The sequence below is a fragment of the Thamnophis sirtalis genome, unplaced genomic scaffold, assembly GCF_051295495.1.
Source record: "Thamnophis sirtalis isolate CommonGarterSnake01/CBP01778 unplaced genomic scaffold, rThaSir2_p1.2 scaffold_9, whole genome shotgun sequence".
In the NCBI taxonomy this organism is placed as follows: domain Eukaryota; kingdom Metazoa; phylum Chordata; class Lepidosauria; order Squamata; family Natricidae; genus Thamnophis; species Thamnophis sirtalis.
This window is the reverse complement of record NW_028261389.1, coordinates 37,369,505-37,513,683: the sequence shown is the minus strand read 5'-3', so window position 1 is coordinate 37,513,683 and position 144,179 is coordinate 37,369,505. Positions and strand designations below refer to the sequence as shown.

Below are 144,179 nucleotides of genomic sequence, written 5' to 3'. Positions count from 1 at the left end.
TTCTCCAAAGCACCTGAGGCTAGAACAAGAAGCAATGGATGAAAACTAATCAAGGAGGGAGGCAACTTAGAACTGAGGAGAAATTTCCTAACAGTTAGAACAATTAATCAGTGGAACAAATTGCCTCCAGAAGTTGTGAATGCTCCAACACTAGAAGTTTTTAAGATGTTGGATAACCATTTGTCTGAAGTGGTGTAGGGTTTCCTGCCTAAGCAAAGGATTGGACTAGAAGACCTCCAAGGTCCCTTCCAACTCTGTTATTCTATTCTATTTTAATTATGAAATAACAACAGTACAAAGGGCACTGCCATGCATCATTTCTGTATCATCTAGTTGGCCCTTTAAAGTTATCATATAAAAATCATAATTTAATTAATCATCAGAGATTTTTCTGTATGGGCTTCTTAAATGAAGCAAATGAATGATACCTCATAAGCTGAAATATGAAACAGGACACAGTATCATTATGCAATACACTGGAGAAACAATATAGTGGCTAACAGTCAGTAGTTCCACAAGGGGAATGATAGTGGCAGCAGCACAAATGAAATATCATCCTTCACCTTTTTTTACTTCTTCTTTAGACTCCACTGCTAAGAGCTGCTAACAGCCTGAAGGAACTCTTGTCAGATTGACTCTCCCCTCTCAGAAACTAGACTTCCCCCATTTTACAACTCACAGCTTGGAGCTGAGATATTGTGGGCATTCTTTAAATAAATATATCAAATATATTCTCTATCTATCTATCTATCTATCTATCTATCTATCTATCTATCTATCTATCTATTATCTAGCTAGCTATCTTGCTATCATCTTTCTTTTTTCAAGAAATACCAGATAGAGATTTAAAATATGAATATGAAACTATAAAGAATCAACCTATACCTTGGAAGGAAAGCAATTGATTACTTACTAGGAAGAGAAAAATGTTTTGCCCCAGGTTCTTCAATAGCATTTTCTAGCCTGAAACCTTTTCATTGTGCTAGAAACTTCTATTCTATCCTGGGAAATATGGAAGTTGTACTGCAACTAGCTGGAGGGCACTAGGCTGGATGAAGCTTCTTCTGAAGCAAGTAGGAGAAAAAAACTTTAATACATCCTAAGTCTTCTGAAGAATAAACAGATGTAATTAAATTACATTTCAAAATGAATGATTGCAACTGTATTATTTGGACAAAACCACTTACAAGTCTGAACATCTGCGGCAATTTTTCATCTTGAACCAATCATCAGGCAAAATCCTCTATCTGACAGAGGACTAATCAAATTCAGTTATCTCAGCTAGCATAATTAAAGCTCAGTTTAAATCTTAGCTACCATATGCCATTAAAATGATATTATTTTGGTGTAACAGTAGATTAGTCACAAAGCTTGAAATCTTCAGGTTTCCTCCCAATCGTGATATATACGTACCGCCCAAATTTACATTGCTGGCTTTAAGACTTTATATGAATAAAGGGTCATCCCAAAGTAAGAACTTTTAAAATGTTACAGCCAAATATGACAACCTCTGTGTCAGGCTTGCAACCAGTTTAATTTTGGGTGTCATTTGGAACCCTGTCACTCTGTACACACCAATATTTGAGAAGCTTCAGTAGGATGTATAAATTGCATTATATATTGTGACCTTCTAACTAGATTGGCTGAACAAGGGCCATAATCAGGCATTGGAAGCACAGGGCCATAATCAGGCATTGGCATGCGGAGCATAAAGCTGGAAGAGGGTGATGCCATACACAAAGCGTGATCCCAATCATTCTCCATCCTTCATATATTCAGGGGAGGAGAGACATGTTCTTGTTTTTGCTTATCCCAGCTCTCCATATGATGCAAAAAAAGTAGCTTCCCAGATAGCACAGATAGCTATACTTGTGGTAATGTAAGTGCAATCAGTTCTTTCAGGAACTTTTGTTACACTGATTCCATTCCATTCCATAACACAACTGATTTCAATAGTGGATTGAGAGACAACAGCTGAACTCCTTGGTGTTCATGTTTTGCAAACAGGCCTGTAGAATCTGTTTGACTCAATTTGCTATTTAATATCTATATGTATGTAACCTATTATATGTGCATATTAATCAACTACTAGGAACTCTTGGAGTTAATCCACCTCCCCAAAATGCTCTTTGTAGCAAACAAACAGGTACATTTGTAACAACTGGGTCACCACAATCACGTTGACACAGATACCAAGGCTAGTAAGATAACCTGTCAGCTTCAACAGATGGGCAACACAAATACTTCATTTTAAATATTATAAATTGTTGTTACAATATTTTTATGATGTGTGAGTAATTTACGGTTATTCATAGTCTAAGATTACTAAAAACTTAATAATTTAAATCCTAACCAAGGAACTAGGAATTGTTAAGATATGCTTAAGAATTATTATTATTTCGCACGTACATCAAGCCTTTATATAACATTTTTGTTATTCCTAAATACAAGAATGCTTTACCTACATCACAGACTTCTGGTCCTTGAAGTTCTGGAGAACAGATGGGATGTGAACAAAGAACAAATAATTGACTGAATTTCGACCCCACTGGAACATACTAATTTTGATCTTTAAAACATTTTATGACAGAACCAGGATACTCAAAAAAGCATATGAACCCATTCATACTTTCTCATCATCAGTGAATGAAATTCTTTACTCACAGGAAAACGCATTTTTCCATCAAATAGTGGGGAGCTGGCCAGTGTTGTAGAGCTCTCCATTAGTAACAGGTGAAATACACCGAATAATTTTCACTACAGCACTAAGACATCCTAAAGACTGGCTTAGGGTTGTAACCCCATTTTCTTTTTAGCAGGTTGGGGCAGTGAGAGAACTGCCTTTAAAGAAGGTCACTTGAATGAATCGGTAAAATTAATATTTTCCCCACCCCCACCACCATCTTCATGACTTGTGCAGGTTAAGCATCTGGAGTGATATGGAAACAGATGCAACAGGTACATGCATAGAAATGACTGTGGCATTTTTCACAGACATGTGTAACCCTGCCCAGGAAATGCTACTGAAAATGTCTGGGGTAATAAATAACAGATAAAAACCTTCAAGCAGTAATAAAGAGAATGGAAGCCCAGGCTGTGATGCCTGGCAGGAGAGAAGAGTTTTTAATAAGTGCTCCTAGTTTTGCCTGCAAAACATCAGAAGGTATGAGACAACTGTTATTTGTCTCAGCCCATCCCTTCCCTATTTGGTAAACCAAAGCCATTCTTTTTAGTGCCAGAATGAGCATATATACATGAAGGTTAGTAAAAATGAAAATAATGAAGATGTTTTAAAGAACTGGCATCTGCTCATAGAGATTCTGCAAAGCCAATGAAATGGTAAATGCAATTGATGAATTATTCATTGTGAATTACTCATTTCTCATGCCAACCTACTTTGATCTAACTAGCATTTTCATTGGATAGCCTTTATAAGCTTTATCCCTAGTTGCTTCTATTCCTTCCAAAGTCCATAAAATAGCATTCGGGCAGTTTTTTGGCATGAATATTCACAATGTATTAATATTAGTTATTGATTCATAATGTAGTATATAATGGATTTTTAAGACATAATGACAAGGTATATACTCTACTATTTTAAGCAGGAGATGTTTTTCCTATCTTGAAGCCCCTTGAAGAGGTTCAGCATGTTTGCTCCAAAGTAAATCGTACTCTCTATAATTAGCTTATTCTCAGATAAGTATGTTTGCAGTCTTAATTGTTCAAAGGCATTTTTGCATGCTGGTGATATTTCTTGAGGCAAAGGGATAAGCGTTGATGTACCCCTGCTGAACTCTGAAAACAAATACAATGAACTACATTGTTTGGACTCTACAAAATTGACCAATTAAACTTGTGTAGCTAGATTTTCCTGCTAGGGCTGAATCTCAACCTGGAGGACCTGGTTTCAGATGTAAATATTTGTAAAGGGATTCGCTTTAAAATAAGAGACATACTAAGTATTATTCTTATAATGTAAAAGGCCAAAGCAGTTTACTTCTTGATGACAGTGGCTCTTGAGCCACAAAATACTAATAATCTGCTCCCCATCATTCTTAAACACACGTATATATTGTGCATAATTTCTGCTTACTTGGAAGAGCGTAAATTTTAAACAGCCACGTGAGAGATTTCCTGAAATCAATTTCTAACATAGTTTCTGTCAAATCAACTAGTCTGTGATTTTAATCAACAATTTGCCATGTAAAGAAGGGTCCACAATCAGCCTTCAAATCACTGTTCTCTGATGTGACTTTTCAGTTGTTAAATTGTTAACAGCAAAAGGAACAGTGTTTTGAGATACTTCAAAGACTAACGCATTAAAAAGAAGATAAGTTGAAAAAATGTTTGTAAAAGTTGTGTTCTTTTTTTTTTTTTTTTTTTTTACAAATCAGAGGTATTACAGTAAAAAAAGATTATAGCAATGTTTTCTTACAGGCTGTGCCCCAATCAGAGTTGGTCACCATGTGCTTATTTTAAAGCAAACAGGATATGTGGCAACATAATGTATCTTTTTCCTTTTATTTGGTTTAGTTCATGAAGAGCCCAGGTGGCACAGTGATTAGAGTACAGTACTGCAGGCTACTTCAACTGACTGCTAGCTGCAGTTCAGCAGTTCAACAGTTCAAATCCCACCTGCTCAAGGTTGACTCAGCCTTCCGTCTTTCCAAGGTGGGTAAAATGAGGAGCCAGATTGTTGGAGGCAATATGCTGACTCTGTAAACCACTTAGAGAGGGCTGTAAAAGCACTATGAACCGATATATAAGTCTAAATGCTATTGCTATTGCTATCCAAGTACATTGCACTGGTTATGATATGAGGTTGAGGGGCCATAACCTGTTTCAGCATTTTCTCTAATTGAGATAAATCTTAACGGCTAATAGCAACTGTGAGTAGATCTAAAATAGCTGGAGCCAAACAAATAACATTCCAACTTAGCTTATGGAGGAGATTAATATTTGTCTTTACACAAGTAAGTCATCAGATAGACCAATACATTCTATTCCTTGCAGTTCCCCACCTGAATTCCCCAATAGGTTGGGACTAAAGTCCCAGAATTCTCAGCTGGCATGGATATTTGCTATTCTGGCTTAGAACTGGGGAAATTGCAAGCTCAGTCCAACTGCAAGATGAAGTAAGTTGTTTTAGACAACTCAAAGATTTTGTCCACACATTCCAATTTTTCATCAAAGCTTTATGAATTGTGTTCGTATCTTGAACTCTAAATCCGAAATAACCAAAAGATGCTCCATCTTTCCTAACTTGATCCTTCCACAAAAGGGTATAATCTTTGAAAAAGTTAATTTCTTATGAAATAGTTAAGGAAATTATGGGAAAAAATAGATACTTAATTCTACACATAATTACGGCAGCAAGAATTACATTCGCTCAAAACTGGAAAAATAATTATACACCAGCAGATGAAAATGTAATAAAAAATATATTAGAATGTGCAGAGATGGATAGGCTCACGAAAGAACTAAAAGAGAAAGGAGAATCTGAATACTACTCCGTATGGGATTTATTGTACAATTGGCTAGAGGAAAGGGAGGGGAAGCAGGAAAGCAAAAAAAAAAAAAAGAAGAAGAAGAAGAAGAAGAAAGATTAACAAGTCAATAGACAACTACAAAAACAGAAAATGATTAAAAGATAGAAATATGAGATAGACTATACCAAATAAATATTATACAAAATGACTTCAATGTAGTAAAAACTGCTATATATAGAATATATAGAATATTATATATAGAATGAAAAAAATGTATTAAATAATGTAAATGCACAAATATATAAAGTTATAGTTATAAAAGATTTATTTGTATAGATAAAAGAATCACAACAGATATGTTTGTTTGTTTGTTTTTTGTTTTGCTTTAATTTGTATGCCACCCTTCTCCAGGAGGGACTCAGGGCGGCGAACAACTCAAAGGGGAAAGGGAACATAAACAACAGTACACATAATTAAAATACACGAAAATCACACAGCCATACCAGTCGAGAGGGGAGGGGAACTCATCAACCCCAGGCCTGCCGGCACAGCCAGGTTTTGACAGCTTTCCGGAAGGCCTGGAGAGAGGTGAGGGTCCGGATCTCCGCGGGGAGTTCATTCCAAAGGTAATGTGTTGCAAGGATGCGAAGTTTGTACAAATAAAATAAAATATTTTTTACAAAGAATTAGTGATGAATTTTTCTTCAATTTCATTGCTTTTTTGTTGTCAAATGTTAAATGTCATTTAATATTCTTATTAAACTTTGAAGCATTTCTACAAATAGTCAGACATCTGGCATTGACTGTGTTAAGAGCCCTTGATATCTTGTCTGAATTTCTATAAGGAAAATAGTAATCTTAGAATTCAGGATGGCATGTTAAAAGCTTAAAAACATTTCCTGTAAATGGTTCCACGGAAATTCATCCTACTGCAGCATTCATGTATAATTTTGCATGCACACTCAAACCCAAGTCTATTTTGATTTCAAGCATAAATTTGCAAGTTAATTTATCAGCTCTTTGGATGCTTTGGCTGCATCCAAAACAACCATTTTTCCAAATAATTTTAAATTATCCTTATGGCGTAAATGTGATTTTTTTTACTCGTTTTTGAACCAATTCATATCCAAGTTTGTCTTGTTCAAAACTCTTGTCAATGGAATCAGTGATTATACAAAAAATAAAGGTGATAATGAGTCATCTTTAAAAATTCCACATTTAATGTCAGCTCCTCCTAACTCTTCCCTATTAGCCATCACCTTTTTTGCCAAAATTTCATTGAAGTATTCATAAATTACAGAATACAGAATAATGTAAGGGACCTTGGAGGTCTTCTAGTCCAACCTCCTGCTCAGGCAGGAAACCTTATACCATTTCAGACAAATGGTTGTCCAGTCTCTTCTTAAAAACTTAAAAAACAGTGTTGGAGCAATCAGTGTTCTGATTGCAAAATGTTTCTGCAGATTCAAAAACTTTCAAGAGATTTCTCTATCTTTATTCGGCAGCTGCATGACCTCTGGGCATGAATTATTCAATTATAAAGTGGTTCAATTGGTGTCCTTGTTTCAGCAAATGTATTCAGAAGTTTTAAATCATTTGAGCCAGTACATCTGAACCTAAAATAGTTCATATTAATACACCGAAGAGCAAACATTGTGGAATTTATTGATCATGATATCCAACAATTTTAAATTATTTAAAATGAATCTAAGGCTACAAAATTCATGATTCTAGGAAACAATTCCAAGGCCTATTCACTGACAAATCAATATGAATACCTCACTTTTTAATACATACCTACAAATGATGAAAAATACATTAAAAATCATTGAATGGATGAACATAAACTGCTAGTTCAAGAGTAGAAAAGGGTTGATGTCAAACAGACAGCCTTTGACACTTAACCCCTTTCATTTGTGCTCCTGAAGACACTGTTACCTTTCTGCTATTGTATCACTTCTAAAGCTTAAGAATGAAAAGATCTTCCAGAAATCTTTGGCAAATAGGCTAAAGAATTTCCAGGACCCCCAAGAATTTCCAGGACTCCAGTTTCAGATGCACCAGAACCAGGTCTACACTAAGTGCCATTAATTTTCTTGTACTAAAATGAAAAGAGATGGGGATGGAGATGGGGATGGGGATGGGGATGGAGATGATGATGATGATGATCATGATGGTGGTGGTGGTGGAAGAGGAGATGATGATGATGATGATGATGATGGTGATGATGATGATGATGATGATGAAAGATTTTTAAAAACTACAAGTCTTCCCTTCCATTCAGTTTGCTGGCACAGTTGTAATGTTACCTTGTAAATATGAAAGGGCAGGGTTTGCATTATGATACCACAATGCACATTTTGTTATTCTGGCATATTGTAACTACTTGTAGATCCTTTGCCCTCTTGAAGGTTTGCTCTGTAGACATTTGAGTTTAGACATAAGCTGAGAATTTGGCTCAATGCTGTGTGCTTCCTCCCTGGCTAATTCGCTGCTCTTTAGTTTAATCTGTGTAGATCCAATAAACAGAGCAGACATAAATATATTCCCTCCCTTTAGATAATGAAAGAAAACCAAGTTTTGAGGGGGGGAGAGCAAGCCAATCCTGTCTAAAACCACTTGTTCCATCCACAGCAAAAATAATTTCCTGTATTTTTCAGTACATTAAAGTATGAGCCCAATGGAAATATTTTCATTGCCTGTTAATTAATGCCCCTAAAGTAATAGCACATAGAGAATGTCTAAAATAATAATAATGAAAACTGATAGATCAAAACAAGCTGAAAGATCATCTATTGGATGAACAAAGAAGGAAAGGGAGGAAGCCCTATTCTCTTCTGTTTTCAGTAATGTTTTTATAGCTTTTCCTAGTCCAGAACTCTCCAGATATGCTGTCATCCACTCCAGGTAGCTTAGAGCTGTGCTGCCTGAATAAGATAGGAGTTAAAGTCCATCTGGGGATCCAAATATCAGAACAAACTTAGCAAGAAGGCAGCACTTGAAAAAAAAAATCTAAGCTATTAAAAGGAGCTGTCTTACAGTCTGTCTTACATAAGGATTCTGAAGCTAAATTCATTATATTTCTTGTGCCCTCTGCTGACCAAATACTGCAATAGCATTTAGAGTATGCTCTCTCCAGTGGTCTCCAACCTTGGCAACTTTAAAACTTGTGGACTTCAACTCCCAGAGTTCAGCTAGTTTGCTAGCTGAGGAACTCTGGGAGTTGAAGTCCACAGGTCTTAAAGTTGCCAAGGTTGGAGACCACTGCTCTATACTATAGAGTCTATAGCATCGTTTTGAGGGTAGGAGTTGAAACAATTTATGTCCAGGATGCGAAGGGTCTGTACATTTTTTCATGGCCCTCTTTTTTACTTGTGCAGTATACAGTTCCTCAATGGAAAGCAGGTTGGCAATAATTGTTTTTTTCTGCAGTTTTGATTATCCTCTGAAGTCTGTGTCTATCTTGTTGGGTTGCAGAACCAAACCAGACAGTTATAAAGGTGCAGATGACGGACTCATTGATTCCTCAGTAGAACTGTATCAGCAACTCCTTGGGTAGTTTGAGCTTTATGTGTTGGCGCAGAAAGGACACTCTTTGTTGTGCTTTTTTGATGATATTTTTGATGTTAGGTGTCCATTTTAGGTCTTGAGATATGATAGAACCTAGAAATTTGAAGGTCTCTACTGTTCATACTGTGTTGTCTAGTATTGTAAGAGGTGGTAGTATGGTAGGGTTTCTCCTAAAGTCTACCACCATTCCTACCGTTTTGAGTGTGTTCAGTTCCAGATTGTTCCGGTCGTACCACGAGGCTAGTTGTTCAACCTCCCATCTGTATGCGGTTTCACTGTTGTCTCGAATGAGACCAATCACTGTTGTATCATCTACAAACTTCAGATTTTAGTTTAACAGATGAATCATTTGAGATGCAGCCATTGCAGAGGTGGGTTCCTACCAGTTCGCACCTATTCGGTAGAACCGGTTCATCAAATATACCGAACCGGTTAGAAGAGGTTCCACCAGTGGACCCGGAAAGCAGGCCACACCTACAGAAGAGGTTCCAAAAAATTTTGAAACCCACCACTGGTGCTTGGATATGATTATTCTACACTATCATGCTCATATTTATAAAACTCAGTGCCTCTGCGTTTGTGGTACACTACTGCGTTTGTGGTGCAATCAGAACATTGCGTGTGTTGAAGTTGTTTTAACTCAAACCAAAGATGCCTTTTAAAAAACAAGTTTACATCATATTCTTATGCATACCAGTGCTGTATGTGAGATAATTTAAGGTGGTTCTGACAAGTGTCGTCGGCATCTTCATATCCGGTCACATGGGTGGCAAGCCACTCCCACAAAGGAGGCCACACCCACAGAGTAGGTTCGAACAATTTTTGAAACGCACCACTGAACCATTGGTACATAGAAAGGAGAAGTGGAGAGAGCACAAAGCCCTGGGGGGCCTCCTGTGCTAATTGTACAGGTATCTGATATAATTTGCCTAGCTTTACCTGCTGCTTCCTGTCTGTTAGAACCCTTGCGTAGGTCTTCAGAGATTCAAGTTGTTGTAGGATGTAGTGCAGAGCCATATTAACAGCATCATCTATTTGCTTGGTATGGAAATTGCAAGGGGGTCTAACAGCGGATCCGTGGTGGTTTTCAAGTGGGACATTAGCCTTTCAAAGGTTTTCATAACTACAGATGTTAGAGCAACTGGTCTGTAGTCATTCAGTTCCTTGATGGAGGGTTTCTTCGGCACTGGAATGATAGTGGAGCGTTTGTAGCAAGAAGGAACATGACACATCTCTAGTGATTTGTTGAAGATTTGGGTGAAGATGGGGGCCAATTGGTCAGCAAAGACTTTTAAGCAAGAAGGAGATATCTTGTGTGGGCCTGGTGCTTTTCCTGGCTTCTGTCTGTGAAATAGATATTGCACTTCCTTTTCTGTGATCACCAGGGGTTGAAACCATTAGAGAGCATTTCACCAAGGCAGCCATCGTCGATGCCATCTTGGAAAATTATTTAGCAAATTATTTAGCAAAATAATAATAAAATAATAACAATAACAACCCCCAGTAGTGATTCCACTGATTATTGGCACACTGGGTGCCATACCAACGATCCTTGGACAGCACTTAGAAAATCTAAACATTGATAAAATTTCCATCTGTCAATTACAAAAGGCCACACTGCTTGGATCCACACATACAATATACTACACTGATACATTACAACATTCTAGATTCTTGGAAAGAACTCAATGTGAATGAAGGCCAACACCAGCTAAAAAACTGGGGGCTGTGATTTCACAATATTTTGTATAATAATAGATAATAATAATCCAAGAAACAGTTCTATCTGATCAAATAAATTCAACTGTCAATACAAGCATTTGTCAGATCAAGTGAGGGAGAAAGTAATTTGTTAAATTATTTCACTGCCAATTTGAATTAAATATTCAGAAAATACCATAGTTTTCGGAGTATAAGATGCACCTTAGGTTTTGGGGAGGAAAATAAGAACAAAAAATTCTGCCTCTGCCCACCAGCATCCATTGGTATTCATCTGGCTAGAGTCCTTAGCAAACAGCCTGGTCAGCTTCAGCACATTAGCCTGATTCAGCATGAGTAGTTGATTGACCGATGGATCGGCTTCCCAGAATACCCCCAATCAGCTGTTCCCAGAGGTGAACTTTAGCAACAGGTTTGCTGGTTGTGATTGCCACCGATCACCGGCCAAAAACGCAATGTGCAGAGGTCAAAAACGGGGTGTGCAGAGGCCTAAAATGCAATGCCCAAGGCTGTACAGGAAATTTTAAATGTGTTATATTTTTCTGAGCTTTTTATTTATTAATAGGAATCTATTGTTTTCATTTTTATCTATTTTTTTCCAGGGAATTCTAGAAAATATTTTATTTAAATAAGATTCTAGTTGAGAACTTTGGTCATGGAACATATTAGAGCCAAGGTGGCGCAGTGGTTAAATGCAGCACTGCAGGCTACTGCTAGATCAGCAGTTCAGCGGTTCAAATCTCACCGGCTCAGGGTTGACTCAGCCTTCCATCCTTCCGAGGTGGGTAAAATGAGGACCCAGATTGTTGGGGGCAATATGCTGACTCTCTGTAAACCGCTTAGAGAGGGCTGAAAGCCCTATGAAGCGGTATATAAGTCTACTGCTATTGCTATTGCTATTAGAAAAATAAAAAATGAATGACCTTCAGAATATCTTTCCTTGAAGGTTTTAAAGCAAAGGATGAAAACTATTGTTTTGGAAGATTTTTGCCTTAGCTCTTATTCTATAGAAATAGGTGACAATCTGTTTGAAATATAGCATGTTTGGCCTGCAGTAGTATATCCTGAAAGGAATGAAATCTGGCAAAATGGCATGTTTTATAAGACCTACATGTTTAATAGTGGAGATATCATGTTAATTGCACAGTACAGTACTTATACTCTTATCTGTGAACTGAGAAGCCAGACATTCTTCGAAGGTGTTGATAGAGACAGAGTTGAAACTTCTTTATAATGCCTTGGTAAGGCCAGACTTGGAATACTGCATTCAGTTTTGGTCGCCATGATGTAAAAAAGATGTGGAGACTCTAGAAAGAGTGCAGAGAAGAGCAACAAAGATGATAAGGGGACTGGATACTAAAACATATGAAGAATGGTTGCAGGAACTGGGTATGTCCAGTTTAATAGAAAGAAGGACTAGGGGAGACATGATAGCAGCAATATCTCAGGGGTTGCCACAAAGAAGAGGGAGTCAAACTATTATCCAAGGCACCTGAGGGTAGAACAAGAAGCAATGGGTGAAAACTAATCAAGGAGAGAAGCAACTTAGAACTGAGGAGAAATTTCCTAACAGTTAGAACAATTAATAAGTGGAACAACTTGCCTCCAGAAGTTGTGAATGCCCCAACACTGGAAGTCTTTAAGAAGATGTTGGATAGCCATTTGTCTGAAATGGTATAGGGTTTCCTGCCTAGGCAGGGGGTTGGACTAGAAGACCTCCAAGGTCCCTTCCAACTCTGCTATTGTATTGTATTCTAGGAAGCATGTACTATATAGTTCAGGCAAGTCTTTAAAACAAAAGAAGCCATATCTCAGAACAATATTTCTCTGTGTATTTAAATTAGGAAAGATGATAATTTTAAAAACAATTATAACCTGACCATGCTGGGAATTAGCTACAACAATCTCCATAAGTTCCTCTTTTTCTATTATCTTTTACATACACCACCTTATGTTTCATTAATGTTTAGTGGTTTAATAACTTATATCTATTAAAATATATAAACCACTGTTAGTGGCTTAATGTGACATGTGAAGGTGAATAATTATGACTTATTCAATAAGCCATAGTTAAGCAAACTATAGCATGGTTTAATGTGTAAATTCTAGATTGTTTAACTTAATTTTTCCGGTTTCTACCGTGCTGTTGATTCACATTCAGTTCTTAAGCAACTCTTATTCCAACTTTTTTCACAACTATTGTTCTTTTTCATGAAGCTATCATTCCCCTCCAAGGGCATCTGAATTTTGTTTTCTATATGAAGAACATTCTAAATCAATGTTTCCCAACCTCAGCAACTTAAAATGTGTGAACTTCAACTCCCAGAATTCCCCAGCCAGCATGAGTTGAAATTCACACATCTTAAAGTTGCTGAGTTTGAGAAACACTGTTCTAAATGAATGCAATCCATGGGGGAAAATATTCTGCAGGTATTATTTTTCAAACTGTGGGTCAGGACCTCAGATTGTATTCGTGAGCTATTTAGAGAGAGTGGTCATAATTCTTTTAAAACCTGAATGATATAATGGTATAAACCAGATTTAGTTACACAATATATCCTTTTCCTTACTTCAGGGTTTTTATTTTATTTCTTTTCTTTTTAATTTATTTATTGGCTTACTATTTCTTACATTTTTTTCTTACACAAAAACAGGATAGTGGAATGAGTACATAGATGTAAATGAAAAATGTGTATTGTGGACCCCATCAGTTAAAGAATTCTGACTGGCAGGGTCCAAGAAGAGAGCCTTCTGTGCCATTGCCCCCACTCTCTGGAACATTCTTACCGCCAGAGACGAGGGGGGGGGCATTCTTTCCCAGCCTTTCAGAAAGATGTAAAAACAGGATTATGCTGCCTTGCTTTGGCTTACAAAGAAACATGCACCTGTGGGACTGGTTAGTGCACTGGAAGCCCTTCTCCCCACCGTTTAATTAACTATTAACATTGAATCTTAATTATCCTTGCCTCTTTTTAAAATTTTATGTGCTCTTTTATGCTTTAATATTTTATTTGTACACCACTCAGAGTTCCTCTATGAGGGAGATGGGCAGTTCAAAATTAGAGATAGATGATAGATAGATAGATAGATAGATAGATAGATAGATAGATAGATAGATAGATAGATAGATAGATAGATAGATAGATAGATAGATAGATAGATAGTCAGTCTAATCATTTTAAGTTTTGCAGTTTCAGCCCATTTCTTTAATCTAGCCCATTTCTTTAATCTAGCCCATTTTGAATTTTATTTCTGCTACCATGTATTCAGCCCACTTCTGTGACATCTCAGATTTAACAACCATTCCCTCTTATTCACCAAAATAAATAATAAAAATATTGAGGAATAGAGGAATAATTAATGAAAATAGTTTATAGCCACCTTTTATCCCATTAGTTGCCACACCACCCAATGCAAAGCTGGTTCACTGACAAAAGGGCGAACGACAAAACCGCTCCGAACTAACCCGCGTCGCTGACATAATCAACAGGGCGACAACAGCGCGGAGACAGAAGCGCCCTGTAAAAGTAACCCTAAACCTAAACTTAACGCCTAACCCTAAACCTAACCCTTAACATAACCCTAAACCTAACCCTAAACCTAACCCTAAACCTAACCCTTAACCTAATCCTAAACCTAACCCTTAACCTAACTCTAAACCTAACCCTAAACCTAACCCTAACCCTAAACCTAACCCTTAACCTAACCCTAACCCTAACCCTTAACCTAACCCTAACCCTAAACCTAAACCTAACCCTAAACCTAACCCTAACCCTAAACCTAACCCTTAACCTAACCCTTAACCTAACCCTAAACCTAACCCTTACCTTAAGTTAAATCGGCTTTCTTTCGACGCGCTATTGTAAAGCGCCCTTCTTTCTCCGCGCTGGCTGTTGTCACCGCGTTGATGATGTCAGCTACGCAGTTTAGTCGGGTGCGGTTTTGACGTTTGCCCTTTTGTCGGGTCACGTGCAAAGCTAACTATCTAACTAGTCAGAATGCCAAGGGGTATATTATCAAATGCTCTGCTGAAATCAAAATATATAATATCAATAGCTTTATTGCAATCTATTAAAGAAGCTACTGTTGGAAAAAATATCCATCTAGTTCAGTTCCAAGATGGGAGAAAGACACTGAAAACATGGAAGCAGATTGGAACGATGGTTTAATGATGAAGCAGAACCACCAAGCACATGGGTTTCTGGTGCAGCTGACCACATGGAGTTGAGAGTGAGAGATTTTTATACCTTCTCTTGGGCTTTGCAATTGAGTTTCCTGTTCCTGTGCAAGAACATGTATTCTATTAGCTGTTGTTAGGGCTCTCATGGAGCCATGTGGGGTCATGTTTGTCTGAAACAACTTTGGTTGAAGTTTGCTAGGTGATGCAATCTCCTTAGGAGATTGTGCAATGCAGTGAGCTCTGCTGCTAGATAATCCTATTATGTCCTGGAGGGTCATGTCTTAATCCCATCACCCTGGAGCTGAAGGTCTTTTGTCTTGTAGATAGGCTGGCCCAGTCCTGCTGGGCCTATTAAGAAATACGTAGGGGCTACTTTCTGTCTTTAAAAACATGTTTCTCCTTTAGGGAAATATAATATTCTGGCTTTTTTAATATTTCTCAAAATATTTCATTTTTCTAGGAGGGGTGCAGCTTCCCACTACACTACCAATCAAAAACCTGGTATAAAGTTAGTTGATCAAAACCTATTGAAAAATCCATCCTGGTTTTTTTGCAAATTACTGTACTGTTTTCACAAACTGATCTTTTTGTGATTAGAGCTAACATTTTGCATGGTATCATTGTCAACCTAACTCATCTATATATAATTCTCTGAATCCTATTTATTCTCATTTTGAAAATTACAGATAAATATTTGCTTTCCTCTAATCATGAGACATTTCACTTATTCTCCTGTGTGGGTTTTTTTTTCAAAGAATATACATACATTTTAGCCCAGGTATTAGCCAGTTCCTTCATTGTTGTGCCAATAAATTTTGTCGGGAAGATTGAAATCATTCAGATTAAATCCATGTAGCATTAGTGAAACACAGCTGCTTAGAGGGGGTGTGGGTACTCTTGCCGCACCTGTTGAAGATAAAGAAACTATGCCTTCACTGTGCTTGCATGGAAGCTGCTATCAGCCCTAGAAAGGATCTGTTTGACCTAAGGAGGTACTAACAGGCTGTAACACAGTTGCTACGCCCTGTAAACATTACTTTTACATTTGTTTAGCTCAAATGCATACTTGGCTCTACTTTTAAGGAATGCCAGCAAGTGCAGCTAGCATGCCCATATTCCTTCCAAAATGCCTTTTATAGTACTTCCTATAAATATAGGAATTCTATCATGAGACAAGATAATGTAAAGGTAAACATGTGCTAGTTGTTCCTGACTCAAGGAGGCGATGCTCATCTCCGTTTCAAAGCCGAAGAGCCAGTGCTGTCCAAAGACATCTCCATGGTCATGTGGCTGGCATGACTAAATGCCAAAGGTGCACAGAACACTGTTACCTTCCCACCAAAGTGGTCCCTATTTTTCTACTTGCCTTTTTAATGTGCTTTTAAACTGGTAAGTTAGCAGAAGCTGGAACAAGTAACAGCTTACTGTATATACTCGAGTATAAGCCTAGTTTTTCAGCCCACTTTTTGGGCTGAAAAAAGCCGCCTCGGCTTATACTCGAGTCAGTGAAAAATTTGCCCGAAATGGAGGAGAAAAAGGGGCGGGGCCATGCCGCTGGGTGACACTCGTGAATGGCCCAGTGCCCCTGTGAGTTTCCCCTCCCTCTGTGTCAGTTTGCCACGCAGCGCGCACCGCACCATCCCCCCTCCTCACGTTCTAATGTAAAGCAGGGCTGTCTTACGATTCCCCTTCCTCCCCCTCCTGCCGCTCTGCAACGATGTCCCACCTCCTCCTTGTTATGGCAAGCAGCCACATAGCGATGTCCCACCTCCTCTGGTACAGTGATCCAATGATAGGAATCACTGTGCCGTGTGTCATAGGAGGCGGGACATCGCTCCCGCGGCTGCACGGGACATCATCATCACAGCGGGACATCAGCATCATGAGGTGAGTGAAGTATTTCATTGAATACACCGCTAGTTTACTGTTTTTCTTTGAAATAAATATTCAAAAACATTATTGGTATCTATTTTTATTTTTGAAATTTACCGGTAGCTGCTGAATTTCCCACCCTAGGCTTATACTCGAGTCAATAACTTTTCCAGTTTTTTGTGGTAAAATTAGGTGCCTCAGCTTATATTCGGGTCGGCCTATACTCGAGTATATACGGTACTTCATTATGCTAGGGATTCGAACCGTCAAACTGCTGACCTCTCTGATCGACAAGTTCAGCATCTTAGCCACTGAGCTACCGCCTCTCTCAAGACAGGATAGAACCTTGCAAAATATTGCTTCATAATTCTTAGGGTGCTAGGCAGAAATCTTCCAATATGACTTTCTGATTGTGCTGAAAGACGTTATACAAAATCTATTTCAAAGCAGCAGCAGCTCCCATCTCTCTCAAGCAGTCCAAAATCTGCTGGGGTCCATTGTGTCATCAGCAATGGAGGGATCCAGCGTTGCACCCCAACATCTGTCTCCTGCAGAGATTAGCTACCAGAGCAAAGCCATCTTCATGCCAAGCTAGGCCTGAAATCAGACAGGAAGGAATCTAAATAACCCAGTTCACTAAGAGCTTTTGCCATGTGAATCCAGTGCATCTGGAAAGCATTAGGCTGGAGAAAGCTGCTTCACCACATGTATGACATGGTTTTTAGGAGTTGTATTACAGAGCTGGAAGAAAGGTCGCCCATCCATTCCGAAGGTATGGATGTGTTGAAGTAAACTGGGGAAGGAAGTATTATGGAAATGACAGGGCAGAGGATTTTCAGGCAGAGGGTGAAGCTTTTATTTTCAGCTTTCAATGTCTTTAAATCTTAAAAGTGTTAAAAATTACATAACCACAACTCGGAACTCCCAGGATGAAGCAAGGAACACAAAAGGACACTAGGATTTGAATGGAATTTGTAGGGCAGAGGTTTGTAGGACAGATTACTCTGTACCTCCCTGAAAATGGTAGGTCTCAAAGGCACATGAAAAGAAAATAAACAGAGTATATGTGATAAGTGGTGTCTAGGTAGACAAAAACAGGCATGATGGCAATCATGGCAATGCAATTAAGGTCCTGCCCCTTTGCACATGCCTGCTGTTCCAGGTTAAAATGAATTTAAAGATTTAAAGGACTTCTCTTCTAAATAGGTCACAGCAAGAAGTAATTAATCTCACTAATAGCCTTTGGTTATTAATTTAGACAGGACAAAAAATATCTTGCTTCATAGGAATATTTCAGAACTCAGCACTAGATCATATATCAAATGCAGTTTCACAGTAATAGGTTAATAGTTAATAAGAACCTCAAAGCCAGAGTATTTTGATATAAGAAAACAGATTTAAATAATGGTTTAATGGTAGTACTTAACTGGGAACCTTTTGGAGCTGCTTCCCAAAGTCCCTCACTTGGTGCCAATATTGATCTCAAACAGGGTCCCATAGCACCAGCAACAAGCTACCTACAATGTTATGTTGTATGGAGAACCATTCTTTGTTGCAAAAAAAAAAAAACCAAGGATAAAAGATTAAAAGGGGGGGTTAAAGAACACGAGGCAGATCCAGAAGAAGATGGAGAGGCAACATCAAAGATACAATACAACAATATCAGTTAACAATGTTGAGGCCACGAGAAGAGCAAGGATCACAACTTCGTATCTCCCTTAATACTTGAAGCAATTGAATGAGAATGAGAAGGGAAAGGGAAAGGGAAAGGAAAAGATGATTCTTTGTTGCAGATTAATGCATTCTCAGAAACTACAACTTGAAGCAAAGACTGGTTCAAAAAAAAATATAGGGAAATCTCTGGGTATGGATATGTCAGGTATTAAAGGAGAAGATAAATGCTAGGAGAAAATGCATACGCATTAATTTTACAGATGCATATATACAAGACCCGCCCTTTACAAACTGCTCCAGAAAGATGCCATGATAGGTGATACTGAAGATTGTGAGAGTTCTAGTAGGACCAGAAGGCCTGCATTGCCCTCCCTCCTATAGAACCTGACTAGCTCATTCACCAACATGAACAGCACTGTCTCCATCCTGTTTTTTAGGTCTGAATTCTGACTGAAAGAGGTCCAAATAATCCATTTCCTGTATATTCTGTTGCTGGATTCCTGCCAATTCTTATTAATCTTTCAATAACATTCCTTAGAACAGAACAGTTGGAGACTGAGATATGTTTCTCAAATATGATTGCGTGCAGAAAGGCCATGTTTATTATGTATTTGCTATTTGTTTTTTGCTTGTTTCATTTGTGTAGCTGCCCCTCTCACATAAGTGACCTTGGGTGGTTTACAATAAAATACATAATATGATTTGGAAAACAATAGCAGTTGAGCTTCATATACAACCATCAATAAAGCTAAGACACTCCTCAGGCTGGGGCCTGAGCACAAAACCAAGTGTATAGGACCTTGCGAAAGAGTTGGGGCTAATCTAATCTCAAATGGAATTATGTTACACAGGGCAGGATATACCACAACTTCTCTCAAGACAACCAGCAATGATCAAATGCAGAGATAGGAGCACAGCATCATTTCCTCACAGGCCAACAGGAATCCCAGGAAATATGGCAAGTTACTGCCCAGACATTCCATCCGAACATATACCCAGGAGAAATCAAGGATCTGGTGAATCTGAATGAGTTTGTCAACAAAACGATGTGCAAAATGGACGCAGTATGGCCAAGCAGGACATCTACTTTGTCTCTTCCTAACAAAAACTCAGCAACCCTGACCAATGTCATTGTAATGGGAGAAGATGTCAAAATACTCCTTTTCTCTTTCTGCCATTGTATATACCAAATCTTCTCCACTAACACTTCAGCCTTTCAGACATCGCTTCTGCCACTTCGTCTTCCAAAGTTTCTCAGTAAACCAAGATTAACAGAGAGAAGCCCCTGGGGAGCAATAAGATCAAGAGTCCAGGTGGCCCCTTGTTCCTGGTGGCTAACCAGACAATCAATGAAACTGCTTATCAAATTGCTGTGAAAATCCCCAAGTACCTGCTAAAATCCATCCAGATGACAGATCATCCAAGTCCCTACAGAAGTCCCAAGAAGCAGCCAGGAGCAGGATACGAGTTGGCCATGGCTAGACATTATTAATATTGGCATATTCTATCTCAACTGGAAAAAAAGAGTTGACATCAATATTAACCTGCTTTCCTAAAACCAGAAAAAAATGCCAATAATAAATGTTAAACAGGAAGAGCTAATTAGAGTAATTAATATAAGGGACTGCAAAGCTTGAAAACTCAAAACCAATGAACCTTTGAATTGTAATGTAATACACCACCTTAGGGTGCAGCTTGAATCAAGATGTTTTTCTGTATTGCAAGTGTGCTATAACATTAATATCTTTGTTTTCAAAACAGTAACATTCAGGAAATTATGGTTGATTATCCATATGGACTAATGCTGGAATCCATCTGGTAGCTCTTCTGGGAAATCTTCAGTAGTATCTTTACCATCACTTTGTATTTTACTTTAAATTATTATTTTTTAAATCCACCAGAGGTTAATTCTTTTTGGCAACTGTTACATTACTTGGAGGTATTTCTCAGCAGTTGATGTAGCAGCTGAGAAGTATTTCAAGGAAAATTTTTGATCTAGTACCTTTCTTTTAAGAGTCATGTTGGTATATGTTCCAAGCAGCTTGACTAAGAAGAAATTGGCAGACTTTCAAGCCAGTCATCTTAGGAGCTGTGATGTTAGACTTGTAAAGAGCTTCAGTTATATAAAATTGCCCTTTGGTGTAAGTTTCCTGTGCTGTTTTTACAAAGGTGAGAGTTCATCAGTTTAATGTATTTGTCAATGTATCTATCTTTGCAAAGTTATTGCAGCAGCACTAATTGGTGGTTTGTTGTTGTTGTTGTTGTTGTTGTTGTTGTTGTTGTTGTTGTTTGGGTACTATGGCTTCCTGAGACAAAACACAGCCTCTTCATACAGTAACCCTACATATTAAATGCAGTCAAAATTAGATTAAGTAACAATAAAAGATTCTAATGAATCCTAGGTTATTTTTCTCCAAGGTCAGATAGTCCTTTCTTGCTGACTGCCTTGTTTAATGACCAAAGTTACAAAAGAGTAAAAAACAGTTTTTTGACCAATCCTTTTATTTATGATTGACAGCATCCTGCTGTGGTCTGATGACCATTTGTTACTTCACAACAAGCTTTTGACAAGCTGTGTTAATGGAAAATGTGGAAATAAAATAATAAGATGTGGTCACATGATGTCTCACTTAATGACCAAATGGGAAGTAACACTGTAAACCAGTGGTGAGATTCAAAAATGTTTACTTCCGGTTCTGTGGGTGTGGCTTGGTGGGCGTGGCATAGCTTGGTGGGGTGGCTTGGTGGGCATGGCAGGGGAAGGATACTGTAAAATCTCCCTTCCCACCCCACTCCAGGGGAAGATTACTGCAAAATTCCCATTCCCTCCTGATTAGCTGGGACTCGGGAGGGAGAGAATAGATGGGGGCAGGGCCAGTCACAGGTGGTATTTACCAGTTCTCTAACCTACTCAAAATTTCCGCTACCGGTTCTCCAGAACTGGTCAGAACCTACTGAATACCACCTCTGCTGTAAACCCATCATGGTCGTTGGATTTTCTGCTTAGCGACTATGACACTTTGCATTAGAATTGCCAGTCCCAACTGTAGTTAAGTGATAGAATAATCACTGTATTATGATTCTTAGAGCAACCTCGTATTGTTCCTTAACAGGAACATAGCCTTTGCCTACGTGAACTCCAAGAAACAGGATGAATTCAAATTGGATGTACATTAAATAAAATATATTTAGATTATAATCATCAATATCTAAAACTGTATAATCAAGCATATAAGTGGGTTGTTACAAACAAACTTGTAATGTAGATTAATAATCCAATTCAGAAATAGGAAAGTATTGTTTGAAACTCCACAGTCAGCCAGAAATGGTTGACCAAAGTATTAGGCACTTTGCTTACCCTTTGAAGGCAATTGTAGCTCCAAAAGATAGACTACCAGTAGCAATTGTAATTTGTAAACCCTACCCTGAAGGATATAGTCCTACAGTGACAATGCAACTAAATATATAGATGTGTTTTGTAAGATTATATAATCATATTTGCAGAATTTTTACTTTTTTCTTCAGTTGAAAAGAATAATACTTATAGTAGTAGTCATTTTATAAATAAAATAAAGAACCTAGTGTTTTGCAGCTAATGGTATTCATTGTAGCCCATTTTGGAAGAAATATCCATCTGGTTCAATTCCAAACTGGGAGAAAGACACTGGAAACATAGATGCTGATGGGAAAGATGGATTAATGTTGAAGCAGAATTACCAAGCACTTGGTTCTCTGGCACAGCTGACCACATGGAGTTGAGGGAGGGGAGGTTATAACTTCTCTTGGGCTTTGAATCTCCTGTTCCTGTGCAAGAACATGTATTCTATTGGCTGTTGTCAGATTCCCATGGGGTCATGTTTGTCTGAACTCCCAAGCTTGTTGAAGTTTTCTGGGTGATGCAATGTCCTTAGGAGATTGTGCATGTGGTACGCTCTGCTGGTAGATGAGTTAATCCTATTTTGTTCTGGAGGATCATGTCTTAATCCCATCACCCCAGAGCTGGAGGTCTTCTATCTTGTAGATAGGCTGGCCCAGTCTTTCTTAATGGGCACCAAATATCTACTGGGGGCAGGGAGCTGCTTTCTGTCTTTAAAACATGTTTCTTATTTTATCATCCAGGGAAATATAATATTGTGGCTTTTTAAATATTTCTCAAAATATTTCATTCTTCTGAGTGAGGGGTGGGTACTAACTTTGTAAACTATGCTCCTGAGTCACTAGCACAATTTCTTTAATTTTTGTAGGGTTTCTGTGGTGCTCCTCCATGGGCTATGGTATTGTCCAAATGTCTTCTCTGATGATGACAGAAAAAAGCTTCAGCCAAAACTGGATTCTTTCCTCTATCTTCTGCTGGCCTCTACAACTGGTTATTTCCAACCTAGCACAGGGATACACAATTAAATTTCAAGGGGGGGAAATAAAAATAAAGAGATGGAGAGATTCAAATCTGCCTTTGCCATCATTTCTGCCCTACCAGCCTGCAGCTGTTTGGCTTTGAATTCCAACTCTGAAGCATTCTGGCAGAACATGAGAATTGTTCTGCGCAGAAGATTTTTACTTAATTGACAGATTTGGGTGGAGGAGAGTTTCTGTGTGTCTGCAATTTTGAACATTTTGCTTGCTTAGGCTATCGCAGATGTCAGAAAGAGGTTCAGATCCAAGGATCACCTCTATCTGTTTATTCTCGTAATCCAAGTTCATGTGAATTATTCATATTCATGTTCAGGGGATCAAGAAACTAATTATAGTTTTACAATAGTAATATCCCTGAATTTAGATTGAGAAACTACCCTGCAAGCCTCAAGTGCCATTAAGGTTGTCAACCCACCAAGTACTATAACGTGAGCTACCTCCTCTTCGTCTTCCTTCTTCTTCATCTGTAGGAAAGGGGGTTGTCCTAGGAAGCACTTTCTCTCCCCTTCCACTCCCCTCCCCACTGGTTGGTAAGTGGATTGCCTTTCTGCTTCAGGCAGCATTACATCCACTTGTCAAACAGAGGAATCGTTTGATGCTCAAAACTGTCCAGGCCTCCACTGGTCCTGGAGTTCATAATCTGTCCCTGGAATGGAGCTGCTCAGTAAAATATGTTGGCAAAGATTTTTTTCTCTCTCTCTATTCCACACCTTGGAATCAAAATGTCATACACTAACAAAACATTTGCAAGTGCATTCAACTAACACAGATTTTATTTTTCTGTGTGCAACCAGGCTTTGAACTGGAAGTGCATCCACTGAAAATCAGGTTCCATTTTCTTCAGAGTTGCATCTAATTGTGCAAATAACCAAAAGCAGGTCAGGGAGAGCGCTAGTTATCTGCAGATTTATTTAAAAGTAAAAAGTGCTTTCTAATATTTAACATCTGTTTCAGCTGTATTATCAATAACTTGAAGTCCTAGTGGACAACCATTTAAATATGAGCCAGCAGTGTGCAGCAACTGCCAAAAAAGCCAACACAGTTCTAGGCTGCATAAATAGAGGGATAGAATCAAGATCATGTGAAGTGTTAATACCACTTCATAATGCCTTGGTAAGGCCACATTTGGAATACTGCATTCAGTTCTGGTCGCCACAATGTAGAAAAGATGGGAAGACTCTAGAAAGAGTGCAGAGAAGAGCAACAAAAATGATTAGGGGACTGGATACTAAAACATATGAAGAACGGTTGCAGGAACTGGGTATGTCTAGTTTAAGAGAAAGAAGGACTAGGGGAGACATGATAGCAGTGTTCCAATATCTCAGGGGTGCCACAAAGAGGAGGGAGTCAAACTGTTCTCCAAGGCACCTAAGGGTAGAACAAGAAGCAATGGGTGGAAACTAATCAAGGAGAGAATCAATTTAGAACTGAGGAGAAATTTCCTGACAGTTAGAACAATTAATCAGTGGAACAGCTTGCCTTCAGAAGTTGTGAATGCCCCAACACTGGAAGTCTTTAAGAAGATGTTGGATAACCATTTGTCTGAAACGGTATAGGGTTTCCTGCCTAGGTAGGGGTTTGGACTAGAAGACCTCCAAGATCCCTTCCAACTCTACTATTGTATTGTATTATTGTATTGAAGGATGAGGTTTGGTATATAATGATGAAAATCACTGAAACAATTGTTGTTTCCACACTATTTGGGCATTGCAATACTAAAAAAAAGTACAAGCAAAATGCTCAGATTTATAGACTGAAAAGTGTTTTTCATAATGTCTGAATAGCAGACCACAAACTGGCTTGCTGAAGAGGTTTCCTAACATTGTAAACAATTTTACCAAGGAATGAATGTTTACTTCTAAAAGAAGATAGGCTAAATGGATGTGTGGTGGTAGTGCCTGAGGAATGGGGTGGCTGAGACAGAAACCTAGCAAAAACAATAAGAGGGTGGGAAACATTCTCTGGGTTTCTCAAGAGGAAGTAGGATACAATTCTAGATGTGTTTCCTAGGGAGCAAGCCCTGCAAAAATTCACTTTTTGAATAGGATTGTGTTTCATGTGCACTATGAAGTACTCAAGTTTTATTCTTATTACAGTTCAGAGTCTTGGAAGTGGAGTAATTAGTTATTATATTCTTTTACTTTCTCCTAGTGCCAGGATTCATTGAAATCATTCAAATGTACAATAGGGATCTGGATGCATATCAGAATCAGAGTAGAGCTGGAGGGGACCTTTGAGGTCTTCTATTCAGCCCCCTGCTCAAGCAGATCCTATACCATTTCAGACAAGTGACTGTCCAGACTTCTCTTTAAAACCTCCAGTAATGAAGCACCCACAACTTCTGAAGGCAAGATGTTCCACTGGTTAATTGTCCTCACTGTTAGGAAGTTTCTCCTTAATTCCAAGTTGCTTCTCTCCTTGAGTAATTTCCATCCATTGTTTCTTGTCCTCTCCTCTGGTGCTTTGGAAAACAAATTTATTCCTCTCTGTAGCAGCCTCTCAAATACTGAAATACTGCTGTGCTGTCACCCCTAGTCCTTCTTTTCTCTAGACCAGTCAAATCCTGCAACCGTTCTTCATATATTTTAATATATCTGAGATATATCACATATATATCTGAGATCACAGAGCCGCAACGTGCCCCTGGAAGTTGCCACTAAATGAAACATGTTATTGTGATAGGGAACTGGAAACTACATAGTCTTGTCTTACTTAAGAAAAACAAATAAAAATGAGGTAACCTTTATATCTACATCTTATGCATTGGAAGGATGATCTGGAAATAAATGACCTATATGTTGTGGTTTGGTGAATATAAGCACATTTCTATCCATTTAAGGAAGCTAAGCAAAAGTCTGCTTTGTATTTCAACCTTCTTACTGGGATACAACAAATTATCCATTAGTCAGCAAGTTATCACTTGCAACACAGCTGTTTAAAGGCCATAAAATACTTTAGGCTATAAGTTATTTCAACAAGATACCAAAATCCCTGTTTGGTTTGTGCATATGCAGGCATGCATATACATGCACACAACACCCTTACTACCCCCCTCTGATACACAAAAATGTACACAAAAACTCATTTAACTCTTGCTTTCTTTTTCTTCAAAGGTTTGACAAAACCTTTTATTTCTGAAGATTATGTTTGCTGAAAATGGTAAAGCAAATGACACTGTTTATACTATCCAAAAGAGGCTCTGAGTATTTTCACTGAACTGCATTTATGTCATCTAACTCTCTTGTTAGTCCACCAAAAGGAACATGAGGTTGCAAAAGTAAACAGGGCTTTGCAAGTTTCTTTGAAGATTTGTAATCAGGATTCTTGGATTCTTGCTAATTACCAGATAATGTGCAGTTAAGTGTTTGTAACTACCTTATTTCTTTTACAACCCTTTAGTAATTGTGTGTTTATTGTGAAGGAAATAGGATAGGATATGCATCCATTTTATGTACCTATAATCACCAAGGCCTCCCACAGGGGACTAATGTGAACAAAAAAAAAAGAAATTGTTTAAATTGTGGGAGACCACCTAAGGGCATAACTATGGGAGGGGCATTTTGGCGCATCAAGAACTGTCTTCTAGAATCCAATCAAGGACTTGGCAACCAGCATTGTATCCAGGAGGAAAAATGGCATCACATATAGCTGTATAATCTGGGTGGGCCCATTCACATTGCCCTTATTTCATTTAGACTTCAAAATAGTATAATACGTACACAGTAAATGAGTATTATGCACAATGTGTTTTTGGTCATATGACAAGTGCAAGTCCCAGTTCAATTATGAATTCTCTAGATGAGAATTCAAAAGTTGTTCCAGGTTTGGAAAAATGATAGAAATACATAACAGTTAAATAATGCGAAGGGACTGCATTGCAATATGTTTTTTGGACAATTAGTGCTTTTTTGAAAATCCATATATCGTGAATCTTTTAAGAAATTCTGACTACCATTTTTTAACAAATGAATATAGAAAAGAGAAGTACAGAACTTAATACCATAGTTGTTTAATTCCTTTATATACATTTGGACAAATAGTACAAGTTACCAAAAGTAGGATTTCGGAGATAATACTGTACTGTATGATCTATAGAGCCAGTCATTGTCCTCTATGAGGCTTTACCAGAGTATTTTCCTGCTGGTGATCCAACTCCTTTTTATTCATTTCTTTATTTGTTTAAAGCATTTATATAGCTCTCTATCTTGAACCAACCTCTGAGGGCTCACTACCTCAAAATAAAAAGATATATATCAACAATGCATAAAATAAAAATGATATATACCAATAATGAACATTAAAAAAAAACATAAAAAAGATCTGTCAGTACAACTAAACTTTTCCATGCAGCCCCCAAATTCACCCCATGCCAATCTGTCCCTATCCGAGTGATCAGGGAGAAACAAAGTCTTAAGTGCTGTCTGGAAACACATAAAGGAGTGGGGGACAGCCATATCTTAAGAGAAAACATGCTCAAATTGGGCAGAGGCTACCATGGAAAAGGGCATTCTTCCTAGGTCCTATAAGATGGCATCATTTAAATGAAGGGACCAGGAGGGTGCCTATCCTACCAAATCTGGTGAGATGAGCAGATGTCCCGTTAAAGGCAGTCCTGCAAATAATGTTTCAGTTGACCACAAATCTCAGTTAAAGAATTGGCATGTTATGAGGTAATATGTATTTGCCTATTAACTGAGGTTTACCAGCTTGGTATGCCCCGTGAAGGTTTTTTTTTCTAGTTAACTAAAAAAGAAAGTATCACTACATAAAGATATTTATGATGCTATCTGTAATGAGCATTGATCCTTTTTTGGTTACTTGTTTTTTTAAAAAGGCACATTAGAAAAGGTGATTGTGAAGGGGCCAGGACATGCTTTCCAAGATGTTGTGTTGCCATCTAGGGGCCATTATACCATGCTGTATGCCTTTCCAACAGGAAAAGAGCAATCACAACAGATTTTAAAATACACATTTCTATTCCCTTCTTTGCTCTAGTTCTTATTTACTGGTAATCAGGAAATATGAAAGGAATTGTTAAAAGTTCAACAATCCAGTTACATTGGCCTCTATCTGTTTGTTTTCCCACACAACACTCAGGTACACGTGAAAGTTTGAAAGAAAGATAATTTTCTTTCTTTAGCTCTCCCACTATTTATAGAACCTCTTTTCTGGCCATTGCTACCATAGCATTCCATCTTCTCTCTCTGCTGGGCTTATGGAAGTTTGGAAAGAAAGCATTAAAACAAATATAGTCCTTAGCACATACCCAGTGGATTTTGTATATCAGTAACAGAAGCAACCTTAGAAAAATGGAAGGTGCAATAGATGAACTCCTTTGAATATTACTTCAAGTCTGGGAAAAGAATCAGAGATTCATTTCCTAGATGCAAAGAGGCCAGCCCGTGCTGTAGCATAAGGCTGCTTTCAATCATCTCCCCCTATTTACAACAGCACCAAAGCCACACATCTGTAAAGAGATGTAATGCTTAAGAGGAAGTTCTAAGTTCTTTGGCTTCCATGTGCAGCAACAATGGGAGATCCCATAACAATGCCAAACTTGGATTATATATGGAGAACTGCTCACTAACTCCCTGTGGTATTATCTGGCCACAAATCCTGGCCAACGTGGACTGGAAAAGACTACCGGTAGCACTACTCCATCCATTATCACACATTTCTTCTAGTACCTACCAACAGCCTCCAGCACCTACTGGCCAAAGCTCTGGAAATGTGAGTTGTTCCAATGGGTGATCTCTGAGCCACACTGGAATTCTGAATGCGCAGAAGCGTTTTCTTTAGTACTGTGCATGTGCCCATTGCGGGCATCAAGTGCATGTGCGCGCACTGAGCGAACCGGCAGTAGCAGCAGCCGGAACCCACCCCTGGAAGCATAGCAGGAAAAGGATTTGGGGAGAAAGGTTTGCAGGATCTCTTAGCTCCACGTTAGATGAAGAATGGTAAGACCATATTTGTTAAGGGAGGGTGGTACTAAAAAGATAAATTAGTCTCTAGCCATTCCCCAGATCTTAAATATTGTCTGAATATTTATCAGTGGTGAGAAACTTACAGCAGGCTCACTATATATAGCTGAAATGCATTTTTTTTTACTGGCCATGGCTGACTTAGGTTTCAGAGAACTAATGTTTGAGAATTGCTGAAGACCCTCATGTTTCCTACTATAGTATGTTGTAGGTCTTACTCACCAGGTTTTATCCAGCCTGGATTTTTGTTGTTCTTCTCTTGGGCTTGAATAAACATTTTGGAAGTTCACATCTGGAGACAAGACTGGTACATTTTCAAATAACTTTAGAAAATTAAATAGCATATCTAATGAAATCTATATATTTGAATACTATGTGTAAGGTAGGCAAATTAAATCATTATCTGAGCTGCTACGTCAGGGTCAAATCAATGTAAAATCAATGCCTGAGCCAGTTTGGTGTAGGGGTTAAGGCATCAAAAACTGGAAAACTGTGAGGTCTAGTCCTACTTTAGGCATGAAGCCAGCTAGGTGACCTTGGGTCTCTCATAGGCCTGGTACATAGGCAATGACAAACCCCAGTGGTTGAATCCTACCGGTTCGGACTGGTAGTGGTTTGGCGGGCTGGGTCGCTGGAACTGGCAGCGACCCAGGCCTGCCACACTCCCAAAACACCAACTTGTTTTTTGCTTCTACGCATGCACAGAGCAATTTTTATTGCACTGTGCATGTTTGTAAAGCATGCATCAAGTGCACACGGTTCAGCCACAGGCTAACCGGCAGTAGTGACTGCCGGAACTCACCCCTGACAAACCTCTTCTGAAAATCTTGCCAAGAAACGGTCGAACATGTTGGGGCAGTTGCTGGAAGTCAACACTGACTCAAAGGTGAGGGAGGAGTCACACATACATACATACACATATACATACTGAGCTGAGAAATACATTTTCTGCTTAGTACTTCAGTTGAAACAGAGCAAGAGCATTGAAGTCTAATCTCACAGGACTAAAGCAATTTTTGTATTGGTTAACTATTATATTAATCATCAATTTCTGTGTGAATAACCTGTGTTTTTAACAACTGAACAGACCCAAAAACATGACACACAATTAAAACCATTCATGTCTTCAAACATGAGAAATGATCAATTCAATATCTGGCTGTACAGTGCAAGTAGACTTGTAATAGCACTTTGTTTCAACAAAACATATGCTTGTCACCTTTAAGCATCAGCTCCCAGAGAAGAGCATTTACACTCCAAAATAATCAGACAATGCCATCTGCTGTTTTGGAAAGAATAAAATAATTGTCACCATTATGTAAATGCAACATATTATACATTGCATATGTGGGGATGAAAGACAGATAGAATAACAGAGTTGGAAGGGACCTTGTAGTCATCCAGTCCAGGGGTTGCCAACATTTCAGACCTCAGGGACCACTAAATTCATAATTCAAAATCCCGCAGACCACTAATATGATTTTTAAAAGATAAATAGTATTTAGCGCAATATAAATAATGGAAATAATTTTTCTTTGGACCACCAAAATTTCATCGTGAACCACCAGCGGTCTGCAGAACACCGGTTGGTTACTGCTGGCCTAGTCCAACCCTCTTCTCAAGCAGGAGACGCTATACCAATGATGGAGAATCTATGGCACACATGCTAAAGGGGGCACTCAGAGCCCTCTCTGTGGGCACGTTAGCCGCTAGACCAGTGGTTCCCAAACGTTTTCAGTCCACTGCCCCCTTGGTACTACAAACTGATCCTCAGTGCCCCCCACCCAGTGGTGGAATTCAATTTTTCACTACTGATTCTCTGGACGTGGCTTAGTGGGCATGGCTGGGGGGGGGGAATCATGTGACTGGGTGATTTGCATGACAGAAGGAAGATAGTTACAGTAAAATTCAAAACTGTAACAATTAATTGCACATTTATTCAAAATCCAATTTAAAAACCTTTTTAGTTAATTCAACAAAATTGTTGAACATGATCCAGTGATACCAGGTTTTCAAAGTCTGATAGTTATTTATCAAGAACCTTGGTAACTAGTAACTTAGTAAATGCAGTAAAATTTAGTAATTTACTGTTCAGTAAATTCTTAATGTGATGGATGGGCTTGATGAAGTGATACCAGTTTCCCAATGTCTGTTTTTAAGTCACTTAGCAGGAGTCTTAAATCACCACATTCAGTAATCTGGAGTCGATTTCTTTGCTTAGAGAGAAGTTGGATGACCACACTGAAGCCACGTTACACCAAATATGATGTTGTAAATGCAGCAAGGAGCTTCTTAACCACTGTCCATAGTGCAGGATAGCAATCAGAAATTTCTTTCTGTAACCAAAACTCTTGGTACGATTTCTTAAACTTTGGCTTCAGCTCTATGTCATTTTACAGCTCTATGAGTTGTTCCTCCACTACCCCATCTTCCTTAGTATCTGAAAATGGATTTATTACCCAATCTGGAATTTCCATCAAAAAAAGATCCTGATATCACTCAGACATCTAAGTCTTAGAATGTCAGAGAAACAACTTTAGCTGGATAGTCACATCCCTGCAATAACATCATTATAATTTTCAGTTTCATTAATTTCCACAATATCAACACTAGCTTTGCTACTAACCCCTTCCAAACCATCTGCATAGTCTTTAAGATTTGGTGGTGTAAATATCAAAAAGAGTTGACTCACATCACACATCTAAGCAAAACTGAAGTACAATCTATTTTTCCTTTTTTTAAAAAAAATATCTCAATTTTAATATTTGTATTACTGTTTTCATCCAGTTCCTATCCAAAAATGGCAAGAAACTCTGGTGTCATTTTTTTAAGCAACCATGGACAGATAATTGCTCATAATTGCCTTAATATTATTGGCCAAGTTTCTTATTGGCTATGCTAACCAAAAGGTGCTCTGATCATTGTTAACCCTGCTGCAAAATTTATGTGTGCACATATCCACACATACAAAGGCATACAATATAATCTTATCTCCTTCAGATTGACAATTATTTTGCCTGACACAGACATTCTGCCTTTAAATGCTTACATGATTTCAATGGCTAAACTTCTGCTCGCCAAACCAACTATTCAAAACCAGTAATTCCGCAAGGAGAGAGGATGGGAATGGGGATATTTCAAAAACTAAACACATATCCTAAAAGAAAATCCACTCGTGACCAGCATTGAGTGGAGCTTTTATAAGCTTTAGAATAAATGAGTTGGAAGGGACCTTGGGGTCTTCTGGTCCAGCCCCTGCTCAAGCAGGAGAACCTGTACCAGAGGTCTTCAAACTTGACAACTTTAAGACTTGTGGACTTCAATTCCCAGAATTTTCCAGACAGCTATGGACTTCAACTCCCAACTATGCTGGCTGAAGAATTGTGGGAGTTGAAGTCCACAAGTTTTAAAGTTGCCAAGTTTTTGGATTCCTGACCTATACTATAGTAGTATGTACATATAGTATACTATACCTAGATCAAAGAAAGCTCCTGTGAGTTTAACAACATCCATATTTTCAAGGCTAGAAACGGAAGATTGCAATGCAAGCTCCCTCTTGCTGGTAATCCAAACCTCCCTAACCAAAATCCAAACCACCAAAAGGGAGCGACCGCACTTCCGCTCATCACACCCTCCCCCCAGTTACTTTTACCCAGCAGTGTCTCCATGCAAAGGAAAAAGATGGCACAAAATATGTGATCATTTTTTAAACCAGTGGCAAAGAGCTCTCTCGCAAGCTCAACTAGAATTCGATTGGTGGGGTTTTTTTCCCCCCCAACAACACCGTGCACGATCTCCCCGCCCACTGACCATTTTAAAAAAAATCTTTTCACAAGCCAAGCTGGTCGGTTAAGACACCGGAGGTGTTGGGGGATGGGCGATTGAAGTGGCACACACCCCTCTTCTGGGAGGAAGGCGGTGATTGGAGGGGAGGGTGGTGATGTTGCTTAAAGGGAAACCTGTAGCTATTTCCAGGTTTGTTTGGGTAATTTCGTCCTTCTGCCTGCGCCAATGGGCTTTAAACAGTCCATCTTTTGCTTGGCAAGTTTCTCCTTTCCATCTGAGAATTAGCTAAGGGGAAGCTACCAACCCAGAGGCGACGCCCTCTGCAGCAACAGAATTCCTACATTATATTTTTTATAATGCCATTACAAAAAAAACCTGTTACCACCTTCTTTGATAGACTGCAATCTGTTCAGCCAGCAGTATTTGGATTCAAGACAATGGGGCTATACTCTTACAGTTCTCTGTCTTGTGTTGTCTTATGCTAAATATTGGACATTGCACATGGTGTTAAATAATACACATGTCCAAATCTATTCAAAAGCATCAATTAGGGGAGACAGTTAAATATTTTCCTGATTATTCACATGGTACATAAGAAATAGCAAAACCTTTTCCTCTATGAGTCAGGACCTGTGAAAAATTGCTTCCAAATTTAAGGAGTATATCACCCAAATAAGGGTGGAGAGAATCCAAAATCAAATGCAATCTTTTTCTTCCAGGTACACCTAGAAATTAAGTGTATTATCTGTGCAGAACAGAAGTGCTTGTTATACCATAAGCAGGATCAACAGACTAAAACAAATATAAATGTGAAATGATTTTTATTTCTGATTGAGATAACACAACTTCCCCCTAGGTATTGACCTAGTTTCCCTGCCCTTCTGTTTTTTTCATAATAATCTCAAACCTGACTTCTAGTAACTTCTTCCAAGTTTTCTTCTCATGTGATATATAATCTAATCTCCCAGACTTCCTTATGACACTTCCTAGTATTATTCTAGTTTCCCTATCCCTCAGTTCATGCTCCTCTAGTATCCTCATTTTTCTAGCTACGATATTGTCATCACAATAGGCTCTGGGCCTAACAGGAGTTTTTATTGCTACAAGACTGGGCTATGCACAATCACATTAATGAATTAATTCTTGCAGTAGAATCAGATATAGCCCCCCAACCCAATTTTTCTAGTCCCCCATACTTCTAAAGTTCATGTTGCCAAAATTTGGTGATAAATCGTTTATTTTAATGGTGTGATTTAGTTTAAATTGACAGATAAATCGACAGGAAGGCCATCACTGCATAGGGCAAAGCCATCACCAGAGGGGCTCCCACAATTAATTCAGTTGTCTTATCCACAGTAAAGTGGTTGTTAGAATGACACCTAAGCAGAGAATAAGGAAAATGACCTTGATGAAGATATGCAGGTTCTGATGTCTAGGCAGCAGGTGATAAAGCATTTTTAGAGTCCATACTTTCCAGGTAATATTCAAAAGTTACTTAGATAGACAAACACCTTTCTATTTGCTGAACCAAATGAAGGAGTAGGTGATACAACACAATCAGACTTGCGCTATTTTGTTATTCTCACCAATTGTAATGAAAATAGTTGTAGACATCCTGTGTAATTGATTCATGGTCCTTTCTAACTCTGGTCCGACAGTAGGCAGCAGCTGCAGTAGCCAGCTTGAAAGAGCAAAACCCAAAAGTCTCCTGGTTAACCCTTCCTTTGGGGTAAATACTTCCTTTGCTACCTTTCCTTATTCCTGGAAGGATAAGCCAATACTAAAGCTGAAACTGACTGTAGACAGGACAATGATCCTCTGGCATCTACCAAATTTGTTCTTGATGTAATCATCTTGAGCTTTGAGGAGCAGAGATGTAATATGTGTAAGGTGACCAGACATAACGCTTTTGGCGGGACACCCCCGCTTTTTGATGCATTTTCCCGCGTCCCGCCCGCTTTTTTAAAAGGCACGCTTTTTTTGGCGCTGGCAGCTCCCGCCCATCAGCTGCTGGGCTGGCTCATCGTTCTGTTCTATGCTACCTACAAATTTAAGCCAGCCCAGCCTGCCGCTCACTGATTTGATTGGCTGGACTCCAGCCAATCAGTGAGCTGGCCAACCAGCTCACTGATTGGCTGGACTCCTTAGCTGAGGACGCAGAGGAGTCTCCATTTTATTTTGTCTTTCTTGTTGGGGTTGCAGCTGCGCTTACTGGTGGTGAGTAAAATTAATCATGTTTTGTAAAAAATTTTACTCGGGAGTAAATTTTACTTACTCCCGAGTAAAAATTTTACTCGGGAGTAAAATTTACTCCCGAGTAAAAATTTTACTCGGGAGTAAAAAGCGGCTGCCGGTCGCGCAGAGAACTTCCACGTGGTTCCATCCAGACTTGCCACCCGTGCTGGCTGGGAACTCCGCAAAGCCAAAGGGGGAGAAGGCAGGGGGCTGTCTCCTCCTCCCAGCCCAGCAAACAGTCCTTTTTTCAGCTGTGCAGACAACTTCCACGTGGCTCTCGCAGCCCGGCAGAAGCATTTTTTCGGGGGAGGGCTCTGCCTTAAGCAAGAATTGCATTAAAGACCAGAGCAACAGGTATTTCCTTATTTGCCTGGAGAGACAAATAATTCCTAGGGATACTTGCCATGTTCTTTCATCACCATGACGATCTTATTTTTTTGAGCTAAATGTATTTTTCCAGTTTGAATTGGGCATAATCTTTTTTTATTGATCCACTGTCAGGAAGAGGGATTATAATTTAAAACAGATGATTTCAGTGGCATCTTTTTTATTAATTTAAATTTCTTTCCGTTCTCCATACCCATATACACTTAATACCAATGAATCCACAGCTATCAAATAATAGCTGTGGATTCATTGGTATTAAGTGTATATGTTTGAAGCAGTGCAGGAAATCTTGAAAACTTATGAATTTCTCTCCCCTCTGTGGCATTAGGCCTTAGTATCTGATTTGCTATATAACTTAGCAGTAGTTATTAGCACTCTTGGTGAATGATTCCCTTTTCTCAAATTATCTTGAACAATAGTTTGCAGTGTTTTCATATCTTGCACCCAGCTTTTTAAATTTATTATTAAATAATTTGTATTCTATCAGGGGCTTTCAGCAGTTTACAGCAACAAAAATGCCAAATAAAATTATATTATTATAAAATCATTGTAACAATTCCACAAAAACAATAAAAAGAAAATCCAGTGATAAAACCATATTAAATCCCAGTGGCTCTAGAAGACAGAATAATTTGTACAGCCTTCCTGAATGGACAGCAGGTTAGGGCTCCCTGCTCTTGGGGGAGGTTTCCAAAGGATGGGCACCAGCTGAAACCTTCCTCCTGAGAAAGCCCTACCTTTGTCATGAATGGGATTACAGGGCCTCCCCAGAAGATATTTAAAGCTCTGGTAAGATAGCTTTGAGGGGGGTGGTCTTTAAATATTTGGACTTTAAGCTGATTTTGGAACATCTGTAAATTTGAAAGCACAAAAAATGCTATTGGCTTGTTTCCAGATGAGTCATTTACTGTAAGGAGTATAGGCTCAATGTATTTTAAAATAATATTTTATTTATTGTGCATATGATTTTTTAAAATAGTGGTATTCTGTGTTGATTCTTTTTTTAAATTGTCTTAGACTATTTAAAAAAAGATTCTATCCAAAATAAATTGAAACAAGCCATTTTTAAAATTTCTATGCACAATACTTTGAAATGGACTCAGGAGTCATGATTGACACTGAGTGAATTTGCACTTTTAATAATCAGGAAGATACAATGGCATTGAAAAAAGTGACTGATGACCATTTTTCACACTTAGCGACCATTTTCACACTTAGCGACCGTTGTGGCATCCTCATGGTTACGCGATCAAAATGTTGATGTTTGGCAACAGATTCGTATTTCTGATGATAGTTTGAAATGGTGACAGTATAAATTATTGCTGGTGTAATACTTAACAATGGTTTTTAAGGATTTCTTTTATTTATAGAATACCTTTTTTATTATTTTGGGGGGATTTTTACTTTTAAATTGTTTATAAAATGTATTTACTACAAGAAATGTTCCTTTTTGCAAATGTGATCTTTGCAAATCTTTGTGATGCAATATGTTCAGACCAGGTTTATGTGTCTCAAAGTGGCTGCTATTCTATGGGCAGGCCAGGTTGGTGCAAGGCAGCTTTGTCAGATTTGGTGTGTTTCACCCTCATTGAATTTTATATCGTATAAAGAATGGAAGGAGGAAGGAAGAGAAAAAAGGAGGAAGGGAGTGAGTGAGGAAAGGATGGAAGGAGGGAGGAAGGAAGGAAGAGAGGGAAAGAGCAGAAGACGGATAAGGTGAAGGTAGATAAGCAAGAGGAATGAAGGAAGAAGTGAGGAGTCTCGAGGAAGGGGAAAACATTTAGTGACCAAAGTTACAATGGCATTGAAAAAAGTGACTGATGACCATTTTTCACACTTAGCGACCGTTGCGACCATTTTTCACACTTAGCGACCGTTGCAGCATCCTCATGGTCACGTGATCAAAATTTTGTTTGGCAACAGATTTGTATTTATGCTGGTTTCAGTGTCCTGGGGTGACCTTTTGACAAAAAAAAAATTTTTAATCAAGCCCCCCCCCCCTCCGGTCAAGGGTGTCCCTCTTTTCCAATCTGAAAATCTGGTCACCTTAAATATGTGCTCTTCTAGGAGCAAACATCTGACTCTGGGTTATAATTTAAACAATTGAGAGAATTCACTCCTAAGATTAAAACAACAGTGTTTTTTCAATAGTGCCTTTCTTACATTTGCTGAAGAAGAATAAACATTCTGATAAAATTAGAACAATTTCAATGCACTGTTGTGACAGTAGTAAGAAAATAATTGAAAATGCAAGTTGTAAATATGTTTTATATTATATTAATATATTCTTCCATTAATGGACTACTATGCTATACTAAAAGGGGGAAATACCCATTTCATTATAGTCCTCTAGACAAAGATTCAACTTCTGATTTTATTGAATCCTAATTTTACTGAGTTCAGTTAAAATTGTAAGCATTTAATTTGTATAAAGAATCTTGGCAAGTTATTCGATTTTAAATATTGTTACATTATTAAAAGAAAGTCAAATATATTTGGGAATAAAACATAAATGGCAGATTTACTGTACTTATCTCTTTTTGGATAATATTTGGGGGGGGCTACATTAAAAAAGGGTGATTATATATTTAAATCACTAGAAAGGGGCCTCTTTCTTTCATCATCTGAAAATATATCTGAAAAAACCTCTTCAATTATGTTTCTAAGCATATATAAACTTAAGAGTAAAGAATAATAAATGTATGCAATCCAGTTTTAATTTTCATAGTTACTCTAAATGTGTAGGTGCCGTATTTTCATTTACCTTTAGCTTTTCATAGCTGCCTTGAAGAGATGCCAAATTAGTTTTTAACTCTACAGAGATGAATATCTAAACACAAAGCAAGAGGAGTCAATTCTTAAAATAATAAAAAAAATCATTGGTTCTGCTGTTATATCACTGTACATAACTGTAATTGATTATATTGTATCTGGCAGCTAAGGCAGTATTTTCTTACTTTTTTTAAAAAAAGAAGTTTTTGTATTTTCACATTTCCAGGAGTGAAAAGAGCCTGGTTCCAGGCCGCCACAGAATTAGCTATAGAGTTCCACGAGGATAGGCCAGGAAGGAGAGAGGTAGGTGAGGACAAAGACTGCAACAGATGCATCATATCAGAGTTGCCCCGAAAACCCCGCAACCCACAGCAGTTTCCATGAGGCAACCTCCATCCACTATTGTATCACAAATGGTTTGATAGGCTTAGTTATCATCGGGTCAGAACCCTCCCCCCAGTCGCTGCCACTGCACTGACTGTAATTTTTAGCTCCCCAAATGCTGTCTCCATGGTAAGGGCTGCATGTCAGCTCCGGCCAGCCCAGAGGCCTGGAGCTGCCATTCAGGGGAAAAAACCGGGCCAGCTTCCAAGACTCACCAGGTTTCCCTCCTCCACAAGCAGTCCAGCTGAGTAATCTACAAAGCTATTGATAACTGACTGAAAACAATCCATGATTAATTGCAGGGTGGTTTTTGTTCTGGGTCACGAGGGGATGGGTGTATGCAGGCGTGGGGTGCAATTTATCCTAATTACCAAGTAACTATAAAAGGTGGTGGGAAGCACAGGGTGGCAGCTCTGAAAATTTATTCATTGCCTTAGTGCTTTGTTGGTCAGTTCTTGCAGGATGAAGAATAAAAACTGCATTTACAAACCGTTTCTGTGTTTGGCTGTTTTCATTAACCCTTCAGAACCTGATAGAAGTCCCCAAAGACTCACAAGGGCCCTTATGCTTTGTGACTCCAGAATCCTCCCCCAATCAATTTCAACAGAATTGCTAAACACCACAATATGGTTTCTGCTGTTTTAAGCCAGAAAATATATTTTTAAAGAATAAATATGCAAATAAACACAGACAAGACTCCCTAATTTTCTAACTGTCAGGAAATTTCTCCTCAGTTCTAAATTGCTTCTCTCCTTGTAATACTGGAAATATTAGGAATGTTTAGCTCAGAGAACTGAGAATATGGATAATCCATTGGACATATACTGTATGTAACTTGGGTCCAGCCACCTAAAAAGCTATCATGTAGAAAAATGGACAGATTTTTCACAATTGCTCCAGAATACAGGACAAGAAAAATGAATTGTTTAAATTACATGGATAATAGTTTAGTTGGATATTGGGGGTGGGGATCTTAAACATGGAACAAATTGTCTGGATTCTACTTGGCTGAAGGTCTTTAAAGATTGGCTAGCTAACTCTGTATTCTTGTATACTTGTATTGGGCAAAGTATATTAAGTTTATTAAGAATTAAATATATTCAAACCCCTACATTTATGATAATAAAATAATAAACGGAACTCCTGAAGGCCCTAATAGAACATCTTAAGTGTTCTGAATAAATAAGAACATTATCACAACCAGAGATGGGCTGCCTTGGTGAGGCCATAGCTGGCTCACTGTGAGGGGGATGGGTGGAGAGCGCATGTGGCCGGTGGGGCTGAAGAGACGCTCTGCCTCCACCTCCTCTAGAGCTCCACTGGGCTGGGCAGGGAGAGGCCGGCTTAAGGGCAGGGGGAGGCGGCTGAGGGATGGTGCAGGTGCCACCCTGCTGCAGACAGCAAAGGGCTGGCAGGAGAGGGGAGAGAGAGTAGGGGGAGGCCCAAGGGCTTCGGCTCCCCTTGGCGGAAATGGCCAAAACTTGTCAGAGGAGGGGCGGAAAGGGGAAAGGGTGCGGCCGCAGCCCAGCCACACATATAAAGGGACCGTTGGGATGAAGCTGGAGAGAGGCCGAACTGTTCCGAATATACTATACTCATGAAATGAACGCTATGGTAAATGACACAGCTCAGTTCTAATGCAATGTCACACAAAATAATTAAATCAAAATGAAAATAATCAAAATCTATGAAAATTCAATATAACAATACAATCGGAAACATTGAAATGGAATTGTGAAATATTTAGTATAGCATGTGTTGCTTTTACGTCCAACAGATGCCACTGGTTTTCAAAAAAGCATGTTTTTACCTGTCACATGTGTGACATCTATATAATATAGGTATATAAAAACACGTGCATATTCGAATGCAATGTTGTGTCAAAATTTCAAAGCAATCGGTGAAGAACTTTCGGAGATTTAAGATTTTGAACAAACAAACATTTACATTTTTATTTATATAGACTAGCTGTACCGGGCCATGCGTTGCTGTGGTCCAGTCTGGGCGTAGTGGGGTGGCAGGTGGGTGCTGCCATTGGTGAGGACTCGGGGCTGCTGGGCCGGGCAAGGCTGGTTGGGGAAGATGGCGCTGGGGCTGTCGGCCTTGTGGAAGTTGTTGAGCATCTCCTCAGAGGAACTGCGCTTGGGCTCCCCCAAGTTGGTGGCCCGGGAGAGTGAGACGTCCAGGATCTCAGAGGAGGAGAAGTCCTGGTGTGCCACCTCACAGGGCACCCAGGGGCCGGCCCAGACCCGCTGCACCTCAGGCTGATGACAACGATGCCACCCCGTCAGAGCCACCTTGGCAAGGCCGTAGCTGGCTCGCTGTGAGGGGGGGTTGAGAGAGCGCACAGCCAGCTGGGCTGAGGAGACGCTCCGCCTCCTCTGGAGCTCTGCTGGGCTGGCTGGGGGGAGGCCGGCTTAAGGGCGGGGGAGGCAGCCGAGGGATGGCATAGGTGGCGCCCCGCCGCAGACAGCAAAGGCCCAGCCAGAGGGAAGAGGGGAGAGAGGGGAGGGGGAGGCCGAAGGGCTTCGGCTCCCCTTGGTGGAAATGGCCGAAGCTCATCAGAGGAGAGGTGGAAAGGGGAAAGGGTGTGGCTGAAGCCCAGCCACACATATAAAGGGACCGTTGGGACGAAACTGGAGAGAGGCCGAACTGTTCCGAATATTCTATACTCACAAAATGAATGCTATGGTAAACAACACAGCTCAATTCCAATGCAATATCACATGAAATAATTAAATCAAAATGAAAATAAATCAAAATCTATGAAAATTCAATATAACAATGCAATCGGAAACATTGAAATGGAATTGTGAAATATTTAGTATAGCGTAACACACTTCACACATTTCAATGTTTCCAGCGGCATCTGGTGGACGTAAAAGCAACATGCTTTTATGTCCACCAGATGGCGCTGGAAACATTGAAATGGAATCATGAAATATTTAGTATAGTACGTGTTGCTTTTCCGTCGCCCAGATGGCGCTGGTTTTCAAAAAAAAGCATGTTTTTACAAAAAAAGCATGTTTTTACCTGTCACAAGTGTGACATCTATATAATATACGTATATAAAAACATTCACGTAGTCGAATGCAACGTTGTGTCAAAATTTCAAAGCATTCGGTGAAGAACTTTAGAAGATTAGCGATTTTGAACGAACAACCATTACATTTTTATTTATATAGATCAATAGTACACTGTCTATCTAATCTACTCTAGCAATGTTTCTTGATTTTTTTTTCATTTATTTTGTCTCTAGGCAGATACCTGAAAGCAGACGGGAAAAATAAAAAAACTGAGAAGTAAAAGAATTAAAGAAACATGTCTATAGGGCAAATATAATGAGTAATGTAATGTAGATCATGTTGCCTTCTATAAACTAGCTTGTTACCACTTCCCTTTTCATTGTTGTGATAAAAAAAATCCCTTGGAAACATACAAAGAGGTCAAACAAGTTTTTTCTATTGTTGCTTTCAGAAGCAAGACTAGAGAAGCCAAACAACAAAACACTGCAGTTACATTTCAGGTAACTACACTAAACTCAACTACATTAAAAGGTAGTGAAACTTACTTCAAGCAGTCTTCGAAGAAAATTTCTTGTAATGTATTTTTTTCTGCCAGAGAAGGCAACTCTGAAATAGCTGTTTAAAGTGTAAGTAATGAACTAAAATATAATCAAATTATCCTTTCTAGACATTTTACCTTGTCCTATTCTTTATTAAAAAAAAAATTTATTAGGTGTACATGTTTTTTCATGTTTAGTTTTAAAATGGTTTTGAAAGACAGTGAAATTAAAATATTGTAAGGTGATGTGCAGTGTGGTTGTTATGAACATTGTATTCTCTGTTGCTTGTATAAAACATATACAAATGATACACAAATGTTTTCCAAGGGTCAACCTAACATGTTTTGTGTCAAACAAGCTTGCCAAACCCTTAAGTTTATAGAAGTGCAAGAAATCTATAGAAGGAAAAGAACCTTCCGGGTTTTATGCAAGAGAAGTTACTGTTTATGGCACTGTAAACTGTTGGTTTACATTTGGTAAACTGAAACAATTCAAGCTACGTTATTCACAGAGGGTGAATAATAATCTATATACTGTAGATACAGTAATATAAAATGGGCATCAAAGCAGCAGGCAGCAGTCAAAGAATGGGCTGGGAATCCCAACATCTTTTTTCTGTGTCAGGAATCTTACTCACAAATTTCACAAAAATGGTAATCAAAAATGGTTGCCTGATTTCACATCATTTTAATGCAGAATATTGAGAACTGTAGTGTTTAACATGGTTAAAAATAAATGAAAATAAAAGCCCGCTTCCTTTCCCCCCAGAAGCATTATTAAATTGAAAAACACACATTTATTTGTGTGTTCCTTTGTCCCATCTATTTTTCATCATTGATGGAAATCTGTACTCCGTAAGAAGTTTTTAGTATGAGCCTCTGGTCAAAGACTGCCTACCCACTGATAGATAGTTACAAATCTTCCTTAGAAATATTTGTGAAGGGGAAACTTAGAAAGATATTGATTGGGGGTACTTTATTACCAAGAACTCTCCAAGATCAGTGGGGATGACAAAATTAACTGCATTAATGAGGGATACAAAAACTGTTGAGAAACCACTTTAGCTCAAAAAAGAGGGGGGGACTTTGATTTTGAGTTTTGATGATTAGAATAGAATAGAATAACAGAGTTGGAAGGGACCTTGAAGGTCTTCTAGTCCAACCCCCTGCTTAGGCAGGAAACCCTAAATAGGCCATTATTTTAGAAATTGATAGTATTTGTTATTTTAGATAAATAAAAAGTTGATATCACTATATTACCAAAAGAATTTGGAAGTCAATGCTTTTTGTTACCTTCTTTTCTTTATTTTTCCTCACTTTATCTACATTTTCCCTTTCCTTCACCTCCTTTCCTCTTTCCCTATTTTTTCATTGTCTTTATTTATGTTTTGTACTTTATATTAGAAAAAAGTTTTAGTAAAAAGCAGTTCCTCAAGAAATGTGAAAAGGTTTATGAATTTTTTCCCCAAAAAATTATTTATTCAATATATTTATTTGTTCAATTTCTATGGATGTCTACCTCAGACAATGAATACTATAATATTAATTTCCATAAAATACTGCTCCTCTTGATTTCTAGAGAGTAATCACCAGAAATAAAGGGGGGAAACACACAAATCAAAACACAAATAAAAAAAATCTGTAATTACAACTATATCAAGTTCATCTGATTTTTGTATAGTCTTTAAAAGGAAAAAATGAGCCTGGAACAGCTTTAGAAGAGACAACCAGCACTCAAAACAAACTGGTTCCCAATCTAACTTTTTGAAGTAGAGATGTTATATCAGCATCCATAAAGCCTAATCACTATTCTGGAGCAGCTCCAGTTTCAGAAAAGATTTCAAATGCAACTCATGTAGAGTGTGTTGCAGTAGTCCAAGTGAGGGGCAATCAAGGCATATGTGAATGTGAGGAAGGTCTCCCACTCCAGGGAAGCTCATAATTATCCCTGTAGATGAAATTTTACAAGGGTGTTTTTGCTACAACTGCCAGCTGAGATTCACTTAAGAACCCCAAGTTTCTTGACATATAATTTTTATTAAATAAATTTTAAGAGTATAAAAACAATACAATTGTTGGAAAAAATATAAAGTTTAAAAGTAAATAAAAGTGCAAAAAATGGTGAAGAAAATAAAGAAAATAAAAAGTCACAACGAAGCTGCTTCTGATTTTCTTAACAGCAGCTAAGTGCATTTATACTTTACCTTCTCTCTCTAAGGTTACAATATAATTTTATATAGTCCATCCTTTCTAGTCATCAAACCCATAAATCACAAGTTCATATTTTTCTTTTTTCAGCAAAAAGTCCATAAGGGCTTTTCAATCACTAATAAATACGGTTATTGCCCTTTCTTTAATCAGATAAATCAAGCTTTCTTTGCTAATTCTGTCATCTTCACCAGTTTTTCTTCCATTGTATATATTTCAGAGCCTTTCCATTTTTGTGCATATAATATTTTGCAGCAGGAATCCCAAGTTATAAACTAGTTTGTTACAGAAGGAATAATGCCTCATCTTATCCAGAATTAAAGTTACCTTTACAACAGTTATAAAGAGTTCTTCATGAAAAATTATTAAAGCATTATCAAACATTTTGAAAATAGTTTAAAATGTTGATTATGCAATTGAAAATATTATTCTTTTTTCTGTCCTATAACTGTAGATTTATGCTTCATGATCCAGAATGGAAAATGTGGAGAGTGGATCTTCTCTGGACATGGGTGAAGTAATTAACATGAACGAACAGTGCGATGTATTTAAGGAGACTGAACTTTGGAAAGAAAATGTGGATTTAATAGAAAAGAGCAACTTAGGAAATACCATGTCCTCCTCCTATGAAATATCAGCTCCAACCAACCCAGAGACCAAATTGAGCCCTGGTAGCCTCATCAGGAGGCGGGGCTTGACTGGTAAGTTGCATCTACTGAATGTGGAGCATGATGGTGCTGACAATCCCCCATATCTATTTGATAGGCATGCTCCAAGTAGGATTTCTACTTCTCCAACCTTGCGGAGGCTAAGAAAAAATACATCATCAGTTTCTCAAATAGCTCAACTCCAGGACAATGCTGAGAACATAAGAACAGACAAGCAGATGCCACAAATCAGTGTTTTTCTTTCTATGCATCCAGAACTTCCTTCTCGCCCTCAGCACTGCTGTCTCCCATCATCCTCTGGCATTTACTCAAATACAGTGACCCAAGTACAACACTCTACATCAGTTAACCCCACAGCAAATCTACTAGATAACAAAGATGATTTCAGTGATACTCAAACAGTGCAGCACAGTAGAGACAACAACCTTTCTCCAGAATGTGAGGGAAACGATTCTCAGCAATATAGCCAGGTAAGTGATTAAAAAAAACTTTTCCTCTTTTCCGAATTAGCATACATTAAAAATGTTCTACTGAGAGTCTCATATAATAAATCATGTCATTATAATTCTTAGCTTGAAAAAGAATTTAGCACTGTTTGACAGCCTATTCCAGCTTGCCTCAACCTGATGTGCCATAAATATGTTGAAACGTGTCTTCTGTTTTCACTGGCTAGCATATTTTTTATAACTGAAGACTTGTAAAGGACACCAATTGGAACATCCTTATATAGTCATTTTCTAATTAAGTTTGCATTCTTAAATTAATTATTAAGCCTAAAATAATTAATTTAGGCTGAAAAGCCATCATTCAAATCAAATAATTTATATGCTAAGAAACACTTAAGATGGTGCTATCTTCAAACCTCATCAAACGCCATAGCCAATGTCAAGGAATGCTGGGAGTTGGCAGTAGAGTCTATAAGGCAATTTAGACTCTATTCACGTGTTAAGCAGTAGAGGGCTATTAATCATAATTAATTTGTTTTTAAATGAAAACTGTTTACCTAAATGGTTTGTAAAAATAAACATTTCCAAGAATCTAGGAATTTTGAATGTCATATTCATTTTCTGACATAGTTGTTCAGAGTAGGAAGCACAAGTCTAATTAAACATTTGTCATGCAGTATGGTTTATTAAATGGTCTGAATTCCAAAGATGTCAAATGCCATCTAAGCCTGAGTTTAAATGGGAAAATTATGGGGGAGTTTTGATTCCATCATGAAACATCCATGAACTGAACAGTCCTATGATTATGGGGGAAAAAATTGTAATAGCATTATCGGTTTTCTCAGCCTTGCTATTTATTAGTCAAAGATGATCAGAAGTGTTTTCTCCAATTGGTTCCAATGAAAGAGAAATTATTATGCTATCTGGGGTATTGATGTATTCTGCAATGCAAGCTGTGGCCCTTAAATATATTACTGGAAGACCTTGTTTTCCTTCTTGGTAGTGGTGGGATTAATGCCCATCACACTTCATTCATTTATTCATTTATATGTAAATATATAAATGAATAAACTTTTTTTCTAGTTGTGAATATGCTATCACACAGGCACTATTTACCAGTGCAACTCAATATACTCAATGTACTCCAATTAAGAGTAAGTTGGCAGCTTACTCTTAATTGGAGTATATTGTTATTTGAGCATAACATAGAAAGATGGTCAACAGAGATGGGTTGCTCTCGGTTTGGCCCAGTTCAGATAAACCAGTAGTGGCGGCAGCAGGAGGCTCCTCCCACCCACCTGGATGCTTCAGTGCATGTGCAGAAGCATCACACATGAGCACAAGTGAATCAGTAGTGCCAGGTTTTGGAACCCACCTTTGATGGTCACCTATTGTGCTTGTGAGCCTCTTGAATCCAACTAGCTGGTTACAGAATGGTGGACTAAATACTATGTTCCTGGCCTGATTTTTAGGCCTTAGATCAGTGTTTCTCAACCTTGGCGACTTTAAGTCCTGTGGACTTCAACTCCCAGAATCCCCCAGCCCGCACAGCTGGCTGGGGAATTCTGGAAGTTGAAGTCCACAGGACTTAAAGTCGCCAAGGTTGAGAAACACTGCTTTAGATGATCAACATTCCATTTTAGTTCTGAAATTCCATTATTCATGTGAAGCGCAGCCATTAGTTATAATAACTAACACTCAATGCCTTATTTTTTCAGGCCTTGGAGTTACATAAATCTAGTAGGTATGTATATACTTAATCTTGCTATTTTAACATCAACATAATATTCTCATGCTATTTCATGTTGAGAAGAAAGAGTGATATATTCACTGCATCTGACAAAATCATGTCTGTTTAAATATAGGTGGCCACATTGTAAATGTTCCACTGCTGAGTTGTTTAAACTTGCTCTTTTAACAACAGGTGCTTCATGTTTGCATATTAGTTCAGACATGCCCAGCTATATTTGTCTTTTCCTTTTGTACTGTTAGAAGTAGCTGCACAACTGCTTGAAATTCAACAAAGTTGAAACATCCCAAAGCAGAAAAGGCTACTACAATATATATTTCTTCAAGGTTTTTTTAACCCTTGAATTACCAAATTGAAAATCTATCTTTAATTCAGATGACCTTTTCCAACCTAATGCCTTTTGGATGTATTGGATTTCAGGTCTAAACAGATGGTCAATATTGAGGAAGGCTATTATAGCTATTCTGCACAAGGCATTACATGAAGTCCAGGTTACAGATGCATCAAACATAGATTGATTCCTAAAATGTAAGATAATGTTAATGAACCTTAAAGGCCATCAAAGATTAATCAACCATGTTCGCTTATTTTACCTGTTAATGATAGAACAAATAGATATTTCAAAGTAGATCAACAATTGTTATTTGATGTTTGCAAGTATAACTGTCTTGAAAAATAAAATTACCAATACTATTTACATTGCTAGGATCTATTCCTTACTTTCAGAACACCATAATCTCTCCTCCCTTCCTCTTTTGTTACATGTAGATAATATTGTTCAATTTTATAGCTTTTTTTTCTATAAAAATATTATAACCAGGCTCATCCTATTAGGAAGAATGAAATTGTTGGTACAAGGATGAGATTGCGTATGGCAGCAAACTATTCAGGTTTCCTTTTTCCTTTGTGATTGTTCTATTATATTCAAAATATTTGATATATCTTTTCTCCTGAAGAGAGAACATATAACTTGGCTTCTTTGAATAAAACCAGCCCTGAATTTGAGTAGGAAAAAAGTTTTCATTGACTAATATGATTTGGGTGATTAATTCTTTGGCCTGATCTTGCAGAGATAAACATAACCATGTTCTCTGCAATTGACGGACATGATAACTTTCTCATATTTTGTGCAGAATAAATTAAAATATGCAAACTATAGTGGCTATGCCAATCCTGTTGTTCTAGATTTATCAAACTCTTTGATTGATTCAATGATTTCTGGTAAAACCTAGAAGAGAGAACTATAATAAAACATGTTATGTAGCTTCTCAATTTTGAGTTTATCATAACCTCTTTGCAAATTAAAAAACACCATTATATAACAGGGATTGTAATATTTCCATATGGCTGAAGTGAAATATAACATATTCTTGTTTTCCTGAACAGTATTGGCAATAAAACAATTTACTGAGTTCTAAAATTATTTTCATTAAATAGTTCCTTAGGTCATTATTCATATCCTTATTGTTGCAATAGTAAAATAAGGTTCAGATTTTCAGAAACAGCACAAAATCTAAAAGATACATGTAAGTAAATCTTTGCATTTGAGTACAAAAGGTTTGTGTCAGTATTGCATCTAAGCTGATTCATTAGTTAGCCATATGGGTCTTTCGGACTCTTTCAAGCATATCACAAGGCAACCAGAAAATAGAAAACCATATTGACATGATACATTGCCATAAGCCATTATTTCCTAGCTTGCAAGGAGACTGCACAACAATAGGAACAAAATGCATGTATTGAATACAATATTAATGGTACCAGTATTTACTCGGTTAAAAAGTTGATATATTTGTGTTGGTAAAATACAAGATGAAAATCAATGCTAGTCAGCTTTATAATGAACTGAGATATAGTAGAACTGAGATGACATGGCTGCTGTATAATGGCTAAGATGAAATTGTTTGACCAACATTATTTTCTCTGCAAAGGTTCATCTAGGTCAGTTACCCCACAATGTTGATTGGATAAATGTCTATATATTGTTGTATGAGATTGCTTGTTTGTTTCAAACTATGAATGTTGGGAGCCTTGGGTAAACATGAAGTCAAGGAGTGCATTTTCTCCCTTCTTTAATAACAACTTTCTTGGAAGTAATTAAACATCCAGTTTTTGTTTTTCTTGTAAACTATACAGGTCAGCTGTTCGCAGGCACAGCTCAGTGGTAGTGAGTTTGCCTGGACTTGAGATGTTCCCTGGAGACTTGTTGATATCAGACAGTGCAGCACAATTCCTATACCAATCAGCATCACTCCAAAACTCAGGTCAGGGAGGGAAAAATGTGAATTGGGGTTTTAATTCAAAATAACTTCTGGGGTTTTTATACTGTTAAATGTAGCACTGCAACAGCAGTTTTATACCATTGGCTATGAAAACAGCACCAGTCCCCATCAAAATGCTCTGTGCCCCAGACCTTGGTGGGAAAGAACATGATAAACTCTAAATGTGGATAACAAACCACGATTTCATGTTCATATATAAATATTATGCCCAGACAATGCCCACACAAAACCCCAACATAATCGTTCAAACTGAAGACCTGGTTTGTTCAGCATGCTAGGACAATGGTTTTGTTTCTAAAAAGATCCTAAATCACAACAAACATTGTTTGTTTAATACATTATAGCAATAGCAGTTAGACTTATATACCGCTTCATAGGGCATTCAGCCCTCTCTAAGTGGTTTACAGAGTCAGCATATCGCCCCCACAGTCTGGGTCCTCATTTCACCCACCTCGGAAGGATGGAAGGCTGAGTCAACCTTGAGCCGGTGAGATTAGAACCGCTGAACTGCAGATAACAGTCAGCTGAAGTGGCCTGCAGTACTGCACCCTAACCACTGCACCACCTCAGCTCTTAGACCAATCAAGGTTAGTTATCCCAACAAATTAAGGTTTGAATGGAGTTAGGTTACCTCACAACACTTAAGTCCAGTCACCTATGTAGTTAGGAAGGTAAAAACAGTCCCTTGTTTTATTAAAGTGCTCTTTGCGGTTAAATTCATTATGTGAACAGTATGATCCAGTCAAAAGTAAGACAATTGCAAATGATTTTAAACACAAAAAACAGTACAATAAAATCAACACGAAACAAAAGAAGAGTTGAGGTGACATAATAACAAACCATGTGGAAAGAAAAGAAAACAATCCAAGTTAAAAGGATGTTTCAATCATCTTCATCAAAGGCCAGATGAAGAGCCAGGCTTTCAGGCCCCTTTGAATGTCAGGGAGGAAAAACAGCAGGGTGGGGTCTCTGGGGAACTTCATTCCAGAGGGCAGGCTCTGCAACAGAGAAAGGTCCTTCTGGAGTACTAATAGGTGGCATTGCTAAATTGAAGGGACTCAGAACACACCAACCCTGCCAGATCAGATACTATGGGACAGCCAGTCCCTCAAGTAATTAGGCATTATGCCATGAAGGTCTTTGTAGGTAAGAGCCAGCATCTTGAATTGCACCAGAAGCAAATAGACAACCAGTCCAGCTTGCAAAGTAGAGGTGTTACATGGGTGTACTGTGGCAGGCCCATCAGTGCTTATTGTTGCTGCATTCTGGACTATTTGAAGCTTCCATATGGTCTTCAAGATGAGCCACATATTGCTGGCAGGAAAAACGTGCACACCAGATGAAGCTGTGCAAAGGCTTTCCTGATACACGACCCTTGAATGAAAAAGTGCCACCTTACCTGAAGTTAAAGTTGGAACATCCCCATAATTGAGTGGTCTAAACAACCACAGCCATTTGGTCATGATAGGATTGAGTCAGAAATGGTTTCTCTTGATTCAAACCTGTATAGGCTCTCTTGGTTGGATTAGAATCAAAAGATTTAACTGGGTATCATCAATATATTGATGATGCCAAACCGCAAACTGATGGATGACCTCACCCAGAAATTTCAAGTTGATGTTGAAAAGGGGATAATAGAGAGTACTATCCTGCAACACCTCACATGTGAGTGGCCTAGGAAGCAATGTTTCTCCCTCAACCAATACATTGCCAGTTTTGTTCCCTTTTCCTACTCTTTTTCCTTCTTTTCCTGAACACTGTTGGTTGGCTAATTAGTGGAGAAGAGCCTGGTGATACAAGACCTCTCTATTAGGATTTTCTTGGTGTAACATTTCGTAGGATATCAGACATGATTCCTGGAGGATTGGAGCTGGGGAGGGAATGACTCAGTATTCTCAAAATGGCAACTTTTGATAAAGTTAGCTATGTGCTTCTAGAACATTTTAAGTTGATTTGAGCGGATTAGCCCTCTGGAATAACGTCCTCCCAAAAGGTTCAAATTTCTCTGATTCTGCTGTCCTTTAAATGGGCCATTAAGACCTGGTCTTTGCCCAAGGCCCTGGATCAACTGAGGTAACTATGTCATGTAAATAGGATCACACGATCGTATTTTCTACAATATATATTTTTGTTACTTTTGTATTTTCTACAATATATATTTGTGTTAATGCTCTTATTTTTCTTCCATTCAATAGAATCCAAAAGGACATGGTGGCCATTTGCTAAAAAAGGAATTGTGAGTATTTGCAAATTTTGCAGATTTCCCCCCTCACTCTCAGTTGATATTCTATACACTGAAAACCTGATGAAATTCTGAAACTCACTGTCACAATATCTGCCCTCTGGAATACTATTCCGAGAGGTTCATGTTTTCCTGACTCCACTGACTTTTTAATGGGAAGGAAGAAAGGAAGGAAGGAAGGAAGGAAGGAAGGAAGGAAGGAAGGAAGGAAGGAAGGAAGGAAGGAAGGAAGGAGGGAGGGAAATATAACATTCAAACAGGCACCTACCTAGTGTTCATCAATACAGTTTGAATTTTAGATTCAGATCAAGAGTTAGTCAACATATTATCTGTAACATATTATAAAATAGCAGGGAAGGGTAGTTGTTTATCATTATAGCAGCCCTGATATAGCACTGATATTCAACTCATACAGTATTTCAGTAAGCTATATAAAAACACAAGCCATGCTAAGCAAGTCTTAGTTTTCTTTCACTTTGTTGGAAGAGAGAAAGAGATACCCTCATAATTTAAGGAGGATGAATAAATTTAATTTAACTCATCTGCATTCAATACATCTGAAAATATTCATTTATAATAAAAACATGTAGAATATTTCCATGTTTATTTTCCTATGCCATGCTGACTAATCTAGTAGATCGATCTTCTTTAATATTTGGTGTATATTCCATAATGGTTGGCAATCACATTATATTACAATTCATGTATCTTCTGGACTGCCTTCCCTCTCCCCCCTCCCCCCCCCCCCCCCGTTTAAAAATATGACTTTAACTTTTTCAAATTAACATGTGAATTTTCTCTTTAAATAGAATAAAGACAAACAAAAACAAATAGCTGAGCTGGAATATTGTCTCTCTACTCTAACCATTAAAATGTCAGAGTGTGATGGCTACAAATTTCACAATGTAAAGGTATAATATTTTTATCATATAATTTTAGCTACATTTGTTTTAACTTTGTACTTTGATTTCTCTTAACTGGTTATTTTTCTCAGTGCAATGTATAAATACTATTAATGTTATTTTGTATGAGTTTTAAACTTTAATCCTATAATAAATATTCAACATATGACCATCAACAATCATTCTGGTGTTAAAACAGCAAAGATCAATTTGAGAATGTATATGTATAAAGAAGTATGCTGTATATTTGTATTCACAATTACAGGATAAAACATGGCATGAGATGCTGAAGATGTATCAACTGGAGCCACAAGCCACTGGTGATCAGTTAGACACAAAGAAGAAGGAAGCTGTGTGGGAGCTATTTACAACAGAATGCAATTATTTTCTTGATCATCTGTTGGTGCTCAAAATGGTATGCTTAAATTTTTCAACTATTTTACTGCTTGTAGCTTACCCATTCACCTGACAGGGATCTTGTGCAACCATTTGCTCCATTGAGGATGGTATTCTGTAAGCTAAGATAACAGCCATAGCAGGGATTGCTCAACAAGACTCTGGCAGTTTTTACAAACCAATTTCAACTGGAATGAATTGAATTGGAAAAGGATATATCTAATGTAAGAGCAGATCCAGACTTTCTGCTTGGCCTATCAGCACTGAGGGCTGCTCTCTGCCATCTGAGGTAAGGAATGGATGACAATGTCCTCCTCTCATTCCAACCACACATCCTAAATCTGTGTTTTCCAGAATCAACTCAAAACTGTGGTTTTGTGATGGGGCCTATCTAAAGCGCTTCAGCACAGATGGTCTCCGGTGGTCCATTCTAGTAGCAGCCCATGTTCAATAAGATGTCATTCCTTGCATGCCCCTGCCCTCCCACTCCTGGATGCCTCCCTTGCAACCATTTCATCCTGGATTGCTAGGCTTCTGTGTTCTCTGCTGGTGGGTAGTCGCTATTTTTAAAATAATCTTGACATTAATGTTAATGATCCATTACGTCAATGACTCATCTTCAACCCCAGAAGCTTATGCTCCATTCAAGCTGCACAGTTCTGCAAAGCTATCCTTCCTTAAAAAACAAAATAAAAAAGCTTTAAATTGCAATGGAGAGACATGGCTATTTGGTTTCTATAAAGCTGAAATCAGTCTTTTCTTGCTAAAGAGTTTCCATTGGCACTACAGAGGAAACAAGAATAACCAATGCTCTGTTTAACATAATGCAAGAACATAATGTGGGGAAAAGAGGTCAAGTAACCTCTTTTAGGGTCAAAGGAGCTAATGTGGGGGAAAGGGTGCAAACATTTAGACAAACAAGGAGAATCATAGAAACTAGTAAGAACTGAACAATCCATGAAAGTAAAGGAAAACATTGGCAGATTGGTCCACACTGATCTGGCTGGCAAGGGTTATTTTCCATGCATGGATAAAAAAGGTGAGAAGTAGAAGAATGTTAATGTTTATTGGTCTTGTATGCCGCCCACTCCCGAAGGACTCCAGGCGGCTTACAATAAACAAGGGAAGGGGATAAATAAACAAAACAACACTATAAAATACACAACAGTCACAGTTTCCGTGGGGCTGGATATTTCGAAAGCCCCCCAGCCTGCTGGAGCAGCCAGGACTTAACGGCTTTGCGGAAGGCCGGGAGGGTAGTAAGGGTCCGGATCTCCACGGGGAGGTCATTCCAGAGGGCTGGAGCTGCGACAGAGAAGGCTCTCCCCCAGGGAGTCGCCAGCCGACATTGGCTGGCAGATGGGATCCGGAGAAGACCTAACCTGTGAGATCTAATCGGTCTATGGGAGGTAATCGGCAGGAGGCGGTCTCTCAGGTACCCAGGTCCGATGCCATGTAGGGTTTTATAGGTAACGACCAGCACCTTGAAGTGGGTCCGGATACTAATGGGTAGCCAGTGCAGCTCGCGGAGGATAGGTGTGACGTGGGTGTATCTGGGTGCACCCACAACCGCTCGCGCGGCTGCATTCTGGACCAGCTGAAGTCTTCGAACACTCTTCAAGGGCAGCCCCATGTAGAGCGTGTTACAGTAATCCAATCTTGAGGTCACAAGGGCGTGAGTGACTGTCTGAAGGGCCTCCCGATCCAGGTAGGGGCGCAATTGGTGCACCAGGCGAACCTGGGCAAAGGTCCCCCTGGTCACAGCTGACAAATGGTGTTCTAAAGTCAGCTGGGGATCCAGGAGGACTCCCAAATTGCGAACCCTCTCTGAGGGGCGTATAATTTCATCCCCCAGCCTGAGGGATGGAATACTTGGCCAATCTTTGGGAGGGAATGACCAAGCAAACCTTGCAATTGTCCTAGTACTAATACAAGCCCAGTTCCATTACCAACCTGCTGTAGTACAGGATGGAATTTCTGACACTGGTTTAAGAAAAATGTGTTAGATAAGTGGAAAGTATAACTCAGCATAGTGGATTAAGGAAGGTTAGGGTAATGCTATTTTAGGAACAGAGAAACTCAATTAACAATCAGATACTTATATACCATCAATAAAGTGATTTGCGTATTTTTGGTTTATACAAGTGATATGTAAGTTCATTCTGAATAGCTCAGAGTTAAATGTGAACCAGACCATAAGTTGTTGTTCAATATACATAGTTTGAAAAAAAAATCTTGGCTGAGTATTATGTACAAATAACATTCATAAAACAGAGGCTATTTTTATGACACTTCCTGCTTTCTTCAACACTACAATGCTTTTGTTTTTTACTTCTCCATTTACAAGCTTCCTTACTACATGAGAACTGAAACCTAGTTATACAAATACATTTGTGGAAAAAAAGACTACTTGCATTTAGTTAAATGGGGAACTATACTTACTAGAAATAGCTTCCTCAAATTTAAGAGGAATATGTTCTAGTAATGAGTCTTTCCAAAGAGAAATTTTCCTCCAGTCAAACTCAAATTTATGGACATATTTCAGATTTCCTTGGCATAGTACTGGAATGGTTTGTCATTAGCTCAATGGCATTTGAAGTAAAGGAATGGCATTTCCACTTTCTAACAGGTTACAGTCTTATTTTTCTTGATGGTCTCTGATCCAATACTTTGCATAAAGGCTTGGTTCTCTCAGCATCTCTTATAAAGATGTGCAGTAGATAATCATCATCATGACTTACTATATGTGATAATCAAAAGCAATGGAGATAGTTTCATTATACCAATGCTTGCTATTTCAAAGAAAATGTTTTAATAAAACATCATAAAACAAAGAACACAGGGAAAACACATGGCTCAATTTTATACATGCCTACTTCAAATTAAGCCATTTGGAAGGTTTAATCTTTAGCTGAATTGTGAAATAATTGTCATTTCAATTTGGCAGCAATATACACAAGATTTCCAAGCAGTTATGAGCACATCTGTCTTGTGTTGTTACAGGGGATTTGGGGGGAACTGAAGGGAATTGAGATGCATTCTCTAATATACAAGTCTTTATTGCAGGTCCTTGAAATGTAGTGCTATTCTTGAGATCTTTTGGTTATTTGGGAGATGGACAGAACACAGTTTGTAATTTAATAATAGCTCCCCAGATTATCTGAAATAGTTTTGGCAGGGATAAGATATTCCCAGTCCTTTAATAATGGCAACAACAAAATGACCCACTTTCTTAAATTATAATACTGTTCTCTGACAGGAATTAAGTTTATTTCAGTTCTAATAGCCATAACTACCGTAATTCTTGACTTTAAAATTATTTTGGTCTGACTCTCTTTGTTTTCCCTATAAAGAAATAAGTTTATTTATAATAATTATAATTTCATAATTATAATAATTCTGAAATTCTAGTTTAAAAATAAAGTAGTCTTTGAGTGAAATCTGACCTCTGTTTTAGAACTGTAATGAATTAGCTTTCTCAAAAGAAGAACTAGTAGCAAGGATTAAAGGATTTGGAAAATAAATTATTATCCAGAAACTGTTGTTTGTTTCTTTGTTTTTCAAAGATCTTTATGGATACACTAAAGTACTTGCAGACCAAAGAGCTCCTACCAGATGTGGATCCTGAGTTATTATTTGCAAACCTGGAAGAATTAAATCAGGTGACAAGGAACTTTAGTGATAATAAAAATGTGACCATACCAGAATTATTCATGCCACCAAATTAATATAATGGGTAATAGCAATAGCAATAGCTCTTAAACTTATATACCACTTTACAGTGCTTTACAGCCCTCTCTAAGCGGTTTACAGATTCAGCCTATTGCCCCCAACAATCTGGGTCCTCATTTTACCCACCTCAGAAGGATGGAAGGATAAGTCAACCTTGAGCCTGGTGAGATTTGAACTGTCAAATTGCAAGGAACAGGTAGTCAGCAGAAGTAGTCTGCAGCAGTGGTGGGTTTCTACCAGTTCAGACTGGTTCAGCCGAAAACGCCTTCTCAGTGAACCGGTAGTAAACCGGTTAGGAACCCATCACTGGCCTGCAGCACTGCACTCTAACCACTGCGCCACTGTGGCACAGTAATAATTAAAGAAAAATATTATTGGTATCAAAATAATCCAAATACTGCTTTTTTTTCAAATGTAAATCTCTAGAAAATTGAAATAGAAAATACAAAATATTAACTTTTCCAAAGCATTTTTCCCAAAGTTGTGGTTTAATTATAAAGTATGTTATATAATCCTACATTGAACAGAAATTGGACTCCTGGTCTAAGTGGCTAAAAACTGTGTGCTCACCAAATCTGACATACTTTTTTAATAATCATCCAAAACTCATTTTAGTGTCTGTTAATAATTCATAGACATGTCCTTATTTTAAGCTGGAGAAAGAAAAAAGATCCTGACATCTTAATACCAGCATTATAAAAGAATGTCTTTGGCTCCCTGTCTTGGAATGATACATAAGGTCCAGAAATATATTTTAATTTAATTTCAAAGGAACGTTCATAGTCTGTGCTACGCAAATTCAACAGATCAGTCCCCCATCTCCCCCCAAAACCTGGACCCATCTAGAATGGTTCACCTTCAGTAATAAGATTTAAGAAAACGTTCCATTGAAAACAGTGAAAAGTTTTTTGGCCAAGCCTAACTTGGCTGCCCAAGGAAGGATCTGGGAAAATGGTCAGTCACTTGGACAAATTCTCTTGCAGTGAAACAACTAGGCTTGAGAACTGAAGTGGAAGAGAAGTACAGCAAGTAATGTTTGGGAAGATTAACAGGAAAAATAGCCTTTTTTCTATGTGGTTGGGGTGCCTTTCTGCCAATTACAGAGTGACATTTCCCAAAGGATTTTCAAGCCCCAGTTGCAGCAGATGAGGTGGTCTTTCCCTGCTGCACAAAAAGAGCCCTCTTCAGTTTTTAATCCTATCCACTTTTATTTGCAGAAACTGTCCACTTCTAGCCTACAGGAGTCAGAAGCTTCAGTGGAAAGGAATGTGGCTCATTTTATTTATTAAATTTATATGCCACCCCCTCAGTGATAAGGTGACTCTGGATGGCTTGCAAATCTTACAGATCCTCATACCGTGCATATCTTAAAGTTTAGTATTTGATCCAAAATTAATTTTAAATAAATATATTCTTTGCTTAGGTGACTCTAAGTTTTGCAACCAGTTTATTTAGCACCATGGAGGATCATCTTTTGGGGCGAACCCCCTCCCTTGATTTCATCAGTGTACTCACAAAGGTAATAAGTTACTGAATACGGTACATTCCGTTATGAACCTGGTAAGAAATGTTGGAAAGCAGAAGTTTCAATTTCCCAAAGAAACCCATAATTCTGTCATTTTAGTCTCAAATCACTACGATGCCACATAAAAAGGTATTTTAGCCACAAGCGTTCAAAGTGGCTTCCTTTCCTCTAGCTATGATAATGTGTCTTTCCCAAATCAGTTAACTTCTGGGTATCTAGAATATTTTGGTGCTTTTAATTTTGCAGGCTCCAAGTCTTTGGTCATTGTGGCTAGGATGAGGGATATGGAAATCTGGCCTTTGGATATATTTGCTTGGACAACTACATACAATGCAACACCATCACAGCAGTGAAATTTTGCTTTAGCAGACTAATTGGGAGGAAAGGTCTCTGTTGTTGAGAATGGTCCATTGAATGGAAGAATAGGGCATGGCAGTTTTATATGATTTGAATGATTAAGTTGTGATGTACATCATGCACACTATGCTAGTTGAGTAATTCTCTGATTATCCAAAATATACAAATCACAGCAGAAATTTGGTCTTTCAGATCCAACGTCCCTTGCATTAAGTCTGGTAAATTGAGGTTTGGGGGATAGTTTCCTTTTGTAAGCCAAAGACAATCAATAGGTTCCATGATCCTATCCCTATTTCCTGAGAAATACAGTAAATTCTATTTCTATTCTATTCTATTTCTATTTCTATTTATTAAATTTATATTTTTAGTTTCACTAAAATCAATGAAACAGCCTAAACTAATGCACTTACTATGTTAAACCTTGCAAATAAGGCTGGATCATACCCAGTGTATTTTTGTTTTTGTAAGAATCATGATCAAAGAACTAATATTAATACATAGAAGGTTCAGCATCATGGCTAGATAAAAATTTCAAGGCAATTTTTTTAAAGCAACACATTTAGTATGCTTTGTACTCTGTAAGTGCATAATATTTTGTTTATTTTCCAGTATTTCCAAGGTAACCTGTGTCAGAGCCACCAGATATACTGTCTGACTTACACTTCTGCTATTTTTTACTTGGAAAAATTGAAAAAAAGAGAAGATTTTGGGACTTATTTGAAAGTAAAGTTATTAATTTTGTCTTTGATATTTTTTACAGTGTTTAAACTGATTTCACTATGTCCAGAATAAATAGCTAAGGGGAAGAGAAAGAGAGAGAGGGGAGAGGAAAGAGGAGAAAAAGAGAAAGAGATTCAATCGGCTTTTAATTTAATATTGACAGAATTTTGTTGCTGATCAATGTGTTAAGTTCTGTCAAATGACTTTGGCTGATCTCAGAAGCTAAACAGGGTCATATCTGATTGATAGTTGAATGAGAAATGACCAATAGGGAGGCAAGAAAGTCTGGAAGGAAACATAAATATTTGCAGAAAGTAGAAGTGGGAAGTCATCTCAAAATTGCTGCCAAGGAAAAGAAAATACATATGTTTATGAAAACAAAAATTAGCAAGTCAGACAACACAAAAAAAGCTTTAACACACATTTTTGAAGCCACATTTTTAAATGTTGAACACTTTCTATTTCTGTATTGTAACTAAAAGTGTTTTAGTTATTTTGTATAGTTGATGGCTAAAATAATTATTTTTGTTCAGTCAAGAAGGAAGTCATTTCTTTATATATTTCTTTTTTTACTATGTACTTATTTTTTCTATTCCTATTCTTATTTCTATTTTTCTTTTTTGCATGTCATATTTTTTATTCTTTTATTGCTTTAGTTTTTCTTTTTATGTGTAATGTTTAAAAGTAATAGTATAAAAGTACTATTAAAAAGTTTCACTTAAAAATAGAATGATTTGCAAAGATGTAAGTTATCCAATAAATAATGTCATATTCAGTATAAACTCAAGAAATAAATCGTTTATGGTATCACTAATATCCATTCTGTTAAGAAATCCCATTGAAATTGTTCCCTAATGTGTGTTTTCCGTCGAATTTAACAGTGGTGTGAGCAGAATAAAGAATGTAAGCGACTCCATCTAGCTGAAATGTTAGTTGCACCTTTACACAAGTTGACCCGCTATCCCCTTCTGTTAAAGAACATTTGGAAAAATACAGAGGCAGCAGAGAAAGTTATCATTAATTCACTTAAGGAAAAGGTGGAAACATCAATAAGTGAGTAAAGAAACATCAACGCTGCTTTGAGATTTGTTCTATTCCGAGTTTCTCAAAGAAATGTGCAAGAAGTTGTTTTGTAATTCTAAGAAATAAAATAGCAATGCAAGGTTGATGTTACAGTGTTATATTTCCACTGTGTCATTTCAAAGACTCTAATATCTTTCAGTTTGGTTTTTTTTCCCCTCTACACAAGCCTTAAATTACCTCTGAAGGCCTAGGGAGTTTGCAGACTGAGATGTGGCCAGGGTTAGGGTTAGGATTAGCCTTCTCCATGTTCATCCCACAACACTGATATATCCTCTGGACCCTGGCTCTTGTTTTATTATTTTTGTTTTGGAAAGCTTTCTTGTTCCTTTTGTCCCTTTCTTTTTTTTATTCTCTGTGGGGTTTTTAATCAATTTTAATCAATTTTGTTTCTATTTTTAGTTCCAACTCTAGCAATTATTTTAAGTATTTTATCATTGTATCTCTTTTTTTTTAAATTTTATGCTACAGGTCTTATATTTTTTATGTTTGCTGTTGTTACTAGAAATACTTCTGAGTTTTACTGTAAGCTGCTTGGGGAACCTTTTTGTTCTGAAAATTAATGTACACATTATTTAATACTACTATCAGTATTGTACTGAAAAAAATCAACCTATTCCAATTAGAATAAACACAAGAAACTAAAAATCAGACAATTCGGTTCTTGGGTGTGTGTAAACATTCACTACTTTGTGTGAAGATTGCTAATGATCATCATAATTTGCCACCATAAATGTTTATAGAGATATTGTTATCAGTCATCAATTCTTGACTTTCTGTGGCATATTTTTTAGGGGATTTGGAAGGTAAAGTAAAATGGCTGGATAATTTTCAGAAATTTAAACAGCTTCAAGAAATTATAATTTGGCCTTCACTTTGGGATCAAGAAAAGAGACATTTTGTTCCTGAGGTATGCAATTTCTTGATTATCACAGAAAATTTTATAGTAGTCTTTAATTTTCTTCACCTATGAATTGTCATACAAATGAAATAAAAGATTCTAACCATTATCACATAGTGTGGAATATTCCATCTTTGTGGCAGGTAGATCACAATATTCAGTCACAATATTGAATATAAATGTTTACTATCTGTTGATTATTTATTTCAAATGATGCATCACAGTATGAACTATGAAGATTGAAGGGTCCCCAGGCAAGTATGGCCTTGGAAACTCTAAAATGAAAATTTTGTATTTTCACCCCTTCAGTCCCTACCCTGTCCTTCTAGTTGCTCTTTTATAACATTTGTTTAATGTTTGAATATGGTATATCATAGTTATACTCAGCACTTTCATTTCTTTGGTCAGCCTCCAAGAGAAGAAAGTATGACCAGAAACAAATATGTTTGTACATTGCTGAAGTCAGAATCCCTGATCTCATTAACAAAGCAAGGCTAATGATTAGTGCTTAAGAACTTTTTGTTGTGAAGTTTGTATATGAGATTTGATTCTTGTAGCCCTTAACATTATCATGGTGTGTCAGTTTGTTTTTTATTGACATCTACTTGTTACTTATTTTCTTTACATTTTCAAATAAAATTGACTTATCTACTAAGTGGCCTTTTCTGGCTTCCTTTTCCCCCATCTTAAGTCTCTCAAGTACATGCTAAGAGATAATTCACATGAAAACATCTTCTCTCCTACAAAGAGATCACTTATTTTTGAAGGTCGATTGACACTTGCAGGTAAATATACAATATTTCATATTTGGCAGGCATATTAGACAGTACACAGGATGAAATAGCTTCCAAACCTCATGAAAGAACAGAAACAAAGTCTTAACAAAATGAAGCAATACATGTTATCCAGGCAGAATTTCTAGCTCATTTTTGTGTCCAATTCTGGATATATACTATTTAATAAGTAAAAGTACATGAGTATAGTTTGAAATCAGAGCATTAATCATAGAAAACTAGGGCTTCCATAAATGCCATAAATGTTAACTATTCAGAGATTTCATAAAATCAAAATAGTATCCCTCTCCATGGTTTGCAAAGTCAAAGTCTATTACTTAGACATGACCAAGTGAATCTCCAACAGGTGTTCCCTTGCTTACATACAGGTATTCCCAGGATTGGTTCAGCAGTCTACTAAAGTATGAATTCTTGAGGAATTCTTTTGTTCAGGCAGTTATGGGTGCAACTCCTTTCTCTTAGCAGTTCTCTTATATTATGGGACTGGGGTTTTTCCCTGATGAATGTAGAACTCCAGACTTGAAATCCATAATGTGCCCTAAAGTTAAATCTGCTGCTACCAGTGCTTTGCAAGCATTTAATTAATTCAGTCTTGTAGATATGATTGCTAGAATTTTTATATGAAGATCTGTTTTTACACTGTAGTCCATACAGTAGCACTGTGATTGATATCAATGTTTAATAATTCAAATAAAAATTTAATCTCTTTATAATTTTAAAGTTGTAGAGTATTAATAGGAAGGAGCTGCTTTCTTCTAATTACCTCATATATAAAAGGATATTATAAAATCAAAGACCTATTGGTTAGAAAACATAGGTAACATACTTTTCAACTTCTTCCAAATTTTTCTGTTAGACCTGCCAAAATCAAGAGGTAGTGAGGAGCTCAGAAAATAGTTTTGTTTTTAATATATCTGTATCATGGTTCACCTTTTATTTGCTTTGCAGAATCGATGAGATTTACCGATGTCTATCTGTTTCTGTTTGATGATTTGCTAATGATTACAAAACCTAACAGATATAAAAAGGTAACAAAATAAAAAAGAAAAGAAAGAGAAAAATAATAATCAACTGCTGTTGTATTTATATACATTTTGACTTGTTGGCAACAGGAGTTGTAGATAACTGGCAAAGCAACTATTTAATTATCAAAGAATTCAGAAGAGGACTAAGGAATTAAACTTTTGCAAAAAGCTACCTGACTTATTTTCAGAACTGTTTCATTCAACACTTGAAATTGTCTCCCTTTTTTTCTTCTTCCTGAGACAGTTTCTGATAGAGAGCACATTTAGAAAGACATACCTTACCAAACAAGCCCATTGTTTGTTTACATTGAGGAATCACTTTTTGGAATGGCCCACAACTTCTATTGTTCACCTTAGTGCCATCCTGAACAACAACTTTCAAATCAGCAGGAACCAATCTTAAGAAGATGGAAAAATATAGATGAAAGAGATGGCAGATGGAAATAAGGAATTTGCAGCAGTCTAAACATGTCTTGGTATACAGAAATCCCTAGAAATTGGGGGGAAATAGACCTACTGAAATGCAAAGACTAAGCTTAGCTGGGCTTACAGGGAGGGAAAAAGCTTATCCTTGAAGATCAACTTTAAAGGAACAAAAAACACTCTTGTAAAGCATACACTAAAGCCATTAGTTTATTCTTTGGTGAGAGTTAGTCTCCCAGAACAGAAGGGCTTTAAGGGTTGCCATGATAGAAGCCAAGTCTTTGGAGACCTGTAATACCTGCTTATGTCAGCCATGTTTGTTTTTAGGATTTGGTTCCATACTTTCAATATCTTCTATTTTATTGTGCATAATAGTTATTACAGCTTGGCTGAAGGATATTGGATAGGAGCTCCCCTTGAGTCTCTTCATAATAGATAGAAAATACAGTTAATATTAATAACCAGAGAATGTTTCTGGCTTCTGTCAAAAGCTGTACAAAGTGTGACTTGCTTCAGAAAAAACACTAAGATGGGGCTAGCTGCAATCATGGTTTGTTGAACAATGTATATTGGCCTTGTTCAAGCATAATGCTATGACAGGACTGTCAAACTCCCAGCCTTCAGGCCAGATGCATCATGTGCTGCCCACACTCACACCCAGTTTAGCAAAGGGAGGGAAAGTCCCAATACGTCATGTGACGCTGCCATGACGATATGAGTTTGATATTCCTATGCTATGATTTCTTGAGCATGATCATTCACATTTCTCATTAAGCCAAAAATAAAGATACCGTATTAGGTTTTAGCATGCTAGATACTTGTAGTAGAGCTTTTGATAAAAGCAGGAAATGGCCCTACTTATTCATATTAGTAGCTAGATTTAGACATCAACTTCACATTTCAAATAATTTTGTCTTTTCTTTTCCTTCCTCCTCCTTCTCTTTGAGCATGCCCAAACTTGTGTCAGTATGTGTTTCTGAGTTAGTTTCCTGTCTTCTTCCAAATTAATTGGTTTCCTTTTCCTCCATTCCATCTGCCTCCCATTAATTGAACTATAAAGGTTAATTAAACTACAACATATAGTAGCGGATTTAAGATGAGCTTGCTAGCTCTTCCTAAAGTTTCTATTTCAGTGGCAATTGTAGGCAGGGATATCAAAATTGACAAGATCATCATTATAAAGCCCCTAGATCTTTTGAAGTATGTGCACATAAATGCCAGGACTTGCATCGCAACACTGTATCTGCCAACTTGCCATTTTTGATACCAGCCCTACTCCCACCCTCACACTACTGTTTATTTCTATGTATTTATCTCAGAGGATCCTTTTTCCTATGTCCTACAATTTAGCTGCTACTTACCTTAATTTGAATCTTTCCTGCTTTCCCCAAAACCATGGATTGTAAATATGTTTTTCATTTCATTTCAGAGATTTGACTTGAGTTTAACACCTGCTTCTTCTTTCTTCAGTCTGGAGTTGAAATCTTTGCTTGAAGAAGGTGGTAACTGCATAGTACTTGGCCAGCCTATCCCATTAGATAGAATGATGGTAAAAAATATTGATTCATTCCATATCACAGGTATGTTAAATCTCTTTGCCGGAGATTTTAAAATTTGTTCATGTCAAATATACAATATGTTTTGAGGGCCTAGTCTTCTACATCTCTTTAATATATTAAGAAAACTTAAACAATGAACAGGGGTGTGAAGCTTTTCCAAAAATTGCCTACTTTCATTGCAAAACCTCTAAACAGTCATTGCTTGTATGCAACAGCTTGTAAGTAATACAGTTGGCTGTATTGTATTGTGGATTTGATTTTTATAGTGTGCTGGGGAAGATGCCAAAGTGATGAGACCCTACAATTTAGCATTGCATTTGTACTCATTGTTAAATATATACCCTCTATTCTTACTACACTCTTTTCATGTGAAAATGAACTTTTGCAAAATAAATCTTATCTACTTTCAAATAAATCTAGTATATTTGAGTTCTCCACTTTCTATGTCCCCAACATATACTAGTATGAAGCTATAATTTACACCTGGTAGAGGTTTGATACCTTTACATACAGGGCATCTGATTGTGATATGATTATTATATCTCAACATTTGATTAATTAAATACTATTAATTTGATTAATTAAATACTACCAGTATTATAGTGATACTTCTATCACAATAAATCATATGTGTCTAAAACCAACTTCAACTGTTAAAATTGTAATCTATTTCTGCCTGGTATATGGAGGCAGAGATATTTAGGGTCAAATATATGACCAGCAGAGAAAAAATGAGGTACTATTTTGCCCTTTCCTTAGAATAACAATAAGTATGCAGATAATTAAAATGGAAATGGAAAAGCTGGCTTTCACATTCAAATTTAGACTTAATACAATCTATTCTATTAATACAATCTATTATATTTGGAAATAGTAACTCAGACAGCTCTGAGATTAAATATCATCACTTATAAAAGTAGCCTTTTCTTAATATTGATGAAAATGCTATCCCATTATTTTACTATCCTCTTCACAGCAATTGAAAGGGATTCCTGTGATGATGAAACAAGAGTAGGCATTAGTAGCAGAAGTGACATTACATGAACAAGAACCAGTTATGAGAAAATGGGATGTCCAAAGTATGTGTGATATTGCACTTTAATTTCCTTGGAGAACTTTGTGCTTAGTACTCAATACTGATTTTCATGGATATTTTTGGAAACTTTGTTTAGTAGTAATTGTTGTTTCTTACTTAGGACCACTTTTTAGACTGCATTTACATCTAAACCTGAGCTATCTTTGTTTAGAAACTTCCGTTATAGGAATAAGACAGAGGCAAAACAAGAAATGGGAGAAATCAACATTAGAGAGTAGAAACACGCATTCTCTTTGATGAGATCTATTTTTATGTATGTATGTATTGCATCCTGGCATCTTTATCTGTTTACTCCAGTAACAGACTTTAAAGAAAATGAATTAGTTAAGTGATCTCAATGGATTTAATAATTAAAATTCCAAAATGGTTCCATTAAATTAACCCAAAAGCCACTATTGCCTTCTTCTAAATAAAAGAAAGTTAGCTGACAATTCCATTGAAGTTATTCACGGAATTATCTGCATGTACTGTACATCATGTGCTGTATGTGCTGTATAGCAGCAATTACATATTCCTGTTACAAACTGAAAGTCAGTTGTTGATTATAAAGATCTGGAAAGAAGCTATATCATGTTCCTCTATTTCCTTAGCTTTGGGACTACGAAATGCTTTTCTAATACAGCATGAAAATAGATATCAACAGTGCATAGGAGCCTATTTACTTCAAGCACAAACAGAGGTATCCAAGGTAGGGAATTTACTTTGGAAGTTTCTTGAAAGCATATGTATCCATGCGTATTGGCCTCTTTGATGGATGAAGTGGTACTTCCTTCCTTGAAACAGTGCTGGTGCTTCTCTCCTTAGAGATGGACCATAATCGGATCCAACAGTTTTCAATAACTATCATCCAGTCTCCTTTCTTCTTTCTGGAAAAGATTGTTGAGAAAATAGTTGATCTGTAGTTGATGGGAACTCTTGAAGAAACACATTATAGACCCATTGTAGTCAGGTTTGAACCATGATTTAGTATTGAGACAGCTTGGCTTGTCCGTGTAGATAACATTCAGAGAAAGAATGTTCTGGCGGTAGTGCATCCATCCATGTGCTTTTTGAACTCTCAATGGTTTTTTGATACTGTTGACCATGGTATTCTTCTGACATGCTTCCCTGGGCTAGGGATGATGACATCATTTCACTCTTGACCCCCTTTGGTAGGATGCCATCCTTTTTTTCAACATTCACATAAAACTGCTAAGTTCAGTACCATTATCAATACATGGATAATATGTAATTATATCTCTTGACCCTGGGCTGGCCTCAGTGTGCCATGTAGCACCTCTGCTTTATGAACTGCACTAGCTGCCTGTTTTGTTCCTGTGCAACTCAAGGAGTTGCTATTCCTATAAAGCCCTTTATGGTATCCTAATTATTTGAGGGGCTACCTATCTCCTGCAGCATTTGCTCAGCCAATTCAATCCTGCAAAGTTGGCACAAAAGTGCTTGTGATTACATAATGCTATTGATTGGAACTCTAGAAGCATTCCTTCCCTGTAATAGCACTTGCAATATGTAGTGAGTTCCCCCCACCAGTTAGCCCCCACTGTTTATGTTGTTTTGAAGAATCTTAAAAACATGGCTCTTCACCCCAGCCTTTAACAAGTGAGGAAGCTTTCTTTGGATTGTGCAGGTTGTTTCTTTTATTTCTGTCAGTTTTTTCTATTCTTGCTACTTTTTTGTCCTCCCCCCCCCCCCCCCCGCTTTTGGATGTTTTTATTTGTGAGCTACCCAGGGTCATTGGGAGTTAGTTAGGTGGCATACAAATTCAATAAATAAATTATAAAAAATAATGTAAAGCATTTGCTTTTTTTCCTCAGAAAACATGGATATCCCAGATGGAAACAACAATCACAAACTATATAAGAAATAACATTTCAAAACCTTCATTTTTCAATACACTTGCTGAATCTGCTGAAATTTAGCTGTAACTTGTAATGTTTTGACTTTTTAAATGTTTTTTAATATTTAAAGAAAATTGTTGAAATGTTTTGAAACCTTTCTGAAATGGGAGTATTCTTTAATTAGAACAGAGTTCAGGGAATAACTGGTATGAACATATGCAAACATCAACCTTTCATTCACCTGCATTTATTAATAAACATAAATGGGGAAAAATCAGAACATTACCATTAAACTAAATTTTTTAACTTACCTTCACGCTTAATTTTTCATCAAACTAACTACAATAGCATTATACTGCTTGTTAGAGAGAATGGTCCCTAAGTGCATAATATGATCTGCCTAAAATCAGTGACAATTAAAAAAACCTGAAGATAATAGTGATGATGACAAAAGAGATGAAGAACTAGTGAAAAAGAAAAAAATTATAATAATCAAGGCTAATGTGACTATAAAAACTAAAAAGACAAATCATTGGAATTCATATGATGTAGAGATAAATTTGATCATATATCATTTGCTCAGGTTTTTTTGGATTGAACTATTAGCAGGTGGATTCATGATAAGGCTTTGAAATGTTTGTATCTTGGTTATCAGACATTGGAAGAACAGATCATTTGCTAGAATTCATTTGCCATTTTGATGATTGTAAAACAGAAGTGTTCTGTTGTAATGAATTAACAGGGCTTTATGGCTGGAAGGTTTTTCTGAAGCAACCTTGCTAATAGAAAATGGAACAGAAATGCCACAGTATATGATTTATGTATTTAGTAAAAAAATTATTACCATGAGTAAAAAGAACCTGACATATATTTGACAACCAAGTTAACTGGAATTTCTCAAGTTGAAAATTACTTCAAAGCCACAGGTAGAAATAATCTTAAATACAATGGCAGTTAATCACTTTTTATTTATGAATTAAAATGTTTTATTAAAGAGTTCATCAGATATTATTTATGAGTAAGTGATCTACTTGGTAGAACCTAGGTAAATGGCTCATTTTGAGAAGCTAAGCAAGATCCAACCAATCTGTTCTTTTGGATGGAAGATCATTGGGAAATATCAACATTAGGGGAAACGGAAAAGGTGGGGGGGATCTTGAATGAAGGCAATGGGAAATCACTTACCAAAACTCTTAACAACCCACCCATCATTTCAGGCAGAATGAAAAGCCACACAAATATAGTATATCCAAAATGATGTTAAGGAATGAGCATGAGTTTGTTTAAGATTGATTGGCAATACAGCATACAAACTATTACTTAAATATGCAAAATCCATTATAAATCTTCCATTATGAGAAGTTTTTTTCCCTTTTTTAAATATAATGCATCACTCATTGTGTCAATTCATTCCCCTTAGCAATTAATAAAGGATGCTATGGGATGCTAGTCAAAAAATTGAGATGTTTTGGTGAGACCACTACTAAAAATACTTTCATATCACTTGGACAAGTTGCTGAACTAATTAACTTCCCTTATTGGCTCTTTAGTTCATAAAACAAATCCATTAGGGATATTGGCGCTACAGACTTTTATAGCGATAACAGACATCACATAACCTTTTGGAACATTGTTTCAGAGGTATTTCCTTACTGAAAAACAAATGGCCAAGGGTAAAAAAAGAGTAGATGAGAAAACAATTTCCAATTTTCTGCCAGCTTGAATGCAGCTGACTGCTCTTTGGCAGCTGATGATGGGACTGGTCTAAATGACCTGCAGAAAGCTAGGGCAGAACTGATGTTCTGAAACTCCAAGCAGGACTGAAGTGGCCATAAATTTGCCAAATTTAAGTTCCAGAGAAGTCATGGGTCCCAGGCTTTGAATGCATTCTAAAAGTCATCTGAACCCCAAGATGGGCAACAAATAAATTTGATAAATAATGATAAATAAATAAGTTACCTCAAATAAGTTTGAGATGCCTTGGTTTAAAAAATGTTGCCCTATAATGCATTGTTGCATCCAGTTAAAGACTACAAGACACAAAAGTTTTAGTAATACACAGATTGAAATTTTTATACAAACTATTAAACCCAAAGAAGTCAGTGAAAATGATAATCACTTAAAACAGCAATTTCATATTATGGAATAAAGCAGGAAATTCAATCTTGCCACAGCCAAAATATGAAATAGTTGAAACATTCCACTAATATGTGAATTGACTAGGTTTGACATTTACAACAGATAGCTTTCCATACCAGCAAAAGTGCACCAAAACAGTAATTGCAAATGGTCTATTAGAAATTTCTAATTTTATTTTCAGCCCAATAATAGAATACAAAAGTAATATTTCCATAAGTATCCACCCATGGGTTTCATACAGAATTAGTGATTGTGTGGTGTCATTTTTCTCACAACTCAGCTTCCATCACTTTCCAAATGCAGAGTTTAGAAATTACAGTGTATACTGAACTAAACTCTTTAACATTATAAGGCACGACTACATGACTACAAGTCATAAACACACCACTCAAAGGACTTAAGAGAATCCACCTGATAAAAATTGCCATGCAAGACTATCTAAAGATAATGTGACTGTAAGGATCCACTTGAAAAAGAAGTGCAATCTTATGTAGATAAAGCTACCTTAATACATCTGTAAATTTAAGCACAGAAATTCTTCAAGTCTAATTTATACAATATACAGACCCCACCCCAATAAACATTATGCACAATATTCACATCTGCGACCATAATAAACCAATAGTTAAAAAGAGGTCAATAGGACAATACAATTTGTGGCACACTTCCATTATAGCATAATAGCATTTGTCAATTTCTTGTCATGAGCACTGGAAATAGAGGCTAACTTAATGACATGTAAATATTAACAGCAGCCAATGTGACACATACAGCTGATATAGATCAAACATAATTAGGAACAATTGTATAATTTAATTCTTCTCCAACACCTACAGGTTTGTAGCATTAAAGGAAACCAAAGACTTATTAACTGTAAGTTACATAAGCAAACATACCGAAATATTACATTTTTGGTGAATCAAAATATTTTAAAATTTGGCAGTAATCACAAATCAAACTTCGTAGTGAGGGAACCATGTTAAAACGGGCTCAAGTTGAGTTGTTTTTTATCAAGAGGTAGTTAAAATGAAATCTTACATAGTGGCATTCTTAGACTGGGCTTTTTGTGTGTGTTTTTAAAATAATTTTATTACAAAAGTGATAAATCCTATACAAGCAGCATTTTGGATAGATTTCTATTACAAAATGTTTCTTTGTTTATTAACCTGATGTAACAATATTTTTTTCTTTCTCTTTGGTGCAAAGAGTTTGGATTTAACCACATAGTACAATGTAGGTGGCATAAAAGCCATTCAAATCTGCCACACTAATCAACAACATATACTGTATTTGAAATTTATAAATTCAGAACGCCAATAACAAACTTTATTCATATGGGTTTTAAAGAGATCACAGGAGAAAAACAAATCTCTGCTGAATGGTGTTGCCTACCACACAAACTATTTTTCTCATGTTTCCTATGTGCCTGCTATCAAATGATTACATACTGAGGTGAGAAGTTAATGTTAAATATGGACAGACTTATTCATTTTTAACTCCTAAATGGAACTTAAAATAAACCACTTCTAAGCTTTAAAGAAATACTAATATTTCTGTTCTTAAATAGGGAACTTCCTTTTCTGTTTATTGCTATGATCTGGAAATAGATCATCTAAATATATTTTAATGTAATTTAATAAGAAAACAAATGTTTACATAGGAACAATGAAAACCACTGAGAACATGAAATGTGCAAAATTGCCAAGTCCACTTTTTCTATTCTTAAAATCAAGCAGTGCTGCTAAAGAACATGCAAACCTCTTTAGTATACACTATGTATACTAAACTATGTATCCTCTGGAGTACATAAAATTATGAACATAATATTCCTAAACACCATATGAAATTACTAGGGAATTGAATGAGCACTTAATTAAGAATGTACAATTTTGTAGACCAATTACTGCATCACTTCTTGAAAACATATGTTCCTTCTCTTGCATATAGTGTTGGTTACACTAAAAAGTGCATAGTGCAAGTGACAATGCTATACCTTGCTCTTCCTGAGTTTTCAATGTTTAAACTATCATATCATCCTCATTTCCTTTCTCTGGACAAGCTGAACTTTTATCCATGTGCGTGTGAATGAGTGTAAAACATCTAGGGACTGCAATGAAGGCAAATCCCCATTTAAATGAGGAGCAGGTAGTTTGCTTGTTTTTAATATCCTTTTAAAAATACTTAGAAAAAATGCAAGTAACAGATACAACCTTGGAAAAGAATTTCTCCTTATCTTATACATAGGAAGCCATTTCCAAAATGACACCTGCTACAACACATACAAGCATCATCTTAAAAAAATATTACTTCTCCCTTGTGAATTAGTTTCTTTATATGCTAATTTATGAGATGAAGAGTTCTATACATAATTAATCAACTAAGATAAATCAGAAGACAGCTCCAATAACCTTCAGTTCCTAGCATGAATGCTTCATATTTTATCTTTTTCCAAATTAGATTAAAGTGAAAGTGAATAAAACAGCTGGATAGTATCTGAATTGTATGTCTATTGTATGAATAGCTGATGTAGAAGATTTGACCACTCTTAAGTTATATTCATATTTCACCATTTGGACATTTTTACCACATGCTGATTCATAATCTTTAAGACTTTCAATCTATTGATACAAAATAGTATAGTTCACAACTAATTTTTCTCCAGGATTTCAGACAAGAAAAAGGTGTGTAAACCCTAGTACCGCTATCTGTGAATTTATGATTTGGAGATACAAGTAGTAGAACTAGAATCTTCTACATGGAAAGCCCCTCTATCAATATATCTTTATTAAACTATTTGTGTTAAATTTTTTTCTACATCCATATTCATTTCCATGTCTACCACTGCACTCATCTCCCATGCAAACAGGTTATAAAACCAAAGAAAAGTTGATTTTAAATATAACCTTATATTTTACTAATAACCATATTTTACTAAACTAGATTTTACCAGTGCATTATTTTATATCACCAGTGTGCATAGAAGTGTATGTATATCCCAATTTCAACTGAAACAAACATTGTTATCCACCTATTAGTTTAAAAACAGTAATTTTAACTAACTTTCAGATGAATAAAATTACTTTTTAATAAACTCCATTAGATAAAACAAGAGAAACTACGAGAATTTAGGTTTCTCTTCAATCTTCAGCAGTGCTGAGTTTCATTCCAAATTTTAAAGAGGACAAAGATTTATAATAATTAAAATGGGAAACATGCACCTTGAATGTTCCCCCTGCAATTCCTTTCATTGGAATTGTAAAATAATTATAATTATCATAACTACCGTATTTTTCAGAGTATAAGACGCACCAAGATTTTGAAGAGGTAAATTTTTTAAAAAACTTTTTGCCCTCCCCAGCTCCCAGAGGCATGAAAAATGGGGCATGCAGAGAGTTTGGGAGGCCTGCAAAGTGCTCCTGAGGAGGGCAAAAATGTGACGTGTGGGACTTGATCTTCTTAAAGAGTAAGGCTTTTATCTATCTCAAAACCACTTTTCTCTACCCCTCCCACGGCAGGGCAGGACTAAACAGCTCTCTCCGCGCTTTATTGTTTTTCCCCTTCCCTCGGACTGGTGGTGACAGTAAGCCGCTTGGCCCAAGGAGCAGTAGTCAGCTCGCTTCTTCTCTTCAGCTAGGAGGGAAAGACATGCGGGGGCTGCTGAATGGCTGCTGCTGTGCTTGGCTGGGAATGGCCCATTGGATGAGAAGGGTGGGGATAGATTCCATTTGGATTAAAGGTTCCTCGTGGCGGCGCCTGAGCGGCAAAAGGGAAGCATAAAGGAAACTGGGCTGCCTCGTCTCACACACACATACACCAGATCCACCCAGATCTGTCAGCAAAGAGATATGGTAGCTAGGCTCAATAGCAGCAGTAGCAATAAGCATGGCATGACAGATCTGGAGAGATTGGGGTGGGAAGGTGGAGCAAGGGAAGAGAACCAATCTCCTCTGCACGAAGACTTTTCTCAGGATCCTCGATCTCCACTTTCTCTCCGGAAAATTGCTATTTGCATTGTTGGGATTTTGGCTAATGGAAGAAGCGTGGGATGAAAAGGGAACGTCGGAATACAGGAGTGCCATATTCCTGGAACATGGCAGCTGCCGCATTCCGAAGTTTCCTTTCCATCCCACAATCTCTGACGCCTGGAACCGCAAAGGAGCAGGTAAAGCGGGCGCTGCAGAGATCGCGGTACCAGGTTTTGGGTGGCAACTCAGAGATCTCAGGAACCAAAGTCTTTGAATCAAGGTTGATGGTACCCCATTCCAGGTTTTTAACTTCCCAATCTAGTGTTCTGAGAAATCTAGCATCTCTGAGGCATCTTTTGTTTGCAGGAGAAGGAGGAGGGCGGCTTAAAGCAGCACCTCCTTAAACCAAAGCCTTTGAGTAACTGGGAAAGAAAGGCGTGCTTTTCAGGCAGCAGTTTTCCGCAGGTTCCAAGCTCGGCTTTCTTTTCCAGTTACTCAAAGACTTTGGTATACTCCGCCCTCACCCTCCTCCTCTTGCAAGTGAAAGGTGCCTCAGAGATTCGGCAGGTAGCTCAGGGGAGACAATGGCCACAATGATTTCACTCCCCAGCAATGTGAGGAGCCGCTGCTACCACCACCACCACCCGGGCCCTCCCGGGAGCAGAGCAGAGCGGGAGCCCCAAAAGCAAAATGTCTCTCCTTTCCAACCATCACAATCTCTGCAGCACCCACTTCACTTGCCCCTTTTTCAGATGACTCAGCCGCTACATTCGGAGTATAAGACACACCCAGATTTTCACCCTCTTTTTCGGAGTAAAAATGTGCGTCTTATACTCCGAAAAATACGGTATGTATTTTTCAGTACCAGAATTTGCTATGCTTGGATCTTCCAGGCAATATTTCTTGTGAATAAGATAGAGAGAACAGTGCAAACATATTTAAATAGTACAAAAAAATGTAAAGGAGCATAGGATTTGCATATCAAAGATGATGTAGCCCAACAGGATGCAGCATATTCTTAGAGAAGAAATATCAGATCTACACTAAAGTATTGGGATTGCTTTTCATTTTCTTTGACATATATTGTACAGTGATACTATAGAAAAACAGCTTGACAATCTTGAGAGTTCAAGGCAACTTCCACTCAACTAGACATAAACATAAAAAGGAACTCACAGTAAAAAATTAAGAAGAATAAAGAGGAAAAAACAATAGAAATGAAAAGCTGCTTGTTTGAGGCTATTAATACCTTATGCATTTCTAAACAATCATTAAGTTATACTTATGCAGCAATAATTGAAACACAAAATCCCTGCAAAACTGTTTTAAAGGAGTTGTTTCTGAACCAACAAATTAGGATTAAAAATACATTATAATTCCTCTATTTCAATTTTATTTACAAGTCATTGGAGACTTATAAACTTGACACAGAAGCTCTCTGACCAAAACCAAATAAGTCACAGATAATTTCAACTTCACAAGAAGTACAATTGTTTGACTTTAGCAGTTAAACACTATACTATAATTTTGTCAATTGTTACAATCGGTGCCCACCCAAAGTAGTAGTCTGAGTATTATACGAAGTGCATAACAGAAATTTTACTCTAGCATAACATGTAAGAGTTGTGAGTAATTATCCTTGTAGATCATTGAAACAAGTATCACAGACACGAACAGGTTTCTTAGAAGAAGGAGTTAAGGCATTCTTTGTGGAACACTCAGCACAGAAAATATTTCCACACTGTCTGCAATGGTGCTGAAAAACAAAAAAAGAAAAGTTATGAACACAGGGCATATATAAACTTCATTGCTAAAATAGAAGCCAGTATTATTATTTACTAAATATGTATGTTTGCCAATCTCACTATCAAAGAGCATCTATTCCTAAACTAAGACATGAGCCATGCTTTATTAAGCCTCAATAACTATATTCAAAAAACACATTAAACCAAAATTAGTTAAATCACATCACATTAAGGCTTGAATGCTTGCTTTTCAAATCAGGACTAAACATCAAGCATAAAACCATACAGGGATATTTTTGATGCAACAATTAGCTTTGGTATAGAATAAATAATAATTAAATATAGTTTGCAAGGAAAGTAAAGGTGAGCATGCAAGTCTAAACTTGCTAACCATGATTTAATATTGTACAACCCGATCTACAATATTTTAAAACACTGAATTACTAGTGGAGCAGATTAAATAACCAAGTATGTATACTATTTTTAGAAGAACATGTCTCCTCATTCCGCAACCTTAGTCCACTCCAATGACTTGGTAATGAAACAAAATGGTTTCTAAGGAAATGTATGAGACAGCAAATGAGCTGCTATGAAAATCACTGATTGCTACTGTGTCATTCAGATTCCTCCTCTGCCTTTTTTTTAACTCCCTTGCAAGGTGAAGAGATTGCTTAAACAAACTTCCTCTTCCTAGCCTGCCTTTTTTCTGCAGTGCAGCAATCCCCTAAAAGTAAGTGCAAGTGATAGTTCTGTAATCTTAATTAATCTGTTAGAACCTTCCCACCACTACTGCGTGAAACTGATCAGATCTTAAATCAGTTTTATACCAAGAGTTTTGCTATCAAGCATACAAAATTTAATCACAGATGCACACATTGCTCAGAAAATGATTGTTTATTACCATTTATTACAATTGTATTTGAGAATGATCACTAACCTAATTAGTCAGAAAAAGAGAAGTGGCTGTATTGCATGGGATAAATTTAAAACGTTAGTTAGTATATTCTGGGTTTTCTACTAAAATGTATTTCTTCATTAGGACGACACTGGACTGCATAAGTTACCATATTTTTCAGAGTATTAGATGCTCCGAAGTAGAAGATGCACCTAGCTTTTGGGGAGGAAAACAAGGGGCGGAGGGGAAAATCTACCTCTGCCTCCCAGCAATTTGCCTTTTTGCACCAAACAGCAAACAGTACAGAAGATATACACTGTTTATGGTGTTACATTTCAGACTATACTTGTACAGATGCTGTTAAAATTGATGTGGCTTTCTGGAAGTATACATTATTTTCTGCTATTTAAAAGAAGATACAATAGCACTGGGCCGCTTCAGATCAAGCATTTATTTTAAAAAGCTTCTTTGTTTTGTTAAGTTGCCTAGAATAATAATATAGCAGTCTTTAAAAAATATGTCTAATAATTTGAATATTCAATAGGCATTTATAGTTATTGACTTAAAGTACCTCCTTGCAGCAAACAGCAAACAGCCTATTTCAGTTTAGCCTGATTAGAAGAAGAAGAAAATCTGCCTCCCAGCAATTTGCCTTGTTGAAGCAAACAGCAAGTTTCACTTTCAATTTCAGCACCAGCCTCCATTTTCTGTTTGCTGCAAAGAGGTAAATTGCTGGAAGGAAGAGGCCAAAGGGTGGGGACCGGTGGGTGGTTGGGGTTATATTCAGTGTATAAGACGCACCCAAATTTTCACCCTCTTTTAGAGGGGGAAAGGTGCGTCTTAAACTCCAAAAAATATGGTATCTATATACACATATATTGTTGTATATTTCAGTGAACAGACATAGTTCAAAAACAACCAAGCAACAGTATTTAAAGTTTAACCAGACAGTAATAAGAAATATTTTATCTTTCCTATGTAGCATTGGAAGTAGCAAACGTTTCTGAAAAAAATATTATGCTAATTTTGTTAAAATACACATGAAATATATTTAAAATGTTTGTATTTTCATAAAATGTTCCTATTTCTAAGATCACAATCATCCATTTCCAGTTATATTACATGCAGTGGATATTAACAAGAGAGAAATATATTACTATCCAGGCTAAGCAGGTGCTCTCATCAAGTTTAAATGAAAGCAAGTGAAAACATGGCATTGTTAACAAACCTCTCACATAACTGGGTCCAAAAGAAAATATATACAGTATTTTGAATAAATTTTCCCATACTATCAAAGAAATAGGATATATGAGATTATTTCTTAATTTAACTTTATTAACACATATCATTTCACTTTATGAAAATAAGCTTCATGATATATCCCCATACATACATACCCTTCTTATTGTTACAGAAAAACCTTTTCCACAAGCCATGCAATTCTGAACTTCATTGTCTTCAGCCCATTTCCTATTTAATGCTTGCGTATGTTTGATCTATGCAAAAATTTAAGAAATAAAGATCATGTAAATATTAAATCAAAACTTCAAATTATATGAAAACTATGTAATCAAAATTCAGACTATTAAAACTTGAGAATTATTCCCTCTTTCCCCCTGCCACTCCATATACTCAGATTATTCTACATCCAAGGCCAGTGATTGTTAGACCAGTAGAAGCCAACCCAACCAGATCATCTTATCTTGATCAGGTATGTTGCTTACTTATTTATCTAGGTAATTTGAACAATAATACTAACTTTAAATTACCAATTACTACCTTTCAGCATAAAATGAAATACCTGCAGTGACTGGTTCTCTCTCCCCAGCTCCTGCATGGCTGCAGTTGTATCATCAAGTTTTCTTCGTGCATCCATGACTTTGCTTTGAAGTTTTTCAATTTCTCCTTCGCTTTTAAGGCACCTGTGAAGAGGATAGTACATAAGTGAATAATATTTTAAACACTAAAGGAGGGAAACCATATTCATCAACTGGGTATAATAAGATTATCCTGATAATTATGTCATGAATAAATAAATAGCATTGAACTGTTATAATGCACTGTCCCATTTGTTAATTGTAGTTATACAAAAATGGTTGACTGCAGCAAAAAATGCAGAAATTTCCACAGAGATGAAATATTTTAACACAGTCTCAGGTATCTATCATCTATTCCCTTTATAATGAAACAAATGCAGAGGTGGAATGCAATAAACCAACAAACCACTCTATATTCTTTCTATCATGTTTCCCCGAAATTACGACATGTCCTGATAATAAGGCCATGCCATATTTTTCCTGAGGGCAAAAATATACGCCCTCCCCCAATAATAAGCTCCCTGGACAACCTCCCCTCCAGCCAGGCAGAGTGCCACTCACCAATCTAGCGATATCACAAAGCCACAAAGCCGCAGGAGCCGGGGGTGAGCAAGGCACTCACATTGCTTGACGCCTTTGGGATACCGCTATGTTGGTGGGTGATGCTGTGCCCAGCTGGAGCAGGAGGCTGCTCTCACGAGCAGCCACCCGGCAACACCTCTTTCCAGCTGGGCAGAGCGCTACTCACCGACACAGTAATATTCCCAAAGGCACTAAGCTGCATGGCGCTCTGCCCGGCTGGAAAGAGAGGTGGCACGAGCACTTGTTCTGCCTCCAGCTCGCATGTCTCCCAGCCTCACCATGCCCAGCTCTCCCTGCAGGGCCAGGCCAGGCCGCTGCCGCCGCTATGGCCCCACTACCACCACCGCAGCCCCACTACCACCACCGCAGCCCTACTCCCACCACCGCCACCATGCTCCGAGCATAACCGGCTTCCAAACTCCAGAGATCCGCTGCCGAATCTTCCGACAGCGGCTGCTCTGGGACTACGCTCTATGGTTGTGGACTGGCTGTTGAAAGAGTCTGGTAGGACAGAGTCTTCCCGCAGCCAGCCCACAACCATTGAACGTAGTCCCAGAGCGGCCGCTGCCAGAAGACTCGGCAGCGGATCTCCAGAGTTTGGAAGCTGGTTATGCTCAGAGCATGGCGGTGGTGGCGGCAGCGGGGCCACAGCAAATATAACTACACCAACAGATAAAAGTCATCATGTGCAATATAGAAAGTTTAGAATGTCACGCAATCATCAAGCTGAACCTAAGATTATGAATTTTAGCTGGTATTTAGCTATTACTGTTTTGCTTAGCTTAATAGGAATTAATAGGATTTTTTTTAAGTGGAAAAAATCTGATTTAGCACTAAGTTCAACTTATAATAAAGAATGGAAAGAATGTCTTTCCTAATTTAAAATAAACCACTTGAAAACATATTTATCAACTTACCTTTCCAGCAATACTCTTCTCTCATCCTGATTGTTCTGGACAGTAGCTTCGAGAACTGCAATTTCTCCACGCAGATCATCTATTTGTTTTTCTAGTTCACTAGCCCTTCTTTGGCTACTTTGCCACTCTTTCTTCACTGTCCCTAGATTTTCATTCAGTGCTGTGATCTGCATATTTAGCTTACACTCAGCCTCTTCGTGACTTTTACACTGCTCATCTTTTTTCTTGATCAAAGCTTGCTAAAAGAAGAGAAACATTTCAATATAATGCTTCAAACACCTCAAATGACTGCTCGGGTATCATTTTACGAAGAAAGTAACATTTTTGAAGAAAAGCCTAAAAAATGCATGTTCCTTTCTGTGGAGAAAAATGAATTAATAGGGCAAATAACTGGCTTGGAACCTCAGTTGCCAAACAGAAGGGATTTTGTCCAACAAAAATATTCACTAGCTGAAGATTAAAAGTTTGATTTTATTGCTTTTCCTCTAACTCACTAACCCATAACTAACAGTTCCTACAATGTTTCAGAGAGTTTCCAAACTAGAGAGCAGGGCTTTTTAAAAGCCAGTACACTGTGGAAAGAATAATTAATCAAGGAAATTAAAGGAGAATATTAGTTATTTCTTGGAATTCATTATTGCTTCAATTCATGCACAATTATTCAGTATCACAATGAAATGAACTTTGTAGCAGAAATATTGCTTTAAACCAAGTGCTCCCTAGAAAAGCCTACCAGAATTTATTTTTGAGTCCGTAACATATCAAGGATTTCATATACTTAAATCAAAGTATCTATAAAATAGATAAAGTACTGATTGTACATCAGAATTTTATCTATTCCATAAGCAATTTTGCCTTTTACTCACGGGCTATAATATAAAAAGTAAGAAGAAAAGGGAATATTGGAATCTCTCCATTTATAATAAAATTATGCATTATGGCTCTGCAAATCATTCCACAAATCACTTTACTCATTATGGAGATACACCTCTGGATTTGTTCCTAAAACATACTGACCAGTTTTGTTTCAGTCTCAGCACATTTCTTCTTCAATTCCCCTTCTTTCTTCTTCCATTGATCTTTCATGACTTCCTGGTTTTTCTTCTCTTGCTCCATAGCTGTACTAAAATTATCAACCTTTTCCTGTAGTTCTAGTTTCTGTTTAATCAACAGCTGTTTGGCATCTTTTTGATTTGATATCTCCTATTAAAACAAAGCAAAAACAAAAATAATTCAATTAAATGAATGTATGAATGAGTTATGTTAATGAACAATACTTGAAAATGTAAGGCCTTTCCCTTTGCAGAATTTCTTCTTTACACTTATTGCAGCTAGATTCCTAGATTGTGAGGCCCTCCTTGAATTTATTCATCTCTCAGTTGGATATTGCAATGTGCTATACGCTATACTGCCTTTGAAGATCAATTAGAAAATCAACTGAAAGCTACCACTTGTGCCAAATGGTCAGCATTAGATTTGAGATACACTGGCTTCTTATAGTTTTTCAAGGGACTGCTTATCACCAAAAAACTCCCTAGATGACACAGGACTGAGTTACTAGCAGAAATGCCTTTTTCAACGGTGGGCATGCCATTGATTTTCTCTCTGAAACAATGTCACCTTTTGAGATCAAGGCAGTGTGCCTTTTCTGTGGTGGTGTCTACCTTCTGAAATGATGTCTTCTCTCTTTCCCATGGCATACAGTTGGCCCAATCTTGCACACCCCTCGAGAGACGGAGTGAAAACCTAAGAAAACGCTTAGGTTTTGTGGTTAATATGATTAGAGCTACAGTTTGGAAGAGTGTAATGAACATCATACCTAATTGCCAATTAATTGTTAATATTTACATAGTTGGTGTAATCTTTATTTTAGTTGGTGTTATTTTGTTTTAATTATTTTTTTACTGGTTTATTGTGCTATTCATAGTCAATTAGTTTTGAGTAGGGCAGCCTATAAATGCTTTAAATAAACAAACAAATGAACAACTAGGAAATCTGTAAACTTAGGCAGGAAAGAATTCATCTGAGCTGAAAAAATACTTATCAAAACAGCAGGTTAAAGAAGCTCATTTCAAAGCCAAGTTCACACTTCAGTGCATTTAGGCTGCCTTATAGCACAGTTCTGGAACAATGTTAATGTGCACTTTCCAAAGCCTTATGCAATATAATCCTGATAAACTTGGAATGTTTATGACTTTACATACCTTCTCAAACTCTTGTTTGCCAAGTCTAATTTCATCCTTTAGTTTCACATTTTCTTCTTCCTGCTTGCAATTTATGTCATAGAGCTCTGAGGTTTTCGATTTTTCATTAAACAAATCTTTTTCTTTTAAATCCTTCAGAAAAAGTCAACAAGTATATTTAAAATATTCCTTCCTTAATAAATATGCATATTTATTCAAAAATAAGGCACTACTTTCAATAACAGCATTCAATAAAATCAATGGATAACTGTATTTATATTTTCCACTAATCCCAATGTTATCTCTTAATTTTTTCTTTTAATGGAGACACTATACTTCTTCTTCCAAGAGGTAAATATGATTATTTCGTGGACTAGCTAGCTATTTATGTTGTATAAACCTAGCTATTTGTTATATAATTTATTGAATTGAATTTCAAAGATATTATGTTACTATTTGCTGCTTTGAGATTAGAGAAATAAATCTCTTGACTCAAAGAAAGACAATTATACAATTGATACAACTGGCGACTGGAGGCTAAAGAAGCACTTGCTGAATTGATGCTAAGTAGTATGGCTGTATTGCTTTTATCCTTCTCGTTTGTTCCATTACTTTCTCTTATTATAATGTTGCTATATATTTTATTCATTAAACATGAAACTCAGCCAACTGAACATTCAAAAATGCATTACAAATACCACTGACTGGTGCTAATGGTTGATACGGTTTGCTGCCAGCATCCTAGGTATCAACCAAGTACCTTTTGAATTTTGATATTATTATTATACAATTGTATCACAGCGGCCAGTTGTTTCACTGGATTTGGCGTTGGTTACTAGTCGGGCCCCACCCAGGGGCCTAGGACGTCGTAACATATTTTCATAATATGCGTGCAGATCAAGCAGTGTGGCTTTTTGCATTTGACTGATGGTGATTTTGTCAATTTTTAACTGTTTTAAATGTAATCCCAGTGCTTTTGGAATAGCACCCAGTGTGCCAATTACCACTGGAATTACCACTGCTGGTTTGTGCCATAGTCGTTGAATTTTGATTTTTAAGTCCTGGTATTTTGCAATTTTTTCATGTTCCTTCTCAGTGACCCTGCTATCACCTGGTATTGTGATGTCTATGATTGTGACCTTATTTTTCTCAACCAGTGTGATGTCTGGTGTATTATGCGCCAGTATTTTGTCGGTTTGTATACGGAAATCCTGCAAGATCTTGACCATCTGATTTTCGGTGACTTTTTCAGGCTGATGTTCCCACCAGTTTGTTGCTGTTTTAATATTATAATTTTTGCACAAATTCCAATGGATCATTTGTGCTACTGAATTGTGCCGCAATTTATAATCAGTCTGCGCGATTTTTTTACAGCAGCTGAGTATGTGATCAACAGTTTCATCAGCTTCTTTGCAAAGTCTGCATTTGGCATCATCAGAGGATTTTTTGATTTTGGCCTTAATGGCATTTGTGTGGATAGCTTGTTCTTCCGCAGCCAGGATTAGTGACTCTGTTTCTTTCTTTAATGTACCTGCTGTTAACCATAACCAAGTTTGTTCACTGTCCACTTTATCTTTTATTTTTCCAGAAATTGGCCATGCAGTGCTTTGTTCTGCCAACTCTCCATTCTTGATTTTATCACATCTTTTCTGTGTTCTTGTTTCATCTGTTGGACCTTCAATAGATTTTTGTTCTTTACTTCGATTAATAGATGTTCTTGACTTTCTTTTAAATAATCAGCCAGTGCATGTTTTTCTTCTTCAACTATTTGCTTCACTTGTAATAATCCTCTGCCATCTGATTTTCGGGGCAGATATAGTCTATCAATATCACCACGTGGATGTAAACTGTAGTGCATTGTCATTAGTTTCCTGGTTTTTCGGTCCAAAATGTCCAAATCAGCTTGGGTCCAGTTAACTATACCAGCTGTGTATCTTATAATTGATATTGGCCAGGTATTTATGGCCTTGATTGTATTTCCACCATTCAATTTAGATTTCAAAATTTTCCTAACTCTGTTGGTGTACTCTCCCCTGACAATAGTTTTTACTTCTCCATGCTTGATGTTATCCAACTGCAGAATGTCTAAATATTTGTAAGCTTCATTTTTGTTGCATTTAATTAGTTGGCCATTGGGCATTTCAATTCCCTCACATGTAGTGATTTTGCCCCTTTTTATGGATACAATGGCGCATTTTTCCATGCCAAACTGCATTGAAATATCGGTGCTGAATACTCGGACTGTGTTTGTCAGTGATTATTATTATTACTACTACTATTATTAGTATTATTGTTGTTGTTGTTGTTGTTGTTATTATATTATTATTATTATTATTATTATTATTATTATTATTATTATTATTTATTATTATTCACAGCCTCTGGGGCTGGTTGGTAGCTCAACAGCTCAAGTCCTAACCAAGGACCTAGGAACTGTTAAGGTGATATCGGAGGATATAAGCTGTTCCAAGTAGAGTGGTTTTTTGTAGAATCAGAATGTTCAAGTCTGATAAATTTAAAATTTCCAAATAGCGAGGTAGCGCTTTAGGTATTGCTCCAAGGGCTCCAATTACAATCGGGACAACAGACAATTTCTTCTTCCACAGTCGCTCAACTTCAATTTGCAAGTCCCGGTACTTTGTAATTTTTTTCTTGCTGTTTATCTTCAATTTGTGCATCTCTCCAGGTATTGCAATGTCAATGAACCATACTTTTTTTCATTTCAACTATTGTTATGTCAGGTGTGGACCAAGTGCCTGTCAGTCTGAATTCTGAAATCCCACAAGATCTTGACTTTCTCATTCTCTAAACCCTTCTGAACCTGATGTTCCCAGTGCTTTTTTGCTGTACTCAAATCCAAACTTTTGGCACAATTTCCAGTGAATGATCTTAGCAACGCGGTCATGGCGTTGTAGGTGGTCAGTTTGTGAAATTTTGCTTCACCCACTGATCAAGTGGTCGACTGTCTCATCTTTCTCATTACAGAGGCGACATTTGCTATTGGTGGTAACATGTTGAATTTTTGCCTTCATTGTATTATTATTATTATTATTATTAGTAGTAGTAGTAGTAGTAGTAGTAGTAGTAGTAGTAGTAGTAGTAGTAGTATCATCACCACTGTTGTTTTGCATGTACATTGAGAGCTTATGCACCATAGACAAATTCCTTGTGTGTTTAATCACACTTGGCCAATAAAGTATTCTATTCTTAATAGCCAAGAAAATCATCTTTCAAGATACAATTAATAGTTGAGTACTCTATATTACATGAACATAATACAGTTAGTATTGAAACATGACCATTACTTCCAAATTCAACAAAGGAAATCAAAGGAAAGATAATTTTTTCGCTTATATTGTAGATATAGATATGTATACTATCCTATTCATTCTATATATTATTCAAAGGATTAAAAAACACACTACCTTATCTTTCTGTATTTCCTGTAACAACTTCTCTTGCTCTTTTAGTTGCTTTTCTTTTTTGGATACATCCTGTTCCAGTGCAGATCTTATTGTCTTAAGTTCTTTGATCAATTGATTTTGATTACTAATTTGATTTCTATTAGAAATCAATTCTTCTTCACCCAAAGTTAGCTTCTCTTCTGTAACCTAAATTGAAAGCAAAGAATCACTAACACTCCAGAGCTACTTCATGAGTTACAACTGACAATGTTCTTTTAGGTGAAAGATGAATAAAACACCTATATGAATTACATTAAAGGTCTGCTAGCAAAGTATCACAAGAATATATCACTTCAGCTGACAAAAATGGTCCGCAAAAATACAACTACCAGCAATGGAAGAAAAAAAATGCTGTACTAATGGTATGTTTTCTTATTCATTCATTTGAGACTTTTGAAAACCCTCCCTGCATTCACAGGTTCCTAGACCATCTGCCATCAGTAAAATACAATTAAACTTTTGAAAATGAGGCCAGTTTGATGTAGTAGTTAAGGTGTTGGCCTAGAAACCAGGAGACTGTTAAGTTCTAGTCCCACCTTAGAAATCAAAAACCATCAGGATGTCTTTGGGTCACTCACTCTTTCTCAGTCCAGGTCTTTATAATTCTGATCAGTGAAATTGGGTTACACAATAAAATATTTATTCTTGTATTAATTCACCATGCACAGCAAACAGCAAGTATACTGTCCCAGCATACTTCTCTCCTACACTAGGCCTTTCCAACTCATGGCTGCATCTAGCCCTGGACAGCTCGTAACGCGGCCTCACAAAGTCATAAACTTTTAAAATTATTGTGTGATTTATATATACATTAACTATGTATTTTATGTGCAGTCTAAGACAATGCCTCTCCATTCCATGAAGCCCAGGTAAGCGAAAATATTAGACACCCATGTCCTAGACAGAAAAAGAATGATGGGAGAACTGATTCAGGATGAGAGTTTATAACTGAAATAAGAAAAAATATGTCAAGAGATGTGAGGAACAGAAAACTTTATACTCTTTGCCCCAACAATTTAATTCCTACCAGATCCTTATTTTACATAACAAACAATAGTTTAACAAAGGTTTTAAATTACATTTAACGACTAATCGAGACACTTTATACATAAAGAAGCTACAAATGAATGAACCCTATTGCTACTTGCTGGACTTTTTAATTATATCCTTTAATGCTTAAATGTACATTACACTCCAAATTCCAAGCTTTCTTCAACAATCATCTTAACTATATTACAACTTTACTAGGAAAGTAATGGAAAAGCTTGTATCAAAATTATTGTTTTCACCTATCTTCCAGCAGATGGTGCCATTAGCCAATAATGTTAATCCTACTATTCTAAATTTATTATTTTTTACATTACTTCTTCAATTCAATGGGTGCTTCATCACAATATAATCTTGGCTGTGGGTGAGTATACATGTTTGTGTGTTTACCAAAAAAAAACCCTCTTACTATGTCCATGTCAATAAATGCCTCATAAACTATCATTAGCACTCATTTTCACACATAAAAATTAAACACTTCATATAGTCATTCCCATCCTCATTACATTTAATCTGTTTGTTTTAAAGTTATATTCCTCCATGTGCTGCTTTTTCTAGGTAAGCATGACATTAAGTGGTCATGGCAAGTTGACCATGGTGAGTTGGTCACAGCAATTGGCTGAGACATGTTGTCCAAAGCTAAAATATTTTAACAAGGCCTGAACATTTTGATTACAGAAAAAAAATTAGAAAACTTGGGACAAGGAAAAATAAAATAGAATACATGGAGAATACATAAAATAAAATATAGAGAGAGTAGAGTAGAGCAGAGCAGAGCAGAACAGAACAGAATAGAATACATAACATAGATACATAAAATAGAATACATAAAATACAATACGTGGAGCAATAGTTACAACTGAATAGAAAGAAATGAAGTACAGGGATTTGGGGCAAGTACAAGGATTCTTCTTTGAAATATGTTGTTAGCTTCAATTTTTCACTTAAGTCCTAACCAAAAGAATCTTTTAACTTAAACAATGCATACATACTGAGAGAAACGTGCAGTCTCAAAACATAGTCATATACCTTAAGGTCTTGCCGGATAGCCAAGATTTCAGATTCTTTACCATAAATATCTAGCTGAAGTTTTTCCACATTTTCTTGAGCTTTTTTATGGAATTTCTGCAATTCTGTTATTTTTTCCTTCTGCCCAGCAAGGACTTGTTCTGATAATGTTATTTGTTGTTGCAATTTATTTTCCAGTTCTGCCTAATACATACATTAATAAGATATATTTCTCTTATACACAGGAAGATAATTGAGAAAACAGATAATAAGGTCATATATAAATGCTATTGCATGCAAACATTTGGGAAGCCAAATTGTATCATCTAATGAATCTATGGGTGAACAAAAGCAGAAACTTTACATGCTAGAATGCTAAACATCTATTTTGTCTAATTTGTCTGCAAATTAGAATGAACACTTACTATTTATATTCAATTACTAAAGAGGAAAGTCAAAATCTATTTTTATCATTCCAGTGTGAGATAGTAATAAAAGATTGGCCTAAAGAATCCTTAGTTTCCATAATTTATTAGTATTTCATTTAAATTCACATTTGCCACTGAGCAGCAAATTATTTTCCAAGTATAACAACGCACTAAACATGTTAACAGATCTTCCTTAGGATATCTTGCTCTGAAGAATTATTCCACATGCCTATAAATTATATATGTAGGGAAAAACACCTCCACAGATTATGCTTTTGATATGATGCCAGAGCCAAAAATTATTAAGAAACATAAGTTATTATTATTATATACATAAAATTATTATGAAACAACAAAATATCTTGCATCAGACATAATATGGCATATAATGTTACTGAGAGATTATTTACCTTTTCTAATAGGGCTGTCTTTAATTCAGCTTGTTGTATCTCATTTTGTTTTTTCTTCTGGTCGAAAGAGTCCTTCAATTCTTTTACCTTCAATTGAAGCTGTTGTTCATTTTTATCTTTGTCTTTAAGAATACCCTGAAGCTGCAGGATTTGCACACGTGCCGAATCAAGCTCTGTTGCTAGCTGTTTGGAAATCTAAATATTGAAATGTGGAATTACTTCAACACCATTCTATTATGGCAATTATTATTCTCTGATAGAAATTCTCATTTTTTTCTCATGTTACTACTTCATTTTTCATAATAATAAGTACATATTTTTCAAAAATCCAATTATAATGAAACTCCACATATTTCATATACCCTTAGCAAATAATTGAATCCCACAGCAATAATTCATAATTCATTTGAGGAAAAAACTGTACATAGAATTAAGAGAAAATTAATTCTTCTTTTCCACAGAGTTATTAATACAGCAATGCTACAGGTAGTTCTTTTAATGACCATTTGAAGTGATTCATGAAAAAATATTTAAACCATTTTTCACACTTAAAACCACTGCAGCATCCCTATAGTCACATGATCAAAATTCAGATGCATGGCAACTGGCTCAAACTTAGGTTGGTACAGTGTCCTGAGATCGTGTGATCACCTTTTGCGACCTTCTGACAAACAGTCAATGAGAAAGTCAGATTCACTTAATAACAGTGTTACTAATTTAACAACTACAATGATTTACTTAACAACTGTGCTACAAAGGTTGTAAAATGAGGCGAAACTCATTTAACAAATGCCTTACTTAGCAACAGAAATTTTGGGCTCAATTGTGGCCATTGTGTCAAGGACTACCTGTATCTGAATGCCATAGGAGTCATGCTTATAGTCAATAATTAACATTACCCCATCTTGTTTTTCCAGTAAGTTTTTCAGTTCATTCTGTTCTTTAGCTATAGATTCTGACTGTAACTGAAGTTGATGCTTAGCTTCTTGACAAGATTTTTCCTGTATAAAAATCAATATTTAATAAGAATTGTTTGTTAAATTACTAAAACACATTACAAATATTACTAATGAACTCTAATATCCTTTCAAATTAGTTTCAAGAACTCACACCACTGTTGAAACAACATAGATCTAAATACAAATTGTAATCACTATGAATTTAAAAGGAAAATATATGAGCGAATGGAGCAAAAGTTGTTATGTAAAGGACATGATGTTTTACCAAGCAATAATATTTTCTTTTCAAAATAGGCTATGAATTTAGGCACCAAGATTTGCATATAATAAGTAAAGTGGTCAATTAAATATTTGTTCACTACTTTCCATAGTCAATGCCATCACCACTAAGATATTGCTTTGAATTTTCACAGGTAGACTGCAAACTGTGAAATTGGTTACATAGAAAATACTTTTATTTAAAATTCAGCACTCACAATTTCTGCTACAGCTGTCTTTCCTCTCTGTTTCTCTTTCTCCAATGCATCCCTTGCTTCTTCCAAAGATTCGTTGCTATTTGACAATTTACCTTTGAGGATTTCAAGTTCTTTTAATAGAGTATCTTTTTCCAGCTTCATTTTCTTCAAATCATCTGTTAATATTTGCAGCTTTTCTTCTAATTCCCTGTGATACTTCAATATTTCTTGATTTAATTTCTCAATTTCTAACTTCAGTTTTTCATTTTCTTCTTCCTGCTTTAATCTTTGTTGGCTTACTTCTTCTAATGTATCATTTTTTTTCTGTAAGTCTAATTGGGCTGTAGATATCCTATATAAATACAATGTATAAAAATGAAATTATTTCAAGTTCAAAATTACATAATTGAGCATTGACTTTTATATAAATTTTCAAATATTCAACAAACTTCCTATACTTTGCTTGGTAAAATTAATGCCACTGTTTCAGTAATATTACTGAATACTGAATTTTATCACTGGAGCTGCCCAGAGTCACCCTGTAGGGGAGAGGAGTGGCCTAAAAATGTAGTAAAATAAAAATAATAAATTATTATATACTAATAAAACAAAAACATTTAGATAGATAGATAGATAGATAGATAGATAGATAGATAGATAGATAGATAGATAGATAGATAGATAGATAGATAGATAGATAGATAGACAAACAGACAGACCGATAGATAGATAGATAGATAGATAGATAGATAGATAGATAGATAGATAGATAGATAGATAGATAGATAGATAGATAGATAGATAGATGTAGATATATCTAAACATGTATAATTCCACGCAGATTTAAGCAAAATGTATAATTCAAAATAAAAGTTATTAGTTTTAACTCCAACAAGGCAACAGAGTACAAAAGAAAAAAAGATGCTAGAAAATTAGAAACTCTGACAAGTTTTAAAATGTGGCTACAACTAAAAGTGGCACATTCAAATAATTTAACATACATTTCTCTCTCTTCCTCTAGTTGTTTGCTCAGTTCTGTAGCTTTGAGGTTCAACTCTGTGTACTGTTTTCTTTGCTGCTCTAGTTCTTGAAGAGCCTTTTCTTTTTGCCCCAAAACTTCATAAAGATCAGTTTCAAGTTTCTGTAATGATAATTTTTAGAAAGCAAATAATCACAACAAAACGTTAATTATATAATGATAACGGAAACCTTAACCCTCTTTGGCTTTACTTATCTTCTCTCAACAAATATGAATATGGAGTCAAAACATTTCGTTCTGCATGGGTCAAACTGGCCTCAGTAAAGTCTAAAGCAATAAGAATTCTTATCCTATCCTCCTCCAAATTTTCAGAGTGCTATCCTTATATCTAGTCATCTCTTCTGGGTAAACATTTAGTTATAGATATGTCAAAAGCAACACCTGTTGACAATGACTACAAAATATGACCAAACGCTCAAATTGCACAGTATTAAAAAAAAAACATTTTGCATAAAATTATTAAGTTAAAAAAAGCCATTTCACCAATCAGTCCTTTAGTTCATGAAGAAAACTACAACAGGTTCACTGAAACTAATTTCTGCAGTTAAATGTAATTATAGAAACATAGCTTTGACTGCTAATACTACCTACTTATTTATTAATATGCTACAACATATTGGCAAGTTTGATCTTTGAATTTGAAACAAAATCCAAATGGAGAATGTACTTAATGGACAGGATCAAGGCTGACCACAATTGTTATATGCTTATCTCCTGTAAACTTTTGAAGAACCTCAAAACTGAATGTGCTAGCAGCAATCATTTTCCTTTCTTCTGAGACTGATTTCATTTGCAGTGGATAATTCTGAAGAGTAATTTTTTAGCCTCAAATCTAATCTTTAGATTTTTTTTATTTTAATTATTGTAGATTACTAATATCCTTTAACATTTTATTTATTTCATTTCTAATCTAATTTTATAACTTAGCTCTATTATTAGTTTCATTTATTTATTGTTATTCTCTATTTTGCAGAGTTGTACTTGCATTCATTGCTTTTTTATTGTTTTTGTCATTACTGGATTGTGCATGCATGCATGCTTGTTTGCATCACAGAAATATCATTTAAATGTACAAATTTCAAACAAAGCAATCTTTGCTTTCTTGCACTTCATTTTTTTTGTCAAAGGAGTTGCTGATACTTTTTTGCAATTTCAAATCTCATAATTTAATTGTTTTTCCAATGTTTTAAGTTCAATGTCTGTAAAAACTTTTTTCCTGATTGTAAAGTTTCTCTATGAAGTTGATCAATGTGTGATTATGTATAGAAATCTGTTTTCTAGTTATCCTCACCCACTAAAAGTTACAATAGTAATAGTAGTATCAATTATTACTATGCTTACAAACTGTCAGTTGGTCTTACCTGAACTGCATGTCTCGAAGGATGGTGTGGGAGCAGTCACAGCTGGGTACTGTCACGCCCATCTGCCCAGAGACTGAGGTAAATCTTGAGGCCATACCTCTACCCCTCCTCTGACTCTCCAGATTAACTGATGATCCAGTCAAGGCATCTCTAGAAGGAAGGGGACAGGGTAACCCCCCCCCCCACTCCCCTCCTTGTCCCTGACTGATCGGTAGCTCTCTCTCAGGCTCACCCTGCGCAGGGCGCACTACAGGTGGGAAGTGACTGCTCCCATGCCATCCTTCGAGACATGCAGTTCAGGAAAGACCAACTGAAAGTCTCCGAAGTGGGGCGTGGGAGGAGTCACATCTGGCACATACCAAAGCTAGGGGTCCCTGGGAGGGTCCATGGGGCCTGAGTCCCCCCGAGTATCCAGCACTCTCTGGAGGACTCTCCTCCCAAAGGACGCGTCTGCGGAGGCAAAGGCATCCAGTCTATAGTGTCTGATGAACGGCGAGGGCGAAGCCCACGCTGCCGCCCTGCAAATGTCTTTGATGGAGGCCAGAGTGGCCCAGGCCGCCAAAGTAGCTGCAGTCCTGCTGGAGTGTGCGGTGATGCCCTCAGGCACCTGCAATCCCCGTGCCTCGTAGGCCTTGGAGATGGCTAGCCTGATCCATCTACTGATGGTGGCTTGGGAGACTTTCGCTCCCCTGGTTCCCAGGTGGTAAGAGACGAAAAGGGCCCTCTGACCGCCTGATGGGCGATATGCGCTTCAGGTAGATACGCAGTGCCCTCCGGACATCCAGGTGATGCCAGGACCTCTCCCTTCCGCTGGTGGGAACTGGACAAAAATTCGGGAGAATAATCTCCTGAGCCCTATGAAAGGGAGAATTAATTTTTGGCATGAAAGCTGGGTCAAGTCTTAGGACCACCCTGTTACTGTGGAATATGCAGAGATCCGCCCTGCGTTAATCTCTGACACCCTCCTGGCTGAGGTAATAGCCACAAGGGACACCACCTTGAGCGTGAGCAGTGAAGATTCACCTCCCTTAGAGACTCGAAGTGTGCTTTCAGGAGAGCCTGGAGCACTGTAGGCAGGTCCCACGAGGGGAAACGGTGAATCACCAGGGGTCTGAAGTTGGTTGCACCCCTGAAGAACCGTTTGATGATGGGAAGTTGGGACAATGACTGTGTGCCCACTCCCCCTAGGATGGTGGCCAGGGCTGAGACCTGCCTTCTGAGGGTGCTAGGGGCCAGGCCCCTCTCCAGGCCATCCTGGAGGAAGTCCAGGACCTGCGGAACCGTGGCCGCTGTCAGATGTATCTGAGCCGAGCGGCACCAGGCCGCAAAGGAGACCCAGATCACATCATAGATGCGAGTGGTGGATCTCCTTCTGGCCACCTCTATGGTTCCTATGACCTTGGTGGAAATCTGGGCCTCTCTTAACTGTGTCCGCTCAATCTCCAGATAGTCAATTGGAGCCAGTCTGGGTCTGGGTGAAGCAGACTCCCCTGGGTAAGGGCTACCTCCTTCAATGGGGGGCAATAGACAGCTCTATCAGATCTGTGAACCAGGGGTGTCGGGGCCAGTATGAAGCCACCAGAATCACCTCTGCCATCTCTAATACCAGCTTCCTGAGCACCCTGGGTAGGAGAGGGAGGGGGGAAAGGCTATAGTGTCTTTACAGAAGACCTGACAGCCACGGGCACCGCAGGGAGTCGTTGTCCATCGCAGGGAGTCGTTGTCCATCGTGTCTGGAACTGCGCTATGAACCTCGGGAGTTGGCCGTTCGTCGGGGAGGTGAAGAGATCCACCGACAGTCTTCCGAACCTCTGGCAGATTTGGCTGAAGATGCTGGGATGAAGTTGCCACTCTCTGTGGTCACCAGGCGGACTGGCTCAGCAGGGAGACGGTACACCACAGAGAGCTCTGGAAGAACCAGTCCAGAGAGCTGTGGACCGCATCCAGTGTGGCGTCCGCTGAGAACTGGGTGGCCGCCATCACCTTTGTGATGTCCTGGAAGAGTCTGACATCCAAAGCCAGGCTTCTGTCACGGAGCTGTTCCAGCCACATTAAGGTAGACCTATTAAAAAAAGGAGGCTGCTGTGGCAGCCCTGATTGCCCATGATACCACCTGGAACATCCTGTGCATGATTATTTCCGCCTTCCTGTCCTCTGGTTTCAGGCAGTTGGAAATGTCTCCTCTCACCACCAGTAAGGAGGATGCCAGGCTTACCACTGGAGTGTCTACTGGTGGAACCTGCAAGGCTTGATCAAAGTTCGCGTTAATGTTATAAAACCTGAGATCATTGCTCCCAGGTGTTGAAAAGGTTCTTGGTTGGGCCCATTGTGATTTGAGCACCTCTAGAAACAGGTCTGGGTAGGGATTTCCTCCTTCTCCGCCTGGTGTCTGTGGAAAGGACCATTCTTGGCTCCCCCACTCTTTCCAGCCTTGGCAGTGTCCTGATTGGTTACTGGGACATCCAGGTCTGCTGTGGCCTTAGCTTTATGCTTTATGGTGGGAATAGGCCCAAGATAGATGGGGCCTCTAGGTCTTGGGCCTCCTCTTCATCAGAGAAACCCACCTCCTTAATCTCCCCCTCTTCTGACTCCGACTCCTCACTAGGCATGGAGGGGGATTCCTCTCTAAGGTCTCTGGAGGTGGAAGGACTGGGTTAGTCTAGATGACCTCGAGGTGTCCTATGGACTGCCTTGTTCCTAGGCCCTTGAAACTGGTGTTGCATGCCCGAGGAGATGCCCTGGGCAATGGCTCTAGCCAAGACCTCCTGGAAGCCCTGAGAGAGCTCTGGGTAGGCTGGAGATAGCTTTGGAGGCTCTGGAGCCATGCTGTGATCAGGGCTTTGCGGAGCCAAGCGCTGTCTCAGCAAGCTGCTATGATGGTGGCCGAAGGGGTGTCCTTGTGCTCCAGAGGGATGAGCTGGAGATAGAGGGGGGATAGGGAGCTACCCCCTCTTTGGGAACCATGTGGCGAGGTCGTTAGGCCGGGAAGATCCCTTGGGAAGGAGGCCCTGACTGGGGATCAGGATCTGGCCAAGGAAGGACTGATCGTGTCCCTATTACTCCTGCCTGCAGCTCTGGTTACCCTTATTTCCTTCTTCGAGTGCTCTCTCCTCAATTTGGAGGTGCACTTTCCTGCTGCGGCTCTGCCCCTCTCCGCAGAGTAGGACCCTCTGGAGTCCCTTCCTCTGAGTCTGTCCCCCTTGGGGAAGCTCTGCCCAGCCCTGCGCTTCTCAAGTTGTCCACCATCGCGTTTACTCACTGTTAGACGATCCCCCCCCCCTCGTTCTCCAAAGAAGCCGGTCCGCAGGCTTTCCGAAGGCTCTCTTCCCTCTCGCTCTGCTCTCCGATGCCGCCGATCCGCAGCTCGAGTCAGGACCGGCCCACCACCAGATGCTGGGGCCCTCCCCAATTGCTGAAGAAGCTCAGGCCCGATTCCCTCTTGGACTGGCGATGTTCACGGGCACTTGCGATCTCTGTGACCAGAGACCAGAATTACACTCCGCGCATGCACTCTCTCGCTTCAAGATGGCGACCATCGACCACGCAGTCCGATCACGTGCTCCACTCTCTTCCTGCTTGCTTGTAGATCCTCTGGAGCAGCCTGTGCTCAAGCCGTGCTATGTGCGCCGGGCCTGGGATCCCCAGCTTCTTCGCCGGACCACTGCTTGGGCCTTTCAGAAGTGCTACCGCTCCTGTGCCAGGCCTCACGGAGCGCACAAGAGGAGGATCGTCCGAAGTCAAAAAAAGAAAACTTCTTCAGGTAAAAACTCCAAAGGAAAAAGCCAAAATGGAAAGAACAAGGGAAAAAGGGGATAATATTTTGCGCAAAGGAGAGCCAGGTATTTAGCTCCTTCTGGGCCGAAGACTGAGGTTAATCTGGAGAGTCAGTGGAGGGATAGAGGTGTGGCCTCAAGATTTACCTCAGTCTCCAGGCAGATGGGCCATGACAATACCCAGCTGTGACTCCTCCCACACTTCACTTCGGAGACTACACATATTTTCCCTATCATTAGCACCAGAAAATTTTAAAACTTAAAACTAATAAAGAACAATTTAAACTGCTTTGGTAAAGAGATTAGAAGCAAATATTCTCCCTTGTGGTTTGTTTTGAGTTGGATTATCCAGGCAGACAAAAACAAATATAGTCTTTTGTTGATCAGTGGACTGTTAGAAATATAACCTCCACCAATTCTGTTGACAGAGTCTGCCTGATGAGTCACCCTCAGTGTGGAAGGAAGCAAAGAAAATATGGTTGCCAATATTCATTGTTGAATTAAGTTTCCTTTGTTTGTTTTAGTACATGTATCTTTATTTCTCAATGCCTAAAATACATTATTATCCTTTTTTCTAGTCTTTATTTTAACAATACTTCTCATCTTTCTTCTCCTATACCAGTGATGGCGAACCTATGGCACGCATGCCACAGGTGGCACGCGGAACCATTTGTCAGGGCACGTGAGGCACTGGCCTGTCAGCGTGCATGCGCCCACTGGCCAGCTGAGTTCACCTTTTTTTAAAGCCATTTTTGGCCCTCCCCAGGCTCCAGAGGCTTTATAGGAGCCTGGGAAGAGCGAAAAGAGCCTCCCCCCCCCCCGGAGGCCCTCCGGAGGCTTCATGAGCTTCCCTGCAGCCTCCGGAACGCAAAAAAACCCATCCCTACGGGCAAACCAGAAGTTCAGGAATGTTTGCTCAGAGGGTCGTTTTGACTGCTCCGGAGGCTTCAGGGAAGCCTCCTGAAGGTCCCTAAAGCCTTCGGAGCGCTCAAAACGACCCTCCGAGCAAACTGGAAGTGACTTCCGGTTTGCTCGGAGGGTCGTTTTGACAGCTTTGGAGGTTTCAGGGAAGCCTCCTGAAGGTCCCTGAAGTCTCCAGAGAGCTTCCTGGGGGGCGGGGGAGGCTGTTTTTGCCCTCCCCAGGCTCCTATAAAGCCTCTGGAGCCTGGGGAGGGTGAAAAAAGCATGCACAAATGGGGGGGTCACGCATTGCATTATCGGTGCGGCACACCTGCACACAACCCCACTGCTCTCCCCTCACTTATGGCATGCGAGCCAAAAAAGGATCGCCATTGCTGTCCTATACATTCTCAGGTTTGCCATTTCATCCTAATTCTTCTATTTCTCAAGACATTCTTGCCATTCTGTTGTTTCTAAAGTGCAGTTGAAAGTGAGGTAAAAATCTCACATTGTTCTAAGGTTCATATTGGTAAGGATTTAGATTAGTGATGGCAAACCTTTTAGGCACCAATTGCCCAAACTGTGCATGTACGCATGCTCAAACTGAAAGGTCCGTGCGAGTGCAAATACGGACATGCGCACCAGGGGTGGGTTCCGGCGGCTGCTGCCGCGAATTGATGCACACTACACAGCCATGCAGTTCTGAAAAAATGCTTCTGCGCATGAGCAAAAAGAAAAAAAACCACCTCTGATGCACATGCACGTGAACCTGGACATGTACACATGCATAGCAGAGATCCAAACACCAGATGGCCGGCGGGAGGCGGGGCATCCCAACACTGGCATCAAGGCAAGAGGTAAGATCTTTTTCTTTCATGAATTTTTGTTTCATTGTTTGCAGGGAAACAGAAGCTTACGAAAGAAACGCTGAGGAGATCTGACCTGGGGCGACGGTGAGATTGCAAGTAGAGAGGGCTATGTGTGACACCTCTGGCATGCCAAAGGTTCGCCATCACAGATTTAGATGATCAGAATTTTTTCTATGGAGAAAGTTAGGCAGAGAAGCATCAATTTTTATAATTCTAAAAATTTGTGTTAGTCGTATTCTAAATGACAAATGAAAAAAGGCATACAAAAAGAAACCAGCAGAGTGTAGCAAAAATTCTCTGTGATTTCTATGCTCCAAAGATTGCTGCTATGGGCCAAAAAACATAACTGGTGCTTTTGGGTTATAGCAAGGATAAGAAAAACACGAATCTTTACATCTTTCTTTCACACTTTCCACAGTTAAAAATGATTTGACTTTTCTTGACTGTCCTTATCTGCTTCTATGTGAAATGAGTTACTGTTTGAGCCGCTCATTTCATATTTAATAATGACTATACTTTGCATCAGCTGTTCTATCTTTCTCATTGCCTCTCCATATAGACACCAGCCACAATTTGAAATATGAACTAAAAGAAATAAATACAAACCTTATGCTGATCTTCCAGTTCTTCTGTTTTTTGCTCTAAATTAAGGTGCTTTTCTTTGTACTCTTTAAGACTGGAGTCCAGCTGTATACAATATTCCTCTTTGTCATGCAGCTTGGAAGCAACTTGATCCAATTGAGTGCTGACTTTTGTTAATTCCTATTAGCAATAATTAAAAAAAAACATTTTTAGACAATCTAATACAGTGACATTAGTTTAAGTATAAAAGAAACACTTTACATCTGAAAACATCCAATATCTAAAACAAAATTAATATGGCTCGTCACATAGTCAGCCAGAAGTTTAGACTTCATTTGGCATTTTCATTCACTAATTCAGTCCTCCCAAAGGACCTGTTATAGGCAGGTGTGAATGCATGGTGATTTTAAAGGCATTGGTGCAGGATGAAAGCTGTTCCAAGTGTAATTTTGTAATTGACTAATGGGGATCTTTTCAATGCCGATGGTGTTCAAGTAATACTGCCAAAGTTTTGGTGTTTAGTTTAGAAGTTTAGTGATACATCTATAACTATTGGTAGTATTTTGCCACTACTTGTTCTACTTCTATATGTGGAATTTTTATTTTGTGCTTTTCTTCATTTTTTTCTCTTCTATTCTCTTCTATTCTGGTGTCCATGTACTACCATGTCCATTATTCAGATTTTTACAGATCCCAAAAACATCCCCCCCCCCAACATTTTATATTTTATTTAGAAATTATAATTTTAAATGTATCACTTGGACTATTTGAGGTAAATATAAAAATAGCATTACAGAGTTACATATTTTAGATGATGATACATAAGATTGACCTTATTTTAAATAAATATTTCTTAATTGTGAAGCCATAGTATAGGTCCTTTCTATTTCTCTCACCTGCTGTTTGTCTTGCAATGCATTCTGGGCAGTATCCAAATGATTCTGAAGGTCTGCTCTCTGAGCAGCTTTTGCTGCCTCCGCTGACAGAAGCAATTCAGTCTTTGCTTTTACCTGACACAGAATTAAAATATAATCACTTAATATTTATAATATTACACAGTTAGCTTATAAAACCTCAGATTTTCCAAGAGTGAACAATTTACTAAGTGTACCACAGCATTATCAATGGATAAGACAGATAAACAGATAAGATATATAGACAGTGGGACAGATAATGCTGTGATACACTTACTAAATTATAAAAATTGAACCAAAATTAATCAGAAAAATTAAACATTGTACATGACTGAAAAACCACAATTCATTTATATTCTAAAATGTGTTACCAATTATGAATAATTTAGCAAAAGACTGTGAAATGCTTGACTTTACTGTTTGATCATAGTATATTAAATTGCTATAAAATTTCATCCAGATATTTGATTCTAAACTCAATTCAAACAAAATTAAATTGATTTTTACAAAGGCATATTTATAAACCACCAAAATCTAAGCAAAGATGTCAATTGCAGTAGAAACCTGTAAGGGATTAAGAGGCTATGTAATCCAATAGTTAAATCAAGCTATGAAACTTTTTTGAATGGCACATCTGTATATCCTGCTCGCCCTGGCATAGAGAAGACCTATTAACTATTTATTGAGAATATGGACAATTCAACCTATCCTGGCCCATTGTCTGTCTTTTGCTTGCACAGACTTTGCTGAGCAATTTAAAGGGGTGAGTTGGCCATCTGAAACTATTGGACATGTTTTATGTGCCCCAAGTCTTTGGCCACTGCTTTCCAGTGCCATTTACCTTTTAGCAGCAGGAGAGTCAAAAAGTTTCCAATGTGCACAAAAAACTCCTTTCCCATTTCTCTTCTATGCCTTGTCACTCACAGCAAGGAGAGAAGGAGGGAAAACAGTTTTTGGGGTACCAGTTTCCCCAAAAGCAAAAAGACCCACTTGACAGAAAAGAGAAAGGGAAGAAATGGGTCTTTTCCTATCAGTTCTGCAATTTCTATAGATCAAAGAACCAGTAGCAGAAGAGAGGAGTCACTCTTCTCTGTGTCTCCCCCAATGGACAGAGGAAGAAGATGGACAAAGAAGGATGCGAAGCATATGTTTTTGGTATAAGTTATCCCAGTAACAAAATGGTCTGATCCCCTTCTAAAAGTCCACGTTTCTGCAGGGATGATATCACGGTTACAAACCAAACCAGCAAAAGAAGAATCCACACTGTGAGCAGAACAGGCCTCTTTACTGGAGTCACAGCTTGGCACATGGTGAACAATACAAGTAAAAGGTTTCTAGCCAGCATTACCAGCTTCTGCTAGCCAGCTGGCTATACGGACTCAGCACACCCCGCCCTCCTGTTCCCGGTTGTTCCTGGCTGGCTCCCTGGCTGGCTCCAGCAAGTACTCTTCAGGCCTGGATGGCTTCTGAACCGACAGCAGCTGGCTTGCCTTCCTGGCTTCTCTCCCAGCATGAGTCCCATCACCCAACACCCATCTTTGTCCCTATGCACCCCCCTCCCCCGTGTGTGTGGCAACTCCGAAACAGCGCGTTGCGGCAACTTTGAATGGCGCACTGTCTCGGACGTTGACAGATGTTACATACACAGGCATTTCCCCTTCCCTCCAACAGCTTGTTGAACACCTGTCCAAAGCTTTGATATGTTTGTCTATTGGCCTTCCAGAAGACCACAGGAATACACCACCATCTGATTTTTTTCTAACCTAGTATCTATGTATACCTTTTAAAAACTATAATGCAAAGTAACATCTTCAATACACTATTTTCTCAGTACTCTCACGGAGATGAAAAAACTGCAGTCATAATAAAGGGGATACTCAAGACCAAGATTTATCATTGCTTATTCCCCACCACAATGAGCTATTAGATAAAAATCTATGGAAGCAAAGGTTTCAATAATCTTCTCACATCTGTGCCATAGAGACAAGAGAAAAACATGTAAGCCCAAAGTTCACTCAGAGCAGTTTCATCACAATAAAATAGTGACATAATATCCGAATGCAGCCAGTGTATACAATGCTTACAAATTTAAAACTTTCTGGAGCTTAGCTTAATAGAGAGGTGTTACTGGGTTTGTGAAAATTAAATTAGTATTCCTATCCCTTATATTTTACATAAGTAAAAATGCAAAGTTAGATCACCTGCAAATCAAGTTGCATTACTTTTTCTTTACTTTCACTTAGCTGATTATGTAGCTCACTGATAGTTGTTTCCAATGAAAGTACATGATCTTGAGATGCTCTTAAATGGGATTTCTGTTCCTGCACTTGCTCATGCAAATTTTCTAGGGCCTGTTTATGACTTTCTGATTGATTCTTCAATTTTTCTGCCAGCTGTGTTACCTATATGAAAAATAAAGAAAAACAATGATAAAATATTGAGATTAAAACTGGCTGTGGACCAGTCCTGATGTTTTATGTCTCGAGACCTGGGTATCCTTTGCAATTTCTTCTTCAAGTGGCTTTTGCATGTCTGTTAAAGATCTAGAACAGTGGTTCCCAAAGTGGGCGGTACCGCCCCCTGGGGGGTGGGATGATTTAGGGGGGTGCTAAGAGGCAAGGCGGGGCAGGGGGGCGCTAAGAGGCAAGGGAGGTGGCAGAGGAGTGCTGGAGGTGTTCTGCTGTACTGTACGCCCGACTTGCCTAACTCAGCACACAGGCGCAGAAGGAAATGTGATGGGACCGTAAGCGAGAGTCCTTCCCCGCGCAGCTTGTGTGAAGGTGGCGGCTCTGTCTCGCCTCACCAGGAACCGGCGACGCCGCACCTTTGGGAAGGCTTGGGTCTCGCGCACGCCTTCAATGGGTAGAAGGGCTGGGTTCTTCGTCGTGCGAGACTGGCAGTTAAAACTGCTCCTCCAGCTCCGTGGGGCAGCGGCCATGAACCATAAACGTAGCAATGGAATTGTCTTCCCTGCTTCTCACCGGTTTTCCCACCTTCCTTCTCCACGGCCCCCTGTTATTTAACAAATGGGCATGTGGGTGAACAGCTTCACAAGAGCCCAAGATCCTGTCCCACCCAACATGAGTGCACGGAGACCATTTCTGCTGTGTAGAAACTGAGCTGCTGCCTCCGTAAAAAATTGCAAGGGGAAGCTGAAATTTTGGGATGTGATCCTAAGAGGAAGAGCGTCTACTCCGCTTAAACTACTTTCTCGTGTAAATAAGCGTACAAAAGAGGTTGTGGATTGTAATCCTTTCATGCTGGGACAGGGCGTGATTTTGCAACTACTTCATAGATGCACGTTTTTTTTTCTATAGTATTAGTATTGTTAATAGGATTCTTTTAAAAATCATCTGGATTAATAAACAATCTTAATCTTGCCCACTGCTGGAAATACTCCAGAAAATGTGTTTTAAATTAGTAATAATTTTTATAGCATTAGCTGGCTGGCTGATCTGCTGAAAGAGGGAGGCACGTTTTGTTCAGAATAGTTTGTGGAATTGAGACAAGTGGTTCTCAAGCATTGACACACCTAATAAAAGTAGCTTACAGTGCAGTTTAACATCATGTCCTGACTACATCCTTGTGTTTCCCCCCAAAATGAATTGTCATTGCCCTGATCTCATTCCCAGTAATGAGTGAAATATCTTTAATCATTAGTTGTACTAGCTATAAAGTGGCATTTTTCCTCCTTTCCTATTGACTTTGCTTGTCAGAAGGTCACAAAAGTGATCAACATGACCCCAGGACACTGCAACCATCATAAATATGACTATGTTGCCAAGTGTCTGAATTTTCATCACGTGGGCATGGGAATGGTGCAATGGTTATAAGTGTAAAAAGCAGTCATAACTCAATTCTTTCAGTGCCATTGTAACTTCATACTGTCACTGAACTAACAGTTGTAAGATAAGAACCACTTGTATTTCATAAATTGCTAGGGAAGATACAAACTTGCTCTCTTCCTGCCTACATTCCAAACTCTGCTATCTCTTTGCTCTCTGAAAAGCCTTTTTCCTCCTGCTGCAGACTACAGGTAGTCCTCAGATTATGACTATAATTGAGCCCAAAATTTCTTTTGTTAAGTGAATTTTGCCCTGTTTTATTATCTTTCTTGCCACTTGTTAAATGGATCACTGCACTTGTTACTAACGTTGTTAAGTGAATCTGGCTTCTCCATTGACTTTGCCTTGTCAGAAGGTTGCAAAAGATGATCATATGACCTCAGGACACTGCAACCATCATAAATACAGTATGAGTCAGTTGCCAAGCATCCAAATTTTGATCTTACGACCATGGGGATGCTACAATGGTCATAAGAGCCGAGGTGGCGCAGTGGAAGAGCCGAGGTGGCGCAGTGGTTAGAGTGCTATACTGCAGCCACTTCAGCTGACTGTTATCTGCAGTTCAGCTGTTCAAATCTCACCGGCTCAGGGTTGACTCAGCCTTCCATCCTTCCGAGGTGGGTAAAATGAGGACCCAGAATGTGGGGGTGATATGCTGACTCTGTAAACCGCTTAGAGAGGGCTGAAAGCCCTATGAAGCGGTATATAAGTCTAACTGCTATTGCTATTGCTATAACTGTCAAAATGGTCATAAGTCACTTTTTCAATACCTTTTCAATGATGAAGATTTTGATCGTTTGCTGCTTCATACAGAAGTTCGTTGGCTATCAAAAGAGACGCTTTTACAATCTTTTTGACACTGTTGTGGAGTTTTTTGAAGACAAGAATGCCTTGCTCAGTGGTGAACTCAAAGAGATCAGGCATGACATTGCTTATTTATCAGAACTATTTGCAAAGTTCAATGAAGTGAATTTGCAGTTGCAAGGAAATTAAGTCAATTCTTATTAAGGCAAAATCTGTCATCTCTACATTTATTTCAAAGTTAACTCTATTCAAGCACAATATAGGCCATTGCAAGCTATACCAATTTCCAAGCTTCTCTGAGCTAGAAGAGAAAGGTGGGATACAAGATGATGACCTTCAAGTTTTTTGTGACCATTTGGACATGCTGCATAAAGATATGTCTGAGCGATATCAGGATCTTCTTTGATGGAAATTCCAGATTGGGTGATAAAACCATTTTCAGATACCAAGAGAAGATGGGATAGAGGAGGAACAACTCATAGAGCTGTAAAATGACATTGAACTGAAGCCAAAGTTTTAAAAATTGTACCAAGAGTTTTGGTTACAGAAAGAAATTTCTGATTGCTATCTTGCACTATGGACAGTTGTTAAGAAGTTCCTTGTTGCATTTCCAAAATCATATTTGGTGGAACGTGGCTTCAGTGTGGTCATCCAACTTCTCTCCAAGCAAAGAAATCGACTCCAGATTACTGAACGTGGTGATTTAAGACTCCTGCTAAGTGACTTAAAACCAGACATTGGGAAACTGGTATCACTTCATCAAGCCCATCCATCACCTGCACTGGCTACCCATTGGTCTCCGGACACGCTTCAAGGTGCTAGTCGTTACTTATAAAGCCCTGCATGGCATCGGACCTGGGTACCTGAGAGACCGCCTCCTGCCAATTACCTCCCAAAGACCGATTCGATCTCACAGGCTTAGCCTTCTCCGGGTTCCATCGGCCAGCCAATGTCGGCTGGCAACCTCCCGGGGGAGAGCCTTCTCTGTTGCTGCGCCGGCCCTCTGGAATGAGCTCCCCATGGAGATCCAGACCCTTACTACCCTCCCGGCCTTCCGTAAAGCGACCGACAGGCTGGGGGCTGTTGAAATATCCAGCCCCGCCTCAATTGTGAATGTTGTGCATTTTTAAATTCTTTGTATTGTCTTATTTATTTCCCTTTCCCTGTTTATTGTGAGCCACCCGGAGTCCTTCGGGAGTGGGCGGCATACAAAACTAATAAACAACAAACAACAACAAACAACACATTAAGAATTTACTGAACAGTGAAGTAGTTACTAAATTTAATAAATTCTGAGCTCAATTGTGGTTGTAAGTTGAGGACTACCTGCAACAGGGACTTTAGGCAACAAGAAGTGACCCATGAAGTAACAAAATATGTCACTTTTAAAATACTGTCGTCTAACAAATTTGGAATTTTTACTTTGAAAACTTCTTACCTGTTCCTGCAAAGCATGATTCTTCTCTTGTAACTGATTTAGAACTGCTGTTTCTCCTTCACCAGCTTGAATTTTTGCATACAAGTCTTCCCTTTCTTTTTCTAGCAGAGAAATATTCTCCTTACTCTTTTGTAGCAGGGCTTCAAGGTTTTGGATTTTTTGATCTTTATCACCAATCTGACGTAGAACTTGCTCTAAATCATTCTTGGAAAGGGGGAATACAATTGCTAAATATATCTAGGAACATAATTTCTGCATACTAAATTTACAGAGAGCTCATGGCCCCCTTTTTAACAAAAACAACTTGAAGCCATTTTTCTTCTTTATGTAATTAAATAGAAAGTTTAACCATGAACGTTAAAAAGTACAATCAAAATAAAATGTTTGTAATGAGGAACATACAAGAGAAAATGACTGTTTAAAACATAAAAGTTTTTATTCATTTTTCAGAAAAAAAACAGGAAGAAGAAAGAGAAAAAGACATGATACATCTCTAAAGCCTATGCAAATGAATTAATGGTATCTGCCACAAATTCTGCCACAAATAATGATAAAGTGCTACGTATTAATGAAATATATAGATTTGAAGGTAAATTTCCTACTTTGAATTGAGCTTCAGAAATGCAGTTGCCTATAACAATGCTTCAAAACAAAAATATGTCAAATTCTGAACCCCTTGATATGTCATGCCTAATGAGAGTTCCATTAAATAGCATAACAGTCCATTTATAAATCATCAAAACTTAATTCTATCAAGCTCCTTATCTTGTAGTAGTAACTATAACCTGCATTTTAACAAAAATATTTCTTCTTGTAGCACTATCAGGCCTTGAGCCTTTTGGAACTGGGCCATGGGAGTGCACGCATCCCTACTCGTGCAGCAGCATGCCCATGTGCATGCTTTCCAATTGCGCAAGCAGTGTCCGTGCATGCCCATTGCTCACTCAAATGGAGCTGCATGCACATGTACACTTGTCCACCACGCATGTGGAACCATCCCCTCTCCCCTCCCCACTGGTCCGCAAAGCCAAAAAGGTTGGGGAACTCTGTTCTAGCACACGAGAAATATGTTGGGCTTTTTTCTTAGCAGCAAAATTCTCTTACCTGGGCTTCTCGAAGTTTGGCTGTCGTACTTTGCTGAAGATTCTGCTGCTCTTGATGCTGCTGCTTCGTTTTGTCTAATTGATGTTGCAATTCAGTTGTATTTGCCGCTTTTTCCTTTAGCTTAGAAAAATAGTCACAGACTGTTGACTGAAAACTGACAAGCACAATTTAGTAGTTTAATAGTTTATAATTTACTCTAATACTGAAGTATTTTATATCAGATGCCTTTTTATTAGAATTAGAAGTCGTGTAATATTTGTCCTAAAAGTTTTTTTTAATAAAAAACAGTCACTTCAACAACTTTTCCAACAAAATCAAAAGGTTATAACAACATTATAACAGTAGGTGATTGATTCCTATATTACATTTGGCATTCTTCATTAGGAAAGATGCATAGAAAAATAAAGTTCTGTTTTTTCTCATTATCAACTACTCTGAGAAAATTGTAATTTTAGATACCACTCATTAATTAGGCAGCAAAAGCAATAATCTTTATAATTCTTACACATACTCAGTTAAAAGGTTGGACCTAACCCTGAAAATATCTTGAGAAGCAGACATCAAGAACTCCCTGCCTAATGATGAAGAATTAATACCCTGATCCATTATGTTTAATGAAGGATTAAGGAATTTTGGAAGATATATTTCATTAAAGCAAGCAAAGGGAAGAGACATGCAAGACAAAGTTTTCTGGTTACTAATCTCAAAACACAAATTCAACTCAACCAAAATTATATTCTGAATGTAATTCTTACCTCCTCTTCAGCACGTGAAAGTTTTAACTGAATGTCAGCCATTTGCTGTTCCTTTTCCATCAGCTTTTCACTAGATAGCTGTCTCTGCTCTTTTAGTCGCCCCTGTGCTTCTCCAAGTTGATGTTCTGTTTCCAGAAGTTTATTGTGTAACTGGAAATGAAAACAAGCTTCATTTTGATGAACATGCCATGCTTTGTTTGCTTTTTTAATCTACTGTGCTTGCATACAAATGCTATCAACACATTCAGTCCTAGTAAGTTGTGGACAGCCATACATCTGGCCCAACTCAGTTCATGCTTCTCTTCCAATCACAAATAAACTGCAGCTCAAATAATGAGAGCAGCTTTATATTTTGTTTTCCCAAATCAATCCACTGCAAGATAAAAGTTTCTTCACTAATGACTGCAGATTTTGAACTACTGTAAGTCCATGTATATGCTAAATAATATGCTAAATAAATAAATGCAGATCTTTATTTACTAGAGTAGATAAAGTCTATTGGTCTAGTCCAAATAGCTGGACAGATGTCACACTGCTAGCTTTCATGCCTAAGAGTGAACTTAAACCTGGATGGTCCAATACCTTAACCACTATACATTGGCTCTACTTTATTTGTATAAAACCAATAATGTATATTTAGTAAAATACATTTATATGACTAGATTGCCTTAACTGACTTAAACCACAGAATAATCTACAGGATTTTTTTTTCTTCAGACAAGTTAAACCTGTGTCTAAACTGCACTGGGAAGCGGGGAGCAAGTAAACACAGTCTTGTTATTGTATCATGAGATTAACCAAAACATATGAACTGTATGCGGAGGTTGATTGATTTAGCTTGGAAAGTACTAAACTGGAGTTGATGTAGAGCTATCACAGGTGATGGAAGAGAAGAGATGAAAATTATCTGAAAGACTAGCAGGAAAAGATTACGGGTTTTGGAGAGGAGGGGAAGCAGCTGGTTAACTGAAAACTAACTGCTGGATTTACACAGTTTTGGCTTCTGAAAGATCTGCAATTTCCAAGATGAAATGAAGATCACTATGAGTTCTAAAGTGATGATGGAAAAGGACCAGAGTTCAAGGGATCGTGTCTAACATACCAGAGGGAGAAGTGGGAAAAACCTAAGTTGATTCTGGTGGCCACAAGATCTTACCAGCTAATAGTGATTAATGTTCTTGATTAACTCTAAGGGGAACCTACTAATATCTATGCACACTTAAATATAGTTTAAGTCAGGCAAAAACTAACAAAGCAGAAAGCTCCAGAGGCAGAGAAAAAGTTAATTGCTAATTGGCAGAATAATGTTCTGGTTTATTGCAGGTAAGGTGTCTTTGAAATCAAATGTAGAGGCAGGAGGGAGAAACATTATTGCTTAAACTGCTTAAGCTAAATGGTACTTTCAGGATTAATTTGTATGATGCTAAGATTCTAAGACTGCTTTATTTGATATATCATTAATTTAAAACAATAGTTTACAGAAAATATTTGCATGCTGTAGTTGGCTGTTTTATTTTTAAAAAAAGTTTTATTTCTGTCTAAATATGAAAAAGGTATAGGAATTCTTGGTCAATATGTGAAATCAGGCTTTATAATTTATTTGCTTAAGAATGGATAAACTTAATTTTACCTGATTGAGCTCATTTTGAAGCAGCAGGCTTCGCTGTTCTTGTTCTTCCCTTTGTTGTTGTAGCTGCTTGTATTCTGCTTTAAGATGCTGGTTCTTGGCTTCAGCTTCTGACAATTCTTCCTTAAGTTTTTGGCTTGCTTCTCTCTTTTCACACAATTCTTTCTGCAATCTCTGTAATGAGTCCTCCGATGCAGACAGTCTTGCCTGAAGTTGTTGACAGTCCAATTCCTTTTGATTAAGAGTTGCTTGCAGATTCCTTTTACCCAATGATTCTTCATTTTGTCTCTCTTCTAACTGAGTATATTCCAATTCTTTCTTTTTTAATTTTTCCAGTAGTTTCTAAAATTGAATTGTGGATAATATTAAGATTGTATTTCATTAATTTTAAATAAAATAAGCAGATGGATCAAAAATGCAAAATTAGTATTTTAATATAAAAACATGCATGACTACATATACCATTGAGAGTCCCAAAATGAAGGTTTATGTTATTTTTCTTGTAATAAGACAATATTCTGAGTTTGGATTTTTATTATTCCACTATACTATCAAGAAGGACCCTAAACCGAGAAGATGCAATTTTACTTTTCCTGTTGCTTGCAAGCAGTTGCAACCATAACCATGTGAGCTTCAGAACCAAAGATAATGTTTTTGCAAGTATGTAAAAGGGGATGCGGTGGCTCAGTGGCTAACGCGCTGAACTTTTCGATCAGAAAAGTTGGCAGTTCAAATGCCTAGCACCACATAACGAAGTGAGTTCCAATTACTTGTCCCAACTTCTGCCAACCTAGCAGTTCGAAAGCATGTAAAAATGCAAGTAGAAAAAATAGGAACCAACTTTGGTGGGAAGGTAACATCATTCCGTGCGCCTTTGGCATTTAGTCATGCCGGCCACATGACCACGGAGACGTTTTCAGACAAAGCTGGCTCTTTGGCTTTGAAACGGAGATGAGCACCGCCCCCTAGAGTCGGTAACGAGTAGCACATATGTGCAAAGGAAACCTTTACCTTATAGCTATATAAATGCTGTAAGAATAGAAAGTATACTTGCTGCATTAGGATCAACAGAAAAATACTGCATGATTATAATGGAAATTTGATATCAATCCATGGTTCCTAAAGGGCTAGCATCTCTGACTTGTTTTTCAAAATACATGAGTCCATAATCCAAGAACAGATCTTGGCTTAATTTTGTCAAGTTAGAAGAGGAATTCATCAATGACCTCAAAAAGTAATATCAGAGGCTTCATGATTTGTATAACTGATAAGACTTTATCTTGAGAATTGAACAAGATCATCAATCTGTTGCTTTCAAAATACAAATAACAATATTTTTACCCGATTTTTCTGTGCAAATTCATTAACTGAAGTTTGAAGTTTCTGGATCTCTTGTACATATGTAGCAACTTCTTGTGGTCCTTTAGCAAGTTCTGTATTTAACTTATTAATGGTAGCCTATGGGAGGGAGGGAGGGAAGGAGGGAGGGAGGGAGGGAAGGAGGGAGGGAGGGAGGGAATAAAAAATATATTTTTAATTCAACAAGAATAGATTCCCATAAAATAATTACGGAATCCATAACAAAAGTTTATGTCATCAAAAAATAAAGTTATTTAAATATATACTATACAAAGTATATATGGAAACATTGTTCTATATAAATTCTTCAAATATTACTAGTAAAAAAGAGGAAAGAATGTCACAATTGTATCACAAAAGCATGATTCCTGCTTGGTTTCTGCTATCAGCAAGAAAAGCTACTACATAAATAAAGCAATTTTAACATAATGGCTAAGGATCAGTTACTTATATTCTTGCCAAATCCAGATCTGAAGTGAAGGGTTCCCTTTTCTCTATTTCAACTCAGATTGGCAGGAAAAATATAGTGGATGCCATCAGACAATATGTACTAGTAATTTTCCTGATCCTAGTAAAATGTACCGTATTTTTCGGAGTATAAGGCACATCTTTTTCCCTCAAAAAAGAGAGTGAAAATCTGGGTGCGTCTTATACAGAATACAGCATTTTTGGCCTCCTGAAACCCCGCCCCCTTTGCAAAAATGGCCGTGCATAGCCTTTAGGTTTCCAGAGTGCTCCTAGGGGCTGGGGAGGACAAAAATGAGGAAAAATGGGGCGTTTTTTGCTCATTCCCCCCCCCAGCCCCCAGGAGCACTCTATAAGTCTCCTAAAGACTATGCATGCCATTTTTTGGACAAAAAACAGGCTTTTTTGCTCATTTTTGACCCCTCCAGCCCACAGGAGGACTCTACCAGCCTCCTAAAAGCTATGCATGCCCTTTTCTGTCAAAAAAAGGGCCCGTTTACATGAAAAATGGGCCACTTTTGGAGGTCTATGGAGTGCAAAAAAAATTTTTTTAATTTGCCTCTTCAAAATCTTGGTGCATCTTATATTCTGGTGCATCTTATACTCTGAAAAATATGGTAATTCTTAAACCTCTTTATAAAATACTTCACGACTCCTGTTAATAGAATTTTCTTTATAAAAGCAAGTCTCCTATTCTCTTAAAACGATTTCCAGGGTCTCTTCCAGCTCTTGTTAATTGTGTTGTGTTATTCTTTCTTTGATCATGTGTATCCATCCCATCTGGAATGATGTAGGATCTCCTGCCATGGGTCCATTGTCCCTTTCAACCTTATTATTCTACATTATATGTTTTAGACAGAGAAAAGTCTCATTTTAAAATTAAAAGCTAAAATTCTAGTTTTGTTCCACAAAAATAAAGGAAGATATTAATAATGAATACATAAATAGAAATGTTTGTGAATATAAAGAGTGTTTTATAAACACATAAACAGGGATGTCTATACGTGTTTGTACATGGTGAAAAACAATTAAATTGTACTTCTTAATGGTAATAGGGGATTTCCATGTATTTAGTATAAACTATTCTTATTATTTTGTACATCGTATTACTTTAGATACTCATTGTCATAGAATAAATTCACTAGGGCCTAAGCACTAGAACGTGTATCCTCTTCCTGTTCCTTTCCATCCAACCTTATCTTTAAATATTACTTTTTCATGAGTTCTGAAAATAAGGTTTGGAGAAACAAATAAGGGTTTTTAAAACTGCACTTTATGCGGAAAAGGATATATGTGGGTGAATATAGCACTTATTAAAACTTCAGTTTTGCAAGATACGTGAATGAAAACAGAAAAAAGAACTTGTGTATATCCTTTAGAAATCTAATGGTAACTAGGCAACAACTTATAGTTGTTCTGAGTGCTTAAATAAAATAAATATATTAGAGTAAAACTAGTACGTCAGAACATAATGAACATAACTTTATATTAAAAGTGAATACTATACTTGGGATTTGGTTGCAGGACAGATTTCAGGGTAAATGATGTGTAGTAGAAGGAGATAAAGAGAGGGAAATATTATCAGTGCGTAGATTCATTTGAATTACATAAACTCCCATGAACAATAATGAAAAAGTACCAGTAAGAAAAAACAAAGGCTTTTTAGAGTTTTCTTTAAATCTGACAGAGTTCTCATTATAAGATGCAAAGTGAATTTCTTCACTCTACAAAAATTCACTCCTGACCACGATACATCTTCAAACATTAAACACTCAATAAAATATAAGGGACTACATCAATGGCCAGCCTATTACAACTGCTCTCATGGGCTATGTTTCCTAAAGTACTGTCCTTCAGGCATGTTCATCTGCAATCTTTGTAAAGGTAGTTGGGAAATACAATCTATTGCCATGAGAGCACTATTTTGGGAAAAAAAAACTGATATGCACTTTTGGATCAGTCTTCTTTTTCTGATTTACTAGAACTGTATTTATCCAGCATTTTTGCAGAATTTACTTACTATTCCTTTCAGCCCTAAAAATAGTCCTCATGTGACTCATGAAACCACCTAACAAATTTGAAAAAAATTAAATCCCAAAAGAGTATATCAGAATGTTTTGTTGCAAATTCATTAAGAACAGACAAAATATAGATACTGATACCAATCACATATAGTCACTGGAAATCTGGCTAATTTAATTGTGAAAATAGTTTGTAAAATAAGTGCAAAAAAAGGATTGGTGGCTTGTAAATACATGCACAAATTAGTTCTTATCTGGTTTGTTATTTGTAGTTACCTTTGAAAAGAGGTGTAAAGGTTAGAGTATTACCTCAAATTTAAAGACCTCCACAGAAAGCAGCCAAAAAAAAATGATGGGTGAATGAAAAAGAAAACAATGATAAATGTTATTTCAACATTAGACAGAATGTTCATGGATCACTTAAATCAGTAGCGTGATGCTGATAAAACATGCACATATAATCGGGATGGACGTCAGTGATTTTAAAGCCAATGTAGACAAAATCACAATTCTCAGCAGATTCTACATGAAAGTTATATGATCAAAAGAAGAAAAATATACAAGTGTTGCTTTGCATTTTCAATCAGAAAATATTTGTTTTGTAAATGACTAAACCTGCAATCAGAGATAGAAAGGTTTTCCCATCCTCTGCCTACCACAGGAATACAAATTATAGCATCTCCTAGAGAAGGCTGCCTCAGGTATCATTCTTTTCATGTGAAGCAAGCTAAGGCTCAGTCTGGTCAGATTTTTTCAGCTCCTAAATCTGAGATTAATCCTTAATGGTTCCAATGATGCAGAATATATCCAATTTCTACTGCTTCCTGCAGATATTCTCATCCATAGACTTGTTCCTAGAGTTGCTTCTTCTGCCACTTTTTACAGTAGTTGACAGTTACTTTCTTCTGATGAATGTTCTTTCTTAGAATCTGAAAATTAGCTATCAGAGACCCAATCCTTTAATTTTTTCAACAAGAACTTCTGGAGTTGTCACTTCTATGTTTCCATTTCCTCACAGGTTTGGAAACGCACAATGTATCTTAAACAGAGTTGAGAAGTAGTTAAGAACCATTAAGCCAAATAAAGAGATTAATACTGCACTGACTGGGTCTACATGCTGCATTTAAGCAGAATGTAGATTGATTCTGACTTAGTATGCTTTGTAAGCCCAGTGATTTTCTTTTAAAGTTTACAGTAAGTGAATATAACCACTTTGACTAATTTGGCAATAACAGTTAATGAAAATCTCTGTTTTGTACAAAAAGGCAAAAAGAACCAATTAGGCACAATCTAATGACGTGTCCATGAAAAACAAAAATAATATGTTAAAAATACTGAATAAATAAGACAATGTATGCAGAACTCAAAATCTAGAAAGTTGACTTATTTAAGGATTTTATGTACCCTAACAACCCAATCAAGAATATCAAGCAGGATTATAATTTAATCAAGTTACACTTTGCATCAGGGTACAACAATGCAATGTAATATAGTATGTAATTACTGGAATAAACACTGCTGAACTCAATACAGATAGTTCTCAACTTATGACAACTGGGACCAGAATATCCACTGCTATGTAAGGCAATTTACCTGATTTTATAAGCTTTTTTGCTGTGGTCATTAAGCAAATCACCATGATCATTAAATGAATCACAGTCATTAAGCAAATTTGGTTTCCCCCATTGAGTTTACTTGTCAGAAAGCAGCTGCGAAAGTTGCAAATGGTACACGTGTGACCCAGCATGCTGCAACCACCAGCAAGCACCCAAATTTTGATCACATGGCAAGGGGATACTGTGACAGTCGTGAGAACCAATTCTAAGTGATATTTTTGAATGTCATCATAATTTTGGTCACTGTATGAATGGTCATAAGTCAAGGACTACTTGTAGGATTTACAAATAAGAAGATATATTACAATTGAATTACACAATTGTAATATATCTCTGAAATATATTTTACTTTTATTTATAAATGATAAAGTAGTAAGAAAATATATCCCACAGTTATTTATCATTTTCAAAAATCTACAAATCTGTCTTAATGAATAGAATATCATGTTTGGCAAACTTGATTAAATATATTTCAAAGACAGTGGCATAATTAATATGCAATATTTTCATATTAATTTCCTATCACAAAATTATACACAAGGACTTCTTATTAGAGCTTATATGCGATGTTTCCAGGAAATAAATGTTTGAGAGAAGTAACTAAAAATATCTAATTTTACTTAATGTAATATTATTTTTATATATATATAGCTATATAGAGCTATAAAATATCACCTTACAATTATTTTATCAATTATTTTATCATTACAGAACTGTCTGACATAACACAAAAATGAATTTTAATATGCAAAACTATTTTATGTTAATTTTGACATGGCTTCAGAACTTCAAAACAAAATATTAATTGAGTAAGATAAGTGAGTTCTAAGACAAATTTTTATAAGCATGACATGCCCATCTTCTAACTGGTAGAGGTTTGATTAACGAATAAAAAAGTGAACAAGAACTAAACTGAACTGAAACTGTCTAGAGAACATCTAAGATAATTTCTTTTATAATTATGTAACTAGAGAATTTCCAAAAGGGAAAGAGAGTTAACTTGCAGCAAAAAGAGTTGCATTGTACCACCAATAAATGACACATTTTCATCATACAGCTTTCTACTAATACAATCACATTAAATTATAAAAGTATGGTTCATATTCAAATGTTTTGACTAGATTAATTACCTCTGCATTTGTATATTCTGCTCTCAAATGATTGCATTCATCTTTCAGTTTCTCAGATTCTTTCTCACATTCCAAAGTCATCTTATCCATCAATGTTTGAACTTGGACTAATTCCTTCTTTAGAACTGCAACATCTTCTACCCCGGGTCTTTGAAGCTTTAGAAAACAGCAATATAAAAATCAGTATTACAAAGTTTAGAATGAAATTATATTTTCAATATGGTTTATAAAATTACAGTGTAAAACCAATTTGTGTGTGTGTGTGTGTGCCTGTGTGCGTTTGTGCGTGTGAATATATTTTCCATATTCCATACTCCAGTCTTAAAGCTACTTAATTTCATAAAAAACGTTACAGTATACTCAAATATAACTAAAATACCTCTATGTTGCAGTTCCAGTATATTTTTCTTAGCTTTCTGCTATTTTTTTAAAAAATCTTGAACTTATTTTGTTAAAATACTATGCAGCTAAATACACTTTAACTACTTAGAGACATTCAACATCAATATTTTCAACTATTGATTAATTAATAATTAATGATTAATTAATCATAGGGTTAACAGACATTGAAGGCACAATAACTTTTGAAAACCATAAGACTATGCATAAACCACATTGAAAAATCCTTGAAATAGTTGCGTCTTTTCCTAGAATTCCATAGCTGCTATACAAACTAGTGAAAAGAGACATTAGACTTAAAAGTGTCCTGAATAGCTATTCAATTTGCCCATGAGCACTCAAAAACACATTATGGAATCAAAGGGCTCCTTGTCCAGCTTTGACTGGTGCACTAATGAAAGTCTTAAAGGTCATAAATAATCCAGGTCACATGGATTATTGCAAGACAAACTGGAGAACTGTAAAGGAACTTTACATAGACTTTCCTTTCAGGACTATTCAAAAATTCCCATTGATGCAAAACAGTAGTCCACTTTATAACTGCTGCAAACCTAGATTGGTTACTAACAGGTTTCCGGTTCAATTTAAAGTGCTGATTTGATCTAGAAAGTCTTATGTGGGTTAAGATATCTTGCAATTAGAATTAACCTGTCTAAAAGTTACAATCAAAGAAAAGTTATAGTTAATCACTTACTCTTATGAAATTAGAAGCACTGAAGATGGGAGAAAATATTTGTTCTATTACTCTACAGCATCGACTGTATGTTATGGAACATATACTTCTCCTGTATGTTTGCCCCAGTGGAAGTAACTGAAGGTTGCCCTCTTCTGGAGGGCTTTTTTAACTTCATTTTTTTCCTCCATTTTTATCTTACATGTCGGTATGATTTTGATTGTTTTTTATGTATAATCCATGTTTGATTATGTATCATTAAGTTGATGTTGACTCTTAGCAATTACATATATTATATACTGTAGACATTTTATTTTTTATTCTGGGTATTTAATATATATTTGTAATCCTGCCAAGAATCTTGGAATGTAAATCTCTATACAGTCCTTATATTTAATTTCTGTATTTTAAAATATTTTCATTAGTAGGAATGCTCTTTGAAATTTATAAAATGTGCAGAAGTTTATAAATGTATAAAAGCAAATATTTCAAATTAACTCTAAAAGAACAGCAATAATTAAGAATGAGAATGGATAAATAATTGTCAAGTGACGGCAAGCTACTATTGCCATGATAACCAGGAAAAAAATGACAATGAATGGAAAACCAAGGATATTTCAAATTAAAGTATTTATTTTTAGCTTAGAAAGAAACTTATCCATTATTGTAGCATAGAAGATGGTTTTTTATTTTGTACCAGAAATAGATCACTATAAAAATAAATAACTTGTTTTTTAAAGATCTGTAATTAAAATGATCAAGCTGTAGGAATAATCCCTTTCCAATTAGACAAGGCATGATAAAACATGACCACAAGAATTACCAGCTCTGTGTTTAAATCTTCACATACACCTTTTTGCTTCTGTAACTCTTGTGTCAAATTAGTCACTTTTTGTTCTGCAAGTTCTCGAAGGCTTGTTTCTTCATCATATTTGGCTTTAAGTTCTGTTGTAGAGAAAGGTGTTCTTTTAAAAAGGTGTTCCTTCAATTTAAACAAGACAACGGCACTGTATTGTGCAATAAGTATGGACAACTTACCCACAATCTCAGTGGCCAGTTGTGCTGCTTTTTGTTCAAATAAGTCTTTCATTTGTTTGATATTAAATTTTTCTACTTGACTGTCTTCTAATTGCTGTTCTAAAGATTCCAATTCTAAAATAAAAAAGTATGATTACAAAATGAAACTTTAATAATATTTTATAAAAACAAATACAGACAAAAGTATTTTATAAAAACAAAGATAGATGAAAATTTCTCTTTTTTAACCAAGATTTCCTGAATTCTGTCCTGCCTGCTTTATTTATCACTACTTAGAGCTCATCCTAATTTTGATAGTATATAGTAAGGAAAAGGAAACACATTAGCAAAACAATCAAATGATAATAATCACAGCCAAAATTGGTTTCCCTAATCAATTGAGGTCAAAACTTCGCTGAAATAAAACAGGTTTAACTAATTTCCAGGATGACAGCAAAATGAAGATTGCACATAAGGTACTTTTGAGGGGAGATTATTCCGCAAAATGGGGAATATATAGAAGACCTATCTCATCCACACCTCATATCTCTCATGAGGTGGGAGAGTCTCAAGAAGCCTTCTGTAAACCAGGCAATCTGGTAAGATATTAGCTGTTATATCTTTTTGTAGGGCTCTAAAGGGAATGACCAGAATTGTGCGACCTTGGGTCAATCATTCTTTTTCAGCCATAATCAGTATCAAGCTCTGCAGCAACTGAGAAAGAAATAAAAGCCTTGTTACATCATGCACTGAACGCTTTGCTGTATGAACTAGCAAGCACAACACAAAAGCAACTGGATCCTGCAGCCAAACGGAATAAACACTAAGAAAAACAACTATATATAAATTATGATGCAGCAACTGCTTTACAATTATTTAATCTAATAAAATAGCAATTGTGATTCTAGTACTCAGTAAACGGGACACTGAAAATTTTAACAACCTCAATTAAAACAGAAATAACTTCTACAACAGATAAACAGATCAAATTTGTTCAATAAAAAGATTATTTTTCTTCTATAAAATAGAATTGCTTCATGAATTACTACATGAAAAAGAATCTTCAACATTTTAAATTATTTAAAGACTGCATTTTAAATTGAAGTATTTACAATCAATCGATAAATTATTTTATGGATAAACAGAGATTTAATGAGAGATACTGATCACTTGTCTGGATAATTATGTTTCATGAAACTATTTTTTTTAAGTTTGTCACCTGTAGAGGCAGCAGTTGCCAGACCATCAGGTTTGGATTCCTAAGGAAATTAGGAAGGCAGGAAGAAACAGAAAGACAGAAAGAGGGAGAGAGGGAGGAAGGGAGGGAGGAAAAAGAAAGAAAGAAAGAAAGAAAGAGGGAGGGAGGGAGGGAGGGAGGGAGGGAGGGAAGGAAGGAAGGAAGGAAGGAAGGAAGGAAGGAAGGAAGGAAGGAAGGAAGGAAGGAAGGAAGGAAGGAAGGAAGAAATTATGAGTCTGCACTTTGTGTTACAATTTTATAACCATTTGCATAATTATAATAGAAAATATATAAGGATCTTAAACCAAGTTTTATGATTGAGAATTCCTGTACTTGAGCACATTATCAAGAGTGATAGATCCTCTATTAACTAGCTTTAAATAAGGATCCATCATGTGTTTGAAGCTATAATTCACAATGCTGCTATTTCAGACTAAATCCATTAAAATAAATGAAAACATGTAATAAATCACACCTAGGAATGAATTACATGTGTTTTCCTCACCAAACAATTTTCATTATGACATCCCAATAGGAGTTTACATTAACAAATCTGTTTTTAAAGTTAATTTTTTTAAAAAAAAATCATTTCACTGTATTAGCAATTAATACAAAGAAGCTAAAAAGTAAAGATAAAGGTTTCCCCTGTCCACTTGCATCTGACTCTACAGGGTGCTCATCTCTGTTTTTAGCCAAGGGAGCCAACGTTGTTCAAAGACATTTCTGTGATCATATGGCCAGCAAGATATATGCCAAGGCGCACAGAATGCTATTACATTCCCACTGAAGGGGTACCCATTTATCTACTCACATTTGTATGCTTTTGAACTGCCAGGTTGGCAGGAGCTGGTGCAAGTAACGGGAGCTCACCCCGTCACACAGCACTCAGGTCTCAAACCTGGGCTGTCAGCTTTTCAGCTGACAAGCTCAGCGTCTTCAACCACTGAGCCATCACGCTCCCTTACAAAGAAGATTAGCACAATTAGAACTAAGTCAGGCCACGTGCCTTACAAAATAGGTAATAATCTTCATTTCACGGTTGATTAAAAATGGCTTGTGGAAAGCTTGCTTCAAATATTTTAAAATAATTACTTGCTGCTTCTGCCCATGAACTTTTTCTAATTCTTTCTTCAACTCTTCAGAATACCATCGTTCTTCCTGTAGAAAGTCAGTTAAAAGAATAGTGTGAACTTGGGACTTTGATAACAATCATGATGTTCTTTGTAAATTGAAATAAAAAGCTGAATACATTTTCCCAACCTTAAGCGAAGCTTGCAGGTCTTGAACTTCTTGCCTCAATAAAGTTATGTCATCACTGAATATAATCCATATTAAAAAGAAGGAAATATATGTATTTAAATGTCTTAAAAATCACTGCCATGAAATTCAACTTATTTCTGTAAATAATAATATATTTAAATAATTTAATGAAATTAATATTTTGGTAATATCAAAACATTAATGCATTTTTATTTCTATAAATTAAAACAATTCTGGGGCCTAGCAAAACAAAAAAGATTTAACTGTCTTCATGAAACAAATCTAAGGTAAATCTAAACCAAGATACTGTTCAATCAATATAGTTTAAAAATAAAAGTTTTTACTATTAGCGACTTTGTTTTCATTGAATGTATTTTTCTGCTATAAAGTAATATATTTCACAATATCATCTAATATTCAGATTAATTAGTGATTAAAATGCAGTTACAAATCAATTATTATTCAATATATAATAAAAAGAAATAAACCAGTATTTATAAGCACCTTTTGAGGGTCATGTTAGATTCTCCTGCATGACTTGTATCAATACCAGAATCATGAACTGCTTCATAGTGCTTAAAAAGTTCTTCAGCTGATCCATGAGATTTCATACAAAGAGGACAAATAAATCCCTGAAAAATGAAGCACAAAAAAATGTAACAATAATCATATTTAACTGTTGGCTCTTTTATATATTAACAGGTAATTAGAAAACTATATATCAATCAAATTTAGTGGAATGAAAATGAATGCTACCATATTAATTGTATAGAAGGAGTTGTGATTAAATTTTCTTTAGAGAAGTCTTAAATGTTATTTCATTTTCTAATGTAATTAATTACAACAACAAATGCCAGCATTGGATTTGAACTACTCAGCAAAGTTACTAACAAAATTGCTTGATCTACATGTACAATAATAGAGAATTCTAACACATTCTGTCAAAATGAGAAAACTTTCTGAGGTACATTGCCTGATCATTTAGTTAATATTACATACAAAACTGCTGTCTTAAACCAGAATTATAATTTAGATTTAGATTTTGAATTTCATTTACAACTTTAGCTTGGAGACAAAGTAAATAAAATATTAATCATTGAACATAATATTAAACAACTTCTAGGATACCTTGTCATTCCCTCCATCAAGTGGAAGTGACTCACTTCATACCAGCCAAAATATTTCAAACTGATCAATATTGTCCTTACCATTATCAGAGGATGCTGCAGGTAAAGCATGTACAGGTAATAAAGGCTGTACAGGTAAAGCATGTACAGGTAATAAAGGCTAGTAACCTAGTATACACATTTCTATCTTATTAACCACCATTATATAAAAGTCTTACCCAAAGCTATGAATGATTAGCAGATGCCAATATATATTACTATTTGGTATTGCTTGGCATACAGAAGATTGCAATTAATGTAAAAGAAATAAATGGTAAAAGTTATGCATTAATGAATGATATGAGTAACTGTAATGTACTAAAAAAGATGTACTAGTGCGTTGCTTCAAACCAGTAAAACTGTAGGCTATTTTCACTACATAAAATAAAACAAAATAAAATAAAAATTATAATAAAATTAATATAGTCTTGGCACAAAGTGCAGATTTAACTGTGGCTGTAAAGAATGTGGATAATTGATCCAATACTAGGAGATAATAGAATAACAGGTAAATAAAATTGAGAAAAATCACAAAGTATCAAGATTTGAAAATAAAAATGGAAAGATTATAGCATAAACCAGTCGTAATGGCTCCCAGTGATTATCGGTACACTGGATGTCATACCAAAAATCTTGTACAGCACTTAGAATGGCAAAATTTTTATCTGTCATTATCAAATGGGCCCGCTGATTAGATCTACACAAAAACTATGCTGATTCATTATATTATCCTAAGTTCGTGGAAATAACTCGATGTATACAAAGACAAACACCAGCTAAAGAACTGTCAAATGTGATTTCACATTTATGTGTACATAATAGTATAATATAGCATTAAAATAAGTATCAGCCTTACATTATTGACTCTGAATGAAATTGTGAAAGGGTCTCCAAAAAAAGCCTTTACAACAGAACCTTTCCGGCTTGGCAGCCCGGTCAGGGGGAGGAAGAGGGGAGAGTTTCATACAAATGGTAGAGGGTTGGAGACCCTGCTTTACAAGTTTGCGGAATGCCACAAAAATGGAATTATTCTCTCCTTGGAGGTTAAGCCAGTTCATAGAAATGATGCTCTGCACCCATGGTGGCGAACCTATGGCACGTGTGCCACAGATGGCACGCAGAGCCCTCTGTGTGGGCACACACACCATCACCCCAGCACAGACAAAACGCTGCCAGACATGCACCAAAACAAGCGATGGGCAGAACAGGGCTCTGATTGGTGGATGCAGTTTCATTTCGCGCCTCCCATTTAAGTTGATACCAGGGGCCTGTTTGTGAATGGTCCCCGCTCCTTTCCTTCTATTTAGAAAAACCCTCCCTGGCCTTCCTCTTTTTTCACCCCCAATTACCTCTGGTAGTTGTAATTTGCTTGCCTTCTTTCAAAAATTACAGATACACAATCAAATAACCTGTGCATTGACGAGATCTAATTGCAAAGATGTGTGTGTTTGTTTGTGTGTGTGTGTGTGTGTGTGTGTGTGTGTGTGTGTGTGTGTGAGAGAGAGAGAGAGAGAGAGAGAGAGAGAGACTGAGACTGAGACTGAGACTGAGACTGAGACTGAGACTAGAGGGATCTTGCACACCACTCTCTATCTCTGCAGCAATAACATATCCCTTGCTGCCCACTTTCTCGCCCTGTGCTTGCTCCCCTTGGTGTGTTCTTTTCTGGTGGCAGGATTGTCTCGGATTATGTGCAGAGTGCCTTTCAAATCAAACCCTGCAAATTTTCAGCCCCCACCCAGTCACATGACCACTGATGACCTAATGACTTAATGACCAGCTGGGTTGTTTGAATCCCACCACTGGTGTGTGCGTGTGTGTGTGTGTGTGTGTGTGTGTGTGTGTGTGTGTATGTATATGAGAGAGACAGAGAGAGAGACTCAGCTTGCTTTCCTTCTCCTAAGTTTGCAGTCGCTCTCAAAAGCTCAGTTTGTTCTCCAATTGCCTGAGTAGAGCCTTCTAAGAAGAGTTCACTGGCTTTATTGGGGTGAGAGAGAGAGACACACAGAGAGACGAAGAGAGAGAGGGGGGGAGAAAGAGAGGGGGGGAGGGAGGTAAAGAGAAAAACAGAGAGAGAAAAGGAAGGAAAAAGAGAGAGGGGGAATAGAGAGAGAGAAACAGAGGCAGAGAGAGGGACAGTAAGAGACAGAGGAAGGGAAAGAGAGAGGGAGGGAAGGAGAAAGAGAGGGGAAAGGCATGGGGGAGAAAGAGAGGGAAAAAGAGAGGGAAAGTGAAACCGGCAGAGAGAGAGAGAAAGAGGGAGAGAAAGAGAGGGAAAGGGAGGAAAAGAAAGGGGGGAGGGAAAGAGAGAGGGGGAAAGAAAGAGAGGGAGAGAAAGAGAGAAATGATATTACAAAAGTTTTTCTTTTTTACAAACATAATATTTCAAAAGTAAAAAGAAAGAAGGGCCATAAAAGTGCATTTATCACATTCTTAGAACAACTAACTGAACTTGTTTATTTTGGGTAGTAAAACCTCATTATTCAGGTTAAATTGCCATGTTGGCACTTTGCGATAAATAAGTGGGGTTTGGGTTGCAGTTTGGCACTCGGTCTCTAAAAGGCTCGCCATCACTGCTCTACACTCTGACAACTGAAAATCACAATTAAAGCTATAATCCTATATGCACTTATAGGGAATAATGAACTAAACAGTATCAAACTTTACATTCCATAGTAAAGTAATGAATGACTAATATAGCAACTCTACTAGTCTCTTTTTTTCCAATGTATTTATTAAAAAATGAGACAGAAGTAATCAAATAAGATATATAATGCTAAATACTGGATTTTTACCATTTTATTTTTTATAAAGATTGCAAGTCAATTTGGCACAAGTAAATAATTTTATAAGATAAATCATAATTACATTTGAAATATGAAAATGTTTAATTGGTCTCCCATCAATGTATTTTTATTAACATAAACAGAAGACTACAAAGATGGAGAAATAAACCAATCTTCAAGAGGGATAATCGGCTCAAATATAGTGAGAGGGTTTTTGTTTCTGTAGTATGATTAAAAAGTAATACAGAATTAAGTTCCTCTCCCTTCACTAAAGTTTATTTCATATTATTTAATTTTGGAGATTTGTACCTTAAAATAGAATTCAAAACAAATTAAAACCCTCAATACATAAAGGCAACCAATGTAAACCATAATATTTATATTCATTAATTATACTTCATTTTAATGCTTAAAGGAAATGTTTCCATATGTAACTTTTATACAACTATCACCTTATACTGTATGTTCCTATCATAGATACTTTTCAGAAAAGCTAAAATTAAAATCAAGCTCTTGGAGAACAATTTTATCTGAAAAATGAAGTATCTTTAAGCCTTTATCTAGTCTTTCCCAGGCCAAAATGGGAAGATGCCTATGGAATTGGTACTAGTTTGAACTCTGCACTTCTGGATTTGATCGTTCATGCCTGCCACAAGCAACCAGAAAGTAGCAGCATCCCAGAACCAAACAAGGCAGTTTATGAAGCATCTGTCTTCTTTTTTTTTCCTATCCCAATATTTTCATTATGGTACTATTCACACATTATAAATGCTGTTTCTCTTTTTATACACATTGGATAGAAAACACCTTCTTGAAAAAGTTGCTTTAAGTAATAATGTAAAATGGTAAGTAAACTAAATATAGTAGATATACAGTATAATGAATACCACCATTTCAAATAATATTAATGTTTCCTAATGTTTTGAATACTTTTAAATTTTCTTAATTAATCTAAAAACTATTTAAGACAGATGCCAAGAGATATGCAAAACAAGAAAAAATGATGTTAGCTATTCTTCATCAAATTATTAAAAATAAATTTCTGGATAATTTTATAATTATTTGTATCTATATTGTTTAGAAGGTAAACTTACAATCTTATAAATTTTATAAGATGGTAAAGTGTTCTGTCCCCCCCTTCTCCGCTTCGTTAACAGGCGACAGGCAGACAAACTTAAAAGGAACTCACTTTATCAGTTCTCGGCTCAGACTGGCTGCGAGCCCAAAAATAAACATAAATAAAGTCTCTGACGAGATAACAGAATACCAAACAAAAACTCTTACAAAGCAATGCACTTCTCCAAGTGTCTCCTTGAATCAGGGTTACAGAAAGCCAATCACTTCTCCAAGTGTCTTTCAAATAAACCACGACCGATGATCAATGAATGTTGAAACGCATGAATGAACATTGACTCCTGCAACCAGGGCATGGCACCATCCATCCTTTTATCACCAGAAGACCCACTAATGAGCCCCAGCTGCATTGTTAAACTTGCATCCCGAAAAGACTCACAGGAGACGTCTGCTGAGTCACAACAGTAAAGTATACACTGAACCTCAAAACAACAGTTCGAGAGGAGGGGCCGAAGCCGTACGAGAAGACGTGCGATCTCAAAACTCTGAGATCACAGTCAACACTTTTATTGCTGGGGGGTTCCAACGAACCTAAATCATCCCGAAGAGATGGTGAACGGAAGATTACATATTGCTGATCTCAGGGATATCGCAAAATCTCTAAAAAAAAAGCAAGGGAAAGTCTTCTGCTGGTAATAAAAATTCCAGTCTGTCAAGACTGACAAAGTCTGGGTGGCATCAGATAGGAACAGAACAATGTGGAAGAGAAAGTGTTTCTAGCTGGTGAGAAACTTTTGTTTAAAAAAAACGAACTGCCTATAAAATCTAAAAACTAATTGAAATCAAAGAATAGAAGAACTTAGCGGCGAATTTGATTTTTGTAATGGTTCTGGACAGTGGTTATCTTACTTTTTAAATGCTATTTACATGGATTGATTCTAAGCAAAACTTTTTCAAATGGATGGATTATCCTTCTAACATTTCTTTGTGACTCTCTGTAAGCTACAGAGGGATTGTTTTGACTTTGACATTCTAAGCTTTTATTGCTTGGCTGTTTGGCTTAAGATCTGATAAGATTTTACAGCTGTCCATTTGAAGTTTGTTTTCGCTTGCAGAGAGTTTGCGAGTGAGTGTTTCAATCTTGCTGAGCTTCTAAGAAAAAATACAACTGCGTATAAACATGGCCTCTCTCCGAGAAGTACTCTTAGCTCTGCAGAGGGTGTTGGATACAGAGGAAAGAATTGAGAGAAAATTGGATTATTTGGTGCATTTGGCAACGAAATGTGATGAAAAAACTGAGGATGTTCTTCAAACACAAAATAAGATTGAAATTCAAACAATTGAAATGGAAGACAAATATAAAGAGATTGAGCCTGTTGATATTCATGGCAATTGGTTTATTTCTGAGGGAGGAAAGAGTGGAATATTGGAAGAGGAATTAAATGGAGAGAAAATTTATTTCAAAAGACAGGACATAGAAGAAGAAGAAAGCATTAAAGAATTTATGGACTATGAAATACTATTCGCAAAATATTTGATAACACTGCTGAGTATTAAAGACAAGCTGAAAAAGGAAACAGAATGAGGGCGTCAATATTATATGAGAGATACTATAAACAATGAGTTGCAAAAAGGAGTCCATACAGATTTGTTTAAGAAGATGTTTGGAGGACTGGATCCACAAATGGCAGAAGACAAGATTGTTTTGCTATTGGAGAGGTACAGGTTGATAGATGGAAGAGTATAATTTAAAATTAGCTAAACTTAGTTAAATTCAGTGATAATAGGTATAGTTAAATAAAAATTGATAATGATAGTAATGTATACAATGTTGAGCTGTTATGATAAGTAAAATTGGATATGAATATTGAATGTTACCCGTGAAGGGAAGGTTAGAAATATTTTTGGACTATATATAAAGGTTATTAATAACAATAACAATAAAAAAGAACAAAATTAGACACAGCTAAGTTTTAACTAATAGGGGGAAGTTATGATATAGGATATAATTAAATAAAGAAAGATAATGTTAAATTATATCATGGAGGATTAGAAAATTTTGGTATTAAATATTATGGATGTTTAGCTAAAACAGGATATGAGGATTTAATGTTAATGGAGGATTTTATAACTAAGTAAATGAAATGCCAGCATGTGGTTATGTATTAAATCTTGGTATATTTTATGATGAAGGATGTTTAAATAATTATAGTCAAATAAAAGTGGAGGTATAATAAATATCTAATAAATATAATAAATATCTGATAAATATAATAAATATCTGAGTTAAGATATTAGAATTAATATGAATTATATTTGATGACAGTGGAAGAGATGCACAAAAGCCTTTTGTAACCAACTGATACACTTTCTACAATATGTAAAGAAGGAGGATTTGTATGTTTGTTTTGAAAATTTAAAAAAATTATTTTAAAAAAACAGTTTGACAATCCAACTGAGAGTTCCAGGTTGCTTCTCTCCTTGATTGGTTGATGATTATTTATTGGCTAAAAATTCATTTCTTCCTAGAGGGACTCTTTAGCATTGACAGATAACTTCCCTTCCACCTGGAAACAGGTGATAGACCACCAGCTGGGCTCTTATGGGCTCTCCTTGGCATTTTTAACATCCCTAGGTTTGACCAAGTTAAGCACGTAGTCATTAATAGAATAAAAGACATGAAATTCCATTCAGAAATAAATAGGATGCCTCTCCACAGTAGGAACAGAATTAAACAGGATGTGGGAACCATCAAGATTTAAACGACCTGATTTTCCTGAAATATAGAATAGCATTCTTCAGAGCCAGATTTAACATCCTCCCCTCAGCATTCCACCAATGCAGGTATAACAAGACCCTATTAGCGGAACTAGTATGTATATAAGAGGTAAAGGAGAAGTCAAAGATATCACACGTTTTATTGCACTGAGAGTTATACAGAGTTTTTAGGTCAATATATATTCTCCCCTTATTAGAGAGATTACCGGGGGGGGGGGGGGGACAGACAATTTTTATGTAGACTATCAACCTCCGGGACTCAAACCCGGCTATTGCACGTCCAGTAGTAAAATTCTGTGCAGCTGCAAAAGCCACAAAGAAAATTTGATTACAAAATTCAAGATGTTTACTGCACCAATTTCTTGTAGATAATAATTTTTAGAGAATCTATATTTACACTCATACTTACATGCTCTCCCATCACGTGGCCAAGGGTAAGAGCCATACTGTTTGATACCATATATTTTATTACTATTAAAATTATGTAGTAGTAGTAGTAGTAGTAGTAGTAGTAGTAGTAGTAGTAGTATCTTTTGACACTATTGTAAAGTGATAATTTTGTCTATTGCTGGTCTGTAACCGTAATAAAGATTAAGATTAAAGATTAAGATTAAAGATTAAGATTAAAGATTAAGATTAAAGATTAAAGATTAAAGATTAAAGATTAAAGATTAAAGATTAAAGATTAAAGATTAAAGATTAAAGATTAAAGATTAAAGATTAAAGATTAAAGATTAAAGATTAAAGATTAAAGATTAAAGATTAAAGATTAAAGATTAAAGATTAAAGATTAAAGATTAAAGATTAAAGATTAAAGATTAAAGATTAAAGATTAAAGATTAAAGATTAAGATTAAAGATTAAGATTAAAGATTAAGATTAAAGATTAAGATTAAAGATTAAGATTAAAGATTAAGATTAAAGATTAAGATTAAAGATTAAGATTAAAGATTAAGATTAAAGATTAAGATTAAAGATTAAAGATTAAAGATTAAAGATTAAGATTAAAGATTAAGACTAAAGATTAAGATTAAAGATTAAGATTAAAGATTAAGATTAAAGATTAAGATTAAAGATTAAGATTAAAGATTAAAGATTAAAGATTAAGATTAAAGATTAAGACTAAAGATTAAGATTAAAGATTAAGATTAAAATTATTATTATTAAGAATAATAATACTGTATTCATTAAACATGAAACTCAAGTCAACTGAACTTTCAAAAATGCATCACAAATACAACTGACTGGTGCTAATGGTTGATACGGGTTGCTGCCAGCTTCCTAGGTATCAACCAATATCTTCATAAAATATATGATGTTCCTAGTAGCACAGTTTTTTGCAGTTCCGCTGGTGTTATTGCAGGAAGCTGCAATTTCTTGATGTGTTTTGTAAAATTCTTGGAATGGTACCAAGTGCCCCGATGACAATGGGTATCACTGTTACATGTTTCATCCACAGCCATGTAGTTTTGATGGCCAGGTCGCAATATTTCATTTTTTTTTCTAGTTCTTTTTCTTCGACTCTGGCATCTTTGGGTACAGCGATATCAATAAACTGTACACTTCGGCCCTCTACAACCGTGATATCTGGTGTGTTGTATTCCAAATGATGGTCTGTCTGTATTCAAAAATTCCACAAGACCTTCTCATTTTCGGTAACTTTTTCCACCTTGTGCTCCCATGACTTTTTGGATATAAGTAAGTCATATTTTTTACATAATGACCAATGGATTAATTTAGCAACTCGGTCATGTCTAGCTTTGTACTCAGTTTGTGCAATTCTGTTTCATTCACATATTAAATGTGAAACAATTTCGACTTTGTTGTTGCAAAGTCGGCAGTTAGGATTGTCAGTGGATATCTTAACTTTCATGGCATTAGCTTGTAGTAATGATGACAATGATGAAGATTATTATTATTATTGTCAAACAACTTTTTATGAAGCAAAAATACAATGGAAAAATCCTTCCTTTCTATGGACAACAACGTCTGAAATCAATTTAGAGTAAATAATAAGTAAAATAAATAGTATTTTTCGGAGCATAAGGCGCTCTGAAGTATAAGACACACCTAGCTTTTGGGGAGGAAAACAAGGGAAAAATATCTGCCTCCCAGCAATTTGCCTCTTTGCAACAAACAGCAAACAGTACAGACAATTTGCACTTTGTACTATTACATTTCAGACTATACTTATACAGATGCTGTTAAAACTGATGTGCTTTCTGGAAGTATAGTTATTCTCTGCTATTTAAAACAAGATACAATAGCACTGGGCCTCTTCAGATCAAGCATTTATTTTAAAAAGCTCCTTCATTTTGTTAAGCTATCTAGAACAATAATAAAGCAGTCTTTAAAAAATAAGTCTAATAACTTGAGCATTCTATAGGCATTTATAGTTATTGACTGACCTCCTTGCAGCAAACAGCCTGATTAGCACAAGAAAAAAAAATCTGCCTCCCAGCAATTTGCCATGTGGAGCAAACAGCAAGTTTCACTTTCAATTTCTCCAGATCATCAGCTGTTTCAGGCTGTAGGGATTATTATATCTTATTGCAGCCTCCCAAGCCCGTTTGCTGCAAGGAGGTAAATTGCTGGAGGCAGAGGCCAAAGGATTGGGGCTGGTGGGTGGGTGAGGCTACTTTCAGTGTATAAGACATGCCCACACTTTCACCCTTTTTAGGGTGGGGAGGTGCATCTTATACTCTGAAAGTACAGTAGGTAATATAAAAATGAAGTCTACTAGTGAAATGGCTATGGAGGCAAACACAAATATACCTTCAGAGATAGTTTCTGAAGAAACTATCCATGGTTACACTAATACTTCAAGGTGAGATGTTTCTCAGGTGATTGCTTTTGTGAGGCAAATTAATTAAAATATTATTTTTTTCACTACTGTTACAAGCAGACGGGAAAAGCAGATGTGTTTTTGGCAACATTGTTATCAATGGTCAGATTATTTATTTCAAAGAGCAATTATTTTCTTCTAGAATATCATCCCATGTATCATAATGGGTATCTCTATTTTTTGCTATATATGCCATTAACCTTGGCAATCAGGCTCAGATTTGTTTAATTTTATTTATTCTAGCAAATCTATATAGTTTCCAGACATTTTGCATTAATTCAGACCAGAAGACAGATACATTTGATGGTGAAAATATACAAAATTTTCTGATATCTGTTATGTAAAATGGTATTTCATTTTGGTTTCTTCTACTTCTAGCTTTCACACTTAATCTGCCAAAAACTAATTACAAAGGAAGTATGTCAAATGCAGAATTAAATGCCATACAAATCAATATTTATGCAATATTGTAAGATTACAAAACTATTTGAATTACATTCTGTAATAAATTCATATATTCTTGCAATATAGTACCTCTGAAGTACTCTCATTGTTGATATCCACTGCATTTCCAGGGGCTGCAGGTGAATCCGACTCAGAGCTCTGAGATCCAACCCTGCCTGGAGTCTGAAAAAAAGAGAAAATGTAATATATTATTACTGTCAAATTGCCTTGCTCTGGGCACTACTGTCAGCAATAAAATTATTCCCAAATTTATTCTATGATTAGGAATGTAGCAACAGATAATTCTTATAGAAGAAGCCAAATAAAATAACTTTCTGGAGGTAGAGTTGCTAAAATTTTATTTAAAGAAAGCAAAAAACAAAAATAATCATTACCAATAACTGCTTCTCTTCATATATATTTTCCCTACAGAATAATTCTATATGTGATGTGAATGCACAGATATACTATGCAGTGTGAATCATAGGTTTAAGACAACAACTTTCTTTGACTACTGCTTATCTAAATATTCCAAGTTGCATATATTAAAAACTGAACTTTAAAAAAAAATCAACCTTCAAATCTTCCACCTATCCACTCAATTTGTGATACATTCTCGGATACAATACAGTCTATATTTTAGCAATCAACAGAAAATAAAGCTGACCTACAAACTTTAAAATTACTCTATGAACTTTCATCAATATAAACAAATGTTCACAACTCCCAACTAGGTCCCAGAAGTTGGGGGAGAAGGTAGGAAAGGGGTAGTTTACTGTGCACTATATATGTATGGGATTTTCCCCTGCCTTCTGTTCACTGTTTGCTGATCTGCACATATACCGCTCACTGTCACTTATGTAAGGTAAGAACTCCACTATTCATATTTTTTACGCTTGTTTGGTCTTATAAACAAACTGGACTTTGAATAGCCTTTCAGAGTGTACCCTCTGAGTAGAGGAATATCTATAAGATAAAATGTGTATCTGAATCTTCAAGAAAGTTTTATTTTAATGAATAAGAAAACGACTACTTTTAAAAGAAAAAACTAAAAGTACAATTATAAAGAAGTCTAACGAGAAAATGGAGGTCAGCAGAAATCACCAATAAAGTCCTATGAAGATGTGAAGACCAAGCCTCCCTCAACAAGATTATATTTCACCATGTAAATATGAAGAAAAAGATGAAAGCTCAGGATTGAAGCTTGAGTCATAGAAATATGTCAAGGAATGCATATTTAGTTTCAAAAGATTTACATCTTCAGACTCAAATGAATTTGCTGTTGGTTTCAACTTTTATGTATTATCTTCTAGAAATCCTGGAGAATAGTTGATTTGCCAGATGACTAAATAAAAGAAAATATTGCCCCTAACTTCAAAAGGTGGGAAGAGAGGATTCAAGAAGATCTGTCAAAACACCATCTGGGAAATTTAGAACAGATCACAACAAGATTAATTTGTAAGCCCCTTGAAAACAATGCAGTAATTACTAAAATCAGCACAGATTTGTCAAGAACATTTTTTGTTCAGACTGCTAAGAGGAATCATCTCTTGTATGTTCTGCCCCTCTTGTTCAGACTGTTCATATACTTTAGGTCCCATTGATTAAACTATGTCATCTGACTGGACTCAACAAGTAGGCCTTCTCTATCACTCTATTTGCCCTATGGAATAACCTCTCAAAGCTTCTAATCTGACCTATATTTTTTTTAAAAAAAAAACTTTAAACCACTTTTCCCCCATGACATGGAATAGGGTGGCTGACACCCAGATTGGAGAAATGCTTTGTGTAACAGAATGTATTGTTTTGAACCTCCATATAGTCTCTTTGTTTTCTCTTGTTGTTTTTTCTTTTTAATCTTCTAATTTAATTTATTCTTAAATATTGTATGCCACCTAGATTTGCCATGGAGTAAGTTGGCTTCATAAATTACTTGATAATTAAATGAATGAATAAGCAGGTCTTGTCAAAATAACTTCATCCAATTTTTAATAAATTTACATTATTAATACTTATGGGAATGCAATATCTGTATTGCCAATCGAGTAGTAGAACGTAGGTGTATATACTACTCATAGTCTTTTACAGCACTCTCTCAATTTCAGCATATTGCTCTCAACAATCTGGGTCCTCATTTTACCAACCTTGGAAGGATGAAAGGCTGAGTCAACCTTGAGCAGATCAGGATTGAACTCCTGGCTATGGGAAGAGTTAGCCTGCAATTCTGTGCCACCATGACTTATTAGTCACAAAGTGGCTGCAAAAGTGGAAAATCTCATTTTAGACAGCAATATTAAAATACGTTCTGAATTACAAAAAGTAATTTTGTTCCTTGTTGACTGTGTCTTGTTTTTACACTATCAGAAGAGAAATAATCCTTTCTTAATCTTAAATTCAATACCCAAACAGAGTATGAATATGCAATAGGACCTTCTCCTGAATATTATTTTGTAATAACAATTCTTCAATGTCACTAGTACAGAACTTTTCTAGCTCTACTATCAAAGATTCTTTAACTAAAAATACCATTATGAAAGAAATTGCCATTGGAACCTTATCTTTAGTACAGGCAGCCAGGAAATGTACATTAAAATATCTAGGTAGTATAAGTACACATTGCATTAAATTTTATGATAGAAACTTTTTTTTATGTTATAGGTAATCCTTGGATAAAGATGGGATCAGGAACTCTGCTGCTAAGTGCGATATCCTGTGACCTCATTGACTTATGACAGCAGTTCCAGTTGCAGTCATTAGGCGAATTGTCACAGCCATTAGACATGACATCATGTAATCACTATTTGTGATCTTCTGCCAGTTTCCCATTGACTTTGCTTGTCAGAAGCCGGCAGCAAAGGTTGCACATGGGATGACCATGAGATACTGTAACTATCATAATTGCAGGCTGATTGCCAAATGCCTGAATTGCGATCAGATTACTACAGGGACTCTGTAGGCTACAACTTCAAGGACTGTCCATTAGTTTCCTCATTCAGCACCACTGTAACTTCGAATGGTCACAGAAAATGGTAGTGAGGACTATCTGTATTGCATGAGTGATTTTATTAGTACCGTAGGTTACCAGACTTATTAAGAGAGTGAGTAAACTCACCAATTACTATATATGGAATAGTGTATATGTATATGTATATGTAGATGTAGATGTAGATGTAGATGTAGATGTAGAGTCACAACCCCTGGTAAGCCCCAATTATGGGAGGAAGCTAACTGCTTCCATCATCTGTCAATCGGCTCATCACAAGAGTCCATCACAACAGAAACCCAATATTTTTACTGTTGCCTTTGTTATATTTGTGTTTTTTATTTGTGCTGATAAATAAATAAAGGGAGACTAGTATAGATCTATTTCAAGCTATTTAGCTCTCATCAGCTAGCCATACCCTTCGAATCCCAGTAAGGGTATGGCTAGCTGATGAGAGCTAAATAGCTTGAAATAGATCTATACTAGTCTCCCTTTATTTATTTATCAGCACAAATAAAACACACACACACACACACACACACACACACACATATATATATATATATATATTCAAATGAAACAGATGTGGAAAAATAAGACAAGTATAAGCACCAAGAACAGTTACATTACAGGTGCAAATATGATTCACCAGGAAGATATTTCACAGCATAGAAATACAATATATATTCTTCTGCTTGGATTTATGAATCTACAGATGACCAAAAAGTCAAATTATAAGATCTTACATGCATACATTCACATTCTTCTGTGACATTTCTTGCCTGTCAATGTTTATCAATGATGGTAAGACAGTAGATGACAAATGATAATAAGATGCAAAGTGCATATAATCCGAGTTAAAGAATCCTAGTACAAGCTCATATTCTGGAAATACACAGCAATATGAATCATGCCATCTGCATTGGCAGTTCTCAGAAAAAGAAGGAGAATAGTTACACAACAGAAGTAACTTCTTTCTCACTGGATTCTCGAAGAATCTTCACATAGGGATCCATAAGTAGAGAAAGTTAAAAGGAGAAAGGGTGTAACCGACAAAACTTGCATTATGACTTAACAAGCAAATTTTATATTTATGTACTTGCATCAGACATTGAAACTCATGTAAATTAGGGTTTGTGTTGTGAAGTTACAACTTGCACTCCATCCACATGGCTTTCTAAGGATGCCTATAAATGTTCCCTATTGAATAGAGTACATACTTACAGAATTTCAAAAACTGATGTTCTAATTATTTGGTAAGGAAGCGTTTCAGCTGTGTAACATTTTAAGGGACAAGAAAGAGACCATGAGTATCCACACATCTGAGTTCTTCTATATTCCCAGAAGTCCAACTATAACAATACAGCCCCTAGGCATTGTTTACATATACAATTTCACAACTTCCATCCACTCCATCTTCCATTCTGTATGAAAATTTGCAGCATTCCTTATCTTTTATTTCCCCCCCTCTTTTTGCCTTCCCCAATGCATAGTTCAATACAGCAGCAAAAGGACTTTAAACAAAATCCATCTGTTGTTAAAGGTACTTCTGTTTTGTCATTAGTGTCAATGTGTATCTGAAAAAGAACATCTCAGGGAAGAGGTGCAATACCAGAAGTTATGTGAATCAAATGTCCAACAGCGCCTACAATTGTGCAGAGCTCTGATCCGCTGCTGTGTTGAATGAACGTCTTGTCTGTCTAATTTATATAGCCACCACTCTCATCAAACAAGTGATTCTAAAAATGCGGGAAAGGCCAACACCCTCAACAGAAACAGCCCAACCGCAGTTAACTCTGCCAGGCCTTGGAGCAACGTTCAGAGTCCGCATCCTCGACAGGCGAAAAAGTCTGTCCGTTCCCATCTTCATTTCCCTCTCCCCGTTTTCCCCTATCCAAGATGGAGTCCCACAACTTCTCCCGCCTCTCCAGCTCCAACTCAGGGACGATCCCACGCGAAGCCTAAGGTCGCCCGCCCTCCCTCCGCAGCTCCACGCTTCTCCTTCGGCACTAGTCTAGCCTTCCCCTCCCCGAAAGACCCCATTGCTCCCAGGCTTCTCTCCCACCCTCGGCCACGAAGATTCAGGGGGAAAGGGGGCCTAACGGAGAAGGCACCTGGGGCCAGAAAGCCGGGTAGTCGCAAGAGCTGCTGCTCGCTGGGAAGGGAGGGAGCGGCCAGCCCCAGAGGCCTGAGGAAAGTCAGGCAGGCAGCTGGGTGTCAAAGCGCCCACTCGGGTGCTGGGCCGGCCGCAGGAAGTGCCGCGGCGCCTCAGGCAGCCAACCCAGGCGCTGCAACAGGGAGACCGGCGCGCCGCCACCGCTGCCCCCTTCTCACCCTCTGTAAAATCCTCCTCAGCATCGCGGCAGAGGTCACGTCCCTCCAGGGAGCGACGACTCCAGCCTCAGCGCGGCCTCCCCTGAGCCATCTCCAAATCACGGGCTACCCCCGCCCTGCCTCCCTCTGGCTCCGGCCCGACTCGTTCCGCCGCTCCTTGACAAGCAGGGAAAGGCGCCGCCAGGAGTAGGGCGGGGAGACAGGGAAGGAAAGAAGGGGGCGGCCTAAGCCGCGAAAGGGAGGCGCGCCGCCCGGCCTCCTCTCCTCCGCTTTAGGCTGGCGGAGGTGGGGCTCCGCGCTGTCTGGCGGAGAGGCGGAGCTGTCGTCGGGCCGCGTTTGAGTCTGGTCCGAGGAGCGAGGAGGGTGGAGGCGAGCGGACGGGCGGGAGAGCGGGTGATGGTGACCCTCAGTCCGCGCTGACGGCGAGAATCGCCCCCGTCTTCCTTCTCCCCCTCTCTCCCCTTCCGCAAGGCAAGGCGGCAGCGCCTCATCTCAGCTTCTCTTCGCTTGTCAGTTGCGGAGTTTCCCCAAGTGACTCTGGCCACGTGTCAGATGCATCTTTCCAGGCATGACGGCCGCCCCATCCCCACAGACGGTATTTGACGTTTCGCTCTTCTGGGTCCTTGGAGAACGGATTCTAAAAATACGGCACTCTAAAGGAAACCATTCCGCTGCCCTCGTGATTTTCCAAGCTCGCACACTGATACGGGTGCTGAAATAACCTTGTCGAAATCAAGCTGAACCTTTTTTTCCAACATCTCCAACCACCCCAGAATGAGCGTCATCCTTAACTCCAAAATACAAGGGCTGGCATGTTACATTGTCTTGGAGAACTAAATATTATTTTAACGTTTAGAAACTCAGGCTGATGTCCAGAGCAGAACTGACACTACACCCCACCCACAAAGGGATAGAATTTGCAGCACTATATTGCAATGCTGCTTTCATCACTCTGATCAAAGCAGTGAGTTTCTATGGGTGTTGCTGATTATTCACTAAAACAGGAAAAACGTAAGAATATATTCAAAAATTATACAGCACTATTCAAACTGAAACACTGAGAAGTGATAGTGAGCAACTTTTAAGGTCTATAATGCAACTTTATTCTGGGCAGGGAGTCTAAAGTATTTTTTTTCAAAAGATCATTGAGAAATACATGAATATGATAAAGTTTAATAGTACATTTGCAAACTTAAAGCAATCATGTGATAAAATAAACTGTCTGAAATTATATAATGTTTTCCATTAATGTGAAAACGAAATACTGAATGCTACAAAAGTGATATATTATTAAAGTAAGCATGCTGCATGGAATGCATAGCAAAAGATTCAATAGCAGGGAATAAGACAAAGATACATGATGTCTTCTTGATTTCTTATACATTGATAATAAATTGTTGTCTTATGATTTATTTATTTAATTGTATCCCATATTTACTATTTTTACAAATATCCAACACAACTTTTTCCTCCTATTTTCTCCACAACAACAATTCTGTGAGGTTGGGTGGGCTGATGGAAAGTGACTGGCCCAAAGTCACCCAGCTGTCTTTCATAGCTAAGGGAACATTTGAATTCACAGGCTCCTGGTTTCTAGCCTGGTGCCTTAAGCACTATGGCTAAACTACTTTCTCCAAAAAAAAACATTGACATAGCATTGCAATGAAATACTTTCTTTAGAGTAAATCATTAGGAACACAGGCTTACTTCTTTTTAATCACATGATGACTTACATATGGAGGATTAGAGTGACATCAATGAAAGGCAGAAGGTTACTATGAAAGAATTGGAGAAAAATACACAATGGATCATTATTAATTTGCTTTAGCTCTGATTAAATAGCTGAAATTTTCAAAAGCAATAATTAGACACCATGCAGTGTAATCAAGTTCAAAATATTGGAATATTTCACAGATGATTCAGAACAATTATAACCTGTTCATACAAATACAAAGAGAAAGGAAAGTATTTTGCAATCAATTTGGTTCATGTTACATTTAGTAAATAGAATAGATGAACATATAAATATTTTTTAAGATTTAACCTTTAAATTTATTTTATTTCTAACTGAAAGATTGTAGACAACTGATTAGGAGCCATGATGCTACAGTGGTTAGAATGCAGTATTGCAAGCCAACTCTGCCCATAGCCAGGAGTTCAATCTGATTCAGCCTTCCATCCTTCCAGGGTCGATATTGGAGGTAATATGCTGACATTTGTAAACCGCTCAGAGAATGTTGTAAAGCACTATGGGGTGGTATATAAGTCTAAGTGCTATTGTTACTGGTAGTATACTGTATTTCCTTAAAGCTGCTATATAGGCCTATCTCAAATTCAATTGTGTCACAATGTTTAATGATTCAATTCATTTGGAAGAGAGAATAAAATTAAGTTTTTTATCAGCTACTCAATAGATAATCGTCACATTTGCCTTCAATAGATATAATTAATTGAAATTAGTGTTATTAAAAGTAGAGTTATTCATTGTACCATACAATAACAAATGTTCACTGGATGGTTTACAAGTTAAAAAAAAATAAAGCCATAAAATACAATTTGAAAATAAAATAAAAAACAGCACAAGCCAGCAATGTTTTTGGAAAAACAATAAGAAAGAATAAAAAAGTATAACAAAACTAAAAGAATAATAAAAATATATACAACCTAAAAATATTATTGTCTCTTGTGAGCCATCTTGAAAAATCTGCAGGCTAATACCTAAAGTTTTATCTATTGATTACTTTTTTCTATTATAATGTATGATAAAGTGTATAGGAGATGGTGTGTCTGACCTGTCCCACTCTGATCCCTTAGTGAAGAAAAACCCTTGACTCCATTTGGTTGAAGTGAAAGCTACTTTTACTAAGAGGGGCTGATTGCAGTAAAGTCAGGCGGAATCTGAGTTTCCCGCACATCAATACAAAACTATTTTCTTCATTCCCATCCCTCCGCCCCCCCCCCCCGCCAAAACCAGTCCAACCCCAGAATGTTTTGGGAACGCTAAGGTGTTTAGGCTGGTAATTTTCCACACTCAGGGCAAACGACCTTGAAGATGCCTGGCATGAACTGGTTCCATGTGGATCTGCTTTTCTTCACCTATCAATGAATTCCCTCTCAAATTCCCACAAAAAATGCATGCTGGTTTATTGCCCTTTTGTTGTCCCCCTCACCATCCCTCCCCCCCCCAGTCTTTTGATGGTAGGACTCCAGCAAGACACCAAGCTGAAGATGGTGGACCTGACATGGTAGCTTTTATACTGTAAATAAGAAATCTCTTAGTGAGAATTTTTTTTTTATTGGTTCAATTTCCTCCCACAGATTTGGGAAGAAGTAATCATGCCACAATTTCCCAAGCTACTATTACCTTGGCTTGACTATTTCCTCTTTTTTTAAACTTAGCAATATAGTCATCATTATCTCACCATCATTTGGTAGTTGTCTATATAATTAGACATTAGTAAAATGTCTATTCAGCATCTGAATCTTCTGCCTGAATATTATAAACCCACAAATTATTTATATATATATATATATATATATATATATATATATATATATATATATATATATATATATATATATATATATATATATATATTCAATCATCTTAGACTTTAATTTTCCATATGTGTTTTCTTTTAAGTTTTTTCAGGGATGTGTTTAATCAAAATCTTGAACAGAGGCCAAATAAAGGTTATCATATGTTTTTCTCAGTCTCATGTTTTCTTAATATTTTCAAGAGTTTGAAATAGCTTGATAACCATGATGTCTTGAGCTGTTTAGTGCATTGTTCTTTCCAAAGATGCAAATCTAGAAATAGTAGAGATATTTATGGGAATATTTTATTAGTTTAGCATCTGGATGCCTTGAAGGAAGGATTAATAATTGCAATGGCATACAGAGGGTTTGAACCCAATCCAATATAAATGATAAAAATGTTCCTTCTTCTTTTGTACAAGTTTGTTGTAAATCTGATTTCTCCTGCTTTTATTTATCACTCTATAGTACCTATCTAAAAATATTCCTCTGTTACATTATCCAATACATTAGTCTTCTTCTCATATTCACATACACACACAGGTGGGACGCAGTGGCTCAGTGGCCATGACGCTGAACTCAGAAAGGTTGGCAGTTCAGCGGTCGAATCCCTAGTGCCACGTAATGGACTGAGCTCCCGTTACTTGTCCCAGCTTCTGCCAACCCAGCAGTTCAAAAGCATGTAAGAATGCAAGTAGAAAAAATAGGAACCAACTTTGGTGGGAAGGTAACAGTGTTCTGTGCACTCTTGGCATTTAGTCATGATGGCCACATGACCAGGGAGAGGTCTTCAGACAGCTCTGGCTCTTCGGCTTTGAAATGGATATGAGCACCGCCCCCTAGAGTCGGGAACGACTAGCACATATGTCCAAGGGGAATCTTTACCTTTCTATACACAGACAAAACTGAAATGGCATTGAAACTAGAAAGCAAGAAGGAAACCATCTCATTTTTTATAATGCTCTAATTGTGTGTGTGTGTGTGTGTATTGTGTTGTGTGTATCTGTGGGTTTAGGGTTATGTATGAAAATCCTATGTCATATGGCATTACCTGGTTCAAGAGAAGTTGCCTGGATAGCTCCTGCTAGTAAAGGGAAAACTATCTCCTCAAAGAAGGATAAAAAGATTTGTGTTTGCACCAATTTTGCACTCCAGTATTATATGGTAAATCCCTCCTGAACATCCTGTGCTGACAATTTGGCAGCAATTCCTGTGATTGACACATATGGCAGATTTCTGGCTTCGTTCTGAAGACATCCAGTACCCCCGTATTTAATAATAGACACAATGCCCTTATCCACAAACCACTACATCGACTAACGCCTGCATCAGTCAACTTCTCACATGCTTGTTCAGTATGTTTGTCTTCACCACTAAATAATCTATTCCATGATCTCATCTCAACCTTTCTATCACTGAGTGTAGATTATTGCCTATCAGGCCTTTATTCTACATTTCTTGGCATTCTCTTTTTTTTTATCTTGCCATTGGATTACGTTTTAAAGATAATCCCTTTTTCACCAGTTTCCATTGCTTCTTAAAGTCTGATAGTATAAAACAAAGAGCAATTGTCATCATATGAGTCTGTAGGGAAAATTTCAAAATCCATGTCTAAGTGATAATTGTATTAAAATTCAACTCATTTCCTGATCATGACATATCCATTCTTGTGTTTTGTAATTGTGTTTCTTCATGGTATATATTTTAACTTCAAAATCCAGTGGATATTCCTGGGATTTTCCTGGTGGTCTCCCATACAAGTTCTGCTCGGGACTGAATCCATTTAGCTTATCAAAATTGGATAGAGGTGCCACTTTGATTAGCCAAACCTTTATTATAAACAACCAAATGAACACAAAAATGTAAAAAAAAACTTTTGCGTTTTAGATATTGTAAAAAATAGAAGAGAAACAATGTTTCTATTCTGCTACTGTATGTTAAACCATCGCTATAAGTTTTCTTTGTTTCAAAGACATTTTATATTTGCAAAACATAAGAATTTTGCTTATACTGTTGGACAATTGAATGAAATGGCAAGTAAATATTATCATTCAGAAAAGTGATTTTGAAATTCCTAGAAACATCAGCAAAGTTGCCAGTTATTCAGTTTTATTTATTTCTTTCCACAAGGGGGCACCATGTGGATTTTCTCCTTCAGGAACCAACTTCGCTAGACTTTGTGAAAAAGTTGTTTTAAAGCAAGGGTGTCAAACTCAAGGCCCAGGGGCAGGATCCAGCCTGCAGGGTGCTTAGAACTGTCCCACAGGATCGCCGTGGAAACAGCAAAGGATCAGCCCACGGTGTCTCTGCCAGCGAAAACAGAGATTGGGAGCTTCATTTTTGCTGGCAGAGGATTGCAGGAGGCTGTCCCAGACGAAAACGAAGCTCGGCCCCAGGCGCCCCAACACGAGTGCATCGAGCTGGCCATGCCCACCCTGGCCACGCCCCACACCCACCCAATTGCATGTGGGTATAAAAGCACTGAATAATCCAAATGTATATTTATATTAGTTCCAAAACTAAAAAAAAGAGAAGGAGAAAAACAAGAATGCCGTTTCAAACAATATAATTAATTTACAGATCTAAATTTTACAAAAGCAGGGGAGCTAGGAAATTTCAATAGAACTAATTTACTTGCAATAAATAAATGAAATTATGAATTTATTTTATAGAATCATTTTTAAGGCTTTGGATAGAATTCTTGTCTACAGTGAAATGCTAATCACATTTTCATGGAACTGACTTGTGCTCTATTCAAGAAGTGCTTATCTTTTCATAATTAGGTTGAAAGCTCAAGTGTAAACATTTTTTTAAAATACAGAAAATATTAGATTTTTTAAAATATCAGTTTCAGGACAACTTGCAAGGAGAGAGACAAAGTGAGATCACTATAATTTTAGTCACTTAAGAAGGAAATTTTTACATGATTTTAAAAAATGCTAAGTATAAAAGCTGATTTGTTTATTTTATAATTTCACAGTAATTAATTCTGTCTAGCCTGAAATAGTGTTATCATATGATACAATAACTGTCTGTCTGAAAATTTCTTGATGGCATTTTTTATTTTAGGTTATTCACCATAAAGTGAACTCTTTAAGTTTGTACAGGCCTATCATCATAGAATTAGAAAGTTGGAAGGTCATTCAGGTCATCAAGTTCAACCTCTTGATTTGTGCAAGAATCCAAACTAAATTATTGGTGACAAGTTGCTATCCAGCTGGAGGACTTGGCTGGAGGAACCCCGAGCGCCGGGCAGGGGAGGCTCTGGACCGTTTGGCGCTTCGGCACTCAGAGGGCGCCCTCCGCTCATTGTGGCTTCATGGCATTTCCGGGCCAAGTTAAAGCGGGGTTGAGGGTGGGACCTCTAGAAAAAAGGGAAGCTTGGGGTACAGGAATTCAAAATTTTTTTACTACCAGTTCTATGGGCATGGTTTGGTGGGCATGGCATGGTTTGGTGGGCGTGGCTTGGTAGGCATGGCAGGGGAAGGATACTAAAATTTCCATTCCCACCCCACTCCAGGGGAAGGCTACTGCAAAATCCCCATTTCCTCCCGATCAGGTGGGACTCGGGAGGCAAAGTATAGATGGGGGAGGGGCCAGCCAGACTACTCAAAAATTTTGCTACTGGTACTCCAGAACTGGTCAGAACCTGCTGAATACCACCTCTGTTTGGGTACCCTCTAAGACTCTTTAATGTTTAACTAAGAATCTGTCTTTTTCTTCAATGTAATTTTATCTACCAGTAATTTAAAATGGTCCTTTGAGATGATATAGAACTGATTTTGATCCTATTTTATGGGATATTTCTCCAAGTGGCTATAGAGCTTTATCATACTTTTATTCAATCTTCTTAATGCCAAAAGTCCCCAGTCTCTAGTTTCTAGCCTCCTGATTATCACTGTTGTTCTCTGAACTCATTCCAGCATGGTGATCATCTTACTGGGTATCTCATTCATCATGCTGACAATGTAAAAGATCTATACTGTTGAATTCAGAGAGATTATCTTCAGCTGCAGTTCTGTAGTAGCTGTATTGTGACAAAATACAGGATCTCATTTTAA

General features: G+C 37.2%; 2 protein-coding genes across 7 annotated transcripts; one reads left to right on the top strand and one right to left on the bottom strand.

The window, feature by feature from the left end:
- Positions 1-41,916: 41,916 nt before the first annotated feature.
- Positions 41,917-68,981, top strand: PLEKHG7 (pleckstrin homology and RhoGEF domain containing G7). 5 transcript variants are annotated; one of them, XM_014056486.2, is made up of 18 exons: positions 41,917-42,114; positions 44,689-44,935; positions 45,158-45,372; positions 47,067-47,092; positions 49,235-49,362; positions 51,576-51,616; positions 52,432-52,533; positions 52,790-52,939; positions 56,487-56,582; positions 58,076-58,171; positions 59,144-59,257; positions 60,136-60,307; positions 61,129-61,244; positions 61,927-62,020; positions 62,978-63,057; positions 64,907-65,057; positions 66,723-66,820; positions 67,947-68,981. In XM_014056486.2, exons 2-18 carry the CDS (start codon positions 44,710-44,712, stop codon positions 68,049-68,051), a joined length of 2,010 nt encoding a protein of 669 aa, XP_013911961.2. In that variant the 5' UTR covers positions 41,917-42,114; positions 44,689-44,709; the 3' UTR covers positions 68,052-68,981. The 5 variants fall into 5 exon arrangements, 4 of the variants coding, with proteins under 4 accessions (XP_013911961.2, XP_013911959.2, XP_013911958.2 ...); XM_014056484.2 differs by having other exon boundaries at positions 41,917-41,988; positions 44,689-45,372; XM_014056483.2 differs by having other exon boundaries at positions 44,689-45,372.
- A 1,281-nt stretch (positions 68,982-70,262) lies between these two features.
- EEA1 (early endosome antigen 1) lies at positions 70,263-136,770 on the bottom strand. Of its 2 annotated transcripts, XM_087723358.1 has the most exons (30): positions 136,582-136,770; positions 131,355-131,447; positions 120,677-120,804; positions 120,173-120,227; positions 120,005-120,070; positions 118,895-118,934; positions 117,697-117,810; positions 117,482-117,603; positions 115,587-115,742; positions 113,150-113,164; positions 110,337-110,453; positions 108,999-109,337; positions 107,369-107,518; positions 106,614-106,733; positions 105,510-105,713; positions 101,624-101,824; positions 99,405-99,518; positions 98,533-98,688; positions 90,986-91,125; positions 90,006-90,336; positions 89,470-89,571; positions 88,571-88,765; positions 87,754-87,936; positions 85,639-85,824; positions 82,235-82,366; positions 81,048-81,233; positions 80,031-80,269; positions 78,516-78,636; positions 78,112-78,210; positions 70,263-75,830 (listed from the first exon to the last, which is right to left on the bottom strand). In XM_087723358.1, the coding sequence occupies exons 1-30, from the start codon at positions 136,603-136,605 to the stop codon at positions 75,708-75,710; spliced, it is 4,251 nt and encodes a 1,416-aa protein (XP_087579484.1). In that variant the 5' UTR covers positions 136,606-136,770; the 3' UTR covers positions 70,263-75,707. The 2 variants fall into 2 exon arrangements, with proteins under 2 accessions (XP_087579484.1, XP_087579485.1); XM_087723359.1 differs by lacking the exon at positions 113,150-113,164 and having other exon boundaries at positions 136,582-136,769.
- Between the last annotated feature and the right edge of the window lie 7,409 nt (positions 136,771-144,179).

Coding starts and splice junctions, on each gene's coding strand:
- EEA1 (XM_087723358.1), bottom strand. CDS start 136,605: ATGCTGAGGAGGATTTTACAGAGG. Junction 89,572..90,005: donor AGACAGCTGTAGCAGAAATT/GTGAGTGCTGAA, acceptor ATTTTTATACAG/GAAAAATCTTGTCAAGAAGC. Junction 82,367..85,638: donor AGGAAATACAGAAAGATAAG/GTAGTGTGTTTT, acceptor CTTTTTCTGAAG/GATTTAAAAGAAAAAGATTT.
- PLEKHG7 (XM_014056484.2), top strand. CDS start 44,710: ATGGAAAATGTGGAGAGTGGATCTTCTCTGGACATGGGTGAAGTAATT. Junction 47,093..49,234: donor GAGTTACATAAATCTAGTAG/GTATGTATATAC, acceptor TAAACTATACAG/GTCAGCTGTTCGCAGGCACA. Junction 52,534..52,789: donor ACAAATTTCACAATGTAAAG/GTATAATATTTT, acceptor TCACAATTACAG/GATAAAACATGGCATGAGAT.